This window comes from Meriones unguiculatus, chromosome 10, assembly GCF_030254825.1.
Source record: "Meriones unguiculatus strain TT.TT164.6M chromosome 10, Bangor_MerUng_6.1, whole genome shotgun sequence".
NCBI classification, from domain to species: domain Eukaryota; kingdom Metazoa; phylum Chordata; class Mammalia; order Rodentia; family Muridae; genus Meriones; species Meriones unguiculatus.
The window spans coordinates 119,732,345-119,851,338 of NC_083358.1; the positions used below are offsets into that span (position 1 = coordinate 119,732,345).

Below are 118,994 nucleotides of genomic sequence, written 5' to 3' on the forward strand. Positions count from 1 at the left end.
CTCACTGGCTCACTCACTCTTAAGCTCATGCTTAGCTAGCTTTTTCATACAACCCATGACCACTTCCTCAGGAAATGGTATGACCACAGTGGGCCTCCTGCATCAATTAAAAATTCAAGATCATCCCTTACAGGCATGATACAAGACAATCTGATCCAGGCAGACCAACCAGGACAGTCAGTAAATAGAACAGTAGGCTCTTCTGTGACATTTCACATCTATGCGTCACTGCGCTCCGGTCATACTCCCCATTACCTTTCCTTGTTCCCCTTCTCCCTCCCTTTGGCACCCTTCCTCCCCCCCAAATAGCCCCATCTACTTTCATGTCACTTATATATTTGTGACATCATATATATACCATTCTATATTTCACACAGGTGATAAAACACGCCATATTTATCTTTTCTTATTCTTCCAAAACCCTCCCTTGCTCTTCCTCCCCCTCATTTTAGTGCCCTTCTCTTCTCCATAGAATACCCTACTTTTATCATTGGAAAAACACAGTTGCACATCTATCATCTTCATCATTGAACTATGCAGTGAAGAATAAGTGCAGGCAGAGCATGGGCGGGTACTCCCAACAATCCCAGATGAAGCTCATCAGATTGCCCCACGCACTCATAACCTGAGCGTGCGAGAGCAAAGCACCCAGAGGTTTTGTTCACAGAGTCACAAACTAAATTCTTGTTGCTTTAAGCAAGTAAATTGTGGATATTTGTTATGTACAATCATTACGGTCATAGGTAATCAATACCTATAACAGTATCAATACTTAGGCATAGTGGAACATGCTTGCCCCAGCACTCAGAAGGTAGAAACAGTAAGGATTCAAGCAAAAATGACACATAGGTATAACTTTCTTTAGATGAGGATAACAGGCAGATGCTAGAAAAAACGACCAGAGACTGTTATGGCAAGAAAACTGGTTAAAATGGTTTAAAGGTGGTAACCCATTGCATAGAGGCATGATATATTTATGAAGTCTTGGAACTGATCTTCAGGCAAAGTGCTGAAAATAGCAGGTGATCATTACGTTAAAGTACTATGAGAACTTAACTTTAAAAAGGTCACACACTCAATTTACAAGGAAAAATCTTAAAGGGATTGAAAGTCTAGAGCTCTCCAGGACTGAGGACTAATTGTTGTCCCTGATCTCTCAAGCCAGTGACAGAATCTCTCAGATTATGACTGCAAGATAAAGGCAAAATCAAGGGGATGTGCATGGCAACTGTATTAGCACAGCTGAGGAATTAACTCAGTGCCTATTAGATACTCTCAACTGGAAAGAATTTTTAGGAAATGTTAGGGAATTGTCCCTGGGATGCTTAGGTGTTCTGTTTTGTTTTTTCCTTTTTTTTAAATTTATTACAGTTTATTCACTTTGTATCCCAGCTGTAGCCCACTCTCTAGTCTCCTCCCAATCCCTCCCTACCTCCCTCTTCTCCTCCCATGCCCCTCCCCTAGTCCACTGATAGGGGAGGTCCTCCTCCATTTCCATCTGACACTAGTCTATCAGGTCTCATCAGTAGTGGCTGCATTGTCTTCCTCTGTGGACTGGTAAGGCTGCCCCCACTCAGGGGGAGATGATCAAAGAGCCAGCCACTGAGTTCATGTCAGAGACAGCCCCTGTTCTGCTTACTAGGGAACCCACTTGGATACTGAGCTGCCATGGGTGACATCCTTGCAAGGGTTCTAGGTTATCTCCATGCGTGGTCCTTGGTTGGAGTATCAGTCTCAGAAAAGACCCCTATGCCCAGATATTTTATTCTGTTGCTCTCCTTGTGGAGCTCCTGTTCCCTCTAGGTCTTTCTATCTCCCCCTTCTTTCATAAGATTCTCTGCACTCTGCCCAAAGTTTGGCTGAGTCTCAGCATCTGCTTTGATACCCTGCTGGGTAGAGTCTCTCATAGGCCCTCTGTGGTAGGCTCCTGTCCTGTTCCCTGTTTTCTCCCTCTTCCAATGTCTATCATCTTTGCCTTTCTGAATGAGGATTGAACATCTTACCCAGGGTCCTCCTTCTTGTTTATCTTCCTTAGGTATACAGATTTTAGTATGTTTATCAGACCTCACTCAGGATGACCTTTTCTAGTTCCCACCATTTGCCTGAAAATTGCATGATTTCCTTTTTTTTTTATTCCATTGTGTAAATGTACCACAATTTCTGTATCCATTCCTCAGTTGAGAGACATCTGGGTGGTTTCCATATGTTTAGTTTTAATTGCCAACTTTACACTTGGGGGACTTCCTCCTTCTCTGAGGAGAAAATGGGACAATGGGAGGAGGGGTGCATAAGGGGAAACTGAGGAGAGAAGGGGATCTGCGATCAGGATGTAAAGTGAATAAATGAATTCATGGAGGAGGAAAAAAGAGAATCACCTAGGAAGAGAGTGACTGTCCGAATCCGGTTGGTCTGAGGGCATGTCAGTGGGAATTACTTTGATTATGCTAATTGAGGTAGGAAAACCTGTCTACTGTAGGCAGCACTGTTCCCTAGGCAGAGGATCTTACACTGTGTAAGAGTGAAAAAATTGTTTGAGCACTAGCATATATGCATTAATTCATTGCTCTCTGATATGACCAGCTGCCTCAAGTTTCTGCTACCTTGATGTCCCCACAACTATGGGCTGTGATCTGAAACTCTGAATCAAATATGTCTTCTCTCCCTTAAGCTGCATTTGCTGGGATATTTCACCACAGCAACAGGAAACAAAACAAAGACAGTCCTTCAATATCTAAGAGAACCAGAAGAGCACCGTTTGAGAGCAAAGGACGAGGCTGACAGGACAGACATAAAAGGCATTGTGGATTCAACTGGGTTCTACGTTCATTTTCTTGTCACTGTGACCAAAACACCTCACACAGAAGAAGAACGTAATATGGCCATCTTTCCAGAAGGCTCAACATATAAGTGCTTGGCTTTATGGACATGAGCCATCATGGTGGCAGGAAGTGTGGCAAAGGAGGCTCCTCATGACAGACAGAAACAAAGAGAAGGGACATTGCTACTAAGCTGCCTTTCCACCTTTTTCTTTTTTGTTCAGCCCAGCCCCCATTCCATGGCCTCATGCATATTCTTGGGTAGCTTCCTCTCTTAATTAATCATTTCTGGAAATTCTGTCAGAAGTGCAGGCAGAGGTGTCTTAGCCAATCCTGTAGGCAATTCTTAATCAAGTTAACAGCGGGGATTAACAATCAAAGGCTTTTTCTGTCTCTGTCTCTCCCCTCCTTGCATTTTTCTTTTCTCTGAGATTTACATCTCCAAGTCAAGGAACAAGAAATTTTATATATTTTATTACTACTGTTAGAACCTCTTAAAAAGCAAATTAATGATGTGTTGGTAGATTGCCCTTGTCATATTGTTAGCCAGAGATTTAATTTCTTATTATTTTGTTCTTTGAAATCAAAACAGATCCCCTATTTAACAGTTAGCAAGCAAACGGTGGCAACCCCAGATGCCTGAAGCATGCAGTGTAAAGAAAAGAGACTCAGCAGGCAGTGAACTGGAACTTCAGAGGTGAAAGCTAATGAAAACTGGATTCCCAATCATGTGCTTTTCAAAACTCCATGTTGTGGGGTGGGGAAGACTGATGGTTAGGGGCTCAAAGCATCATTTGCTAAGATTCCTAACTTGGGCGATGGTCTGCACACAGGCAAACGGCTTAGAGCCTTGCTGTTGGTCCTCCACGCCAAACTCTGATGATCAATGCCTTCATTTCCCAACAGCGACACTGGTTTATGACTACAAGCAACGCTGAGGGCTGGAAAGACAGACTGCCTCTCTGAGCCGACCTGGATAACTCCTTTTTTATCTTTGTAGCTAGATGCAACAGCTTTCTTGAGTTTGGGCAGCACAAGACTCAAAGAAATACCACTTTTCTTTCTTATTCGAAACAAGACTGCTAGACAAAAACGAATACGAACGATTAATAAAACAACTTACATTTCTGGCTCAGAATATAAAAGGCATTTACTAAAAGTGTTATAATAATACTTTAATACTTCACAATAAAACAGTCACACTGGCCTGTTACAAAGACTACTCATGCCTTCTGACCCTTCCACTGAACCTTGTTAAAATGGAAATGTTGGTTATCATAAAGGTAATTTTTACTCAAAGTAATTTCTCAATATTAAGATCCAATGAATTTATTCAAATTAAAGTTCTGAAAAGGTTTTGGGGGTTTTGTTGCTATTGTTACTTTTGCAAAGTATGCACAAGGGGTATCCGATGTGATCACACACTCAAAACACATCTTTAAAGTCTAATGTAATTAACAATTGAATCAATTATTTTCATATTAAGTTAAAGACACCTTGACAATTAACTGACTAAAATCAGACTAGATGGAAGAACACTTGACATTCCTTGAATGTCTAAACAGTATAGATGAAGGTCACGTACTTTCTCATTAAGTATTTCAAACCAGACCAGGTCTGGTTTGTTTAGCCTGCACAACATGTTTTTAAAGTCAGTTGATTGATGGTGGTTTTCTAATCAATAAAGCTCATGTAGAATGTTTTGCTTGGTTTTAAAACGTCAGAAGATCTGGGGATAATGTCCTCATAACCCCTGTGACAGTGATCGGGAGCTGCTAACCTTAAGAAAGGACTTGCTTCCACCCTGAGGCAGTTGCCTGCTTGTCCAGATACCTGTCAGAACCCAGTCCAAGAATGGAGTCATGTGAGGAGAATTCTGGGTGCTTGTGAGAAAACTCTAAGACGCCAAAACCAAAGTCCAATGACCTCAGTTTCTCCAAGAACAGAATTGCTCTAGGATTATGCTAGTGCCCCTCCCAGGTGTAGCAAAAAGGAGTGAGTTTACCTCAGGTTGTTCATTGCAATTGGTTATTCTGCAATTGGTTATCATGTTATTCTGCCTCTGCAGAAAACATGTGTCTGCCACGTGTGGCTTGCCCTTGAGATGGGGCACATTACTCATGTGATTCCTGTTAACCCTCAGAGTATAAATTATCTCATGCTCTGAATAAAGTTGGCGGTTGTACGAGACTCTGCCTCATTCATAGGCTCCATCCTCCTAGGTCCCACTACCTCTCAGATGGTAAACAGATACCAAGTAGAGTTTATATATGTCAAACCAGAGAGTGCAGCACACTTTCTATGAGTTTTAGCCACCTGCTGACACTCCTCTGCACTGTGTGTGTCTTTTGACTTGCAAATCAAGCTGTAAGCAACAACAGGACCCAGCCTCAATCTACAAAAAAAGCAGGGTAGAGATTATTTCCTGGTTTTTCCTATCAGAATAGTATGAGCTGTGTCATTTGCTGTACAGTTTGTTACAATGGCCCTTTACAAAGAATCATTACCCCAAACACAGGTCCCTAAATTGCAGGAGGAATTGGAATTCGGGTGAATAATTTCACATCTCCTAAATTTTCAATAAAAAAAATTCAGGCATTTTTTTTAATCTTTCAAATAAAGACGTTAGTTTAGCTACCATTAACGAAGTGTCAACACTCTGAGCTTTGAACTCTTTTGTGACTCAAAAACACATTTGGAAAACTCTCATTCTATCATCTAACCTATTTTGCTACACAGTAAGAATATTAAAAAAACAAACAAACAAACAAACAAACAACAACCTTCCACCTTCCAACTGCAAGTGCTCAATGATAGTTCACTTCAAAGCGCTTACTACTCATTCCTTGGTGTGGGTTAGATAATGCATGGAGAAGGATGCGAAGCCCACTCAGCACCTGGCGATTCCAAACAGTCCTTACCTTCTTTCCCCAACAGGATAGCTGCATCCTTACAGAGAGTTGTGGCCAGGTAAGGAAGCTCATGGAAGTAGGTCCATGGCGAGCTTTCTCATGGTACTGTCGGAGACATGCTGGATGAAGTTACAGTCAGAAGGGTTGTATCTTCTCCTTGTAAAAGACGCAATAATAAAGTTTAATCCTAGGATGTACACAGAGAAGCACAAGACTCTGTCTTATAATTCCAGAGAAGCTGTGTGTGGAAACGGAAAATCTCAGATGTACTGAGAAGTCTAGAAATAAAGGTAAGTCTAGTCATTGAACTCATTCTGCAAAAAGCCAAGAAATAGGGCAGATACCCGTAGATGCTAAAGAATCAAACCCTGGCTATTACAAGAGATTGCTGCTTTTAGATCAGTTAGGGCTGCAAGCGCAAGCATAGGTGAGCTTTTCACAGGAAAACGGGCAACCTACCAGCAGCTGCACCGCTGGAGAAAACTCCCACCTCACCACACTAACTGCCAATAGCTCCTAAAGGGGGGTGGGACCTTGCAAGCCCCCTCCCATCCATGTCAGATTGTTGACAGGCCTAATCTTGCACATATCTTACACAAGTAATCATAGCTGATGAGCACAAGCAGTCTTGTGATAGGAAGACACATTCTGTAGTGCTGTTCCCCTTCTTCCAGTTCTTAACTTCTTTCAGCTCCCTCTTCCTCACTGCTCCCCAAGCCCTGGAGGGACTGGAACTAAACACTCAAAAGTCACTTATTCTTATCACTTAGACCAATTATGATCTCCTGTAGCAACTTCCCTAATGCAAAAAGAATCTCTTCTGATCAAAGCTGTGAGCATCACTAATCTGTGGGTGTAAACACAGATATCTAGAAGGCAGTTGGACAGGATAAGGACATCTTTCATGCTTAGATTAAACAAGAATAAGCAAAGAAGTGCACTTGCCATCAGTACAAATGTGGACAGGAAATTGTCTGATTGGAGTATCGTGGGAACTATTTAAGTCTCAATACTTCAATTTTATGAATTCAAAGTCCTTCAGGTCTCCATATGCTATGACGACTTTTCAAATATAAAAAATAGACCAATCCTGGTAACTTTCTTGTTGTAAGATTTACTTACCCAAACTATTAGTAATTCTCTACTTACTTTTAATAACATAAATTTTCTGCCTTACGCCATTCAGCCAGCCACATTCACCTCATAATTATTCACATTTCTAACTTTGACAATCACAAGTAAATAAGACTTTGGTTTAGGAGCATGCAAACACACTTGGTTACTGTCCACCCTTTCTAACAAGTCAGCTGGCGGCTCTAGTGTTTTACATAAATATGTAAGCACCAAAGTAAGCACCAGTCCAAGCTCTTCAGAGGTACCCTCACATACCAATTAGATAAAGCATTTAGAAAGGTTTAAGCCTAAGCCTAAATCTAAAGTTCCTGGAGAAATAAAGACATCAGGTGGCCATTCCTACCTCTCTCTGCATTCTAGACTTCAGGACATCAGACTCTGAGGAAGGGATGCTACGGACAAAACAAACAAACAATACTGCAAAACACTTACATGACATTATTGTCATCATTTTGCATGATCAGCATAATGTTTACTGCATATGACATTGCAGCGCTGGGTCCTCATTCCAGAAAGGAATTACGATTTGGAAGGAGGTAAATGAATGTAAATGTATTCTAGCAAAGGGATTGCTATCACATCTTTCCACTGTGACTCAAACTTCTTTTCCTTGTGAAAGAAGGAGAGAACTGGGTATAAATACAGATTTATCTGAGTCTGTAGCATTAGAGCCACTGCTGGCATGGAGTTAATTACTGCGCGTCATCTTGAAGTCTGTGGCTGTGGGATGGAGAGTCAGTATCATATCACGAGATGCCTTCAAGCATCCGAAGGAGGATGGTTTATGGGCAAGTCTGTCACAATGAGGTTTCTCAGGCCCACTGGTATGGTTTCAAGAAGACAGTCAGCCTGCTAACCAAAGAGAAAAGGCTCTGACGTGTCTGGCACTCACGCTGTAGCCTGCCAGCCCCGACACCGGCACAACTCTATCAGAGGAACTGACAGTAGAAACGCAGGAGGAAGGTAGAGGTGTTCTAACAGTCTTCTGGAGGCTCCACTTTAGGAAACTGAGATTGAGAGAAGCCCCTCTCCTTACATCAGAAATGACTCCCAGCCTCTTCTCTAAGATGCCATCTGGCGTACAGTCTCCAGTGAATGCTATACAAAGAGTTTGTATCAACAGGGGGTTTCCTGACAGTCACATAGTGTGAAGAAATGTAGCCGTTAATGCATGCCCCATTTCAAAGCTTCCCTTGACTCAAAGCATGTAGCTCTCATTTGCACCTCTTTCTGAAACTGGCTGTTTTGAAATCATGTGGCTCATTCCTTGGAAATCCTATCAGAAATTACCATAGTCTGCGATTAGCACAGAGCAATGAGTATGAATTACTCTGAGGACCTTGAGAGTATAAGGCGACCACGCAACCACCTTGGCCACCCACACAGAAGAAATTTCTTTTCAGGGCAGGGGCGAGTCTGAGCCCTCTGGAAGACCCTGAACATCTGAAAAAAGGTGCATTTGGTCGTATCATTTGTGTTTGAATACCAATAACCTGAAGTAGTTATAAACTATGGGAGGTCTCCAGTGATCTGCTCAGCTTTCTTCCTGCTAATGAATCATTTTAAATGGCAATTCTCCCTGTGGCTCACAGTTTGCTCCACAGCTTGGTGCCATCTCTCTCTCTCTCTTTTTCCTTTTTTTATTGTTAGTGCATATTTGTGATTATTTTCAATTGAATAGTTAAAATTATGCTATATAGAATAGGGCTTATTCTATATAAAGAATTTAATTTTTGAAGAATTTATTTTTTTTTCTTATTTCTCATAGATGTATCATTCTTCCGAAATTGATTCAAGAGAAAATAAATGAGAGGATGAGTGAGATGGAATCCGCAGTTTGGGCAGATCAAACATCCATAGGAGACCAAGCCAGCTTGGAGCTGCCCCCCCAGAGCCAGCTGCTGGTGCCTGCTGAGCTCCTGCTGTGAGCCTCCTGCTCTCTAGGAAAATTTACCCGCTAAAGAATCCAGCTCAACTTTGCATTGCAGACACAGAAGATTCTAAGATCGAAATTTCCCTTTTACTCGTTTTTTTTTGCCTTTATCCACTCTCTTCCTGTTTCAAATGAGAATTTCACAGCCAAAAATAGCAATCATAAAATATCTTGAAGAATTAGGTCAGATTTTTAAGAATTAACTATTTAAAACACATAAGATTTTTAAGCACTTCTACATTTGGGGAGAGAGAGAGAGAGAGAGAGAGAGAGAGAGAGAGAGAGAGAGAGAGAGAGAGAGAGCTAAAGCTGTTGAGTATGTAAAACTATGACCGCACTGCTAGCAAGCTGTCAGAAAGGTAGTGAAACCAGGAATTTGGCCAACGAGCGAAATGGAGGGCAAAGATTAGCTGTCTAGTTTTATCCACTGAGGACTTTAAGGACTACCCGAGCCCCTCCCACGCTCAGCACAGGTCTGCCCCGGCCTGATAGGTACCACGCAAGAAAGCTGGGCGCGCCTTCTTAAGTTCTAAACTCCGGCAGGCGCGCAGGGGAGTGAGGCTCCGCCAGTTCAGTGAGCACACAGGAGTCCTGGGAGTCCGCGCCCAGCAAGACCCTTGCCCTGCACCTGGGAGGCAGGGGAGGCGCGCCACTGCTGTGATTTGGGAGCACGGTCCCTACAGGCCATCCGAAATGATTCCCTCATATTTGTCCAAGATTCTCTAGGAGAGAACAGAATAGAGACCTTGAACTCTTGTATCAGTCTCCTTTTCTAATAAAACTGAAAGAATTCTAAAAATAATGATTTTTCATTTGAGGGTTGGGCCGGGTTGGATGCCCCCCACCACTATTGATATGAACTCGATCCTGGCGGATACGGTGACAGTGGCGCTATATTTGCACTGGAGTGAGGCGCTTCCCTGCTCCAACAGAACTGGTCTCTTCACTGAAAGAAAAAGTGGCAGACAGACAGACAGACAGACATGATGGCCGGGTGGGGTGGCAAACAGACAGGGAATCATCTGTCAGCGCGGAAATGAACGAGCAGAAGCAGAGGAAAACCAGGACCCTAGACAGCTGAGGCTGCAACAGTCTCTCCCTCCTCACCCCTGCCAGCCCCTGAACTAACTGAAGGTTGGGGGCGCGTGGGGGAGGGGAGTTGTTGCGCGCAGAGCACACCTCCCTGGGCCCATCCTGGCCTGGAGTCCTTTCTCTTTCCTTTCCTCAGGTGTCCTCTTCGGTGTCATGACTTGCTCTTGTAGTGTGTTTAGGATTGTGGAGAAGGACTTCTACCTCAGAAATTCAGTCAAGTTTCCCGGTGTCAATTTGTAGATTCCAAGGGCATTTCCATGCAGATGACAGTAACTATAGAAGGACACCATTTCCATGCGAATAGTGGCAACTACAGAGTGCACCATTTTCTCATTTGTTGAACACTTCATTTCCGTTCTCTTACCTAACAAGACCAGGTTTAAGACAGCTGGTCAGCTTTTCAACTTCATTGTCTTTTATGCTTTTTAGTAAAAAACAAAAAAACTCTTTAAAATGTAAACCAGTTCCTGAAAGTGATTTAGAAAAGCTCATGCCCATTTAAACATGCTAATGTGAACCCCCTAAAGTGCAGAGGATGAAGGTGGTCCCGGCGCTCTAGTCCTGCCGCTCTGTGACTGGGAGAAATGACCCCTGCCCTTCATTCTAGCAAGCGACAGAAACGCAGTCCGCCTCCCCTCAAGCCGACCCTCAGAAACAGCTTTTTAGTGTGGAAACTCTTCAACTCTAAGAAATCTAAGATTCAAACAGGTTAATTAAGGCCTCAAGCTACTTATCCACACCGAGGGTTTATGTGTGACCCCTGCCCTGACCCTCCGAGGGTTCTGGGGTTCCTAGTGCCGAGATACCGCGGTATTTCCGCCAGTCTAATGTGTTAGTCTTTTAGTTTTAAACGCCCAAGTACAAGGGAATTTAAAATGTCTGCTTATGATGAAGTTGCTTCATTTTGTCAATTTTAGAAATAATCTTAAGAGAGTTTAAACTTATGCTACCATAAAGGAAAACCAGCATGTGTCTGTCATGTAACGACAAAGCTGTGCTAGGAGTCACAAAGCCTTCTAATTTCAAGTGGACGTTAGCCATGGGAAAATGCTAGCTTGACTGTAATGGAGCCAGGTACAGTGACACTCAGCTATAAACCCCGGGAGACTGAGACAGCAGGTCACAAGGCAGGGGCTAGCCTGGGCTGCATAAGGAAGTAAGACACTGTCTCCAAATAATAATAATAATAATAATTTCTTAAACTTTTTATTGTAAGTTTATGCCATATATTGTCATTATGTTTTCCTCCTTCAGTTCTTTCCAGCTCCTCCCACCTCTCTACCCACCCAAACTTTATGTCCTGTTTTTCTCTACACATTTTTCTGTTCTTAATTTTTTTCTTTTATTGAAAATGGATTTTTTTCTCATACAATATATTCTGATTGTATTTCTCTCTCTCTCTCTCTCTCTCTCTCTCTCTCTCTCTCTCTCTCTCTCTCTCTCATCCAGATCTACACAGCCTTGCTGTATCTTGTTAGAAAACAAACAGGCAACTAAGGAATAATAATAAAATACAAGATAAAAGAAAATCAACCAAACTGGAATAGGACAAAACAACCAGACAAGAAAAAGAGCCAAGGAAAAAGCACAAAGGACTCATACAGATGTGGAGACATACACATTCACACGCACAGGAATCCAATAAAAATGTAAAACTAGAAGCTATTATATATATGCAAAGGACCTTTAAGGTTAAAAAAAAAAAAAAAAAAAAAAAAGGCCGACTTAGAAAACAAAGAAGCTCCCAAGATGTCTTGAGTTCATTTCTGACATGGGGCCTGGCCTTATGAGTAGTTTGTTCCCGATAAGACTCCTTTGGAGAAAACTAAATTTTTTATTTGCAAGTGGTTATCAGTTGGCGATAGTTCGAGGCTAAGGATGGCGGTGCTCTGTTCAGCTTTGGGACGCTACCTAGTGCGAACCCATGCAGGCCCTGGCATGTCGCCACAGTATCTGTGAGTCCCTGTCCCTGTCCTATCTAGAAAGCCCCGGTTTCCTCGCGTCCTTCATCCCCTCTCGTTATTACACTCTTTCCCTCATTTTTCGCACAGAGTTACCTGAGCATCAAATCTCTCTCTAAAAACACAAACAGAAACAAAGCAACAAAAAGAAATACACACACACACACCAAAAAAAACACAAAATAAACAAGCAAAAGATCTATAAGACAAAAAAAAAAAAAAAAAGCCCAAACAAAGAAAAATACCACTGAGTTCATTTTGTGTTTGCCAACTACTCCTGGACGTGGGGCCTGCCCTAAAGTGTGGTTAATATACCCTGTGAGACTGCACATGGAGAAAACTGAATTTCCATCTAACAGCAGGTATTAATCGCAGACAGCTTCTTGGTAAGGGTGGGCACCTGTGTCCACTTTCCCCTCTCAGGATGAGGACCATATCTGGCTTGAACCTGTGCAGGCTTTTGCATGCTGCCTCATCCCCGTGAGTTCATACATGCACTAGCACAGCTGTCTCCAGAAGACATTGCATCTCTAAGACGCCGCTTCCTTGGCGTCTTCTGTTATCTCTAGCTCTTACAATCTTTCTGCTTCCTCTTCCTCCTAGAGCCCTGAGCCCTGAGGAGAGGGCTTTGATGAAGAGGTCCCAGTTAGGACTAGCTATTCCAAACTTTCTCCCTCCCTGCATATTGCCCAGCTGTGGGTCTCTCTCTGTGTTAGGTCCCGTCTTACATAAGAAGAAGCACCTCTGGGGAGAGCCGAGTGAGGCGCTGATCTGAGCACAGCAGTGTGCTGTCAGGAGTCACAACAACAGCAACAAAATCCTTAATGAGTTCATTCATCCAAATTTCCCAAAACGCAGCATCCTGGTAATAGCAGTGCATTTAAATGAAGCTTTTGCAGGTTTTAAGCACAATAGATTTGCTTAAGCAGTCTAATAGATGAATTTTAGCTATTTTAGTTCAGAAAATATGAGGACAGCATGGCTTGCATAAACACCTTGGTGATGATGACTCATTTTTATAATGTCAGAGGTAATTTTGTTTAATGTGTTACAATTATGGTAATGCATTAATTATTTTTCTTTTTAGTATGGAGACTGAATATGACCACGTAAAAATGAAGCAAAGTAGCTATCCCCAATGGCTCATTGTAATTATGGCTTTATTGTGCTTATTAGATAACAGATAACTAGAATTTCTTGCTTAGGCTGCAAACGATAGATTCTGGTAAAAATCAAGGGCCTAATATTTAAGAATCCTCTCAATACTTCATAGAAATAAAGTAAGAAGGTAAGAACCTACTTAGCAGCTACTGTAACTGACATAAAAGAGCAAGTTTCTTGCCACCCAGCAATTCTGTCTCTGGAAAGACACCTGGCAAGGGTGAGGGGGGACACTTCTGGGAATTCTGGAACAGCATCTTCCTTACTAGCCTGAAGTTGATGATCCAACAAAGCATGGCATATTTGTTTGACAAAATACAAGCAGTCTGTGAAAATGATAACTACCACACATAACATTGATAGATTTCTCAATGACGCTGACTCTAAGAAACTAGACTAAGGAATATAGATCTTCCAATAGTCTGCAAAACTAGCCTATGAACCTAAGAGATGGGTTACTTTTGTGCCAGAAGGAAGAGTAAGAGACAGGTTGGTGGGAGGAGATGATGCCAAATGTTGTCCTGAATCTCATTTGCTTAAGTGTGTTTATTTCCTGTTGCTTCAACAACCTGTGTACTTGGGAATTCTGCATTGTTCTGTGCCTGTGCTACACAGTACAAATTAACGAGAGGAAACTTACACAGAAGGTTAGAGTCTTTAAACATCAGGCTATTTGTCTGTGACTGATGTTTTACTTACTATGTGGGAGCAGAGGACCACCGTAGGAGCTGTTCCTCCTCAGACACTGTCCACCTTGGTTTGGTTTGGCTGGGTTTGCAGTGTAGTGTTTTCTGTTGTTGGTTGGTCGGTTGGCCATTCGGATGTTGGTTGTTGATTTGGGGTTGTGTTCATTTATTCTGTTTCGTTGATTAGCGCTCTCGCTGGGACCTGTGACTCACTTAGCTGCCTAGTGAGCTTCAGGGATCTGCCTTGCACCCTCCTCCTCATGCTCAGATTGCAAGAACTTGCCACCACAGCTGGCTTTCTGTGTGAGGCTGGGGTCTAGGGCCAGGTCCTCTAGGGCTGGCTTAGCAAGCAGGTTACCAACCCAGCACCTCCCCAGCCCGCTTACATACGTGGCATATGTTTCTCACATGGAGTGACCGCTTGGATTGACCCTATGGAGCACTTTGTTTTCTTTCACGTTTGCTTTTTATATTTCACTCGGCCGCTGTTCTATTGCTTCTTTGCTACTCAGCAGTTAGCTGACAAGTTGTTGTAATATTTTCAGTGTGACTAGGGCACAGTCCACGGTCTCTTCATTCCGTGCGGGGAACGTGTCAAGAAGCGTCTCACTGCATTCTCTCCTCTTGCTCGAAAAGTGCATATAATGTTTCTTTTTTTCTCTTGTTTTCTGAGCAATGGCTAAACCAGGTAGAGTAAAATCAACGAATGACATATGTTTCTGCCTTGCCTGTATACAAGATCCTTAGTCTTCTGCTTCATTGTGCTCTTCTGCTATGTTCCTAAAATGGTCAGCCCTGAGATATATGTAAGTAACATTACACAAACGGTGGAGGTTTCATATGTATGCGTGCATGTGTATGTATGTATTATATGTATAAGTATGCATATACTTAACAATTAAGAAGAGGTCATGAATTTGAGGAAGAGCAAGTTGCTCTACATGGGAAGGGTTGGAGGAAGAAAGGGAAGGGGAAGAATAATGAAATTACACATTAACTCATATATACAAGTCCCCTTGTCCCCCAACTAATATACTATGTGTGGTCTTCGGTTGGGCTAATTGATATGATTACCATGTCAGGTCTTGGATTTGTTGTTGTTGTCAGAGAAATGCAGAGTGGAATTCCTCCATTCCTATTACATGGGGTAGCTGAGGGTGCTAGTGTCAGTATCTTCTCAACACAGGTAGGGGAAAGCCTCCTCCAGACTTCTTCCTGGAAGCCCTCATCAAAATACTCTTCATTCCACAGAAGCTGCTGGAGCCACGGCTCTGGAGCTTCAGTGACGTCATGAAGCCCCTTCTTCACAGACGGACTGTAGAAATGCAGAACTCCCCATTTCTGCCCCATCCGTCTCTCCACTCCTTGAAGGATGTTCTGTCGTAGCACCCAGACCACAAGATGGAGGCCCTTGCCCAGGAATTTCTGCCTGTCTAGATGTCACATCTAGGTGGGTTCAGGGTAAACGTAGATATTATATATTATACAATATGTTTATATCACCTGGCAGGAATTACTTCCTACCTCTCAGCTTCTGTTTCCTTTTCTGGAAAATGGGCATCTGTATTTTTTGCTCCACTAAGCTAGACGACAGGATATTCTGAGTGGCATCACTGAACATGAACTAGCAAACACTTGGCTGGCGCTGGTATAATGAATAAGCTCTGCCTGAGAAGGTGCTTTTCTGTCTCCTGTGTGACGCCCACACTATTTTACATTTTGAGGCCAGAACTATGTAGCCTGTTGCATTTATTTATCTGCGAGAGCTACTAAGTCAATCTTCAAAGAACCCCGAGGGCCTCTCTGTTCGACCGTAACTCCCACACTGCAGAAGCTGCTTTCAGTGAGTCTCTAGGGCCATGCCAATTAGCATGCTCTTTTTACCATTTTGCTTCTAATTCTCAGGTTATTAATTTTAAAAAAAAATAGCAAGTTTTACAAGCTTTCTGAAAGCAGTACTGAAATGAAGAGGCTGCGGGGAAGGGCCCAGGACATCACTAATGAAAAGTGACTGATAGGAAACAATAATTTCTCTTTCCTTTTTTAACTTGAATTTTCAAACTTCTACTTGTTTCTCACAGTGACTACCCTGTGAATAAAATAAACTCTTGGGTCACCAAAATCCATTTTCACCCTTAAAAACATAAGTGTAGTGTGATGGCAACTGAACTCTTTTCTACCTGTAACAATTTACATGTGATTGATCACTTTTATAGTCAAATATCTGCCATCGTTCGCCGTGTAAACTCTTCATTAGCACACACAGAGCTTACACCACGGCACAGCAGTGGCCCAGGTTAACGGAGAACAGCAAGGCCGTCCCACCCACCGCTCAACCCTGCAGCATGGCACAGCACGGCTCAAGCCACGAGGCACCAGGGCTGAGGTCAGTGGCTATGAGGGCGGTTTCTGGTACGCGAGCTGAGTGCACTCCACGCCTCGTTGCGACCACCCGATTGGGCACAAATGGCCATAACCAGCAAGCTGACCCAACCTCGCCTCCATCACGTCATCCACTCAGGCCTTCTAAGTGACCTCCCCCCACCCCCCGTTCAACTTCAGCATCCTCTCCCTGTCCAGAGTTTGTCTTCTGAACCTGTGTTACCTCCTGCATGGTCTTCTTAACTTTAATTTCTTTTAAATCCAAACCTTCTTCAAAAAGGTCAAATGAACGGTCATTTCCTGCCTCATCAGTTAAAACTGAGTGGCTCCCGTACAGGAGAGCACAGAGATTTGGAGCACTCCTAATCCAGAGTGCTCCAACACAGTAAATAAAGCATGTATTCTTGGGAGTGAGGGTCCTTCTGTTTTACAGAGAAAATTCAGGGGGTAAAAACAAAAAAACTTAGAACAGTGGCAATACCAAGTACCAAGTTCTAGTTTCGGAACACTGTAGTTGAAATAAATGATCTCTTCAGCCAGAGACACAAGCTTCCACCTAAAATGGCTCCTGTCAACTCTATTTTTCCAATATGTAGTCTAGTTTGAAGAGCAAGGCAACTAGACCACCTGAGGTGTGTTTACGGTTCCCAAAAATTACACTTCGCAGCCAGACCATCAATCAGAATGCCGAATGCTGAAAAAATTATTCACTATTGACGTTCCAGGAGCTTTATTTTTCCTTAACCCATCTCTACCCACATCGATTACAGAAAGGGAGGGCCTGCCCTGACTATGACATTCCCTTAAGTCTTTCAGAAGCTCATCTCTCCTGCTCAAGACCGCACAGCCAGCTGGGACGCCTGATCCTTGAGCGCACATTGCAGCCATTTAAAACCGTCGACGATGATGCCCCAATCTGTAGAGCCAGTCTGAGGATTAAAGTCGTAGAGAAAGACGACTCATCTCCTTTGAACACACATCTATTCTTTGTGTGGTTGACTGTCAATGAAAGCAAACTGTGTGAAGATTGTTTGAGGTACATCCCAGACTAGCAGCTTTCTGAGTAATTAACCAGTGCTAGTCCAGATGTTCTTCAGCTACAGGCAGACATGCACCAAATGATCAGAGGTTAAGTCTGTGCCCCCTGTCAAGGATGCGAAGCAAAATCATCACGACAAGGCCTGGCTTACGATCTATAATCCAAAATGCTGGAAGTTGTATGGGACATTCAAATGAAAACAAGAAGCTGGGAAGTAAAAAGACAGCATAAGAAAGAAACATCGTCATTAAAGCCATATTGTTAGGTTTCTGCTTGTGGTGATGAATCATAGATGAGATCAAGAATTAGGGTTGGGGCACTGGAGAGCTGGATCAGCAGAGGACCCGGGTTCACTTCCCAGGACCCACATGGTAGTTCATCCGAAACTCCAGTTCCAGCTCAGTGCCCTCTTCCGACCTCTGCCAGGAACCAGGCTCATGTGTGTACACATACCTGCAGACAAACCCTCACACACATAAGGGAAAATCCCCAGCTCTTGTGGCAAGATGAGAGGTAAAGGCAGGAGAATCCCTGGAAGGTTGGGGGTGGGGGAGGGCTAGCTAGCCTGACACATGCAGGAGCAAATGCTAAGTGATCCTGGCAGAAGGAAGGCAACAGCAACACCCGTGGTCATCTTCTGGCTGCTACATACAGCTGTGGCACAGGAAGGCATGCGCTCAAATGCACACGTGCACACGTACACACACACACACACACACACACAAAGGAGATTTTAAAGAGAAAAGGGTGCACTTGTATGTCTCTAACCAGGAAACTGTCTCTCTCTTGACAATTTTAGCTTCAACATTGTCTCTTATGCCAAGGAGAACAGACATGTAATGAAAAAGTAGAATCTCAGATTTGAAACCTCTGAACCTCTTTATCTTACTCCTTAAGCTATGATGTCATTTCCTGGTATGAAACATTGCAGTTAGGACTGAAAGTAGATGGCAAAGATGTTAATTATTTAAGGTTAGAATTCTCTTGTTTTATTACACACACACACTATATATTTATATATATCCACACACACATGCTTATTTATGTGTATTACTATTGCAAACAAAGGAGAATTTACATGTGAGAAAAACCTTCATAGATATTAAAATAGTCAATAGAAGAAAATAAGTTAAATTGTGCTACTTCCAAATTCTCTATTTTAAATTGCAACTGTAATATTCTTCGGTGAGTGACCTTTTTAAATCCTCAAATTAATTTTAGATACAGTCAAAGCCTGAAGATTAAAATATACTTGACAGGGCTGGAGAAATGGCTCAGAGGTTAAGAGAACTGTCTGTTCTTCCAGACATTCTGAGTTCAATTCCCAGCAACCACATGGTGGCTCACAACCATCTATAATGAGATCTGGTGCCCTCTTCTGTTGTGTAGGCGCACATGCGGGCAGAATACTGTATACATAATAAACAAATCTTTAAAAAAAAAATAGACTTGACAATCTATTCTGAAGAAGTCAAGGTCATGACCTTTAATATGCCTTCCATTTGAATATAGTCTGAAATGATCTTTTTAGAGTAAAATGTTGATTAAAAATAACCAAAGCATAACAATTTAATTCTATCCAATCATAATGAGCCATTGGCTTCTTGGAAAAAGGGGAACCCTCCTCCATTGCTGGTGGGAATGTAACTTTGTACAACCACTATGGAAATCAATCTGGTGCTTTCTCAGAAAATTAAGAATAATGCTACCTCAAGATCCAGCTGTACCACTCCTGGGCATATATCCAAAAGAGGCTTCTTTCATCTGCAAAAATAAGTCAGAAATTCAACAAGGTCTCTTTGGCCTACATCACATGTACCATTTGGGCACAATACACAAACATGTTCATTAACTTGCTCTTTCAAGTATTTGATTCTCCCAGAAGAGAAAGATTCTATGTCATGTTCTGTAAGAAGTCAGGAAAAAAATGGCAGCAAGAGCTCAGATGAAGACAGATGTTGAAATAGGCAAAGCTTTCTTAACAGGTAGGGGTCCCTGAGCACTACGGACAATCTCATCATAGGAAACAATTAATCGCTTCTATTAGCCAGAATCCCTTACTATACAGCCGACATTCAGGAGTCCCCCAGTGATGCTTTTTGTGCCAAAGATGCCAATTTTTCTGGAGAAACCCACCTCCTGTGACAATAGACCACATGTAGGGGATTGTGCTTTGAAGGAAATTGGGGATTAAGACCCTGTGGAAATCAGGTCGGGAGAAGGTTTATTCCAAACACAGGCCACACCTGCCAGAAAACAGGTCGGCTGCCTGCCCCAGACCCAATCCCTAGCACTGCAACAGAACAGCTTGCTTTTAAAACTGCTACTCCTGAGCTAGCCCATTAACACATGAGTGGATTCATCTGTTCATAGAACAGTGCTTTCATGTCCCAATCACCTTCCCAAATTCCTTCCTCTCCTAGGTCATTACTGTAAATCTGTAGCCCGTGAAATTTGGGGAGTACTTCAAAACCACAAAAAAACTATGAAAAATAATAAATTTCAATTATCTGAAAAAAAAAAAGTCTGGAATTTGTAGGGAAATAATAAAGAAAAGGACCAAAAGCCCAAGGACTGAAGAGAAGTTAGCAGCAGGGATTTTGCTGGGCCTGGACTCCGAACTTCTCCAAAAGAAGCACCTTGTGAAACAAAGGCATAACGGCATACATATTTGCCTAATGGCTTTGAAGTCCAATTACACAGCCTATAGCACCTGCCATTCAATCCCTTGAACTTTAACTTCACAGGAACTGAGTTTCTAAGCCCTCCAACCAACCTGCAACTCCTAAATTACTCCTGATTCTTCCTAGACCTCCACTCTTTCACACACACACCCATGCCCACTCTCCCATCCCCTACTCATTGCATGGTCTCAGAAAATCAAATATATAGACCCAATGACAGAGAGGCCTCCTCTCTTGAGACAAAGAGCAGTAACCAATATATTCATTTGTCTACCTACAAATATTTGCTTTGATTCTGTTTTGCTTGGAGGACTGCCATGGATCCAGAAAGGAGACAGGTAGAAATGAAAGGGCTTTCCTGGAGCTTATGTCTAGTGTGGCAGACAACAGACACTGTGTTAGATCTTCATGTGTGCAAGAGAAAAACATAAATCTGAGGAGTAAGCAAAGGACTCCGGGGAGTTGGCTGAAACTAAAGCTAGGTTGGTCAGAAAAGACATCTCTAAAGAGTGACATTTGAGCAAAGGTAAACAAAGAGGCAGTTGCACAGGGAAGGGACATTCCAGAAAAAAGCAAACAAAGAGCAAAGGTCCTGATGTCTGGCATTGGGGGTAACAAATGAGTTCAAATGAGTACAGAGAAGATTTAAAGCTAAGGTCAAAGGTAATGAGTGACCACCCAGCCTGTTATTGGGCACCCCCCCTTAAAAAGATGGGTAAGCATTAAGGGGTCTGGGCAGTCACTGTCGTGGGATGTCCCCTCTTCTCTTGTTAAGACAGGGTCTCATTGTATAGCCCAGGCTGATGTCAGCTTGTGTTCTACTTGTCTTTCAAGTGATGATAGAGGGTATGTCTCCATGCCTGGCAATATGTCTTTAACAGGTCTCAAATGCACACTGTATTTATTTATTTTTTAATTCATGACTATTCTATCCTCATTAAGTTCCTCATTGAGGGACAAGGGAAAAGAACTGGGGAACTGAGCTGCCTGGGAGAGCTCTTCCATGGAGAGAGGCTCTAACAATGAAGACACAGCAGACACAGTAGAAAGCACTCCACACTAGCTCATGCCATTAAAATCCGGAAACTCCATAGAGAAAGTCACAGCTCATCAAAGACAGCTGAGCAGCTTCAGCCCGCTTAGCTTCGTTGGTGGGAAAGCGTGTACATGAGATCGGATTCTCCTAGCTTCCTCCTGCTGCAGTGCCAGAGTCTGTTGACTCATGGTCCCTAGAGCCCTCCTCTTCCATCCTTACAGTGTTCCACCCATTCCCGGCACCAGTCCTCTGTTCTCTTCACGGCTATCTTCCTCCACTCTGTCCATTTTTCAAGGGGAAACTCCAGCCCGAGTTTCCACTCCCTCTGAACGAACTGTCTCTTTCTCCTGGCTTGTTACCTTCAATATTTAGATTTTCAAGTTACTTGAGCATCTCTCAAGGCAGAACACCCAAAGTCTAGTCTCCGTGCGCACGTCTTCCTTCCTGCTTTCTCTTCACACTTGTCAGCTCTCACATTTGTTCATCCATCAGAAATTCACACTACATCATCCAGAAAGTTCTCTGAGATCACCCATTCCCAATGTCCCCAACATGACCAGGAACTCCCTGTTCCAACTCAAAAAGCCTTCATTCGGCAGCCTTTGCCACCCTGACAGGCAAATATCTGAATAGATGGAAAAAAATATTGTATTTTTAAAACCATTTGACAGAGCTGTATGATTAATCTGGACACCAGAGGAGATTGATTTTTCATTTAGACTTTTTGTAAAAAACTCATCTATAAATAGATTTATTGCCCTGGTTCATAAAGGAGCTTACCTCCTAAGATGGAAAGCTCACTGCTGTTTTTGCCATTGTTTTCTACCTTTTAAACACTTAGCTTTGTGAATATTGAAGAAAAGAAACAGGGGTTTGGAGTTCTGGAAAACTGAAGAAAAAGAAGAAAGAGGAGGAGAGAGAGAGTGGAGAGGGAGAAAAACAAGAAGAAGAGGGGGAGGAGAAGGAAGAGGAGGAAGAAAAGGAGGAAACCATGCCATAGGAGCATGGACAGAGCAGTAGTCTTGGCACCACTGTGGCCAGGGAAATGTGACTGAGAGGTCCTACAATGGCTTTCCAAGAACGGGAGGTAGCTCTCTCAGCTGCCCTTAGAAGCACGGAGATGGGCAGTGGGTAAGTGGAACCCGTATAGTTTAGTTTGATCATTAAAGGAATGTCAGAGCTGTGTACAGTGAAAGACGCTTGCAAGGTCAGCACTTGGGAGTCTGGGTAGGAAAATCACAAGTTCTAAAAATGAAGAAGAAGAAGAAGAAGAAGAAGAAGAAGAAGAAGAAGAAGAAGAAGAAGAAGAAGAAGAAGAAGAAGAAGAAGAAAAAGAAGAAGAAGAAAAGATGGTGAGATTGTGCAGGTAAGCTTTAGTTCACTATCTCCCTCACTAGGCTATAGACTCGTTGGATGAAAAGCATGTTCTTGGTCACTATATTTTCAGGTTGATACTTTCCTGTTGTTTGAATGCCCCCTTCAAAACTCATGATGAAATTTAACCACCATTACAAACTTATTAAGAGGGAGACCTTGAAGAGGAAGTGATTCTCACCCTTGTCAAGGGATGGGGCGGCATGACGGTATACACAGTGCCTGCTGTATCCAAACCAAGCTACAGTGACAGCAAACAAGGTCACGCGAGCGAGTGCTGCCAGTGGCCCAAGCTCATTACTCATTTTTGTTTGAATTAAAGTATGCTTACCACACATTCATAAACCTTGCATTGCTGTCGCGTTTCTCATGACCTCCACGTTCATTTATGTGACCCCTGCACAGAGTGAAGACCCACACTTTAAGAACCTGTAGGTTAGCAGACATCAGGTCTCCCAAGAACAGCATAACGGTTTATCATTCCAGCATAATACTAAGCAATAACAACATGGGAAGAGAGTGAAATTATGGTAAACTCACAGAGGAATGGTGAGTCATGGCACAGTGTTCTGGTTTTTATTAATTTAATAAGATTTTAGGACACTGCCTTGAATATCACAGAATTTATTTCTCTGCGCTTTAAAAATGTGTGTCTGTTTGAAATGGAGTCAATTGTCAGCAAGCCTCAAAGTTTGGTAGTAAATGGCTATTTCCTGGCCTGCGTATGCTGAAATTCCCATGGGTTTCATAGAAAGCTTAATCTCTGAATCTTGAATGTCCTGCTAAGGCCTGTGCACTGAAGGTTTGGTTTCCAGGGAAGCGCTATGGGGCGATGGGGCCTCGTGGGACGCCTTTAGGTCACTGCAGTTGTGCTTTGACGGGGATGATGGAATAGTACCCTTTCCTTTTCCTCTTTTGTTTCCTGGCCATGAAATGTTTTCCTCTGTCACGGACTCCCACTGTTCTGTTCTGCCTCAGCACAGGCACAAGAGCAAAATAAGCAACTGATCGTGAACTAAAGCTCTTAAAACTGTGAGCCAAAACAATCATTTTAAGAAATTGCTACAGTAATGGAATGATAACACATATGCAGGGAAAAAAACTAGAAACATTGATTTTGAAGCCATCAGGAGTGCATCTCCCAGTTCATTCTCCCTCTCTCAGAACACATTCTCTTCTCATGTGCCAGCATAAGCTGCCCAACCCCCGCCACCCAGCTCCTATTGAGGAACGCCTCCTGGTTCTCCCAATTGATGGGGACAATTAATGAATGAAGAGGCACACAACAAACTTTATATGAAAGAGGTTTATTAGATGGAGATGAAGAGAGAGAAGGGGGGACGGGACATGATGGGGGTAAACAGAGGGGCGGCCCCAACAGAGAAAGGGGAGAGGGCCAAGAGGGCAAGAGGGGGAGCAAGAGACAAGAGAGAAGAGGCCAAGAGAGGGACCACATGGCAGGCTGGTCCCTTTAAGGAGGAAGATGTCTTCATGGGTGACCACACCTGGAAGGCGTGGTCACCCATGAAGACATCATAGGTCGCTAGGCAACCCAGAAGCCGGTTCCTAAATACTAACACCAATCCCATCTCATTCACAAAATATTAAATTCTCAAAGAACAGTCCTGGTTGGTCATATTTGTTTGAAAAGCTAATTCTTAAAGCAAAGAACCAAAGTTTCATTTTAGAAGTTTAGCCTTTATAGTTTTTGCACCCAGGTCTAGTTCAAACTTTGAAATACGTACAAGGCTAAGGTTGATATTTCATTAATAAATATACAGTTGTTTCCATGGAACATTAAGAAGCTGGGACTAGTGGGAGGTTTGAGGTCATTGGAGGAATGAGAATAATTTTGATATACAAGGACCTTATACTACTTAATTTACTACTAACATATTAATCAAGACAGTGCAATATAGGCATAAGAACACATGAGTATTGATAGCACAATAAATGACATTCCATAATACACACACACACACACAAACACAAACGTATTGACTGTGACATCATAATAGAGTCAAGAATATGCATGTATGTAAACATGTCTGTATGCATTTGCATATGTGTGTCTGTGACTTTTTACACAGACAAAATGCAGTTCACTGAAGAAAAGCTTTTCAAATTATTTTATTTTAAATATTTCTCATGAAAGTTTTGTTTTTTATAATTTAAGATATTTTATAATTAACAATATTTACCAAAAACTATGTGTGTACATTTTTCTTTTAATTTTTCATGTTCGTTAAATCATAAGTTCTAAAGATTGACATGTGCACTCTTAAAGAAGTACTTACAACACCCAGAAATGTACAAGAATCGGTTTCTTAAAGCAAAACTCTTGTAATATACGTATCTACTGAATTTTATTCATAGATTGAAAACGTTTTATAATTTTACAGACCCATCCTGGTTGTACACGTAAATTCTTCATTGCAAGATATAAATGTCTAGTCTGGTTGAACTTAGAGTGCGTGATTTTCATTGTCAATACAGTGAGTGCATTTAGAGTCACATAGAAGACAGGTAGGTCACGGGGTACCTGGTAGGGAAGCATGTTCAGAGAAGCATAACTGAAGGCAGAAGACCTAACCTGAACGTGGATGGCACCATGCCGTGTGCTGGTGTCAGAGCTGGACCCAGAGTGGACAGAGTCATAGATAAAAAGACGTTCCCTGAGGACTAGCATTCGCCGTTGCTTTGCTTGTTGATGACAGACAGACAAAATGATGACAGCTCCATCATACTCTCCTTGCCATGCCTTCTCTGCCATGGTAGACTGGTTGTGCGCCAGAATAACCCCCTTATTTGTCACAGCAATAAGGAAAATAAACAATGCAAAGGTATTAGAACAAAATGCCAGAGGCTGTGTAGTATATATACAACAAAAACTTAAGTCTCACAAGTCTGAAGATGGGCAAGTACAAGATCAAGGTGCCTTGAAAATTCAGAGTTTAATAAGAGTCTCTTTCCTAATTGACAGATGGCGCCTTCTTACTAGAAGGCCTTCTTACTGGTCACACCGTGAGAAGGGAGAGCTCTCTGCGGTCTCCTCCATAAAGACAAACATCATGATCTAATCACCTCCCAAAGGACCCACCTCTAAGTACCAGCATCTTGGGAGATTAGATTTCAACACAGAAGCTGGAAACAAGGGGAAGAGCAACCCCTCTAAGGACAGCAAGGGGGCTTCCCTATCCGTGGAGGATGAGATGGAATATGTGGAAAGCCTTTGGACTATTGGGGCCATGCCCTTCAATAGGCCCTCGGTAGCGCCTCATTTTTCAACTTCTTGACCATGAGGTGAGTGGTTTTGTTCTACCGTAGCCACCCCAAATAACGTGCTTCTACCCAACCAACAACCAAAATCATAGACTGGAAACTAAAAAACTATCAGCCAAAGAAGCTCCTCTTTTTCTCAGTTGATCCCTGGGGTATTAGAGAAGCAGAATGTCGACTAACGTATGCACAAATATATCTAATGTTCAGTTCAGCAAATTCCAGCTCTGTGACTCAAGGTTTACTGGTCTACGTTCCTTAGAATTCATCCTCATCTGAATTAATGAGAGCAAAAGAGACATTTGTTCCTTCTTGGCTTCTCCTATTTCTCTTTCAAGCCAGGGAAATAATATAACCATCTTTCGTTCCCCTCAGACAAAGCAGCTTGACAAATTAATGGTGTCTCCTTAATGACATCAAACTAGAGTGGTTGGCAGCACTTGAGGATGTAATTTAAATCCGCCACGGCACAGTTAGTGAGCGATGTCTTGCTGGCTCTCAGGTGCATCTTTGATCAATGGCTCTCAGTCTGCCAGGGCAGACCATGAACCGTATCTTTCTCTTCAGAAAGTAAATCAGCTTATTGTTCAGTTTTGAGAATCTGTACAAAGGCCTATAGGAGTACATCTTGCCATTTTAGCCGTGGTCAATCCTAGTTTTGGAATAATATTTAAGAAACAAGTGAACTAAGTAGGCTATAGGAACTCTAAAATTCTGAAATCAAGTCTCAAGGCGTAGGTGGCTATCTCTTTGCATCAATTTTTTAAAAAGCATCTTTAAGAATCTTCCGTGAGTGGGAATTCACAGCCAGACTATGAACTTGGTCAAAAGTCTGTGGCTGGTAAGTGAGAGGCCTAGCAGAAAAGCTGCTCACATTATTGGGCCAAGTGGACATACTGTCCAGCTGCCTTTTAAAACTTGTGTTTACACCCATAGATTGGTCCTGCTTGTGGCCCTGGCCAGAGAAGATGCTTTCTGAAGTGGGCAGCTGCTAATGCAGGCACCCATAACTGGTCAAAGTGTGGAGAACACGTGGCCGTTGAGTGCTCAGCCCTAAATGGGACAGCTACGTCCTCCCTGCGCCCTGCCTGCCCCCCCCCCACTGCCCAAGGCTCGTGGACCACCAAGAATGTCAGGGCTGGAGGATGGGAGGCGTGCTGTGAAACGCTGTCTCCTGGCCATGACACGACTGTTACACTCATGAACACACAGGAGCCACAGTGGCTGCATGAGATCGAGCCTCAGAGGCCGGTCCACATTCCAGCAGGCCGGTCTGGTTGCAGGCAATCGGTTTTTAAAACAAAAAAGAGAAGACATGAAGGTGGGAGGGTGTTTTGGGGTGCAAAGGGGAGTGGAAAAGTAAAGTTGGGGGTCAATGTGATTGCAATCTATTGTATATAAGTATAAAATTGTCAAAGTAAATGAGAGATATTCAAAATAATCTTTCATGTAAAAGTCTCAATAGGTTCTTATGGATTATCGTGTGAGGGTTTATTATAACATTTTAAAATATTCCTCTTAATCCAAATAATAATAGTGTAAATTCTTAATGCTTCTGTTGTTGGACTATTTTCTTCGTCTTCGTGCCGAACCTTGCTGAAACAAGCACACACAGGTGTACACAGCCTTGAACGTGTCTGTGGTGCCTCACTTTGTTTAGCTTTGTAACAGAGTCTTGATATGTGACCCCTGGAGGTTTTGAACTTGTGATGCTTCTGTCTCTTCCTCTTGAATTCTGAGATGATAGGTATGTGTAGGTTGTAATTACCATACTGACTACATTATTTATTTAATTACTCTGCTGCACAAACATGACACACTTGTAATGTTTAAATCGTCTTTTAACAGTAGCTAAGCCTAACCAGTTAATGAAACGCACACATCACTGCTTCATGTCATTTCTTATCACACTTCCTCCGCACTCTATAGACTTGGGATCTTTTAGCATATAATCATGGAAGGACAACAGAAAATCACACCATAAAAATAAATACCATCCCCACTACTTGAAATATTTTTTCTTTTTGAGATTAATGTAATTGCATTTCTCCCTTCTCCTTCCTCCCTTCTAGCCCTCCCATATGCTCCTCCCAACTCTTTCTCAAAGTCAGGGACTCTTTTATCACTAATGGTTACTGCATGCGTAGGAAAACAAATGAAAAGATCTGTTCTCAGTTGCTTCTCTGTCTTAGCAGCAGAGTGAGACGGGTCACAGCTTGGGGAAGTCAGGATTTGTTTCATCTTACACTTTACAGCTTATCGTCAGCAAAAGCATGGTCTGCGCTCAAGGCAGGAATTTGAGCCATGGAGGAACAGCGCTTACAGATTCGCTCCCAGACTCGCATTCTACATTTCTTACGTAGCTCAGAGCCACTTGCCTAGGATGATGCGGTTACAGGGTTCTGGGCTCTCCTACATCAACTATCAACTGAGGAAGTGTCCCCCAGACATGGCAACAAGCCAACCTGTGGGATGCAGTTTTTCAGTTGAGGTTTCCTCTTCTTAAGGGTGTCAGGTTGAGAACCAAGATTAGCCATCACACCATCCAGTTAAAACCGAGAGCAAGACAAGGAGCTCCACCATCACTACTACCAAAAAGCCACTGCAATGAGGAAGATGTGATTACCGTAGAGGCTGGTGAGAAAATCATGATTTTGTGGGAATTACCAGTTTAAAATATTTAAACTGTAAAATACAGTTTAAAAGATTTGCCTACGAAAACTCTTTCAGCTATTAAGTCAACATGCTGCTGGAGGAAAAAATTAACATACCAAAACAAATGGTAAAAAATACAATATATTAAAATGCCGTGTATTCAGTAATGGAAACACAGCATATACCTATAACCACAGCACTCATGAGGCTGAAGCAGGAAGACTGAAAACTCAAGGCCAACCTGGACTACACAGCAGCCATAAACTGTTTAGAAACTGAACATAATCAACAGGAAATAGCAACATGATTCACTGGGAAACTGAGCAAGGCAATTATGAAATCATACAAAATATAAATAAGAAGAAATTGCCAAATTAGAATTTGTTGTCATACTTTCAGATATTAAAGTAATTCTACAAGGATGCTGTAGTTGAAACAGTAGTACAACATGAAATGGTGGCACAGAAACAGGACAATTCCAAATAGAGGTCCAGGTGTACGGGGAAGTTTGGCATGATAAATGTGGTTAAGAGTGCGCTGCAAGCCGGCTCTCAGGAGGCAGAGGCAGCTGATCTCTGTGAGCTCAAGTCCAGCCTGGTCTACAAAGCAAGTCCAGGACAGCCAGGGCTACACAGAGAAACCCTGTATCAAAAGAGGAGAAAGAGAAAGAAAAGAATGATCTGCAATAATGAGGACCAGAGTTCAAACCCAGTGCTCACATATTAAGCCCAATGACCCCACAAATGACTGGAAGCCCAGACCTGAGAGGCACAGAAACAGAAGGATCACTGCGTCTTGCTGGCTTCCAGACTCACTGAGAAAGTGTGAGCCCCAGGCTGGAGGAAAGACCTTGCCTCAAAGAAATGTCTGGTGAATGAAGGAAGCTGGCACCCAGCACCCTCTGCTGGCCTCTGTGTGCACTCACAGGACTCTGCACCTCACATACACAGAGAGACATGCATTTACACACACGAATTAATCTTTAAAAGAAAGCCAATACAGATAAAACAGTGAACAGAAAGCACACAGAAAAGCAGCTTAGAAAACAAACTCATATAAGGTCGCTTTAAGAGACCTTAAAAAACACAGTGAAAAATGCCAAAATCCAACAGGTCAGAATACATTAAAAAGACAGTTAACATATCAGAATAGTAAATGACCAAAGAAAATATTTCATTTTGTTCATACTGAGAAAAAAGGAACTCAGAATACATTAAAGTATTTTTCCTCAGAAATTACATAACAAATTATATTTGTGTCTTAGAAAAAGAAGTGTACATCTCATAAACTGAGATTGAAAAGGGCATACATGTCATAGAATACTTTTTCAATTATAACATATCAAATACATATAGAATTTATTTATAGATAAAACAGGATCAGATGAATGGGGAGGAGGTCCCCCCATCAGTGGACTTGGAAAGGGGCACGGTGGAGATGAGGGAGGGAGGGAGGGACTGGGAGGGAATGAGGGAGAGGGACACGGCTGGGATACAGAGTTAATAAAATGTAACTGATAAAAAATAAAATATAAAAAGAATTTATTTATAATAATACATAAAATTAATTTTAATAAAATGAGAAAAATGGCCAGGCCTGGTAGCATCTGCCTTAACTCCCAACACAGGTGAGACAAAGGCAGGCAGGTCTCTGTAAGTTCAAGACCAGCCTGGTCTACATAGGGAATTCCAAGCCAGCCAGGGCTACACAGCCAAACACTGTCTGAAAACAAAAAAGGAAAGTTCTTAGTGTAAAGATTGATCACCTGCATGCTGAGAACGCAAAATGGTGCTGCTGCTGGTGAGCACAATACTCAGGGGTCAGGGCTTCAAATTGTGCAGAGACATAAAGCAGCCTGTCCGTCCTGTTCCCTCCTGGCAGGAAGGAGGGCTGTGCATCAGACCAATGGACAAGCTGACTACTGTCACAAATCCAAAACAAATGTTACCATTGTTAATCTTTAGCAGTGGGCGTATAGATGTGTATTAATTTCTCCACATTTTTTTAACGAATCCGTGGCTTTTCAAAAGCTGAAAAGTGAAAAAGCAGAAAACACTGCTTCTTCATTGCTGTGAAGCACAGCAAAGCCTTGGCAAGGAGTCAATAACATTCACTGAAGGCCACTGAAAGCCACTGAAAGCTGTGACCCAGCCTTGCCTGTGTGCTCCCTCCCTTCTGTCTGGAGAGAAGATACCTCAGCCGACTTCATGTTCCCTTTGCCCAGCAGGGGCTAGCCTCCCACAGATTCCACGTTGCTGCTGACACAACTCACTATGTCGTCATGATTTCCAGAGTAGAAAGTCCCCCTTGAGTTTCCCACTGGGAGGAGCCCTGACTCCCTGACTGCACTACATCACTCTCTGAGTGCAGCCATCCCTCACATGTCACCGTGTCTGTAGGCTGCCCCTGAAGCTTCTCCTTAACCCTACCCGACAGGGGCGTTCTCTTTTCCTGGCTCAGGTAGGTTCTTTGGGTCTGCTTGAATTTTCTATTTGTATTTCATTGTTAATACTTTGCTGCATTGTTACTGTTTGGTGATTTGGATCTGAAGTCATCCACAAAGGATGACACCTGCACCTGTCTCCCCACCCACCCCCGTGAGAGTCTGCCCTGCTGTTTACTTTGCTTGGAAAGTTCCAGCACCTTAGTTGATTTCCATCTCTTGTCTTTGGCCCATGACTTTGTCACCAGCTGAGTCTGAGAGACTGTGACCTTCTGGATCATCTTTTACTGTTTACGGTTTGCTGTGAACTGTCCTCCCCTTCCCAGGGTTAGGGGAGTGGACAGGGAAGATAACCAACTCAGGGCACTCAGGAAAAGACTGGCTATCTGACGACTGGGCGTGTGGAGGCGTCACATCCACAGAAGGGCTTGCCTGTGGTGAGACGCAGCTTTTGGTTTTCTGTCAAAATGAGGGCTGCCTAGCCTGGATATTTTTGGTCAGTGAGCTCTCCTCTATGCAACGGCAGGAACACGTGCTCCTTTCTGACACGTGCTCCATTCTTCAATGCCAGGTTTCCAAGGCCCTTGGGGGACCCTCTCCACCCCAATCCTGTGGAAGTGGAAAAGATCTTGGGGCATCACATGTGAGGGGCCCCTGTGGCTTCACCTGAGGGAATCATGGATTATCTCCACTCGAAGAGCCAGTTCACTGGTCACATCTGACTGCCAGGAAGGCCGAACAAAATGGTCAGTGGAAGTGCCCAGAGATAGAGAACACACTTGCCAATCACTTCACAATCTCTTCTGAATGTAAAATAAAGGGATTTTTTATGTTAAGATTTCTATATTAAAATTTAAGTTAATACTTAAGATTATTGAATTTTCTAAATTGTGTCTCTTAGAATGTAGACTCACTGTCAGGGCATGAATGTTCTGTATCTCCATCTCTAGTAGCAGCACGCACTTTAAAATCCAGTGGGAAGGCTTGTTTTATTTTAGATTACATTAAAATTCCTGGTAGCATATTAAAAGGTGATTATTTTACTATGAATTTCTGCAAACTCAAGCCTCTTAAACTGGGTTCAGCTGGGCCTGGCAGCACGTGCCACTAATCCCAGCGCTCAACACTGGGCAGGAGACTTGCAGTCTCCAGTTTGGGCTCAGCCTGACTCTTTCAGAGTCCAGGTCCTCACAGCACCAGGCCAGATCTCTTCCTACCACATTACATTTGAGCCCCAGGGTCATAGGCAGAGACAGCAACCCTTACTGTAGCTACTGTAGCATTTAAGTTGTAGCGTGTTACACCTGCTCAGAACCCAGTTCCCTTCTTTATCCTACTCTGATGTCACAGACATAAGAAATCCAGCTCGGGCAGAAATACTGTTGTAAATCAGAACCAATTTTTTTTCATAGCTTTCCTTGCCATTTCAATAAAATTTCAATTAAACCAAAATAGCCGGGAAGTTACTTTTCCAAAAATTGCACAAAAATGACTTAAGCACACAGGATGTGGCATTGAGCTCTCGGTGTCGACGAATGGACTCCAATCCCGCGTGCCTGCAAGTTTTGATGGTGTGGGGCACCGAGACTCATGGGTGCGGACTGGGCTGTCCTTCAAGCCAAAGGACCATAGAGTCCCCACAGAGAGCAACGCAGCGCGGCCACACTAAACACCCCCAGGTGTGGATGAAATCCTGGCGATGTTGTGAGATTCTCATTTCGGAGGGCTCTAATTATGCTGGTCTTGAAATATCCCTGACATGTCTTCGGCTATGTCACAACTCAGAGGGCAGGGTGGTCAAACTTCCAAGACAACAATATTTGTTTTCCCAAACCAGACTGTTTTGTCAGACTCACTCCTCAGCAGTGTATGTTACGGCCGCCACGGGACCTTTTCTGTGACAGCACACTCTCCAGCTCTGCCAGGCCCAAGAATGCCATCCAATTCTTTCTCATAAAGGCCAATTTACAAACGTAGATTGCAAATTCAAATTACTACACAGTTACCAACCACATCTTAATTTACAAAATCTGATATTTTAAAGTGCACATACAAAAGTAATGGGACCGAACTCTGAAAATGTCTTGATAGCAAATAAATCAAGAAAAATATAATTGAAAATAATGTGTGCACTGAGAAAACTCAAGGATTCACACATATGCTAGAGTGACTATTCATAACTTTTTTTATAGGCAGTTTAAATGAATAACAAACAGGTTAGATTATTAAAAATAAGTTCCTATGGTGGCAATAACAAACAATGACAAGAGCTGGAAGGTTCCCTCCACTGCCACTGCAGCTGTTTGGGTTACTAAAATTCACAATTTGCCATTGACACAAAAGTCATCTAAGTTACTCTGAATAGCATAATGAGAGCCAGTAAGATGGCTCAGTGGGAAATGGCACTTGCCTCCAAGCCTGAAGACATCAGTTCAATACCCAGGTCCTCCCACCCTACACCACCTCCTGCAATGGTGGGAGGAGAGAACTGACTCCAGCAAGCTGTCCTCTGACCTCCACAAGAGCACTATAGCATTTGAGCGTATATGTACATACATGCACGCACGCGCACGCACACACACACACACACACCAAATAAATAAAACATACTGGAAAGAAAGAATTTCTAAATATAAAGTCCTCAAAATGCAAACTGTATTCCTCCAGAAAATATTCAGAAGCTAAAACCAGGCCTGTTGTGGGCTGGTCTGATTCTATGTAGTCAGATACTAAATACTAGCCCCGAAGATCTGGCTGCTATCCAGATGAGCACATTCTCACATAACCACGTGATGTTGTGTAAACCTTGCTCCCCAATTTAAAGTTGGTTGGTTAATAAAAAGAGCTAGAAGCCTGTACTGGGCAGAAAATAAGTAGGTGGAGCTTAGGTTCCCGGGCTTGAGGTCAGATGGGAACCACAAAGTGGGAGAGAGAATCAGGAGGGGAAGCTTCAGAGAAAAAAAGTCCACTGGAGCTGTATGGACCATGAGCATGTGGCCATGTTGGCTGGCCTGATGGAGCAGAAGCAGTCTAGGCAGGAACAATTATGAGAAGTAATTTGGGGTGTGTGGCTGGGAGATAGCAAAATAACGTAGAGGGCTGATATCTGCCTCTAAGCTGTGGTGCTTTAAAGGTTTTATAAATCTAAAAGACCTCTGTCTTGATTTTTTGGAAACTAACTGGGGTAGAGAAGCCCTCTAGAGTCTATTATCCCTTCCACAACATAAACCTGAAAAGATCCACAAATAATTGTGGAAAATATGACAGCTGGAGATACATTTAGAATGATTTACCTTAAAACAAGCAAAACCACTCATAAGCCCCTACTAAGTTTTCAGCCCTAGGTAACTAACACACAGACCTTTAAGAATGGAAGTTAGACAGCCTTGAGGTCTAGGTCTGGGAACTCTCCTGCGGCACTCTGTTGAACTCCTCACTCTGGATACGCTGTTCCAGGTCTGTCATCTTCTCTCTGGGAGCTTTATCTTTCTTTCCGCTGCTTCTGACCCTCCAGCATGCATCTATTTCCCTTCCTCCCTCTTTGCTTCCTCTAAAATATCCTACCATTTCCCCACAATTCCGTACAGTAGAGTAATGAGGCACTGGGTGGGTATTGTTCTAGGCAGGAACCTGCATATAACACATAAGATCAATCCACAGTGTCCAGAGCCTGCCCCCTAATAAAATAAAATGTGCGCGAAGGTCCTTTCTCCCTAGCCCTTGAGAACACACCCTGGTGTGCTATGCAGTTCCCCGGGGCCTCGGGTATTCACCACCTTCAAAAAGAATTCTTTTTAAAGACAAAGATATACTGTGACACAACATTCAGAACTTCATGTACGGAAATCATGCTTACGGTGTAAATCATGCACTTTATGCTCACCTAATAAAGTCTGAGACATCCCTAGCCTTCGTTTTCTTCTGCCACTATGGCTTTACGTTACCTACCTAGCCCTGTAAAGGACTGAATTTAGATCCATGCCCAATAACATGAACACAGACCTATGACACCTGTGTATCTTCCTAGCTCTCCAAATTCCCGAGGCCATTTAGTGCCTACTTGAAAATGGTTTCTTTCCTAAGCTAAGTTTTAAAAGTGATCTCAAGATTCCCACGCCTGTGTTGAGGGAGCTGGGGAAGGAGGAGAGGGAGACTCCAGCGGGCCCTGTCTGCTGCTCTAAGGAAATTACCCTCAACAACCCAATATACCCTTCCTCACCGAGAACACGGATAACCCGTATCCACCCACAGATTCACACATTCAATCTTCCTACTATTCGCCAGCCTCCCTAAAAACTCCTTTGAAGTGCCAGTTATACATTAATACTTTTAACAATAATTCACTCAGTTTTCTTATTAAACAAAAATGCCTAGTAAATTTTATCCAAGTTTATTAAATATAGTGTCCTTGAGACAAATTAATTAATTCATCATTTAGACTAATCACAGTTCTCCAAAGAAATGGTGCCAGTAGGACACAGATTGTTTGTCATAAAGGTCATGAATCGTGAAAGCTGAAAAGTCTCACATCTGCTATGTGCAAGCTAGAATCCCAGGAGAGCTGGTGATGTTCAGCCAGAGTGTGAAGAACAATGAACTAGGAATGGCAAGAGCACCAAAGAATAGACACCTCTGCTCAAGTAAGTGAGCGGGCCAGGATAGCCTCCTCCCCTCCTCCTCCTCCTCCCCCTCCTCCTCCTCCTCCCCCTCCTCCTCCTCCTCCTCCTCCTCCTCCTCCTCCTCCTCCTCCTCCTCCTCCCCCTCCTCCTCCTCCTCCTCCTCTTTTTCCTCCTCCTCCATGTTTTCATTCCCTTCAGGTCTTCAGCAGATGAGGTGACACTCATCTGGGCAAGAAGATCTAATCTACTAAGTCTACTCCTTTACATGCCCGTCTCCTCCCATCCAGAAACAACGTTTGTCTGGCAACTCCATGATGCAGCCAAACAGACACATAAAATTCACCATCACACTGCTTTAGAATATTTCAAGCATCACTAATACTTCTTGCAAGTTTCTTTACACATGTGATAATATGTGACATTCTTCCCATCATCATTCTAGGGTCAGTTTATACAGGAAATCCATCTCATTTTTAGTCCCAGTCAAATAAAATATGGATAGCTATAACTAAGGACTTGCAATAAGTCAGTTTGAAGTTGCCTAATAATTTGGCTCCATGTAAATGAATCATGATTTAAAAAAATAAGCATGATTTCATGCCATCTCATTGATAATTCTCCTTGCCATTGTTTCTAGAATAAATGTAATAATAATTGGTAAATTACTCTCATATGAAGAAATGGGTATCCAGTTGGGTATCCAGCTGGGATTGTTCCGAGCTCATGGTCTACTGGACTGTTCCTGGGACATCTCGTTGGGGCACTCTCCTTTTCTCTACTGTTGCCCTAGTTAGGTTTCTTCTGGGATAACACACTGAGCAAACCAATCTAGAAGAGGGAAGGGTTTATTTCTCTAACAGGTCCATCCTTGAGGGACAGCAAGGCAGAGCAGACACTCTAGGCAGGATCTTGAGTCAGAGCTGCAATCGTGAACGCTGCTTACTGGCTTGCTCAGTGTGCATTCTTACACAGTCCAGGACCATGTGCCTGCCCAAAGACAGCACTACCTCAGTGGGCAGGGCCTGCCACCTCAATCAATAATCAAGAAAATGCCCCCAAAGACTTGCCTACAAGAAATCTGATAGAGGCAATTCTTCAATTGAGGTTCATCTTTCCAGATGACTCTAGCATATGTCAAGTTGAAAAATAATAATAATAATAATAATAGAAGGAAGGAAGGAAGGAAGGAAAAAGAAAGAAAGAAGGAAGGAAGGAAGGAAGGAAGGAAGGAAGGAAGGAAGGAAGGAAGGAAGGAAGGAAGGAACCAAGGAACCAAGGAACCAAGGAACCAAGGAACCAAGGAACCAAGGAACCAAGGAACCAAGGAACCAAGGAACCAAGGAACCAAGGAACCAAGGAAGGAAGGAGCCAAGGAAGGAAGGAACAAAGGAAGGAAGAAAGAAAATTCCATTTTATTTCATTCACCCTGTTGGAATGAAAATTCTGTTTTCTGGTTTTTGTTTTTTGTTTTCATCAGTATATTTCAGAAACAGAAAACTCATCATCTGCCATCCCAAGTTTACAGCTAGAGAAGAAATAGTTCCATGATATACCATATTTTGAGTCTTAGTCTCATTGTTTGATTGCTGTTTGGGTGGGGTGTTGTATTTTAAATTCTGCTATGGTTAGGACTTGTAGAGACAGTGAAAGGAAGTGAATGGATTTTGCATGGGTAGGAGAGAGATGACTCTGGGGAAAACTAGTGCATGGCTCTATATATGCCTAGAATTCTCAGATACCAAGTGCTTCAGAATGTGACCTTATTTTGAGAGAGACACCAATACAGAGAAGGTTGTGATAAAGAAGGATTAGGAGAGCAGTCCTTGTCCCAGTTTCACTGATGCACTGAGGGAAAGAAGAAACTTCAAACAGAGAGAGAGGGCTATCGGGCCGAGCCTCCCTTGACAACAGCCTGCCATGTGCAAAGACACCCATCCCTCAAGGCATGGAGACCTGGGCCCAGATCTGGGCAGACGGTGGCCCTGGCCATGGAACAGTCAGTGAGAGGGGCTTTCTAACAGGATCTGAAACATAGAAACTTCACTGATGCTGTAGTTCTGACAGATGACAGATGACCTCTGTAGCCAGTGATTGTCACTTGAAGGCTTTATTTTGTTGTGGTTTTGTCCCTGTTACAGGTCCTTCAATGTCTTAGAGTCCTCTGGTGGTTCCAGATCAATCAGATTGGACCCTCCAGATACATAGAACCAAAGTATTTTGATAATCACAGGCTAACCGTCAGATTCAAGGCATCTCTCCTCATATATACAGCGTCTAAAACCTTTCATTTCCTCAACTGGTGGAGAACGATACTTTTGACGAACATCAGTTGCATTGGTCTTGACTGAGATAGCCGTGGAGCTAGGACATGTTACTGTAGAGCTTCCTCAACAGATGGAGCAGCCCTTCCCTGCCTGTTCTCCTCATTCTCCCAGAAGCTGGGCGTGCCCTTTCTAAAAGATCCTTTGTCTGTCTGCCAAAGACACACAGGATATTTGCCCTTGCCCTTTTGAATGTCATTCATTCTATGCACTCCAGAGCACAGCCAATTACTTACACAATGGTACGTGACAAAAAGTCCTGTTAGACTGCCAAGGGTATATGAGGAGCCTTTCCTGTGGGACACACTTTTGGTGACAGTAGAAATAATTTACAAGGTAAAAATTTTCTGTCCAATGACTATAAATCTCAATTTCCTATCTGTAACTATAATAATAACTTATATTTATTGAGCACTTATTGTGTGCCAGGCAGTGTTCAAAGAACCTCTTTATGAGCAATAATCCATTCAGTTCTTGTGGCTGCTAGATGAAGTGGGATTCATCATTACATATAAGTTAGAGATGAGACAGCCATTTTGCAAGGTTTGTGCGGGAATCACACGATGCAGGGCCTATTTATAAAAATATGAGCAGAGCATATGCTTTATAATTTTGTTTTGTTTCTCTCCTGCTTAATGATGGATTTGAAATGCAGCTCAGGTTCAAAGGATAAATTTGAGGTGATGAAATATACAGATACAACAGGGATAAAAGAAATTGCTCTGAAGAAACAAAGATTTAATGATAGAAAGGTTTAGCTAGAAAACAAGTCTGAGAGGTATAAACACAGCTGACAGCAGTTTCTGATGAGCTGGTGCATTCTGGGAGAGGAAGAAATTTATACCTTCTGCATTGACTTCTTCTAATGAATGCCTAGATTTCACAGTCTGTCATTACTTTACTCTCCTCTGCGTCAGGCATCTGTGGTGACTGATACGCTCTCCCTGCTGGTCTAGAGCTTTAACACTAGCAGGGAACACAGACCTCAGTTAGCATGTAATATGAAGTTTAGAAGCATGGTTGGCAGAGCCATGTTGCTGGAAGGGAAAACACTAGAAAGGTGTAGCCACATCAACCATAGAGGCTACTGATGACCGCAGCAAGAGTTTGGTCTATGTGTCTAAGCCAGACTAGAGTGTCCTAAGGGAAGAGCAAGTGGGAGGTAAAAGAAAGAAGATGATAAATACAAAGACAGACTTGAAACCTTATTTTCTGATTCTTTAACAGCTTGCTTTTACAGAATATCGCAATATTTTGTATGACTCAGTTTATCTAAAATAACTAAAGCTTAACAAAGTTAGCAAAGACAAAGACGCTAGATATATACCCTCAAGTTAGTTTTTGCTGGCCTGAATGGACCTTAGGAATTTATAAACCTTATTTTTCAAATATACTTTATTCATCAAACATGCTATTTCTTAGCTAGAATTTTCTAGAATCCTAGTGTTAAACTCAGTTGGAAAACATACAAATGGTTAGACATACATCTCTCTGTCAGTTTCTGTTAACCAGAGCAGACCTTAATCATCAAACATATGTTGATGTTAAGTCCTGTTTTCCATAAAACTTGTTCATAGTTTTGTCCTTATTTGTTTTTTTGGTTTAGTTTGGGTTGTTTGGTTTTTGTTTTGTTTTGTTTCTTCCTCTCAGGACAAAAATCATTATATAAAAACCCATGAACTTACAAATCCTGGGATACAGAACAGTTCAACAGTGATCATCAGAGAGGATTGTCCCAAATCACAGAGGAGAGGAATCCTTTTCCTTGTGTTGGGTGCTCAGCAGGATGAGAGAAGCTAGAACCAGCATAACTGCTGTGGGGGTAAGGAGGCTATGGGAGCTTGCAGAGACAAGCAGGCAGCTCCTGGATGACATTTATCCAAGCACCAGGAGAGAGCGAGAGCAGGTGCAGGGAGGAGTGGCTGCAGAGGCAGACTCTAAAGCCTGGAGCAAACACAGGTGGCAGGAGCCAGTGGAAACAAGTGATCCGTACCTTAAAGGAGTCAAGTCAGCAGCTTGGTTTGGTTAGCAGAGGCTGAACCCCTCGGAAAAGAGTTCTTTTGTGCACCTCCTGGGTTTCTGCACCAGTTGTGTGGTTAAGGGGAAGGTTGCTTGTTGTTGTTGTTGAGTATTTTTGTTTGTTTGTTTGTTTGTTTTGTATATATGGGAGATAAAACAGCCAGAGGCATCTGGAAGAGTCCAGAGCAGAAAAAGAAGTAGAGCGAACAAAGGCCAGCAGAGTGGACCTGGCCAGGGCTATCTGTAGAGGGGAAAATAGTGGCAGAGAGAGAAGAAAGAAAACCTAATGAGAGAAGCATGAGCAGAGCATAGAGCGAACATAGTGAGAATAGCAGGGTTTTAAGGAGGATGAGTAGCTATGAGAGAAACTCGAGAGCTGGAGGGAGTTTAGGGTAGGGAAGGAGGTGAGAAGGACTAGCATGATAGAGAGCATGGATCTTGAAATGTGTGAGAAGTATTTGTGATACTGAGGGAGTCTGGAGACCAGCATGTGCTTTGACATGCTGATAAGGGCCATAGGTAGCCCCATGTCTCTTCTGCCAGACAGAAGTGACTCCTTTTGGCAGATGGGAACCAGTTTCACAACTTCCTGAGGAAGGCTGGCTTTTATCCAACCACCAGAAATCCTCCTGTAGTTCTGCTTGATTTAATTTTGGATATTTTGGCTGCCTTTTGGAGTTTGGGGATTGGAATTTCCTTTGGACCTGAGAGGGAGCATTAGACAGTGATAAAAGGAAACGAAGTGATAATGCAGAGATGTCTCAAAGCATTATGGTAAATGAAAGAGTCAAGGCACACGAGACTATGCAGTATGTGTTTCCATTTATATGGAATTCTCATGATGTTGAATAAAGTTCTAGCGACACAAAGCAGGTCTGTAGTTCTTGGGGTGAGATACAAGAGGAAGGGGAATGCAAGAAGTGTAAGTCAGCATTTGTGGGAAAATAAAAATCTTCTATAATACAATTACATTGTTAGTTACATGTTCTATGGATTTATCAAAACTCATCAAGTTGTGAGTTACACTGGTAAGTTTGTTTGTTGTTTACTTTGAGACAGGATTTTTCTGTGCAGCCTTTGCTATCCTGGACTCACTTTATAGGCCAGGCTGGCCTTGAACTCCCCGAGATCAGCCCGCCTCTGCATCTCTGAGTGAGTGCTGGGATTGCAGGCATGTGCCACCACACTCAGATTATACTGGTAAATCCTACCACAGGTGAACTATTTTAATAAACCATAAAGACAGGTCTAGCGAGAAGGCTCAGCAGCTAAGAACCCAAGTTCTGTTCCTAGCACTCAAGTCAGGAAACTCACAATCCTCTGTAGCTCCAGCTCCAGTGCATCAAATGTTCTCCTCTGGCCTCCATGAGAACTGCGCTCATGTGTTCAGATACACACACATGCACACAAACACACACACAATTTAAAAATTAAAAAACAAAATCTAAAACTACACACATATTAAAGTGCGTTGAATCCAAGCTAAAATCCCCTAGTCAGTCCTGCGCTGTTTGTAAACTGACAGGTAATCTCATGTCTGTATGATGGCGGCACACAGGAAACTCCAATCAGAGGGTGATTGACAGATAATGTAAATACTATGTTACTATGGCCTAAGAAGGCAGGAAAAATTCTATGCAATTATCATACTACGGATTTCCTGGTCCTCATTTCTCTGCCTCTCCATTTCCCCATCTGTTAATGTAAGATTAAGACTAAAACAGATGTAGTATCCTATTGTCCTTCAGTTTGCTTAATTCCTAATCTAAACAAACCTGATTCACTATGCCCTACTGTATTCAAGGGAGCTTAGTAAAGAAACTGCCAACATGACCACTCCATGATATTGTTAAAGAAAGGGGTTTTATTGTGAATAAAAGAGAGAAAAAATATCCAGAGACAATTGGAAGAGTCCAGAGTAGAGAGAAATAGAAACAGAATGAACATGACCAGGACTGTCTGAGAGAAAGGGGAGAATTGCAAGAGATACAGAGAGAATAAGAGAGAGAATAGTGACAACAGCCGGGTGGTGGGGGACCCTTGCTGTTCCAAAGAGAACAAACAGGTATGTGGGGGAGGGCAGCGTGGGGAGGCTGTGTGGACTTTGAAATGTATAACAAGTACCCGTGAGTAGGGTCCAAGCAGACCTGGACCCTGGGCCTGGAGATAGAGCCACCGTGTTTGTCAGTGGGGCCGCATGTCCCTCTGTCAGAGGTTAGGGAAATGGCTCCTTTTGGCAGACGGGAACTGCTTCCAAGTTCCTGAGGAAGGCTGGCGTTTATCCAACATCCAGAAATCCTTCTGTTGTCAGGTTGAGATGGGTCTAGACTCAGTCTTGGACCCAAGCAGTGGGCCTGCCCTTTACTGGGGGTGCAGTGTGGAATATCCTTTGGACCTGACACCTACCTAAAGACCAGTAAATCTACATCATGTCATAACGATCTGTGCTGAAAGCTTCCAGCTGCAATATTAATACTTGCGAATGGATGAGGTGAGTCTGCAATTCACAAGGCTGCTGTCTACAAATCGTGTGATGAACCAGGAAGACATTCCCATTAAGAATTCTGTTTCTTCTCTCCTTCCCTGATTGTCTTCACATGCCTGTAGATTCTGCCACCGGCACAATTCCTTCCATGGAGTTACCTTTGTCAGATTATGTCTCCAGACCAGAGGGTAACACCAGCATGCTCCACTTCGAAAAGGGCGAGGCTGAGAAGACCTGCAAGGTCCTGATCATCAATGACTCCCTTTATGAAGAGGAGGAGTCCTTCAGCGTGGCACTGAGCCAGCCAGTGGGAGGGCAGCTGGGAGCCAGGTTTCCCACTGCCAGGGTAACGATCCTGGCTGACAGAGAGGATGGTAAATCCTCTTTCAGTGGCTAAGTTCATGCTGTGCTCTCACAGATGTAAAGTAAAGTAAATTATGCAATTTTTAGATGGGTCACATGTGACCCTGGCTGACCTCAAACTCACTATATAGCCAGGGATGACTTTGAACTTCTTCTGATCCTCTCATCTTTAGGTCCTGAGTGCTAGGATTATGGATGTAAGCCACCATGCCTGGTTCTGTGCAGTGCTGGGGATCGAACCCAGAACTTTGTGTGTGATAGGCAAGCACTCTATCAACAGAGCTACTATGCCAGCCCCTGTTACCTTCATGCTCTGCTTCCTCCTCAAGCTGTACCAGCTTTTCGTGTATGTGTTAGTCCTGAGATTCACAACAGAAAAGCCAGTTTGAGTCAAATTTGAGGCAAGCTTTAATTAACTACTGACCAGGGTGAGCTTTGGTCAGGATCCCTCCCTGGCATTCCTAGCTAAGTGGCAACAAGACACATGTTATAGGAACTATTTAAGGACAAACCCATATGGCCACTGTATTTCCCTATGTGACTTTGTATTTTCCAAGAACTAAAACTCTCAACATCCCAAGAAGTTCCCTGGTCCTTGGGCAGGTGGAGCTTACAGCTCTCAGAATTGCAGGAAGTTTCCTGCCCACGGGCAGGCGATGCCTACAACTACAACTCCCAGAATTCCAGGATGTTACCTGGTCTTTGGGTGAGTGGGCCTTACAGGTTAACTTTTGGGTCCTGTATATAGACTCCACTAACTCCGAGGACAAAGTGGGGTGAAGGAAGGTATTGTATATGACTTTGTGTATGACTTTATTCTAAAAAGACAAAAATCAGTGTAGCCCAAGGAGCCATGTAAGGCTTGGAAGGTCCCAACTCAAACATTTTAAGTTCCCAATGCCATAAAGAGTCTTAAAATGACATGGGGGAACTGTAGATCTACACAAGCAGGTATGTGTACGATTCCTATGGTCCCTGATCTCTGGGACGTCCAATTGAATCTCAGCCAAGGACAAAGAGGTTTCCCATTCCTCAACTCCAACTCCCTCATCCCAGATGTGAGAAGACATAGCAAGCTCAGTTATTGCCTTAGTCTCCAGCGTCTTGGTTTTTATTTCATAGGTTTGATTTTTTTGTAATTTATCCTTATTTTGTGTTCATTTGCCTGCATGTATATCTGTGTTAAGGTGTCAGAAACCCTGGAACTGAAGTTACAGACAGATGTGAGATGCCATATGGGTTCTGGGAATTGAGGCTGAGTCCTCTGGAAGAGCAGCCAGTACTCTTCACAGCTGAGCCTCTTATTTAAAGGAAAATGTTGATAAACAGAGTCAGGTTCTGCAGACCACGGCTAGTGTTACATTACTACTCCCACAGTTTACTGCTCCTATCAGCCAGGCCTCAACGGGGACCTGAGAAGCAGGGAGGGACTTCGTCCAGATCTGCGCAGGATTAAACTGGCCAGTATCACAGAACTAACATGACTGCCCCCTGCACGCGGAGAGAGCTGTGACAAGATGCAGACACAGACCGAGTGGAGACGGGACAGTGTACATGCTCTCCAAGATGGCATGGCAAATTGATCACATACAACAATATTTGGTTTAAACTTTTGTCTTTAAAACGACCACAGAAAGGCAGGAAATGAGTGGGATTGCTAGGGTTCAGTGCTTAGTGTCTCTGAATCCTCAGCCCTGTCTGTGGCATCTCAAAGACGTGCAACAGACTAGTTTTACACCATGCCTCCCACATGCGCAGCACACTGGCTTTGTGACTTCAAAAGGAAAAAAATTCAAGGACTACGCTCAGCTTCAAAACACATTTTCTAAAGTATCGAAACCTAAGACTGAGAATAGGACCTGAGGTCTGCATTTCCTACCGAATGTTTCCTGAAACAATATTTTCATTACAGTTAAGATAGGAATTGGTTTTCTTCAAAGAATGTGTATGCATTTACACTATTCTCTTTTATGGAAATCTAAATTTTTGTTATACTTTCTGTTAAGCCAAGGAGTATTTGCTAGGAAAATGAATCATGATTTTCTACTGTACTTAAAATTATTTTGCAGATAAAAAATATCACTGATACCATTTTTTTTTAATTTGCGAGGTGTGTGTGTGTGTGTGTGTATGTGTGGTTTCTATCTACTTTATGATATATCAGTGATGATATATGTTATGATATATCAGTGGATGATTCTGGTGTCTCTCTCCACCAACAAATAGCCAGGCCTTCAACACAGAAATATTTTCTTCTTTGCAAGGTCCCTATATGCAGTGGTAGAGGTGCTGGCCTAGTATTTTGGGTAATTAATTGCCTCCTTCATTAGTGGAGACAAACCTCAGGAGACTCCCGGTGAAGTGAACCTCATGAAAAGGATTGTACCTTCCCAACTGTCGGCAAATCTGTGCCTGTGAGCCCATTGTGTGGCTACTCCACAGATGCCATCCTGCAAGCAAACCTCTTGAAGGACATGTTCCTACATGCACATAGCATGTTCAAACATGCATATAGAGGAAACATAGAGGCAGAGGACAAGATCTGAAGAACTGTGACAACTTTGGTGCTGCCTCTGTCCATGCAGCTCAGCAAGGCTGTGTAACAGGCCCTGATGCTCATTGCCGCATCTCATGTGGCTTCTGCTGACTTACATAGATAACCGGACAAAGACTCTGGCTATTTACCAATGAACTTTAAAAAACTTTTAAAGATGCTTGAAATGTGCTACTTAACAAATGAACTAAGCTCTGACACAAAAGTGGCTGAAATGAAAAGTGCTTCTCGTGGTAAGAATTAGGAGCCAAAGTAAGTAACCAGCCCGATAAGGCAAGTGCATGAGTCTTCAGGAAAACCAAGACACTTTCACAGCGAGGACACGACAACAAGGGCAAAGGTTTTTGCTAGCTTGTGAGGTGGCAAATTATATGTTTCTCGGTATCTAGAGTTAAATGGTAGGAAACTGAAACACAGCACTTCTTGATTGCATATGAAGGACAGAGAAAGGAAAAGAACGTTCCATTTCTTTCTCTACTGCTGCTATGCACACCCTGGTGAAGCACTTGGGCTAGATTCTCTCTTCAGCTCTTGTTTATGTTGGGAGAATAAAGTTTATAAGCCATAGATGCCACCCAACAGAATGAAGCTTGCATTCCAGGCTTTCATTTCATTTAGATATATATCCACTAGTGAGCTAGTATATTTTTTATTTCTAATTTTTTAAGTTTACTCTCTGATAATTGCATGCATGTGTAAGGCTCCTTGTTCACATTCATCTCCCACTGCCCTCTCTTACCCCCTCCATCGCCCTCCATAGTTCTATTTCCACTGAGTTTAAAGGGTTGCCTGCGCGTGCATGGGTGTGGGGCTATTTACTGGATTAAGGGGAACTGTTACATCCCTGAAGAAAAATAATTCCCAACTACCAGTAGCTGCTCAGCCAGGTGTGGTACTTCATGTGCCCTTCTGCCAGCCATTCTGGAATACTGACTGGCTTTATCATGTGCAGGTAAAACATGATATAACTTATAACAGCTGTTACAAATTCGTGAATGCAATGTCAAGTTCAAAAGACAGCACTTCACATCCCTCCTCCCCGTTCTCCAGCTCCTACTTTATTTTTTAAATATACACCGGTATCTTGCCTACATATTTGTCTGTGCATCACGTGAATACCAGGTGTCCTCAGAGGTCAGTAGGGGACATCAGAGGCCCTGGAACTGGAGTTACAGACAGTTATAAGCCAATGGGGTCATTGCTGGGAACAGAACCTAGATCCTCAGGAAAGCAGTCTGGGCTCCACTAAGCCAATTCTCCAGCCCTTCCTGCATTATTTATCCTCTGTTCTATGATGTTTCTTCAGCCTTGGAGTGGGGTTGGGAAAAGGAGGGGTGTGTTTTATACAGTCCAGAGAATGTTCTATGATAGCTATGGTTTCAGCTTTTGAGTAAGTAGATTTATTAAGTATATCACAAGCCAAAGTAAAAGAATAAATAACAAATGATAGACAGATGATAGCAAAACATCATCAAACTGGATACTCAAAATATCTAGTAGTCGACAGTGGAATCTTGAAGAAGATGGTTCTAGTCTCAGCTAAGGAATGTAGCAGCAACAGAAGAGATGGACATGCCAGTGAGCTCGAAGGCAAGAAGGCACAAAGCGAAGTGTCCTTCTTCCCATGTCCTGACCTCTGTGCTGCCACCAGAATATGCAACACACATTTAGAATGGGGCTCTCTGCTTCCAATAATACGATCAAGAAAATCCCTCACAGGCTGCCCGGGGGCTTGTGTTTCAGTTGATTCCAGATATAGTCAAGCTGACAACCAAGCATAGCCAACCTAATGTCAATACTAAAACAAAACAAACAACAACAGCAGAAAAAGCACAGTGAAACACAGAGAATGGCTTTGAGACGAGAAAAGAAGAGCAAAAGAACTCTGAAGAAGGGGAACAGTTGCAGAGCAGGGAGTGTGGGGCTATCCTCAGTGGCAGAGTGCTTGCCTCCTGCTCTTGAGGCCTTAACTTTGGTCCTCAGAACTACACAGCTGTGTAGGCGTGTGCATGCACAACCAAGCACACCCCACACATACCCAGGAGGCAATGTTCCTCCCTGTTAGCACTCATGCTTAAACACGGCTGGATTAAATCCATAAAATAAAAGTGACTGAGTGGATTCAGAAAGAAAAGAGCCAGATATACTACGTGTAAATAACTCACTATAGATAAGTACTCGCACAGGCTGACAGTGGAGGATAGAAAAAGATGCTCTATGCAAAGAGTCACATGATGATAAGATGTCTCGGCGTCATGGAGTTACAGCAATTATACATGACCTCAGCACCGGAGCACCTGATTATATTAAGAAAACAAGAAGCCAGTGGGTGTACACCTTTAATCCCAGAACTCAGGAGGCAGAGGCAGGCCGATCTCTCTAGAGTTCAAGCCCAGCCTGGCTTGCAGAGTGCCAGGACAGCCAAGACTACACAGAGAAACCCTGTCTCGGAAAACAAAAAACCAAAAACAGAGTGAGAAATGGCTTCAGTTAATAATATGATAATGGTGAAAATTAATAATAATAATAGACTTCAATTCTAACCTCCGCCTGCCGCTGCTCTCTTGAGGTTAGTCTTGCTCTGCCTAAAAACCTCAGTCCAGAAGAAGACTGGCTGCGTTTATGAACAAAAAAATGAGAGAGGTGTGTGCTGGGATTATACATCTGCATAGTCTGCTGAGGCGAAAGGCGGTCACCACACTGGGTTAACACAGCTGGTCCGGTCCAAATGCACCATCTAGAGGCCAGGACATCTCAGTAGATGGAATCACCAAATGTCTATGGGCTTTCAGAGAAGACACAAGCAACCAAAATGGTGACATTTCATCCAAATCAAGAAACCACAGGGAGCTGGAGAGATGGCTCATTGGTTAAGAGCACTGGCTGCTCTTTCAAAAGACCTGAGTTCAATTCCCAGAGCCCACATGGAAGCTCACAACTGTCTGTAACTCCATTTCCAGGGGATCTGACACCCTGACAGACACATACAGGCAGGCAGAACACCAATGTACATAAAATAAAACAATAAATTAAAAATCACTTAAAAAAAAAAGAAGGAGAAACAATAAAAAAGAGCTATGGCAGTGACAACTTCTGAAGAAGCCACAAAGTTTCTACAATAAACAAATTGGGTTTTTGTCCATCCATGGCCAGAGAGGACCAACACCATGAGATTCCTGTCAAGAAAAACCTGCCCTACAGATCCATAAAGTTACTGTACAGATGTGAAGCTAAAGGAGAAACTGTCCCTGGGGGCAAAATTGACTGATGGGAGGGGGCAGGGCACAACAGGATAGAGTAGCAGGAAATGGGGAGACATTATCAAAGCACATTGTATAGTTATATTTCCTTATGTAATTCAGTTTGTTAAACTTTCAAAATTTAAAGAAAAATCACTTTTTTTTTCCAGCTCTTGATTTTTGTCCTGGCCAACCTTGGAAGTATTGGGAACATCTCCAGGATCCAGAACAGGGCAGTGGGGTGGGAACTCTTGATATAGAAAAGAAAGATGGCCTTAGCACCCTTCTGTGGGTGCAGCAGCCCCTGCTGTCAGCCTGCATGGGCCATACCCACAGTTGTAAACTGTAAGGTTGTTGAGGAGATTTGATCCCACTGTGAGCCTGGAGATTGTGAACTAGAAAAACCTGTATGGCTCAGCTCCAGCACACAGCTTTAACCCAAGAGCTTTCTGAAAACAAGAGCTAAATAACATCAACCATGGGTCAAGAAGCAGAGCAAGCAACCAGTTGACATAAGAAAACTCAAGAAGGAGGGTCATTCAGTTGAAGGGTATTTAAGAGAGTGTAAAAAGGAGAAAGGGCTTTTTCCTTCTGGAATTGTCTGAGAAGGATAATAATCAGCCAGAGGTCAGCTGGCTGATCTCTGCCTCTCTGAACTAGCAAACTTTCATCCCTGCATCTGGCCTCCGAGTCTTTTTTGATAAAATAGAACAGTTGGGCTTTTTTCTTTTTTTCCTTTATAACAACAGGAGGCTCTTACAGAAGCACAGCTTACAGAATTCCCAATTTTTTGAGAAAATTCGGCATGGCTTCCACAGCTGTAACTTTGAGTCCCCAGTTCCCAGCAATGTCTCATCAGAGCTTTGAAGAATATACATACACCAAAAACACCTCCGCCCAGCTCAGAGAAAAATCACCAGCCACTCACTCACACCATGCGGAGCAGACTTAGTGCAAGCTCTTAGGTGTAGCTGGAAAACAGGAAACCACATGGAGCAGGGTTCCAGGCGACTTCTGAAACACAAACAGACTCAAGTCAGACCTTAATGTGAGAGGTCTCGTGTGCAACAGTAATTTACCTGTGTTTCTAAGTTCTACTAAAATGCACTGTAAATGTAACCTTTATTTGCCTGAAGTAATTAACCTTAGCCTAGTCCTGGAAGCTTCTAGCCTCCATACAATCTAATCTAGGCCTAGAATGTTTTCAGACTGAGACTTGTTACTGAATGAGTTCACTCTTCCTAGCTCTTTCTGAACTCTGGCATACTGGTTCAACTCAAGTGTTCTGGTTCAAACTCTTCTCCAAGCTAACTGATTTAAAGTGGCTTCTCTCTGCTTCTGACTGAATTACTGCTTGGCCTCAAACTCTAGCGATCTGTTCTAATATTCTGGCTCCTTCTCATCCTCTGGCTTATTCTGACTCCACCTGTGTCTAGCTTGTTCTCTCTTCAATTTATCTCTGTAAAACTGTATCTGGATCCCACAAACTGAACTACCACTCACTCAGCTCCACTACACTGCCTCTCAACTCACTGATTCAAGACTGCACAGAAGTGACTAGAACTCAGAGATCTGCATGCCTCTGTCTCCTGAGTACTGGGATTAAAAGTGTGTACCACCACACCTATTCCTAAACTTTTGTTTACCTGAAACTTGGTCTATATCAGGCTAGCCTTGAACGCTGAGCTCTGCTTGCCTCTGTCTCCTGGGATTAAAGGTGTGTCAGTATTCCAGCCGGATCACACAGACCTAGGTCTCTGGATGTGATCTCTTGCCAGAGCAACCATGTTGTTGGATTAAAATTTCTCTCTAATGCATCATTAGTTTGTTTGTCTGTTTGTTTGTTGGGGTATTGTTTATTTGTTGGTTTTAGATGGGATTTTTCTGTGTAGTGTGGGATGTCCTGGTACTCAATCTGTTAGACTATTCTGGCCTTGAGCTGTGAGGTCCACCCGCCTCTGCCTCCTGAGTACTAGAAATAAAGGCCTAGGGATGAACAGATGCCTCGTAACTCTCATTTATACTCTATAGACTCCTTTTTACTTGAATTCAGATGCGCTTCACTCAATGTATTTACAAAAGGTGTCATCCCTGTAACTCCATACCTTTGATTTTCTGTATTTCCATCTCCAGGGTTATTCCTCAATGATGAAGCTTCCTGACTTTCCTTTTAACCTCAGCATTAGCCCAAAGCCATTTACTCCAAAATGTTTAGGACAAAATATATCTAGTGTTAAGAGCTAAACTTCCATAAAACTTTAAATTTATTACATTTATTACATATCTATCATTTATCATATATGTATCTTTGGGGGGTGCCACAGCATGTGCAGTTCAGAGAGCAAGGTACAGAAGTTAACTCTCTCCTTCTACCATTTGGGTCCTGGGGAGCTCAGTTCAGGCCATGGAACTTGGTGGGGGCATGTGAGCAACTTTGCTTGCCAGCCCTAGACTTCCTATAAGGTGTAACTGGGTCAGCATGGATCTAGCATATTTATCTGGCCAGACTGTAACATCGTCTTCATCGAGCTGTCCTTCTAGATGTGTGCTTCCCAGAGGCTGGTCCGTGCTCTGGCCTCTTCCAGCCTTCCTTCTCAAATCCACTGCATCCCCTCTGGGGAGCTAACAGAGTCCCACCTCCCCCCAGCTCCAGCTCTGTCCCTGCAATCAACACATACTATGAAAAAGAAAAGACACAGTAGCAGTCCCCAAATTCAGAACAGTGACTTAACTGTCTCTTAACAGAAAGCAAAGCTCCCCAATTTCACCCCTATATTTCCCAGACAAGAGCTGGCTGCCCGGGTCTGCCTGCCTGGCTGATTTCCCCCTGTTATTTGACATGAAGGTCATAAAACAGAAGAATAAGTGGAACCCCAGCCAAAAAATAATAAGAATCACAGCATGTCATTCACTGACTTGGCTCTCTGACTTTTGAGGGTTTTTTCTTCCTGAGCAGGGCCTGTGTGACCTGACAGGTCTGAGAGCTGTGACAGCTGCGACAAATGTCTAGGCCCACGCAGGGCCGGCGAAGACAGTAAGTACACTGGGGAGGCCAGTGCGTCCATTCTTAGTTTGTCCTTTTGTACCTCCCTAGAGCTTGTCCTGCACTTTGGAGCCTCTGAGTACCATGTTGAGGAAAGTGCTGGCTACGTGGAGGTGGCTATCTGGAGAAGAGGTGCTGACCTTTCTCTAGCGTCTTCTGTCATCGTGCGCTCTAGGAGAACAGAGGCAGCAGAAGGAGAGAGGGCAGTGGCGAGGAAGTAGCATCGCCGTCCCTGTTAACGGTGGGCTCCAGTCTGTCAGTGGCCAGCATGCCAGGCCTTTCTTGGTGGGCTCTGACTCTGTCTCTTTTATCTAAGCGTACAAAGGGCTTGACTATGTGAAAGCATCCTCAGGACCCAGACCATATGATGTATTCATGTACACACACACACACACACACACACACACACACACACACACACAATGTCAGGTCAAAGAACTACATGGTAGCTGGCAGACAATCCCAACATCTGGAAGATTCTAAATCAGCCTAGACCCTTAAAGGAAGCTTTTCACTTCTGACTCCAGCATTCTTCTTGTCTTTCTGCATCTATTCTCATGTCCCACTCACTTTGTGTTTCCAATACAAGTCATGATGGTCTATCTGGCAGCCAGGGTAGATGCTGGTTCCCCTATCCTCCTAAAGGCCTTTTGATTGGTTAATCACAAAAGTGAAAGCAGTAGGGAAAAGGAAAAGATAGCACATCTCCAGTACACAGACGCTTGCATTTCCTCAGATACAGCTGGGATCTTTTAGTCTCCTGGAATACAACCAGGCAGCGTACCTCAGGACCAGCAGCCTACCTATCTAAAAACCATGGCTATCCTTTAATAAAGAAGAAGCCCTGTAAGCCAATAGAATCTACTAACAATCTAAACATCTGCAGTTATTAACCAGACGTGAAGATGTAATGCCAGGTTCATGGGACCCTCAGAGACCACCAGGAGGCGACTCGATGCAATTGCAAGAGAGCTTTATTACGAGAGCGATCAAACTCGGGACCCAAGTCTCACTGACACAGCAGTAGAGAAGTGGGACCCTGAGCTCTGAGTGAACAGGATTTTTAAAGGGAAAATCTGTGAGCAGGGGGTTTCCATGGCAGCAAGCAGAGGGGCACAAGCCTTGGCGTTACAGAATTGGGTGAAGTTTAGCAGGGCGGGGCGACCTGAGGCACACAATCACAATGGCTAAGGCATATAATCACAATGGCTATTTTTCTAAACTATATCTGAAACATTGGGGAGAATTCTCCCACCCGATTCTCAACTGATTCCCATTGATTATTGCCAGGGAGTTTGTCTCTGTTTTCTATGAAGCATTTATTCTGTATTATTTCCTGGATGCTGTTGCTAGGAGAGTTAACTTTGTTCTCTGCCAGGGGCACATTTTGTGATATTTTCTGGTACCTGAATTCAGATCTTTATTTCAAAATGGAGTTATACTCAGGCTAACTTAAACTCTTCAAAGACAGGAGATTGCATGAAATGTGAACATAGCGTCATTACATCCCCAGAAATGGTTAAAGAAAATAAGCACCCCCACTTTGCTTAGACTTGGAAAACTGACATTGTAACATTCAGCAAATACACCACAGGGAAATATGGGAAACCAGCAATGATGACTAACTAGTTCATCTATGCCTTTTTTAAAGAAAACTATTTGCGTGCATGTGTGTGCACATGCAGGATTGTGTGTTGGGGCACCAGGTGCCACAGTACACATGTGAAGGTCAAAGGATGACTTTGTGAAGTCAGTTCTCTCCCTCCACCTTTATGTGAGTTTCAGGGATCAAATTCGGTCACCAGGCTTGCACTTCAAGGACTTTTATGTCTGCGTCTGCCCCGGTTCTGAATAATGATACAAAGACATTTATTTATTTATTTACTTACTTACTTACTTACTAACTTATTTTCAAGGCAGGGTTTCTCTGTGTAGCCCTGGTTGTCCTGGACACACTTTGTAGACCAAGCTGGCCTTGAACTCTGTGCCTCTAGTGCTGGGATTAGAGGTACGCACTGCTACACCGGACTAAGACTTATATTTATTAATAATAGCTTTGGGCCTTAGCTTCAGCTTGTTCCCCAGCTAGCTCTTAATTTAAATTATTCCGTTTTATCAATCTGTGTTCTGCCACATGGCTCATTACTGCCACCTTCGTCTCACTCTGGCACCTCCTTGTTCATCCGTGTCCTCAATGGCAGCTTCCTCATAGTGACCTCCTCATGGCTTCCTTCTCCTCCCCTTCTCCACTTTTTCTTCACTCTTTCTGCTCCACCTGAGACCCCCTAACTGGGATCAGAAGTTCTACCTCAACTCTGCTGCCAGCTAGTGGCTGTTGAGCTCTTTATTAAGCAATCGGAGGTGACACGAGAACAACTTTTACACAACACAGAGACAGGATGTTGTTCAACAGTATGGGCAATGCCTGCGTCCAGACTGCAGCCAGGTCTGGGCGCAGACATCAGCATCTGAGTGCACAGTGCACAAGCCTATCCCCCAGCACCATCTCACGGCCCGTCTTTCTTTCTTCAATCTGAAGAGGTTCGTTTCTTGTTCTGTATGTGTCTATGAAATGAGGAACTGAGTAGACGGTTGGTTCACTAGACTCTGGCTTATAATTTGTAGGAGACGTTTAAATTCTTGTAGGCAAATCCCTTTGCACAAAAGCACAGCCACTGAACTAGAACTGATGGTTCTTGGGTGGTGAGTGACTCATGTGTCTAAACAAGATAGACACAGCGATAACCACTCAGACCAGGTACTCCACAGAACCTAGGACACAGGTGCCATCTGCTCATTCCCATGTGCGTTTAATAGGAATGACTCTAACTGTTCCTCCATACTCACACTCAGTGCCCAATGTTTGCAGCTGTCCTGCTGTTGTGGCTGTTACATTGTTTTCAAACTTCACAACAAGCTTGAAAGCGGCTGTAGCTTTCTGCATTTGTGGCAGAAGACAGGAGGCCACATGAGGTTGGCTAATGTATGCAATGAAGCAATGACGCAAAGCGTGACCCAGGTGCCTGGGGTGGAGAGCCTTCCTTTCCTGACTCCTCTGCCTCGGTGATTTCAACTGCAGTCATATGCTTTCTATTAATGCCATCATTTATTTGATGCCTCTAAAAAATTTTTGAGACGATCTCCAACTGACAGAAAAGCAGCAAGCCACACATGCTTTTTCCTCAACTATCAGGAGAAAGTTGCCAGTAAACTTAGAACCATCTCCCCAAAACCTCAAAATGTGGTTCCCACAGAAATATTCTCTCACATAATTACAACACAGACAGCAAACCAGGAAACACACTTGACACACTGCTAGAATCTAACCCTAGGTTTGCCGGGTTTCTTCTCCAGCAAGAATGTCGCAGGATTGTGGTATGCACACTGCATTCTGTCTGGGGCTCTAACTCTCATCACCTGATCAAGTGGTGTGTGCTAGATTCCTCCACTGGAAAGTAGCTTATTTTCCTTGTGATTTTTACTTTCTGGAGAGATTCCCTGAGACAATATAAATATTCTGTTCCTCAAATTATGTATATATTTATACAGGTAGAGGTTTCTATCTTTATTCTATTGTTATCATTGCTGCTGTCATCATATTTGATGTCTTTTAAAGAACCAAGAATCTAAATGGTGAGATGAGCCAGCTTGCAAAAACAAGCTGGTAAAACAAGCCAAGGAATGACAGAAACTCCATAGCTGAGTAAAACTGAATTGGGATGTTTCAGCACTAAACCAGAGACATGAACTTCATCAAATATAACAATAATCTTCAACATGGAGTTTAAAGGGCAAATTTTTATTTCCACTTGAAGCTACCATGTAATGAGTGGAGTCTCTGTGGAAGTCAGCAGGAGGTGATGTGGGTGGCACATGGGCATGTGATGAGGAAAGACACAACACTCCCCTCCTGGGAGGCCACTGCAGTCAGCCACAGCTCTGGGAGGCCACTGCAGTCACGGCTCTGGGAGGCCACTGCAGTCACGGCTCTGGGAGGCCACTGTAGTCACGGCTCTGGGAGGCCACTGCAGTCACGGCTCTGGGAGGCCACTGCAGTCACAGCTCTGGGAGGCCACTGCAGTCACAGCTCTGGTAGTGCTCACTCTGGAGAAGACTACAGAGCTCACGGCAGCTCTTCTCACTTGCATAAGAAGCATGGTCTCACTGCTGTCTTTTCTCCCCTTCCACTCCCAGCTGGAGCAGACTACACTGCTGTCAGCCACAATCTGCAGTTTAGTCCAGGAGTGAGTGTGCAGAAACTCCGAGTGACAATCCCGGTCTGCCTTCGAGGGCCCAGAGGGGTTTGAATCATTTCTCCAGGTGCCTACAGGTGCAGTGCTTGGAGAGCCAGATAAAACCACTGTTATCATCATGACAGCACCAACTGTGAGGCAGAGTGTGTGTAGTTCCCTGGACTGAATAAAAATGTGAAGAGGGGAACAGTAGCCTGCATGTCTCTAACATGAAACGAAGATATGCCATTCCAGAGCCTGGCAAGTCTCTGATAATGGCACCATACTGTCACTGTGCTTTATGCAAATGGTTTATGTGACTGCATGGAGATAGAAATATATACATACAAAGAAAGGATAAAAAATGAAACTGTGTTCTTCCTACTTTTTTTTAAGTCCAGTAAAATCCACTGTCACCATTTAAACTAGCCATGCTCTTTACCAGCTGATGATGGGTGTGAAGCACAAGGTATACACACACACATACACACTCACACACATGGGTTATTTGATGAGTGCCCTAACTAAAATCAGATAATCCCAAACTCCTGTCTGGCAACTGTTCAATGTCTAACCACAAACCTTCATCAAAGCAATTAGCTGTCTTCTATTTTTCACTCTTCCATGTAAAGGATAGTAAACAGCAACTTGATAAAAGTGTGAATATCAGAAAAGACAAGAAAAAAAAACACCTTGATTTGCATAGCTCCCAGACTACCCAGTAAATTAACTAACTTTAAATTGACAGTATCTACAGCCATTCCATGTCTTAGTAATATCACATAAATCAAAACTACCAAATCATTTTTTATTTTTGAGACAGAGTCCCTCTGTATAGCCCCTGCTGTCCTTGAACTCACTGTGTAGACCAGGCTGGCCTGAAACTCACAGACACCCACCTGCCTCTGTCATCTCAGTGCTGGGATTAGAGGCGTGCACCACACTAAGCCATTTCTAGACCACATCTTCATGCACAGATATTTCCTGTGCAAACACCTTCTTCAATTTGTTTCAGGCATTTTAAAACCCATTAAAAGCCAAGGTGGGACCTTGACGAACACCAAGGAAGAAGACTCCTGTCCGTGAGGTGATCTGCATGATGACGCCATGTCTTCTGTCAGCTGAAGCTTCACGGCAGTGCTGGAGTTCAGGTTTCCCAGTCCAAGGTTTCCATTCCAAAAAAAGTGCCAGCAGTTTCTAAGTAAGGCCTTTTCCAGTTTTAATTCCACCAGAAAATCATAGGCCTCAATTGGCTGCCTGCATTGCCAAAGTAAAAAATCTTTTAATCATATTTTACTTATTTGTCTTAAGTATATGGGTGTTTTGCCTACATGTAAGTCTTGTGTGCCACATGCATGCAAATGCCTATGAGGCCAGAAGAGGGCTTTGGATTCCCTAGGACTGAAGTTCCAGGGGGTTGTGAGGCACCATGAGGGTGCTGGGAATCGAACCTGGGTCCTCTGGAAGAGTAGCCTGTGTTATTTGCTGAGCCATCTTTCCAGCCCCAAATCTTTTAAAAATAGTAACAAATATTGATATACCCATCTATAGGATAGATACACATTCTCCCCATATACTAGCAGAGGTACTGAAAAAACAGCCTGTTTCAGGATAACTATTGGATGTGCCAGGCTTCATCTAGGCTTTGACTGTCCATCGTGGCTTTGATGCTGAGAACATGTGCCCCAAAATTTGCCAGACATTATAAGAAAGTCACAGAAAGTTGATTTGAATTCCATCCTCTCCAGTGATTTTTTCAGAAAATGTTTCTCTTTATGTCTCTTATTCTATCTTTAGTTGAGGAACCACCATAAAATGAATGAGGCATTGAAACATTTGTCTTTTTTTTTTTTTTCTGGAGATGTTACAAACAATGCTTCCTTTGAAATTAGTGTGTTTTACTGTTTCCTAATAGTTACTGCACAAGTAAGTGGTTTTGTGAACGAAGTATTTATAAATCTGTGACATTAACTAGGAAACTCTCTCCACTAGATATACATTTGCAACATTAAACACTTTTGACAAAAAGGAACTTAGAAGAGGAAGGGATTTATTTTAGCTTAACATTCTAGGTTGCAGTCCATCTGTAGGAAAGTCAAGGTAGACGCTTCAAACTGTGTATATCCACAGTCAAAAACAGAAAAATGAATGCACACAAGCCGCCTGCTTCCTAGCTTTCTTTACTCACAGTTCTGGACCCAATCTGCCACTGACAATGAGCTGATCTTCCCATATCAATTAACAATCAAAACAAACCCCAACCTCCTTAGCAACATGTCCACGGGCCAACCTCATCTAGAGAATTCCTAAGACTCTCTTCCCAGGTCAATGTCTGGCAGTCTGAGTTCCATCCCCAAGATCCATATGCTAAAAGGCAAGAACTGATTCCAACAAGCTGCCCTCCTACCTCCACACGTGTTGTGCCATGTATACTTTCACAAACATACACACACAAACACACAAAGTGTAATTTAAGACTCTCTTCCCAGTTTGGGAAGGTGTCTCCCATTCATGGTCAATATGCGGCAGGAGAAGTGTTATTTCTGTTCCAGGTCCTATCCTGGCCACGGCATGATATTTGTCCACAACGACTTCTGCAAACCCAAGTGTCATAAACACTTCAAGAAGAAACAGAACACACGCAAGATCAGGTGGAGTAAAGCCTTCTGAAAGGCAGCCGAAAAAGAACTCACAGTGGACCTCATTTGAATTTGAAAAACATAGACATGAGCCTGTGAAATACCAGTGAGGGCTATAGAATGGAACCACTGATGCAATAAAGAGTTGAAGAGATCAACAGAAATGCCAGGCTAAATTTATAATGAACAGGTTGAAGAAAAACAGAGTTACAGAAGGCTCAGGACATCAGAGAGGTCAGGCAGAACATCCATCTCATTTGGGCTCCTCTTGCAAAGGAAAGCAGCTGGAGGAAAAAAATGGTTCAGCAGTTACAGGAGGAAGTGGGCATGGAGACATACCAACAGTGCTGCCTGCAACCTGCCCTGTGCATAATGGAAACCAGTGGAGACTGTGGGTCCCTAAGTTAATGATTGGTTACATAAGGTCCCTCAGACAAAGGGCATGTGCTTCTCTCTTAAGCTGCAGCCTGGAAAAGCATCCTGTTGTGGATGTTTGGTCTCAGCTCAGCGTTCTGCTTCACTGTGCTATGCTCACACAATCACAAAAGTTTGTGTGTACGTGAGGATGTGAACTGTGGGCATAACATTGTTGAGCCATTGTTATACCGGCGCCATGTTGGAGGAGCCCTGCTGGTTGAGATTGTAGTTAGTCTGGATAGTCACTCCGAGCTTGCTTTCCCCTCTTGCTCTCTGCCTGACTTCATCTGCAATCTTTAGACACAGGTGCCCCTAACCACATTTGATATATGGCCTCTGACACAGCTCCCTGCTAGCTCTCCCCTCCCTGCGCCTATATGATTAGGTGCTATGTTTCCATTCATATGATAGGAACATGCTATTTAATGCAAATCAAGCATCCTTGGAGTGCCTAGTTCCAACCAATATGTACACCCATTTTTAGAGCTCCCCACCAACTCCCCAAGGGGTATTAAAGTTGAATTAGCCAGCAGCTGGTTCCCAGGGTGTGTGATCCCTGTAGGGTGCTACCGTCATTCCAGGCACTTTTAATCTGAGGCCTCCTGACCGCTGGGAGACAGGCCCCAGGCAGGAGAACCAATAGCACCAGGCAACATTTCTGTACTGATTGTGTTGCTAGAGTGAAATTTTTAATGATGCGCTATTTTCCTTGCACTTGGATGGTCTGTTTGTTTGGGCTATTGAGGCAGAGATCACAGAAGGAACTACTGACAATCTCAGTCTCTTCTGTCTTGGTCTCGTCTGTTTAGCAGCTTCTTATAGCTGCATACTGGCCACATGTAATCCAGCTACATTGTTGGGCTATCGACCTGCTTCAGCCACTCTGCAGGCAGCTGTGATGCTGGCGATCACGCACCTTACTTTTCCTTTGGCGAAAGCTCAACACAAGTTTGGTTTCTGTCCTAGCAGACTACTCTTTCCCTCCATCCCAGCAGTAATCTAGTAACAGGAGAATCCCGATGCCTTCACTATGTATTGGTTTGTTTTTGAGACAGGGTCTCTCTGTAGCTCTGGCAGTTTTGAAACTATGTAGGTCAGACTGCCTTGAACTCAGATTCACCTGCTTCTGCCTCCTGAGTGCTGGCATTAGAGGGGTACGCCATCAGAACACCCCCCCATTTTTGTTTTCTTAAAAATCCAACCAAACAAAAAGAAACTCTTGCTTTTGGAAAATAGATTTTACTAGTAGAATGCTGCTCATTATTTGTAAATAAAAACCCTTTATAAAGTTAAAAAAACAAAAACCTCTCTTCCCAGGTTATTCTAAGTTATACCAAACTGACAGCCACCATTTAGTTAAAAAAACTAAATAAAAAAACTAGCCAGTGTATCAGCCACCATTTAGTTATTAAAAATTGCCCAAATGTTCAGCACCCTTCCTTTACTGTCTGATACATTTGGTAGACTGAAACTTGAGAACAGGAAAAATCAATTGTTGAAAGCTGTTACATCTATTCCATTTAAATGGAAGGAAAACAGTAACTAACGGGCATACCGAGGCCCGTCATGCCGATGCCGATGGCATCTCAAACTTTACATGCCTCAAGCCCATAAACTCCTGTCATTTAGTTTCAGGGTTGATGGGAGATTGGCACCAGGGCCTGTACATGCCAACCATACGAATGATTCTGCATTCTCACATGCTGCTACTGTTGACAACCCCAGTGCTACATCCTGAAGAAACAACAGCTCTAACGTAGTTTGGCTCTGGTGACTTAAATGCTAACACTTAGAAGTTTAAAGGCTGAGTGTACTGGAGCATGCCTGTAATGCGACATACACGGTCCTCATACCATGGTGAACAGATGGCTGGGGCTTTGGTTTTGCTTTAGGCACCACCACCACTGGACTAATCTCTAGTATGACTTCCAGTTCTATGTTCACCATTAACTCTTTTAAGACATGGACAGTTCAGAGTTAGAACACGCACACCTTCCTTAATGAGTACATGCGGCATTCCTTCCTTCTAGAGAAACGTGCAGTGCTATCTAAAAGGGCCCAGAACAAGTCTCCAACACGGGCTAAATCATGTTAAATATGGCTAGTATCTTCCACATTTTTTCACCTAAGATTTCTCTTTATATTTCTTTTATATTTAAATCTCCAGGTCTCTAGGAGCCAGGTGTGGTGGTGCACACCTTTAATTCCAGAACCCAGGAAACAGAGTTTGATCTCTGAGTTTGAGGCCAGTCTGGTCTATAAGGCAGAACAGCCAGGGTTATTACACAGCAAAACTCAAGTCTCGAAAAACCAAAAAAAAAAAAAAAAAAAAAAAAAGGAAGGAGGGAGAGAGGGAAGAAGGAAGGAAAAGGAAAAAAGATCTCCAGGTCTCAAAAGACCACGTTATGCTCAATTCAGCTTCCTTCCATTGCACAGCACCTCCCAATTTCTCTCCATTTCAAAAGCTCATTTTTGTGACCTTTATTAAGGTTTCTTCAATCTTAACATGTTTTCAATTATTTCCTCCAAAATAAGGCCACATCTAATGCTCAATATTAACCAACTTCACAAGAACATGAAAATTCAAATTACAATTTCCCAGACTATTTTTCTTGATTGACATCAGCAATCCTACAGGTAAGAAAATCAGACATTCATAGTACAGATAGCAGTCTTTTCAGTGACTTGTAGACAGAGAAAAATTTTCAGAGAAAGAGACTAGAAAAATAAGACTATCGCTTATGGGGAAGTTTGAAGGTAAGTAAGTGAGGAAAAAAAAATCAAAGAAATGGAAAGAAAACACTTTAAGGATTATAAAAGTTATATTTATTCACGATGCTACATTTATTGCATTCCCTTAGAAAAATGGAGAACTGCATATGTACCCAATTTGCACATATAAAACTTTATACAAATGACGTGTAGCACATAAAGGCCTCTGGGTATTCCTGCTTCAGGGTATCCAGTTTACCAAGTCTATTCCATAGAAAATAAAAACTGGAATTACACTCCATCTTGCTACTAAGACTTAGAAGATATTTTAAAATATAATAAAATAAAATTTTCATTTACTCTAAAAACTCAAAAATACTATAAACTGAGAGGGTACATTCTATTAGTATTGTAACAGTATGACAAATTCACACCTCATTTTGGCTGGGTCATTCAAATTAAAAAAAGAAAAATCACCTTATTTCTGACATTATCTTTCTAAGTTGTGGCTGCTGCAGGCCATTTGTCAAAAATATTTACCAAATACTTAAAAAAAATCCCTTTTACAAAATAATACATCACCTTAAAGAACCAGAAAATACTAAATGTCTTTGGCTATACAACTAAAAAAGGCCATTCTCCCAACAGAATAGGGCGCATTCACCTCAGAACCATAGGAACAGAAAGTGTTAACAAAAATATGCATAGAAATCATAGTCTTGCCTTCCCCCATTCTGTAATAAGCAAGAATGTAGTTTACACAATTTTTCCAGATGAGACTCAATAGTACTACAAAAAATTTTTCCAACAAAGGCAAAGAATGCAAAATAAAATAATTACACAACTAAGTTGAAGGGACCAATCAAATGTTATTTGTAATTTTTTTTTACTTGTTTGCTTGTTTTTAAGCTATACAAGTGTCAAAGTAGTAGCTGATAAAAAGCCACAATCCTCACAAATGAAACTATTAGAAAAATAAATCAAATGAAACATTTATTAATAAATGAAGCCTGTTTTATTACTTCAAGTGTTAATGATAAAAAAAATTCCAGCACAGCTGTTGCATTTAAAAAAGTGAAACTACATACTATGTTTCTAGCTCAATAAGCAGATGGACCTGATGTCTTTGAATGACACAAGTTGAGCACTGTACAGCACATCTTATGAAGACCCGTAAATTAAAGAACTACTAGTTAGTGATTATAAGACAAATATTTGTTCATAGTTTCAGCTTCTTTTTTCTTCCTCGGCCATCAGGGGCACCATCCATTTTACGTTTCTGTGTCTATAAGCAAACACAACAATCAGTTCTGTGACAAGATAAAGTAACAAAGAATCAATATACCCTCGAACATGCTACAGCACATTAGTAGTAACTAACACACAACAAGACAGGACAGGACAGGACAAGACTTTTTCCAGGGATACAGAAAAAATCTCCCAAAACCACTGTCAAATCTCCAAATAAATTTACTATTGTTACATAACAAGATGCCTACTTCCTCCTGAAATACCTACATTTAAACTGCTAACATATTACTAAGACAGTGAATCCAATCTTAGAAGACTATCACAGAACTTGCAAAAAGTTACTGTTCTCTAATGTCCCTGAGTCTCCTAAGAGTTCAAGAATTCTCAAGAACGAGTATGCACTCCCGGCAATCAGAACATACTTTCAGAAGGACAACGTGCTTTCCCATATTCAGTGCATCAAATTCAGTTTATATTTTCAGCTAACTAAAATATATTATTTCAAAGAAAAAAGACAAAATACTTTAAAAAGGTAGTTTGCTAGTGGGTAAACTGCTTGTCATGAAAGCATAAAGACCTGAGTTCTAAACCCCAAACCTCATTAAAAGCCAGACATCCCCACCATTGAAGAGTATAGGGCAGGAGAAGAGGTGCACTGGACAGCCAACCTAACCAAAGTGGCACGCTCCAAATTCAGTGAGACTCCTGTCTCAAAACATAAGGTAGCACCTGTCAACCTGTGCCTCACCCACTGGGTATTATCACACATATGTATGAGTAACACCCCCCCACACACAAACACACACACACACACGAGTGTGCACAAAACATCCAAAAGTATATCATTCCCATCATCTATACATTTTACGTATTAGTGAATACTCACAGAAGGCTTTGGTCCTCTTTTCTTTTTCTCTGCCTTCTCCTTTTCTTCTAGCTCCATATTTTCTCTTTCAATCAAAGTAATTAAGGTATTACACCTCCGCTGGAGCTCCTGCATTATAAATATAAGTGGTACAGTTGTTATTTCCACCTACATGTTGTCAGGACTTCATCTCTAAATAAAGATATTTTAACAAAAACAAAAATCACTCAGATATTCCCAGAAGACTTAAAAAAACAACAAGAAAAACTACACAAAAAGAGGTTAATCTTTACTCACAGACCATGCTGTGAAAATACAAAAAAGGAAGTATTTAATGTTTTTACTTCATTCTTTAAAGCAGCACTAACAAATGGTCAGGGATGTAGTTCAGTGGTAATGTGCTAAAAGCATTATCATCTTAGTTTATATGCACACAGCTATGAAGTCTATGATGACTTTTATCTACCTCCTTTCTCTACCAATCTATGTGGCCTCCAGAAGAGATGTGAAGAAGTATAATGGAGAAATAGCAAATAACACTCACTGAGGTAAAAATCCATTTGCATCACTGTTTGCCAGGAGCTCATTTCCTAACAGAACTAAAGAGTTTTGTTTGCTTGTTTTAGTCTCTTATATGTTAAGTAAAACTTTTACACGGGCAAAACCACAGTAAAATAATTTTGAACTACTTGGTAGAAGCTTCATGCATGGCTTAGTACTATTTCCAATAAGAGATAAGACAATAAAACAATAAATAGCAAAATTGTGTTTCCTATAAAAAGCATGCAAAGCCAGGCGACAGTGGTGCACACCTTTAATCCCAGCACTCAGGAGACAGAAGCAGGTGGATCTCTATAAGAGGCCAGCTGGTCTATAAAGCAAGTTCCAGGACAGCCAGGGCTACATGGAGAAAAAGTGTACTATAGCATACAAACCAATGCTTTTTATCAAGTGCACTATAGCAAACAAACCGCTGGTATACCGAATCCTTTGACCTTCTTGGGCAAGAATTATGCCTCAATTATTGATCACAAAACCGATATATATTAATTATTTTCTGTGCCTTAGCATATAAAAAGTTCCTTATTTCTTTATATAATTCCTTATTATGTAAAAATAACACCTTACATAAAAGAAACACAGAAGAGCATAGAGCAACTCAATCTTTCAACCAACTACGCTATACTAATAGTATCTTCAGGGTAGCTCATGCTAATTACATTTCTCTTAACAATGGCATAAAACAGCAGACTTAACAACTACTGAGAAAAGTATGTATTTTACCATGATCAAATGTACCCATGGCTATGTACATGAACAAGGTATTTCAAGTGCATACATTTTGTTTACTGTGGTATGTTTCAAACTTAAGACTGCTCACTTTCTTACTCTAACAAAGGTCAAAGGCGCTGAATTACAGAAGATAATCCAAAGGTAAACTTTCTTGAAATCTAACCTGAGGATGTTAGAAAAGGATATCTCTCATTAGAAACAGCCAGACATCAGAACCACAAACAAGAGCCAGTCTTTAATCAGTATAAAGAATACTGTTCTGTACTGATCAGCCATCTTAAAGAACCCAGATCCAGCATCCTGATGGACAGGTAGATGCCTGAAGAACATTCTTCTCTACAGAACTGTCTACTTGCAAAATCATCATGTTCAGGAGGTGAACCTGATGGTAGTATTTCTCCTCAGTTAGAACCTCATTAGTGCTACTGTATAAAGCAATGTTAAAACATACAACATTTAAAGAGACAAGTTTTTCAAATTACCTCTAATGTTTTCAAATTGTGGCTATGAATAACAGGTGAAATTACTTAATTTCTGAAACTAAAGAAAAATCTACTTCAAGGATGTTTTTTAAAGTTAACAAATATTGAACAAATATTGAATATACTTATTCTGAACTCTGCTGCATTACACAAAAAACCTTGGTGAATAAAAAAAAAAAATGATGAATACTCACCATTGCAGTTCTGGACTTGAGAAACCAATCAAATCTGAACTGAGGGGAGTTTCGAATGCATTGTCGTAATTCATCATAGACATTTTCCTTGTCAAATCCAAGCTTGTGCAGCATACAAATAAGAAAACGGTCCTCTTCTTCAGTGTAGTTTTTTCCTTTGTTAGTACCATACGATATTCTTAGCTGATGAAAGGGTGCTTTATACCGGCCAATCTACGAAAGCCATATTTTATATAGATTATATAAAATACAAGTCCTATGAATCCATACTATCCACATTAATCTTTCCTATAAGTAACCATAAATGTTTCATTTCACATCAGAATTTTTCATCTAAAGACTCTTACCTGCCCTTTGTACTGTAGTACTTTTATAGTGTTTCATGTTTATAACTATGAGAAATGAGATCTAAGCTTTCTAACACTTAGGAAGAAGCAGAGTCTAGCACATTTAAACCAGGCTATTAATTCAATATTCAGGTAAACTATGTTAAGAAAGTTATAATTTTTCTGAAGAAATTTTAACTTTTGAATTATAATTTATTTTCCTTTAACACAGCTCCCTCATCATATTCACAGACTAGAGTTACACTAGCTACTATACTTAATATACAAGTACCTTTGTATCTAGTGCTTTCTTGATACTTATTCTTCTTTGAATTCTTGCCTCTCCCCTTTCAATCTGAGCCATAATCTTCTCTATGTCCTGGAGCTCATTGCATCTTTCCCAGAACACAGCTGTAAGAGTATAAAAGAATAAATAAATGGAGAAAATGAAAAAATATAAAAAAGAAAATAGGAAGTTTCCAAAAACCTTCCAGTCAACTCTCAAAGAGTAACAGTATTCTTATATTAACAAAGTAAAACTATTACCTGAGTATTCAATGACTTCTTCTGGAGTTTTTCCTTCTACTTCTCTGGCTATATTTTCAATATCATCACGACCCCACTTCTCATTAGCTTTGATAAACTGGTTAAAATCTCTCTTATTCCAATTAGTAAACCCCTAAACAGCAATAAGAAAAATATTTAATCACAGCATATAGGACTTAGAAAATAATGCTACCATATTTTCAAATACTTTTAATATTATTAGAGGAAAAATAACTCTATCTTAACTAAGAGTTTTGGAGTGTTTACCTTTTCATGTACACACTTTTACCAGTACATTATATAGTTCTAAGAAACCTGAGCAACAAACTCTAAAAGGAAGACAGTAAGGAATGTTACATGAGAAGGCTAAACAATACTTTTTTTTTTTTTTTTTTAAAAAAGCTCTGAAATACTATTAAGCACTTGTAAGGAAAAGTAATACATAGTAAAAATAAAAAATGAGCAGGTAGAAAAATACAAGAAAAACAAAGCTTAAAAACTAGAACATGGGCTGGAGAGATGGCTCAGAGGTTAAGAGCACTGGTTGTTCTTCCAGAGGTCCTGAGTTCAGTTCCCAGCAACCACACGGTGGCTCACAACCATCTAAAATGAAATCTGGTACCCTCTTTCTGGTGTGCACGTGTACATGCAAATATATACTGTATACAGAATAGATAAATAAATCTTAAAAAAAACCTTGAACATATGTGAAGTGAAAGTGAGGAAGAGAGACTGGGGTGGTAGAAAAAGAGGGAGAGGAGAAAATGGAAGGTAGCAGGGTTAACCAAAACTAAGCACGTAAGAAGTCATATGGAAATCTACTACTCTATATGCAAACCCCATGAACCTCTCTTTTCAAAAAGAGCCAGTGAGATGGTAAACGTACCTGTGGCCAAGCCTGATGACTTGAGTTCAATCCCTAGAATCTACACGGTAAAAGGTAATGACTCCTGCGCCAAGTGTCCACACACATGAACCTAATTATATTTGTTTTTTAGCTGTCTCTAAATAAGGTGTCCTACATGGACAGATAATGCTGATCCCAAAATCATGGGATCAAGCAAAACTGCCATTGCCAGATACAGGACACCGCCCATTAAGTTGTTGGTCAGGAAGGTTCCTATCGCTGTTGGTCAGAAACTCCAAAACCGTACAGGCTACTGCCCTTGTCCTGGTTGCCCACCAGGCAACTAGACAGTCAGATAGCATACAATTTGTTGCAGGACACAGAAGACTCAAGCTAGAACTCAACTGAAAGCTTCTCCATGCTGGCATATATATAAACAAATACACAAATAAACAGAAGTGCTAAACACTATTGCAGACAATGCGGAGCTGTGAAGTGTTACCCTTCTAGCCATAACACAGCCATTATAATCATAGTGGCAGCAACAGTTGGTACTCAGTCATGGATGATGGAGGAGGGGCTCATACGGCTCTACCCATCGCTGGGGAACTACTGGCTATTGATGCTAAGGGAAGAGGATATTTTCAGTTGTGAGCCACTGGTGAGACTATCATGTTCTACCTAGGACAGTTCCATACCCATACCCACATAGACAGATCTAATTAAAAACTCAGTGGGTACAACGGGACTGGGGTGGGGTTTTACAGTGGTAGGAAGTATTAGAGGGATGTTGAGGGGCAAGATCTGTCAGAATGCATTGTATGAAACTGTCAAATTTTTATAAAAGGGTAAATTAAAGATCAGATTCTCAAACGTTTGTATCGTTTGTATCTCAAAGAATCTTTTAAAGATATTAAGCAGATTTCATCAGGAGTGGCTTCATTGTCTTCTTCTGTGGACTGGTAAGGCTGCTCCCCCCTCAGGTGGAGGTGATTAAAGAGCCAGCCCATGAAGAGGGAGGAAGAGTGAGATTGGGAGGGGGTGGGGAAGAGGACAAAGTGAATAAACTATAATTAATAAAAATTAAAATTAAAATAAAATAGTAAGCAGAATACATCTGAGAGAGGGTTACTATCTGGAGTATACAAGAACTCCACAAAATTAAACCCAACTCAAAGAACCCTGTAAGTAATGGGCTAAGGAAATGAAAAAGCAGCTTACAGAAAATGAAATACTAATGACTAACGAACATATTAAAAAAATCAATACAAATGGCTAATGAAGATACATAAACTATCCAACTTTACTAGCTATTCATTAAATAGAAATTAAAATGACATTGCAATTTTATCTCAGATCAGAATGGAAGTCATGAAAAAAATATCAAATACTGCCAAGAATGTAAACAAAAAGAAACCATTATATGCTGGAATTATATGTAGGAATTTAACCATTAACCATTATATGTAGAAATTTAAACTAGCACAGCCACTAGAAGTCACTATGGCAGGTTTTTCTTTTTAAGACTTAATTAATTTTATATATGTAAGTGTTTTATATGAATATACGTCTGTATCATGTGAACCCTGGAACTAGAGCTGTGGATACTTGCAAGCTGCCATGTAGGGACAGAGAATCAAAACCTGATCCTCTGCAAGAACAAGTGTCTTACCATCTGACCCTTCACTCCATAAGAACAGTCCTTTTACCCAGAAGACTCCAAATCAATGTATCTGAGACACCTGCACATCAATGTGTGTTCAATAATCATCCAAGAGCTAAGTTATGAGACCAACTTAGTTGTCCAAAAACACAGGAAGGATAAAGAAAATGTAGCACAAATAGTGTGTGAAAACCTTTTTCAGCTAAAAAGCATATTGTTTAGAGGAAAATGGAAGCAACTGGAGATAATCTTACTAAGTGAATGAAGCCAACCTCAGACAAACACTGTATGTCTTCCCTCGTTTGTTGTATCTAGACTTTATGTAGACACTTAAAATTATATATATATATACATATATATATATATATATATATATATATATATATAATTTGTGTGTGTGTATAGATATATCTATACACACACACACACACGGTATGAATGCAGAAGGGAGAATGGAAGAACAAAGGAGACTTAACAAGTAAAGAGGAAGGGGAAGGTGGAGTGTATGGGAAGAATATGCACAACATGAAATATAGTTGGTATGATGATATTTTTATGTAACACAGTACCAAGTACAATGACTATCTAAAAATTTTAAACTTTTAAATTAAGTATCAAATAGAAATTTGTGCTTTAGAATAATTTGGAAGTATGGGAGATTCACAGAAAGCTGGCAATACTGAAAACAAGTTCTACAGAATACCAACTCTAATTACATATTCTTTAAGCTCAACTAGTACTGAAAATTAAATGCAGCAGCATGCATTCAAGCTTCCCCATGCTTAATTCTCCTCCCCTACTTCTTCATCGTGCTGGGGACTAGAGCTGGAATGCCTGTGCTGGAGAAGCACTCCAGTATTAGATTGCATTGTCAGCCCCCAATTACTCTCTTGAAAGCAGAAGTCTGTACTACGTACGTATGCCTCAACACACCTAAAACAGTACTTTACAAAATGACTTAATTTGCATTACTCCAAAGTTATACCTGTGTCAGAAGCTTTTCTTTTTCTTCTAACTCCTCATCATTAAGTGGCTCCGCTTCATCAATTTTAAGCTGTTCTTCTTTCTGTGCCTGTGCTGCGTTAGGTAGGTCAGGACTCCGAGGCACCTAACAGATGTTTTCCAATGCCATCAATTGGTAAATTTTAAGAGGCTTAATAAAGTCTTAAATTAGCATTACATGCTTTTCATCAATATACCCATGAAATTGTTTAATTTCCAATGTTACATCTTTAAAAATTACTACTCATGAATTTTTTTCTTTTCAATGAAAACTCAGAAAGTTCATATACTACACATATAAAACTAGAATACAGCAGGAAACAGGATTTCCTACCAGGCTCAAGTTACTTAAGCAAATGTCAATAAGCATTTTTGCCTTTGTGCTTCTAAGTAGAAAATGCATAGGGAAGAATTTTAATCACCTTGTACCCAATAGTTTTCCTGTAATACAAAATTTCTTTTTCCAGTAATTCAAATAAACGTGGGGGAAAGAACTGGAAATCCTGAACATTTGGTTGTTTTGGAGGTCGAGGTGCCTAATGAAAAATAAAAACAGTATTGTCCATTACAAAACAAAAATACACATATAGAGACACATCCATACTGTCATTTCCTAAACTATAACAGCCAATTATCGAAGAGAATTCACCTTTAAATAAAAATGAACTGACATTAATCAAAATGTAAACAAATTTAAAAATAACACAAACCATAATTCTCAATTTTATTTTGTTGTAAAAATTTGAGAAAACAGTTTCACTTACACATATTTAAACACTTCCATGCTGTCACCTTACCTTGGGTGCTTTAGGTTCACTGACACGAAGAGCTTCCCTGAAATATGCATCAACAGCATAGTTGGCTTTTCTTTCTCTTTTAGGTGGTTCAATCCACTCTGTGAATGCAATCTAGAATGTGGGGAATAATTAAAATCACTAATATCATTATACACAGCAATAAAATACCAACAGTGATTTATAAATAAAAACATATTGACAAAATACTAGACTAAAAATTCTGTAAAGGTGAAGATTATGGTACTTTTTTATACTATGCAATTAAAACAGAGGACAAAATCTATAAAATACTACAGAATATATACTAAAGTCCAAATAAGAAAAAAATTGACATAATTTTCTGAGAAAAACTTCTGAGACTATGTTCAGTACTTGTCTAAGTGTTCAACAATAGGAAAAGTGTTTCTTCTATTATAACATTTGACAATCTCTCTGTAGCAACAAATACTGCTAAAGAAACTAGGTCATTCTGTCAGCAATCAATTCAAGCTCTAGGAAACAGCCTGTGGCGTTTTTAGACACTGCTACTTTCAAACATTCCCAACTGTACTCACGCCACACAAAACTGCTTTCAGTAACAGTGTACAATGAACTTCATCATATAAATTAAAAATACTCCAAAACTAGCCACGCAGCACACATTTATAATGACAACACTAGAGAAATAGAGGCTTCAAGGCCAGCCTCAGATATAAAGTGAGGGAGGCCACCCAGGACTGTGTTTAGACCACTCCTTATTAGGGAGTAAGTAAGCAAGTGATCAAATCAGAGTTTACAAGCTCCAACACTACTTAAACAATGAAAAACCTAGGCTGTAAAATAATATCTAACATAAGATTCCAAGTTGTCATTAAAACTTCATTGTGAAATAAATACCTTTTGTTTTTCTCTGTAGTCTTCTCCTTCGAAGTTATAAACACTGGATTCTGTATCCATAGTAAAGTTTCTAAGTGAGCTTTCACCCATCTTGGAGAGCTTTTCATTCATTTCTGCAGTCTACATAGAAAAAAAAAAAAAATCTTACTGAAAGCAAAATAATCTTAAAACCTGTAGTCAAAACAGATTGGATTTTCAGAAACTAGAAAGACAGATCAGCAGTTAAAGAGTATTTGTTGCTCTTCCAGACAACCTGGTTCAGTACAACCTCATTTAACTCTGGTTCCAGAGGAATCCAGGGAAACCCTCTTCTAGCCTTCTTGAGCAGTAGGCACTCATGATGCAAAGACAAATACCAATATACATAATGAAGTAAATTTTAGAAAATTAGACTTTAACAATATACAAAAGCTTGATTTTTATCGGGAAAAAAAAAAAAAGATGGTAATCCACAAAGGAAATATTTTCTCAAATAGTTTTGATCTACACTGTCAGGTCCAGAGGAAACTCCGATTTTTCAAACTCCAATTGTCCAAATATCCAGACATGAGATCAACCTGGACTATAGTAGGGTTTCTGGCAGGTAGATGAAAACCAACATTCCTCAGGAACTTGTCAAGCCAGTCGTTACCAAAAGGAGCCCTTTCCCCTTACCTGACAGCCTATCATTGGTACTATCAGCATATCAAAGCCCATGCTGGCCTTCAGGCTCCCTCAGTATCACAAGCACCAGTTACACATTTCAGCCCCTCACCTCCTCTCCTTCCTAAACTCCATCTAAGCTCTTGAAGGGCGTCCCTCCTTCCAGCTACTCATCCTTCTCATAGCCAAACTATTTTCACTATTTCACCTTTGTTCATGAGATTTTTACTATACTTTCCTACTCTCTGCTGCTTTCCCAGCCCTGGCCATGTATGCTCCTTTGAACATGTTCTTTTTCTGCTCTGGACTAATCCAGAAAAACAAAGCAAAACAACATTCAACAACAACAACAAAAACAAAAAACAAAAAACAAAAAAACAAAAAACAACAACAACAAAAAAAACAAAAACTAAAAAACAAAGCAACAACAAAAAGACTTCTCCTTAATCATGCAGTCATGTATGATTATGGAGAACAGACATGTTGTCAGTTTATTCATAAACTATTTGTTACAAACATTATCATTTACTATGCATCTCACCTTCTTTGCACCTCTTTCCAAAATACCATCAATATCCTCATCAGTGATTTCACTTTCTTTTGAAGCAAATACATGTGTGGCGCCGTGTCGAATCATTTGAAGCATCTCATCTTTCCCAATTTTGTTCAGGTTCTGATCTACAAGTCTCCCTGAAAAAAAGATTGTGTTGTATTAAATTAATTAGACTTTATTTCACTGTAAAGTTAAAAATTTAAATATTACAAATGTTACCCATTTCTCTTTACTATTAATTTACAAATTATCAAACTCACTATTACAATAAATTTAATGTCACATTTTCCAACCAGGTAAGTTTTTAAAATATTTCTAAAGCTTACATATTACATAATGTTATCTACTATATAGTGGTTTAATAAATCGCTCTTTGAAGAATATAGTATTTGAGATATTTGACAAATCAAGCTGCTGAACGCAGTGACACACGCCTTTGGTCCCCGCACTCTCAGGAGGCAGAGGCTGGTATATCTCTGGGTTACGTTAAAGGCCAGCCTGTAGATAATGAATTCCAGGACAGGCAGAGAGCCACATAATGAGACCCTGTCTCAGAAACAAACAAAGGCAAAAAAGAAAATCAAAGCTGAGAGGAAATTTGACAAACGTTAACGTGTGTAAACAAGTCTTCACCATGTCTAGAGTTTACATAAAAACAGGCGTCTTTAATCGCAACACTGAAAAGGCAGATGCAGGCAAACCCCAGTCCAAGGCCAGCTTAACCTGCTTAGCAAACTCTAGACCAGCCAAGGCTACACAGTGAGGCCACTTCAACAAACAAATATATACAGATATGATAAACTCAAAAGCTTTTGAAAAGATAGTTTCATTACAGACAGAAAAGAATTCAACATTAATAAAATAAGACATTTAACTGGTAGGAATTTAGCCAATCTTGATTTGTGTTTTCACAAATATAGGCCAAGTATGTCTTTCTTAAAGCTGATCTGATACAAGAACTTGAAATTTCTTTCAATTGAGCCAAATAAAGTCCCACCCCTCTCTAGACCTGTGGGTCTAGTTAAGTCTCCCACCTACTAAACTGTAAGTTCCTTGAAAATATTAACTCTTGGTCCACTTGTTGCTTTAATCTCAACAGCAAGAATAGTGCCAGGTATCTGACAGTCACTTAGTAAATAGTTCCAAATAAGAAAAAAGCAAATAATTTTTGTCTTTCAATTCCTCAGTATTCCCCAGTGTTTATAAATCTTCACCACATCTCAATTTAATATATGCTATGTTGAATGTCATATATTTTATATATTATGCTCATTAATTCTTAAAAATCTTAAGTACTAGGCTAGGCATGGTGACTCATGCCTTTAATCCCAGCACTCAGGAAGCAGAGGCAGGTGGATATCTGTAAGTTCGAGGCCAAGCTTATCTACAAAGAGAGTTCCAGGACAGCTGGGGCTACATAGAGAAACCCTGTCTTGAAACAAAACAAAAACAATTTTAAGTATTGCTTTTATTTCCACTTGAGTGACATATGAGGCTTAGGTCGAAGAAAACTGCTAGCTAGTAAATATGAAAATCAACTTACCTAAGTTCAAAATTCATTGCCTTAATAACAAAATTAAAAGTTAAAATATCTAAAATATAAGCCTTCTTTCTTGGCGGTTTAGCTGGATTCAAGGTCCTTAAAACCTTTCCTCAGAAAGCATCAGAAAAGAAACACGTTGCTGCCAATTCTTCTTAAGGAATTATCTAAAGCTCCAGGCCTTACCTTGTTGAATGACTATCGAATCCAGTCTTAGCTTCATCTCAGCACGTTCCACTATTCTTTCTTCTACAGTGTTATCAGTTATAAAGCGAAACACTCGGACAGTCTTTGTTTGTCCAATTCTATGTGCTCGGTCCTAGCAGAATTAAATTTTATGTCATTTTGAACATAGTTAAAAAAGTGAAACAATACAGAAATACATGTACACTAGAAGCAAAATTTAAATACTAAATATAAAATATAACACCTATAATATGGAGTCCTATTATATAAATTTTTCTTCAATTCTCAGTTAATCAAATTAAATACAAGGAAAGCTTCCTAAGACTAAAGGAAATCACAGGTGGTTAACAGACAAGGCCAACCACATAAGTTAACACAATGACACTAGCTAACAGGCAAGACTGTAATTTCAGTTTGTCAATCATTTCTTTTACTTGCACTTAATTTCAAAATATTTTCCTTCATAAAATTAATAAAATCTTAATTATCAATTAGAAAAAAAAACATGAAAAAAGTCCTTCACAAATGATATTAGACAAAAGTGAGCAGTGCAGATACTTCAAAGTTTCACTTACAAACAAACACCCAACATTCTAAGTCAACAGTCAGAATCTGTACATTCCACAGGAGTCTATGGATCACGAATTTTCTTGGCCTTAGAATCAACTTCATTTGATCAGATACTCAAAATGGGAATTTTAGGTGCCCCAAGCGGCAAATGAACTAACTCACAAATTCATTTCCCTTTTCTCTTAAAGCACAACTATACTCATCTACTGACCCTCTCATTCACCTTCACTGACCTCTTAGGTCAAAACAAATAAAAATTCTGTAAGTGACAGTGGGTGCTTAACTTTAAATAAGATAGCTTCATCAGCCCCTACCCCATTCAAGGCTTCTTCCCAAGAACATCAAAAAGAAGTGAGAGAAAAAGGTGGGTGAAGAAATCTATGAAGAGGAATGCTATCACCTACACATAACATGTCCACTACAGGCACTGACCTATAGCACTTGTAGCTACCTGGCTAGCATCAAGCCCGTCAAAATTCCAGTTGTTGACATCCCTATCCCTAGCCAAGAAACTACTGGCAAATAATTGCTAGTCGGGGAAGGAAGAATCTTTTTCTCTGGGTGTAGCCACTGGTAGGTTGGCCTTGCTCCAGAAGATGGCCCCATAATAAGTGCAATAACTGGGATCACCGGGTTATTTAAAAAAAAAAAAAAGACATGAAGTTAAGAAGGGAGAAATGTATTAGGATGAGGCCAAGAAGAGCAGGCAGGGGGAATGGGAGATGTATATGACCAAAATAAAATATATACATGTAAGGTATTATCAAAGAATAGTTTAAAATATATTTATAAAAAGAAAGAAAATTGTGGACTGAGAAAATAATGACTTTGGTAAAGAAACTTGCTGCTCAAGCCCGATGACCCGAGTTCAATCCCTGAAAACCAGATAGGGGAAAGAGAACAGACTCCCGAGTTGCGCTTTGGCCTCCACTTATGCGCCAGGCAGAGATGTGTTGACACACTTTCTACATAACTAAATTTTTTAAAAGAAGGTTTTACAGCTTGGCATGGTGCTGCATGCCTTTAATCCCAGCACTTTGGGAGGCAGGTCAATCTCTGTGAGAGTCGTGGCCAACATGGTCTACAAAGGAAGTCCAGGTCAGCCAAGGCTACAAAGAGAAACCCTGTCTCAAAAAACAAAACAAAAGGGGGAAAAAAAAGAAAAAGAAAATTCTAAAAAAAAAAAAAAAGAAAAGAAAATTCTACCAGGTTAAATTAGGATGTTTACCCTTCCTAAGACATCTACCAAGCACACAAAGTATTTACTTGAAATCTCTTACCATAGCCTGAAGATCAACTTGAGGATTCCAATCTGAATCATATAAAATTACTACATCAGCAGTTGCAAGATTGATGCCCAGGCCACCAGCACGTGTGCTTAGCATAAAAACAAACTTTGTGCTATTTGGTTCATTGTATGCATTGATGGAGTCCTGTGGAAATAAAATAACAAGTGTTAGACATTTCTGTCATACTTGTGGGATGGGATTTTTTTCTTAAGACATAATCTCACTGTGTAGCCCAGCTAGCCTAAAGCTCACTATGCTGATCTCCGTCTGCCTCCTGAGTGCTGGATTTAAAGGCACACTCCACCACAAGGAGCACTGGAGGGATATTTTTTATATTGCCCACACTGGCCCAAGCACCTGCTTGTTCTGCAGTTGCCAGCAGGTCAGACTACAGGTTTACAACCATCGTGACTGGCTTAGAAAATGATTTTCTCTAGGGCATGATCATGCATATCTATAATCAATCCCAACACTCAGGAAGAGGCAGAAAGATCAGCAGTTCAAGACCACACTCGACTACACAGTGACTTTCAGACCAGCCTAGCTATGTAAGTCCTTGCCTGAAGTGATGGCTTTGTAGTTAAGAGCACTAGCTGCTCTTCCAGCCACCCTGGTTCCATACCCAACACCCATGGGGCAGCTCACAACCATCTGTAACTCCAGGCCCCAGGGCTCCAATACCCACTTCTGGCCTCCTTGGGCACCAGGCACATACAAAGCACAGACAGACATGCAAGCAAGATAAAATAAAACAGACTTAAAAGAAAAATATATATATTTATTTTTAAAATAATGAAACATTCTAATACAATGCAATCATATTAAATTGGTACATGCTAACAGAATATGAAAAATAAAACGTTTACCTGACTTTTTAACTCCCCATCCTTCTTTACTTACTTGTCTCTCATCATGGGGTGTCTGCCCATCCAACCTGCAGTACTCATAATTTCTCCACATGCAATAATCTTCCAAAATGTCTAACACCCGTGTCATCTGACTAAAGATTAGTACTCTTGAACCTGAAGAAGATAAATAGCCCATTATCAGAGATTTCAATTACAGAAATTTTTAGTTAAAAACTTAAGGCTAAACAAAAGTAGGACTAACAAATTACCCATCAGTTCCAAATTATTTATTTGGTTAAAAGGATAAAAATGACATCAGCAAATAGCCAGGGTCAGTCATTTTCTGCCTATCTTCCACCATGGAGTGATAAAGAATGACATGTGTACAGTACACGAAGGTCAAGTGTCTGGTTTAGGACAATGAATCATCAGTCTAATACCTTTTATCTTTAAAAGTAGTATTCCACTGCTCAATTTCTTTAAACATGGTCCCCTAAACTCTAACGCTAAACCCGTAATGTTATTCTAACGACCCATTTTAACACTATACTAGACCACAGACTGTCCTCCTTTATATCAGAAGTCCTTCAACTGTCTGCAATTTGGATTATTCTGTTTTCTTCACAGACAGCTATAGGAATACCTGCCTATGACCATGGAGCTGTTTTGAAAATAACTGATATGGTAAGAGCCTGACTCAAGAGCAAGGCTGACGACCTGATGCACACATTCCTGCACCCAAATGTGTGGGGATGATCTGGTCTCCATCTCCTTACAGAGTACAATGTAACTTTAATTAACATTTAAGAGACCACAAGTTCCTGTCACCTCTACCTACCAAATGAATTCTTTAATTACTCAACTATTTCTACAAAAAAAAAAAAATTACAAAAAAGTAAAATAAAAGTAGTCAATTCACTAACAACTGCAATGGTGTTTTTGGCTGTCATTATCTAGGTCCATCTACTGGTACAGCCATCTCTCCTTCAACAATCATACATAAGCCAGGTGGTGGTGGCACATGCCTTCAATCTTAGCACTTTGGAGACAGAGGCAAACCCTGCCTTGAAAAACAAAACAAACAAAAAAACAAACAGAAAAACTACAACAAAGAAAGAAAGAAAGAAAGAAAGAAAACAAATTTCCAAGTTTTTGTTACTTTTCAACTTAATACCAGTAACACAGATACCTTGTTCTTTTAATTTAGGGAGCAGCTTGTCCAAAACCACCATTTTGCCACTGTTGGTAACTAGATGCATATCTGTTGTGTAAGGTGGACCGGGTTCAGCTCCATCAAAGAGGTATGGATGATTGCAGCATTTCCTCAACTGCATCAAAATGTTCAATAACCTCATTTTGTCCATCTTCCCTGCTGAGTTTAATATGTCTATATCCTTCATTAATATCCGAGTATACCTATTAAAAAAGAAATTGTTTAATGCCTGACACACTGCATACTTAATCCCCTTACCCACCCCAATCACAAAATAAAGAATAATTTAAATAAACCATTGTCTGAAATTTGCTTCACAAATTGGTACACAGATTACATCCCATCATTAAACGATGGGTCATTATGCTACATATCATGCACCAGGAGCACCATCAATTCCCACGGTATAATTACTCATCATCTGTAACTTTGCATTTTTTGATTGCCTATAGTATTTTAATATTCACATTTATATCCTTGGACCTTAAGAACATTAATTTAAATGTTCAAAACAGTGCACCCGAACAGAAATAAAGTAATGTGATACGCTTTTGTGTAACTGAAATTAAAAAGAACATACATTAATATTGAACATAATTTTAGTATGCATTATTTTTTCTACACAAAAATTACTCATCTTACTCAATTACAGTCATAAACCATAAAATACTTCAGTCAATAGACTGCATGTACAACTATGCCCTATGAAAGTATTCACTTAGGGCCAGGTGGTGGCGGCGGCACACATCTTTAATCCCAGCACTCGGAAGGCAGAGGCAGGCAGATCTCTGTGAGTTGGAGGCCAACCTGGTCTACAGAGCAAATTCCAGGACAACCAAGGCTACAAAGAGAAACCCTATCTTGAAAAGCCAAAAAAAAAAAAAAAAAAAAGCCTACTAATGCAGAGGTCACCCCATCACTAAAGGACACTTCCCTGTGCCACATACTGGGTAGCTAGTGCAGCACTGGAGTAAGAGAATTAACAACTAGAAAAGGAGGAAGAATCCTGAGAGCTAAGGCATGACGACGAGACTAAATGGACATGGTATGACTTCAACATATTTATTTATAAATACAGAGGCAGAAATATGTTTGTCAACTATAACTATAGGCTAAAGTCAAACCCTAAGAAGTCACATACTAAAAGTGTAAAAACTAGCCAGGTGGTGGTGGCACACAACTTTAATTCCAGCCAGCACCTGGGAGGCAAAGACAGGCGTATTTCTGTGAGTTCAAGGCCAGCCTGGTCTACAGAGTGAATTCCAGGACAGCCAGGACTATTCAGAGAAACCCTGTCTCAAAAAACTAAAAGTTTAAAACTGTCTGGTAGCAGGGAGTAATCTACGCCTAAAGATTAAAGTCTTAGTCAAACCTAATTTTCTGAACAAAGTAATTTGAATGGACCTAAAGCAATGTCTGAAGTGCCATTCAGAGCAGACTTCCATTGCAATTCTGACTAAGAGCTTCACACGTTTAATAACTCCAGTTCACCGCTGACATCCAGTCATACCCTAATTGTATATTTTATAGCAATACAGGGTAAACCTAGTATCTGCTACCTTTTAATAGTCTTTCTAAGGTCCTGAGAACATAGAAAAAATACATATAGCTTTATGAATTAAAAACATTAAGTTTTACATATATAAAGATAGTTTAAAGGTTAAGCACACTGGCTGCTCTTGAAAAGGATCCAGGTTCAATTCCCAGCCCCCTCTCAGTGGCTCACAGCGGCCTGTGATTGCTGTTTCAGAGGATCTGATGCCCTCTTCTGATCTCCACAGGACCTGGCACTCACATGGCAAATTAGATATATATGCAAGGAAAATATTCATGCAACAAAGGTAAATAAAAATACAAAAAGTTTTTTTTAAAAGTTTTGCACACACATAAGTCTACATGTATATATGCGGGCACATATGCATGTATTTGTGTGTATGCATATTTAAAATGGTATCGCAGGTTAGTCTCAAAGTGATACCCAGCCACAGATAACTTTGTACCTCTGCTATCCTACCTCTGCCCTTCCAGTGCTGTGATTAAAGGTGTCTATCACCATGCCTAGGTTATGTGGCAGTGATTACTGAATCCAGGACTTCGTGTTTAGATAAACACTCTAACAAATGAGCTACATCCTGAGCCAACATTTTTGCTTTGTTTCATCCTCCTTAATTCTGTCCATTAGCTCTCATGTCTGGCCAGCAAAATATTGTACTTTTTAAATATAGAAATTACTACTCAGTTTTAAGTGAACTTTGGGTGAAATTAAAAGTATATTGCTCAATATTAAGATAACTAAATTAAACCTCTAGTTTTTATCACTTGTCCAAAATAAACAGACAGAAGGTATACCCACCACCAGAATAACCCTGGGCAGCAAAAACCATACTACAAGCCAGTTTGGTGTGCTGACTTGCCTCCTGCCAACTACTTCTTAATAGTCACTGCATTAACAGGTTAAGCTTATTCCAGTAAACAGAAATTCCAAAGACACAAATTATGAATATAAAAGACACTGTAAAATGAAAATCTAGAAGAATCATCTAAGAATACATACCATTCCCTTTGCATTTTGCTAAGACCCACATAGATTTTTACTTCTTTCTTTGGAGGCAAACTTTTTTCAACATCAGCTTTAATTCGACGAAGGAGAAATGGACGTAAAACCTTAAAAAGGGCAGAGAAGATAATGCAAAATTCTTAAAATTATGTACCAAATACATGAAAAAATTTGAATACCAAGTAATTTTTAAGATTGCCCTGTTCAAAATACATCATTTATCACTATTGCATTCCTGAAGGGTAATGATTTCATTACTTACTCTATATGCCAGTATTTATATTATTTGTTATAGTCTCATTAAATACTAGAATACAATGGTGGCTTTTTTGTTTTCTCGAGACAGGGTTTCTCTAAGTAGCCCTGGCTGCCCTCAACTCACTTTGCAGACATGGCTAGCCTCAAACTCAAAGAGACCCACCGACCTCTGCCTCCCAGAGTGCTGAGAACAAAGGTGTATTTTAAAACTATTTTCAACATTGCTAATTCATGCTAGCTTAAAAATTAGTTACTTGCACACATACTGTTCAACACTGCTTAAGAAATGGCTAGCCCAAATTAAGCGCTGTATGTCTAGCTTTTAAATAATTACCAATTACAAAAGGATTCAATGGGACAACTATAAAAAAAAATTCAGTTGTGTTGGCAAGTTTAACATATCCACATATCCACGTAATCAGACACACTACAAATGCTCAGTCCCTCCCAGTTCTTTCCTAACAGTACGCAATATTCTTATTTTTTAAACAACACAGATCAGTTTCACCTATTATTTTTAATTTCATATAACATTATTTCTATATATTACCATTCTGTTTCAGTTTTTGTGACTTGGTATCTAGGTTTCAAAAAGCAGTTATTTTTATAAAATGTAACTTTTAATATAACACTAAAACTAAAATTTATTTTTATACATTCTTTGTACTAGTTCTACTGACTTATACAAACACTGACTATATTACATTACAAATTTAAAATGGGTGAGAAAACTGTCAGCAACTCGTGTCTGCTTTTACAGCAAACACCAGCTACTGCCAAGACAAGTAAGAAGACCTTCAGTTCTACTTGGCTCTCTTCTAGAATTATCCAGCCAAATGCAGCTTGATAAACCCAGGAAAGTCAGCCAAGAAACCACCAGACCACCCCAAAACGCTGATATTATTTAAATGCAAACTATTAAGATAGAATTTTGTAGACTGTTTAAGGAGTGATTTTGTGGCACTACGTAGCTAATAAATCGTTCCTAAGAATACCAGGCTGAGCTTTTTAAAAAAAAATTACTATTGTGTGTGTGTATATATATATATATATATATATATATATATATATATATATATATTTACATGATATACCTGCTATGGCACAGATGTGGAAACCAGAAAACCATGTTCAGTTCTCTCCTTTCACTTGGGATTTAACTTGGGTCACTAGGCTTCTAAAACAAGCACCTTTCTATAATGCTGATCCATGTTATCAGCCTCTAAGACGGATTCCTCTATGTCCTTTTCATCACAGAGCCACAGACACTTAGTGGAAATTCCAGAACGGAAGGGCAGGAGGACAAAGTAGAGAATGCCATTTCTCTTCAGCCGTGAGTTGATAAGCATTTCAAAGAATTCTGAGAAAAATTAACGATACTGAAACCCTTGACCCTGCTGTTTAGTCTCCTCTACCCTCATGGGCCTACATGGCTTTCAAAGGAGAGCCACTGAGTAACGGGCATGAGGGAAAGACAGAAGAGAGTCAAATTCTTCTGCTTCACTTTTCATCATGAAGATTTTATCAACACCTTAACCTTTCAAGACTTTCATTCCTTTGAATAAGAAAAATCTAAACAGTACTTAAATGCTTGACTGCGACCTGATTTAAAAGTTCCTAGGAGACTATCACTACTTTCAGACAAACAACCCCACAAAAACTCAATACATAAGTGTTTATAAGTATAATTTATATAGGAAAAAAAGGATCACCCTGGCATAAGACATCATACCTATAAATCTTAGCACTTGCGAGGCTTTGGCAAGAGGATTACCTAGTTCAAGGCCAGGCAGGGGTGCAAAATCATGTCCTAACAAAACAGAAGAGGGAAAGGGCAGAAAAGGGGAAGAGAAGAGGAGAAAGAGAAGATAAAAGAAAAGTATCTACTGAAGCCAGGTACCGTGCCACGTAAGTAAACACGTTTTCAGCCTTTTCTGCTTACAATCAATCAAGGAAAACAAATTTCAGCCCCCTGTAGAAAGTCCTACAATGTCAGAATGCTCAAAGGACTAAAACTGGAATAAATAAATATTCAAAGTACGCAGGCCAGCCTTAGCCTAGATGGTCAACAAAGAAGGTGGTAGATATATCTGAGTCTTAGGCTACATAAAAGAAAACTGGGAAGAAGAGATTCCTTGTTTCAAAACTATTTGAGATATAGTAAAAACAACAAACAAAAGTAAGTGATATTAGTCAAATGTTTTCAGCATATTTATGCAAAAGAACAATTAAAGCTGGAGTACTCTGAAAAGACTGGATGTTGGGACTGGAAAACATCGCATGATTTTATCTCCCAGGGAAATTTTACCATGTTTATATAGACGTTTTTATTGTCACAAATAGCATCAAGGAAAAAGTATTAGGGATGTTGTTAAAAAGACTATTGGTGGACAGATGGATGGATGGATACAGTGAGAGAGAAACACACACAGAGAACACAGTACAACCTTCTCTCCTCCCCCTTTTACCCCCTTCATATTACCCAAGCCAAAGTGTTAAAAGATGTTGAAAAGCCTTAGTATTAGGTCATGAAAGAACTTCTAGAGCATGGTTACAATGTTTTGCTTGATCCTGTAAACAAGAGTATCCTTATCTATCTACCAACTTTATGTACACTCACTATATTAAAGACAGATGTATCAACTGCTCCTATTATGGAATTTAAGTAAAACTAAGCTTTAAGAAGTTATCTATTCTGTCATCAAGTACTGTTTTATCCTTTTCACTGTTCCTTTTGTAACTAGGAGATTACTTTCTTCTTCATTACATTAAAAGTACATGCTAGGTTCTATACTAAAACCATCACATATCATCTCCCTAATGTCATTTCAACAGTGGATTTTAAATTCAAACAAATATAATTCTATACCATACCTCTGTTAACAGTAAAATAATTAAAATACTTTCCCATTAAAAGTATGTTCTAAGCTGGGCATGGTGACGTACGCCTGTAATACCAGCACTCAGGGAGGTAGAGGCAGGAAGATACAGCTCTTTGAGTAGGAGGTCAGCATGATCTACTAAGTGAGTCCAGGACAGCCCAGACTACACAAAGAAACCCTGTCTCAAAAAAAAAAAAAAAAAAGTATGTTTTAACCATACTTACCATATGAAGCCTCTCAACTAGCTTTTGATCCCCTAGGCAATTATTTGTATCAAACCAGGAATCAAAGTCCTAGATCAACAAACAAAAAACATCCTAAGGTCAAAGATAAAATTAAACACATGCCCTATAACATCAGTGTAAAAATTATTTCTAAAATTAAAATAGTACTTGAGTTGAAAGCCACAGAAGAACATTTAGTCTATGTCCTTGTTCTCCAAGTGTCATGTTGACCACTAGCTCCAGGACAAGCAGCTGAGTCATATTACTCCCTAAGCATTGTTCCACAAATACACAGACTCTCAATAAAGAGTCTGAAAGCTACTTTACAGAAGTAATTAGAATACACAACTCAAGGTTTCCAGAGAAATGTCCATCTCATTAATTAACTTAAGTGAAACTGAGATTAAAAACATTTTGTTACTATTTAAGTAAGATCAGAGTAAGAACAATCTCCTTAGCAAGTACCTTGAAAGTACCTATTATAAATTTGCTGTTAAGTAAACATAATCAGTGTTATAACTGAGAGCTTTAACAGAAAGCTTTAAATAAGTTTTAGCTAACAAGAAAAACAAATCTTGAAACTATCTCTAAAACATCAAAATATTTAAAAGAATTAAAACTTTCAAATTTGAATGTGCTTTTTCCACACAAATTTACGTTCTTTCTAAAATCACCCTTAGCTGGGCGGTGGTGGTGCATGCCTTTAATACCAGCACTTTAGGAGGCAGAGGCAGATCTCTGAATTCAAGGTCAGCCTGATGTACAAAGTGAGTTTTAGGACAACCAGAGCTACTGAGAAACCCTGTCTCAAAACACAAAACAACAACAAAAAACCTCACAAAGTGTGAGATATATAAAAATACTTGAAAATGCTTAAAAACAAGCATTTTAGCATAGAAACCTTGAGGCAAAATTAAACATCCCTGATTGTCAAACAGGAATAAGAAAAAGAATAAACCATTCCAAATGTAGAAACTGATGGGAAATGAGATTAAAAGCCAAGGCTCAAAGTGAATTCTCAGGATACATACTCAATTTAGTAGGTTAGTAACAGGCTAGTTACATAAGTATAAAAAATAACCATATCAAACAGCACTATTATTAAAATATCAATAAATGAATAATTTATATTAAGAAAATATAAAACACAATAAACCATAAAAAGAGAAGCTTACATCAGCTGAATTAAACACATCAGGTAACAAAAAATTCAGAAGTGACCAGAGCTCATGCAAGTTGTTCTGAAGAGGCGTCCCAGTCAGCAACAGTCGATTTGTAGTCTTGAATTCCCTCACTATTTCTGACAACTAGAAGGACCAAAGACCATTATCAGAACATTCTGAATAAGTGTCAAACCCTCAGATTTAAAAAAAAAGTTCATAGTAAGTGTTAAGTTACCTTAGATTTTTCATTTTTTATCCTGTGAGCTTCATCTATAACTAAGTATCTCCAGTTAAATTTCTTAAACACAGACTTCTCTTTAATAAGCATTTCATAAGATGTGACGCACACATCCCACTCTCCTGGTAATAAAACATCCCTCACAAATGCAGCCTGTAAAGTAACAACAACAAATCACATCATTCAATTCAACTAAATATTAAATTCACTAACAAGGAATTGAATACAAAAAAGAAATGAGACTATTAAACAGAATAACTATTATTAAATATGCATTTAAAGCTAGCTATACTACCACTAAAATTACTTCATTAATCACTTTAATATCAGTTTTAACTTAATTTCAAAAAGCTGAAGTGAATCAGAAGAGTCGGTAGCCTGTTTAAAATATCTTTCTACAATTCTACTAGGTCTTGAAATTCTTAGAAAATAGAGCCTAAGGAAAAACAAAACAAAACAAAGCTGAAAGTTTCATTCCTTTGATGTGTAGCTGTATTAACACATTGCTGTTACTCTTATTTTAGAGATAAAGATATGAAGTAAAAAGCAGAGAAGTACTTGAGTCCCCCAAACAAAAAGCAACTTGGTAACTTAAAATAACCCACATATCTATCTATTCAGGGTGGAAAAAAAAATTCTCAACCACTGCTGGAGAGATGGCTCAGTGGTTAAGAGCATTTGCTATTCTTATAGAAGAACTAGGTTCAAGTCTCATCATCCACATGGCAGCTAACAACCATCCGTGGAACTCAAGTCCCAGGATGTGACTCCCTTCTCTGGACTCCGTGAAAACCAGGCATGTAAGCAAAACATCCATAACTAGAATATAAAAAAATTAACCTCTACTAAATAAGGGTGAAGTCATTTAACATAATCATATAATCAATGAATGCAATCCATTTATCTCCAACTTCCAAATCTAAGTTCATTATTCTTAACAATGTTATTATTTCCATGATTTCATCCCATAAAGATGTGGCTAAGAAATCAGTAATTTAACTCATATTTGTACAATAGCTCACCAAATTATTAAACTGACTCACTTCAGATTTAACAATTACTATTCTATAACTATTATCATTGTATCCTAATCTGGAAATTTGGCCCCTCAAATTTCTAATGATGTAACATATCCAAAAAAACAAACAAACAAACAAAAAACTAAAAATAAAACACAAGCTTTACTTCCAATTAAACAATCTTTGACTTTATACAATGACTAAATAAAGTTAAGAAAATAAAGTTAAGAAACTCATATACATTCCTATAGTCTTTAAAGCCTTCTCAGTAAGATTTTTTTTTGAGTATCTACAAAGACAGTATTATAGTTACAAATTACTAACAATTTGTGAAAACCCTGACCTTTTAATTCCTTCTCCAGCTATTTTTCTTAAGCCTAAATTTAAATTCTTTGACTATCAAAGTATAGTGGTATAAAAACTTACTCTTTGCTCTTTATCTCCTATCAAGCAAACGGATCTAAGTGTCGGTACCCATCTCTTAAATTCACTCATCCAGTTGTGCAATGTAGACTTGGGAACCAAAACCATATGAGGACCAGGAATATTTCTATAGTGTTTCATGTATCCAAGGAGAGAAATTGTTTGAAGTGTCTTTCCCAAACCCTGAAAAAATTCATAATTGAATATTAGGCAATTAAAAACATTATTCCATACTTACAGCCCTCATCATACACAGGAATATGTTTAAAAATGCTGTTTGAGACAGCATGACACAACCTTAATGTGTATGTGAGTTTACTGAGTTAGGTCACATACATCTATAAAGAAGGCATCAACATTAGCACTGCAAGGCTCAGAAAATGTGATAATCCCAAAGTAACCTACCAGAGGCAGAAGTGAAAGACTTCTCTTTTCATGCCATACTTTCCTCAACAACTGTTCAAATGCTACACTGATAAGGATTAAACCTTCACTACACAACTAGTAAATAGTGAACAGAAGATAGAGTATTTTGTGACACTGAACTGTGTTAGCTTTTTGGCCAAATTACTTCACTACAAAAACAAACAGAAAAGTTCTCAAATGTATTATTTTAAAATGCACTCTACTTGCAGTGACAGTAATTCTTCACATGTGAAGATGTCACGTATACAATTAAAGCAAGGTGCTTACAGCACTGTGAGAAAAAAAACAGTAAAAACCAGCAAAACTACTGTTCTCTTTTAATTGCTACAAATTTAATGTTAAACTATCTTAAGTTAGAACAACAAAAATCTTCAAGCTTGGAGCTGGAGAGGTGGCCCAGAGGTTAAGAGCACTATCTGCTCTTACAGAGGTCCTGAGTTCAATTCCTAGCAAACACATGGTGGCACACAACCATCTATGAGATTTGGTGCCCTCTTATGGCATACATGCAGGTGTACATACAGACAGAACATTGTTACACATAACAATAATTTTTAAAAATCTTCAAGCTTCAAAATAACCAAATACATACCATTTCATCTGCAAGGATACCATTGATGCCATTCTCGTAAAGAGAGATGAGCCAATTCAATCCTCGGACCTGATAATCTCTCAGTTTACCCCATTTTACATCTACAAACAACAATAAACACAATGCTCATTTTAAAAACAAAATATGTTTATATATATATGTCATATATATATATATATATATATATATATATATATATATATGACAGGACAGATATCCTTTGTCTGATACTCAAGAGGTTTAACTGGAACCTATAGGTGTCTTTTCTAAAAATACATGCATTATGGAGTTTCTGCAAGGTTAAAGTCATTAAAAGTAGCTAATGAAATCTGAGCTGGGACTGGGGCAGTTGGATACAAATAACTGATAATGAAGTACAGGAACTTTAACTGCTGGCATCAGAGTCCTCATCCACATCACTCAATCCAATGGTCTTCAGAGTATCTCTGGCCTCTTTACCTCTCTTTAATGTTAGCACTTTCCACCCCCTCAGGGTTTCTCTGTGTAGCCCTGGCTGTCCTCAAACTCATAGAGATCCGCCTGTCTCTGTTTCCCTCAGTGCAAGATTACAGGCAGGCGTCACTGTACCTGGCTGTTAGCACATTTTTTAAACCAAGTGTTTTCATCCCTCTTAAAGATCAGATAGTGATTCTCTGAAGATTTTCCTTTTTCCCTATTGATAGTAAAAAAAAACAAACAAAAAAACAAACAAAAAAAAACAACACAGGAGGGGCTGGAGAGGTGGCTCAGAGGTTAAGAGCACTAGCTGCTCTTCCAGAGGTCCTGAGTTCACTTCCCAGCAACCACATGGTGACTTACAACCAACTATAATGAGATCTGGTGCCCTCTTCTGGCATGGAGGTGTACAAGCAGACAGAACACTATATACATAATAAATAAATAAATCTTAAAAAAAAAAAAAAACAGGAAATTCCTTCTCCAAGGCCACCCTTTCTATTTCTTAAGTTCTTTTTCTGATAGACCTTATTTAAGGACCCAAGTCCTTCAGTATTTATACATTACTTGTTTTACTTCCCTGGAAAAATCACTGCTTAAGGATAATCAGGACTGGGTACACTAGCTACAATGAAGAAATGTGAGAAAAATGTAATCTGAATTTCCTTTCCACCTTGTCAAACATACAGTTCTAACTTCTAGCTTGATTTGAAAAGAAACAGAAACTGGGTGCTTTGAAAGACAAGGGAAAAAAAATGAAAGAGTATGTTAAAAAGTTAAAGTGTGAGTAAACAAACTACTTAACATTTCTAACTAAGGAAGAGTGCAATTAACATTGTATTAGTTATTCACAGTAACTACTCATCTCATACAGGGGTTGAAGGAGAGCTGGGCTTCAGTGAGGATTACAGAAGACTCTAGGCCTATCAGTGATCAAGATTATGTATAAGTAAAACTAAGCTGTTTTCTTATGGGAAAGCACTAATTTCACAAAAATAGTAAGTTTATATAAAAAGTCAGCAAAAAAAAGTAAAAACTTTCATAATTTCTCCCCCTCTTTTACAAAGTAGTTTTCTTATTTGGGAAAAATATGTAGCAAAAATCATTCCATTTTACATGTATCTTATAACCATAATAAGCGGAATGGCATTTTCATATACTTCTGAAATATAGTATATGCTATTGTCTCTCAGTTCTAGGGATCAAAGCAAGAGCTTTACACATGCTATAAGAACTCTATAGCTAAAAAAAAATAAAAAAAAAAAAAAAAAAGAACTCTATAGCTATAACCCTAGCCAACATATTAACATCTCAGATCAAAAACAACCTTAAAACTTATTCACAGGCAGTAACTATCCAATATTACTAAAATTTTCCTTTATAAATTATAGAAAAAGCAAATTCAAACATCAAGCAAGGGATGTCTCAAAGTAGGCTCCTTTGAAAAATCAAACGATTTAATAAATTTAACATACACGATGGAGAATCTTCAAATCGAGTACAAACATTGGTTGCTTTGGAGCTTTCTGTTAATAACTCTTCATCCTCCTCTTGTTCTGTTCTACGGTGTCGGTAACTGTCAAAATGAAAACAAAAACTTATATAAGTTTTATTTCAACACAGTAGCCAAATGATGGTATCACAATAATCTTAATAGGTATTTAAGTTAACCCAAGGCTACAGATGTAGCTCAGTGGTAGAACACTTGTCAGCATGAGTACAAGTCCTGGGTTAGAACCCATTTACCACAAAAAAGAGAACGAGAGAGAGAGAAAGAAAGAAAGAAAGAAAGAAAGAAGGAAGGAAAGAAGGAAGGAAGGAAGGAAGGAAGGAAGGAGTAAGCCTAAACAGTGAGCAGTAGAACTTACAGTATATTTAAACCTAAAAGGTTTACATGGTTAATTAAAACTATAAATAAAATTAAAATACATTAAGAGGCAGGCAGATCTCCGAGTTTGGGGCCAGCCTGTCTACACAGAGAAACCTTGTCTTGAAAACCAGAAACTATGAGCCAGGCACAGTGACTATGTCTGTAATCCCAGCACTTGGGAGGCAGAGGCAGACAGATCTCAGTGAGTTTGAGGCTAGCCTGGTCTACAGAGTGAGTTCCGGGACAGCCTGGGCTACACAGAGAAACTTGTCTTGAAAAACCAAAAAAAAAAAAAAGGAAAACCAGAAACTGAAAGCTAAGAAATAAGGACTTAAGAGGTTTAGTAATAGTAACTAAGGAATTCATTAGATCAATTCTCAGAGTTTATTTTGGGGACTGGAGAAACAGTTCAGTCAGCAAAGTGCTTGCCTTATAAGCATGAAGACAGGAGTTCGAACCTATCCACCCACTAAAATAAAAGCCAGATGCAGCCCGAGCTTGCAATCCCAGCCCCAAGGAGGCACAGATAAACATGTCTTAGCTAGCTGTGCCTATGATTTCAACCTTCCAGGAACAGAGACAAAGACTTAATTTGAGGCCAGGCTATGCATTGAGACACTGTCTCTAGTAATACACAAACCCACCCATATCCAAAATGAGAAACTAGAAATATATGTGTCTGTGGCAGAGTGTTTGCCTAGTGTACCCCAAGGCCTGGGGTTTGATCCTCACAGGACTATCTCAGAGGAGAGAGAAATCTCAATCCTATTTTCCAAAACACTTTTTAATAAAGAAACAAAACTTAGTAGCTTATTATGTATTTCCTGTGGACCAGCTTTCTTATAGAATTACAAACTAAAAGAGCTTTTTTTTTCATATCACATTATCCTACAATAATGCTTATTATAACAATTTCCTATGACAGATATATTTAAGTAGCTAATAAGATCTCGTGTCTGGAATAATTTAAATACATCTGAAGTACAAAGTTGTCTCTAAGTACCAAGGCTCACATAATCTCCCTGTGATTAGGGAAATAGTAACACCCATTGCGGGTAGATGGGGGGGAGGGAAGATAAACAGGATGGAAGATGAACAGGAGGGATGAGGTAAAGGAAAGAACAAGGGAGAGTACTGGAGAGACAACTGGATGCAGGGGTAGGGGCCATCTCTGGGATGAGCTACAAAACTAAAGCAATGGAAACTCCCAGGAATTTATGAGGGTGACTCCTAGCAATAGGGGATACAGAGCCTGAACTGGCCATCTCCTATTACAGGCAAGACTTTCAGTGGGAGGACTGTAACACCAACCCAGCCACAAAATCTTCAACCTACAATCTGCCTACAAGATGGAGTAGAGGTAGCGCAGAAATTGTGAAAAAGTGGCCAACCAATGACTGGTCCAGCTTGAGACCCATGCCATGAGAAGGAGGCCCCTGACACTGCCTAGAAGGCCAGGACCCAAAGGCTAGAAAGCCCAGAGACCTAGCCCAATTGTCACCAGAGAGGCTTCACCCAGCTACTGATGGAAACAGATGGTGAGACCAACAGCCAGACATTAATTAGGCAGAGCTTGGGAATCGTGCAGAAGAGGGGAACAAAGTACTGCAGGAGCCAAAGGAGTCAAGACACCACACACACACACCACAGAATCAACAACCAGGGTTCATAGGGGCTCAAAGAGACTGGACTGACAACTAGGGAGCCTGAATGAGGCTGACCTAGACCCCTACACGTTACAGTTGTGTAGCTTGGCCTCCTTGTGAGATTCCTAACAGTGGGAGCAGGGCTGTCTCTGACTCTTTTGTCAGCATTACAGACCCTTTCCTCCTATTGGGTTGCCTCATCCAGCTCTTGTGAAGGGTGGTGCAGTCTTACAAATTTTGATATGCTATGGTTGATTGATATCCATTGGAGACCTGCCCTTTTCTGAGGAGAAAAGGAAGAGTGGACTGGGGAGGAATGGTGGGGAGAGACTGGGAGGAGAGGAGGGAGGATAAACTAGTCAGGATGTTAAAAAAAAAAAAAAGGTTAAAACAGCACTTTGGATATGCATAATTAATAATAATATACACTGGAACAACAGAATATTCCAAATAACACTAAGCAATTATGTTTACTCCCTCCAAATGAATACCATACTTTCCTATTTCAACTAATCACTTAGCAATTTTCACATTGATAAATACATAATCTCACATATTATTATTTTCATATTTCATTTACCATGACAGGAACTACAGCAGAGACTACGTTAAGTATATTAATATGCTAATACAAAAATCTTGACCTATTTGTATATTTAGCATGTATGTACAAGGAATTATCAAAAAGCAACAAAGGCATGGCATATGTGATGCTTCAACATATAAGAAGCAAACTAAGTATGTAAGCAAACATTTTAAACAAACAGCTATGAAACAGATCAAAATATTCTACACACCAGCTCAGATTTCAAATACTCTTATAAATAAGGCTGGTGATAAGGACTTGCAATTCTAAATGAGAGAAAAACCTTAAGAAGTCCATAAGGCCTGTCTGAGCTATAGAAGAAGTTCAAAGCCAACTCTGGCAACTCAGTGAACCCTCCCTCAAAATCTTAAAAAGTGAAAACATGGGTAGATTTTACAAGTCAGTGGTAGGATGCTTATCCACCAAGCATGAGGCTCTAGGTTCAATCTCCAGTAACAAAACAAAAAAATATATATCCTCAAGGCACCTATGTTTTTTGGAAGGCAAGAACATAATAAATCAAATCCAAATTCAAGCCTGGACCATCTACTTCTATGTAATGGTGAGTCACATGCTTAACTTTTCCATTTTTAAGTTCTCTAAGGTATGGCCTAACATCTTAATTCCATGTACAACATAGCTGTTACAATTCATAAAGCATATGTTATAAAAATAAGTCAAAGTATCTATTTTAGATACTTAGACACTGATGGCCATACCTGTGAAGCCACAGAAAATAAATTTAAAACCTTAAAAAATAGAATTTAAAAGCAAGTTTGGTTTAAATTATCAAATATAAACTACTACTCACTCGCCAACTGAAAGCAAATTCTGTTTTTCATCCTTTTTCACCCGTGGGCGCCCTGGTTTCATCTTCAACGGTGACGTTGGAGTCTTCTGGGCAGCAGGCTGAATGAAATGTGCAAACAGCTCTGTCTGCTTTAATAAATATTCAAATCTATTTGCTCGGTCAGTTTGCTGCAAAATTTAAGAGATATTTTAGCAAAGTAAAAATCAATTTCAACATGTCTGTGTGATGAACTCAAGAATCAAAGTGAACATACTACTGAAACAGGAAACATGGGTAACTCTCAAAAGCACTTTGCCAAGTGACAAATATAGGTTTTAATACATATGAATATATGAAGTGCTAACTAACGATTTAAAGATGGGAAGTGGTAATGCGCTAAGGGCAGGAATGACTGATTGCAAAAGAGCACGACAAAATATACTCTACATTGTGCTTACAGTAATGCTTAAATGAAGTGCTATTTCCAAAACTAAATTTCAAGTGCACTATCATTTAATAAGTTTACAGTCTAAAGGAAAACCCAATTCAGCCAAAAAGAGGGTAGTCAAGGCTGAACAGACCAAGAAAAAGAAACAAGAAGAAGATGAGAATGAAGAGGATAAGGAAAGACAAAGATAAAGATGAGTAAGTTGGTTCTAGTGTAGTTTATTTTCCTTTTCTATAAAGCATTTAACCCCCTGTACATAACTTACCCCTTTCACAAAAAAAAAAAAAAATTGAAATGTGAGGCTGTGTCATATTTAAACAGTACAGTGTCTTTTTTGGTAGCGTGAACACACTCTATAACCCTGTCCTGGTGGTATTTTCAATAGCCACTAACCTTGCCTGGTACAGTCTGGGGTTGTACATCTGCATGGAAGTTTAAGCAGGTTCTTGTTGGTAGACAGCACGAATTAGTTACATATGGGTTTGGGTTTTTTTTTTTTGGGGGGGGTTGTTTTTGTTGTATCTTCAGTTGTCTCTGATGCATCTTAGGCAAAGCTAATTGTTCTGTTAACTGACTACCACTCTGTGACTTGCAAAAACAACTGCAGCTGTTTTGCTGACATATTTTGAATGCTTTTAAGTAAATACAGCATTTATTAAAACACTAAACACAGCTGTTTAGTAGATTTAATCACCTTAAGAAGAAAGTTCATTATATACTATTCACATGTCTAGAACATACCATTTTTTCTTCATATGTAGGATCTGGTTCTTGGATTTCTTTTTGCTTCCCAGGTGATGCATCATCAAATACTTCCTGGTAGGGGAGGAAAAAAATCATCAAACTGTTTAAAGACTGTCAATTCACTGCCATACATTGATATCTTTATGCATAATAATAACAATAACAATAATAATAAAGCATTCTAAATAGTATACTCTTGCTCCAAACTCCCCAGGAATTTAATGGCTACCACATAACCTGACATGACACCTGATGGAGATAAAATAAAATATTATGGGGTAATCACTTTTCCCAATTATAAACTGTATAACTGCTTCCATAATAAAAATATTATCAGTAACAGCCTAAAGCAAAATTACTTTCTATACAAGCCAAATGGCAAGTCTTTATCTTTTAAGACAAACTAGGTCACATGAATGTGAACAAAGTTCCTTTTTTATTATAAAATTCCCCATCTATCTACTGTGCTATTTTATATATGGAAGGCAGCATTGGTCACAGATTTCCACTAGTTATTTCCACATTGTCCATAAAGATCCTTAAATTGAACAGCCTTAGTCTGGTGCTAGGTAGTAATAAATATGTCATTCTTAGAAATGCATTCATTCTGACATTCAAATGCCACAAGCCAAGTGACAAAACCTCCAAGTCTAACTTACAAAATTCCTGCCAGTACACATTCAAGAAAAAGTTCACCCTACAAAAATAATGTGTTTCCCAACTGCAGATACTACTTCTTCTATAATTCAATGTCCTTTTTTCCAAAACATATCTAAGGTCATCAGATAAATTAGGCAACCACACTCAGCTCAAACCTAATTCTGATTCTAAATTCAGTTAAGACAATGAAAAGCAGACTGAAGATAATTGTCTTGAAATAAAATAGGTGGGCATGGTGACACAAGCCCTTAGTTCCAGCACTGGGAGGCAGAGGCGGGTGGATCTTTGAGATGGAGGACAGCCAGGTCTATAGAGCAAGTTCCAGGACATCTAAGGCTAGGCTACACAGAGAAACCCGGTCTCAAACAACCAAACAAACAAAAACTATGACACAATCAGAAAGAAAATGCGTGAAGCATAAGAGAGAAAAATAAAAATTGATATTCCTATACTAAGACTCAGTTTTCTCATCTAATTACTGAAAATACCACTTCTTTCATACCGCAGGTGTTTTAATTCATGCTTATAGTTAAATTTCATTTTAACTGGGGAAAAAAAAAAGCAACTCAAAAATAAAAGTATTTCATTTCGGTTTAAAAATTCTCAACTTCAGGACACCTAACAGAAATACAACCTACAGGGAAAATGTGTGACTCCAAGTTACAACCACAAGTAGAACCTGCAAAGCTCAGGTAAGCTGAGTGCATCTCTCTGTAGAGAACTGTACATTTATACATAATTTCCTTCAGTGTCACTGCTGTCCAGACTCCTTTATATCATGGAGCAGAAATCTAAGAACGCAAGTTAAGAATCCCCGAAATTCAAGGCCACTTAAAGCCTTAAAAGGGGGCATGCAAATCGAAACTGCATTCACTTCAAATGGTATACTAACGCCTGCACTCCCCACTAAAAGTTATTTCAAAGACTAACAAACATGTCAGTTCACCCAAGCCGCGCCAATAAAAGTGATGCAGGCCGCACTATCGTTTCCATGTAGTGTAAATTCTGCACTAAGGTTCATTTCTTCCCATCTGAGAATTGAAACTCACAGAAATCTCCGGACTGCAACTACAGAGTACTTCAAAACAAGTCCAAAGCGAAGAATAAAAAATTGGAAGCAATAACTTTGTTCTCAGGCAACTCAGAGCCTGGGAGCACATCCAAGAAGACCTGCCTGGCAGCCCCCCTCCTCTCCAGCCTCCCCCCCCTCCGGTATTGTCATCATCTGGCCCACTCGAGACCCAGAAGGTGGCTCCACCGCGAATGAATGGCTGGGGGCCCGGCCCCGCCGCGGCGCTCCCATTCATTAGACGGGGATGCAGGACAGGTGCCGCGGCTGTCACGCTCGCTCCCCTCCCGGCGGAGCAGGGCCCGGGAGGGGCCGCCCTCCCCGCCCTCGGGCAGCTGCGCCCCGCTCATCCCCGCTGCGCACCCGGCCCTCCGGCTCTTCGCCATTGTTTCTGCCCAGAGCAGGCAGATGCCGCCCCCGCCAGCAGCGGGACGCGGCAGCGGAGGCTCAAGCCCCGGCCGCGACGCGGGGGAAGGTCGCGCTCGCCCGGGAGCCCCCGTCCGGAGGGGGCCTCGCCTCGCCCTTCCCCGAAGTTTAGTGCAAACTAAGCCCTCGGCCCGGGGGCGCCGGGCGGGCTCCGGGGGAGCGTGGGGGCGGGCGGGCTCCGGCCGCGGTAATCGGGAACATGTGTTCGGGAGCGCGTCCCGCGGCAGCCGGCCGGGCGGGGGGGAAGGAAGGCGACGCCGGGGCCCGCGCCCGCCGCTGCCCCGCGCCCGCCGCTGCCCCGCGCCCGCCGCTGCCCCGCGCCCGCCGCGCTCACCTCCATCTCGCCCTCCGCGGGGCCCGCGCCCGCCGCGCTCGGGGCCGCCGGCGCCGCGCCGCCCTCGGGGCCGCCTTTGTTGCCGCTGCCGCTCCCGCCGGCGCCCGCGGCCGCGGGCTTGGAAGGCGCGCTCTCGGGAGGCGGGGGCGGCGGAGGCTCGGCCGCGGACGACATGTTCCGGCTGCGTCACCCGCCGCGGCCACGGGCGGGCGCGGGGCAGCGGCCTGGGCCTGCGCGGCGGCGGCGTCCGGGGCGGCCGGGGAGCGAGACCCGCCCGAAGCTCTCACGCGCGGCGGCTCCGCCACCGACCCGAGCCGGCCCCGCCGCGTCGCTCGCCCCTCGCCGTCCTCTTCCGCGGGGCTCCGCTCTCCACCGGCGTTTACCTCACGGCGGGAATCACGTCGACGGGGTGGGCGGGGCCAGCGGGGTCACGGAGGTCAGGGAGGGCGGGCCGACTCCGGAGGAGGCGGAGGGCTGAGGGAAAGGGAGAGGAAAGCGAAAGGCGCTCCGAGGCCTCCCGGCGCCGTCTCCGCTCCCCGACTGCTCAGCTCCTCCAGCCAACCAGGACGGCCGCCTACGCCACCCGCTCTCGACCCTCGCGAGAGCGCTAGTTCCCCCCGCGAAGGCCGGGCCGCGAGGGCGCAGGCGCCGCCCCGCCCCGGCCCCGCCCCTCGGGCCCGCAGGCGGGGGCGGGGTGGGCGGGGCCTCGGGGCAGCGCGGCGGCGCAGGGTCGCTCGCCGGCGTGGGCCTGACGCGAGCCGCCGCCCCGGCGCTCCGTAACGGCCGGCGGGCTCTCGCCGCGCTACCGAGGCCTGTGCGGGAGCGGCGCCGCTCCAGGTGTTGAGCCGGGCTGGCCTCCTGGCCCCGCCGCCCTCGCTCACGCTCGCCGAGGGAAGAAGCCGCCGCGGACGGAAACCGCGGTGCACTCAGCCCCGCCGGTCTGCGGCGTCTCTGGGCGGCAGGCCGAGCCGGCACGGTCCCCCTGGGGACCCCCGGCCACAGGGGAGGACGGTGATGGCCTGCCCTCCCCGCACGCGTCAGTGCGCGCTCGGCTCGTGGAGAGAGTTCGCCTAGTGTGGAGGCGCACGCCCTTCGTCCCCGCACCCGGGAGGCGGAGTGCTGAGTTCAGCCTGCTTTACCGAGCGAGTTCCGGGACAGTCTACACAGAGAAACGAAGCAAGTTAATCGAGTTGCTTCTCTACCGGGCCTTAGGCTGACATGGAGGCTGCTACGGCCCCGTGTCCCCTCGTACAGAATGCAAACGCGGCTCCGATCACCCCCCACCTACGCCTCCCACAACAAGGTCTTTGTGATCCTAATCCCGTTCGTGACTTAGTCACCACCTGTATTGAATAAAGGAAGTCTTTTCAAGAGTTAATTGTGTTGAATTTTAAGTCTCTTGGAATAAGTAATATATAAATTCAAAGAGTTTGAACTAGTCGAATATTCTAATCAAAACTGAGATCTGGAAAACGCTCTCACTTAAAATACTGTTTGGCTCAGGTGGTAGAGTGACTGAGGAGTGTGATGCATAAAGCCCTGGGTTTGAGTTCTAGCACCACTTAATTCTGAGCCCAGAATTCCAGCACTTAAGGAAGTAGAGACAGAAGGATCAGAGTTCAAGGTCGTCTTTGGCTACTAGGCCAGCCTAGATTAAATGAAATCTTCCCTCCACAAATAAATGAGGAGATGAAAGAGATGACTCAGATTAAGAGCACTGGCTGCTCTTTCAGACTACCCTGGTTCAGTTTCCAGCACCCACATGTCAGCTCCCAATTCTTAGGGGATCGGACACCCTCACACAGACATACACATATGCATAATTTAAAATAAATCTTTTTAAAAAGTTAATAAAAATATTTCTTAAGCTATAGCAATGCTTACCTACCGATTCGGTTAAATACAATAATTCTCATAGACTTCACAGTGGCAAAAAGCTGATAAAGGGCTAACATTCAACATATCAGTATTAGAAGTATTCAGGCCTCGAGAGATGGCTCAGAGGTTGGGAGCACTGGCTGCTCTTCCAGAGGTCCTGAGTTCAATTCCCAGCAACTACAAGGTGGCTCACAACCATCTGTAATGAGATCTGGTGCCCTCTTCTGGTGCATAAGCATACATGCAGGCAGAACACATAATACATCTAAAAGAAATATTGTACTCCTATAAATGAACTATTAACATTTAGCAGTCATTAACATGAAGTACTGTCAGAAAAGTTTTAGCACTTCAAAAATGTGTCCAAACAAGTGTATTTGTGGAATTACTAAAATTGGTTGTGGCTGTATATCCTAATTCTTGTCAGCATTTTTAAAAAGTATTTATTTTGTGTGTATATATGATAGGGAGGTGTGTACCCATGCCACTGCTCGTGTGGAGGTCAGAGGCCAAATTCCGGGAGTTGGGTCTCCTGTCCTGTGGGTCCTAGAATTGAGCTGACTGGTCATCGGCTCAGCAGCCACTTTCTCCACTAGGCCACCCACAAACCTGCACTTCTTTCTTTAACAGATATGTTGTAGTGAAGGACTTTTTTCCTGCTTTCAGGGAGGTGTATGATAAAGCTTGTCTGAACTAGGGTTTGGAGGTGTATAGTTGGCAGATAAAGCTTGTATGAACTAGGGTTTGGAGGTGTATAGTTGGCAGATAAAGCTTGTATGAACCAGGGTTTGGCTCAGTTGTAGAGCACGCTTCCTTACCATATCCAGTCCCTAGCACAAGAAGGAACATATGTGTACTCAAAGTAGTTAATGTGATGTTTAGAAATACGGATGTATTGTGAAATGATTAGTTAGTTGATTAGCCCATTCACCATTGAAGGCACTAGTTTTTTAAACTATTTTATGTGGGGTTCCTTAATGCTGCTACTTCCCTTCCAGCAAGCACTCAACCCTAGGTAGGAGTGAAAGAAGGTTAGTGGGGAGAGGGGGCATAGAACTCTGTAGACTTAGTTCCTGCTGTTTGGGATCATAAGGTTCTTTTGTGCCAATCTCAGTCGTCAGGATGTCCGGCCAACCAGCAAATGCAGCAAGTAGCCTTCTTTCTTCAAAGCGAAGTGTTATCAAAGCATTCTCTCTGTCTCTTTCAAGGCACCGTGCCTTCTCTCTCTGGGCTCTCTGTCAAGAGTCCTCAAAATTAAGCTCTCAGAGACCGTGACCCTCTGCATGTGCACGAGGCTGTTACCAGTTGCCACAGACCACACCCCTGCACAAGGCATTTATCAGCTGTGGACAAACTAATAGACAAACTAAAACCCCACACTTGGGATTAAAACAAAAACATGTTTACATAACATAACTGAGTTTTAAAAATAATTCCATTACACACCATCATCTCATAATTACTGTGTGTGTGGTGTGTGGCATATGTCTGTCTGTCTGTGATATTTAAGATCTGGTGAAGATGTGGCTCACGGTACAGAACTTGCCTGGCATGGCATGCAGAAGGCCCCCGGGTGAGATAGTCCAGCCATGCAACAATAAATGAAGGGGCTAGGGCTTGGCTCTGTTTGGTAGAGTGTTTACCTGGCATGGAAGAGGACCTGCGTTCAGTTCCTCAGACTACACACAACAGAGCACAATGGCACACACCTTTAATGCCAACACTTTGGAGGTATAAGTAAGATGATCAGAAGTTCAAGGGTGTTCTTACCTACATATCAAGTTCAAGAGCAGCCTAGGCTGCTTATATAGACCATTTCTCAAATAAATAAATAATAGTAATAAAAGGTAAGCAAAGTTTTTTTTATTGAAAATAAACTTTTTCATAAAATATATTCTAATTACTGTTTCCTCTCTCCTCTACTCCTCCCAGTTCTTCCCCTTCTCTCCTCCAGCCTAGATCCATATCTTTTCTGTTTCCCATTAGAAAACAAATAGGCATATAGAGAATAATAATAAAATAAGAAACAAGAGCAAGGACTTGAGAGATGGCTCAGAGGTTAAAAGCACTGTCTGCTCTTCCAGAGGTCCTGAGTTCAATTCCCAGCAACCACATGGTGGCTCACCACCATAACCATCTATATTCAAACCTGATGCCCTCTTCTGGCATGCAGATGTACATACAGATAGAGCACTCCTCTATACAAGAAAAAAATCAAGAAAGAAAGAGAGAGAGAGAAAGAAAAGATTGCCATCAGCTTGGGCTATAGGGGAAAGAAAGAAAGAGAGAGAGAGAGGGAGGGAGGGAGGGAGGGAGGGAGGGAGGGAGGGAGGGAGGAAGGAAGGGCAAACATCGAATAGGACAAAAAAAAAAAGAAAAAAAAAAGCACAAGAAAGTGGGCAGTGGTGGCTCACGCCTTTAATCCCAGCACTTGGGAAGCAGAGGCAGGCAGATTTCTGAGTTCAAGGTACATAGAGTGAGTTCCAGGACAGCCAGGGCTACACATAGAGAAACCCTGTCTTGAAAAACAAAAAAAAAAAAAGAAAAAGAAAAAGAAAGAAACACATATAGATATAGAGACACACACATTTACACACAGGACTTCCATAAAACCACAGAACCAGAAGCCATAAAATCTAAATAATAAATCTTGAAAGAAAGAAGATCAAACATCATATGGGGGGGGGGGGGGGGGGAAAAGCCCTGACACAACATTATGAGACCAAAAAACCTCCAAAGATGCCATTAAGTTCCTTTTGTGCTGAGCATGGGGCCTACCATCTTGAGTGGTTGGTTTCTTCAGTGAGACTCACTTGAAAAACTAATTTTTCATTTGCAAGCAGTCATCAGTTGGAGCTAGGGGGGTGGGGGCCTGTGTCCACCTCTCTCAGCTCTAGGACCTCATAGGAGGCAGATCTGAACAGGCCCTATGCATGCTACCACAGTTTCTGTGATGCAAAGGGTTTCGACCTTCCTAACCCTGCGACCCTTTAAACAGTTCCTCATGTTGTAGTTACCCCGAACCATAACATTCTCTTCATTGCTACTTCATAACTGTAATTCTGCTACTGTTATGCTCGTACTCAGGGGTTGGAGGTTTAACTCAGTGATAGAGTGCTTGCCACTGGGTCCTGTCATCAGCTCTGGGGGCAAAATTAATCATAATGTAAACATCTGTGTTTCCAATGGTCTTAGGTGACCATTGGGTCACCTGTAAAAGGGTCATTACAAAACATGAGGAGGTGATGTAAAAGGGTCATTAAACTGCACCCCCAAAGGGGTTGCACCCCAGAGGTTGAGAGCACCTGGTTTAGAAGACCTTGTCTCCTTAGTGTCCTCCATCCACTCTGGCTCTTAGAGACATTCTACCTCCACTTTGGAGTTTCCTGAACCCTGAGGGGAAAGATCTGATGGAGACACCCCATTTGGAGTGGAGTATTCCAAGGTCTTGCTGTACTTTGTCCATCTGCTGTGGGAGGAAGCTTCTCTGAGGATGACTGAGCCAGACGCAGAACGCTGTCATTTTATTGCTAAGTTCCTTTATCAGAGTGGTAGGATTTGGTTTTCCCATAGGTTGGTGAACTCTCTGGTTAGGTTCTTTGTCACCCAGGTAGTGTCTGGTAAAATGGGCCTTAAATCAGATTTTGGCTAGTTACTCCCAAAAGCTGTAGGCCACTATTGTGCCAGCATTTGCAGGCAGGACTATTGGGGTAATCTGTTTTGTGCACTATGTGAAGGTTGTCTCTGTGTACTCAATTATTGATTGCTAAACCAGTAGAGAGCCGAGTACCGGCTGGACTTTGATATTGTTATTCTTATGGCTCATCACCTCCTCATGTTTTGTAAACATTCACCGTCCACACTTGCTAATTGGCTTAATGAAGAGCTGATGGAAAAGAAGAAAATGGGAAATAAAATAAAATAAAAATAAAGAGCTGACGGCCAATACTAGACAGGAGAGGAAAGGCGGGACTTCCAACAGGTGGCATAAATGCTCATCCTTCTGCCTGGAACAGCTCAGAAGACTGGCTGAGTCATGAATGTCAGTGCCGATAAATCTTGTTGGCTAGCTGATAATCATGATTTACTATTACCTGCTATCCTTTCATATGGTATGGATGAAGGTTTTTATATAACAATTTGGTTATACAGCCCAAATGAACTTATAAAAGTTGACAGATGCCTTTCACCTGCTCAAATATTCAGCAGAAAATCATCTTCAGCTGATTTGTGTACACCAAACATTCCATACTGTGTTAATGCAGAAATGTTTTTACCTTTAAAAGTTCGTGTGTTTTCAGAGCAAAAAGACCAGACACCAATGAACAAAGCAAGTAGTCCAGATGATCCAGCCCACAGACTGCTCCAGTTGCCATATCCTAAAAGTTGCACTCAGGACAGCTTCAAAGCAGCTAGCTCAAATGGTCCAGCCTTAGAGAGTGCTTCAGTCAGGACTTCAGTTAAACCCTGCACTTTCCTATCACACAGAGACTAGACAGCAAATAATACGGCCAGCTCTCCCAGTTCTTCTGCTTCATCTAGGGTGCATCGTCACCAATAGCCTTTTATAGGCTTTCTTCCTGATGTCAAGCCTCAACTTTCTTGCATGACCCTTCAGCCCTGGGTCTTCAGCTGCCGTGGAGGCTGCACCTCCACAAATGGCCTCTCTTGGCCTCCCTTGGAGCCAAGTCTAAGCTGCTCTCCATGGTGCCTTCATGCCTTCAAAACCAGTACCACCTGGTTTTACACATTACCAAGTCCAGCTGCCAGCAGGAGGTACAACGCTGGCTGCTTTTGGAACACAGCTCCTCTATGCTGTCAGAAAACACTCTCCAGATTTCTCCCAGTGATGTCAGTCCAGGGCCTGGGGGCCATGCAATTCCTCCCTTTGAGGCATCCAGGCACCGAAGAACACAGGTGCAAGACCTGAAGAAGTGAAGCTTAGCTGGGAAGGTGGGTTTATAGGTCCCAATGCAGCAGAGAATGCCGAAAGGGAGAAAGCCTTCTCTGAAGCAGTTTTCAGTGAAACAGCTCTTTTATTGATACAGCTTTTCCAGTAATCCAGCTCTCTTTATTTGGAAGAATGGGTAGGGGTTTGGGGTGAGTTGAACATCATTGGCTGGGGCTGAGATGCTGAGAATGCGTCATTTGTATGAAGAGGAATTCCAGGTACTAGGCTACCTCCAGAATTGTGAAGGCTACAGGCACCAGAGCATACAGGCACAGAACAGGGAGGGAGCGATCCTTATCCCTGCTGGTCCCAAGACTGGGATTTTTGGAGTTTGAACACATCTCAACTTCATTCTTGCTCTATGTTGGTTTTCCCAATCGCACACAATCCGCACAGTGACGCTGGTCTCTTCTTAATCACCACTAATTTCTTAGCTCCAGCTAACCAGCAGCAATTGTCCAAGGAACATGAAGTTTCAAGTTCGTAGTTTTGGTATCTTATTAATCACAGCTGAGTCTTCAGCCCCAGCTAGCCAGAACCACGTAATCTTAAATCAAAATAGAAACAGCCCTGATGGTCTTTAATCTTCCCTCTGAAATGCCAGGCCTCCATTCTGTGCACTGCTCTCAACATTCTTATTTTCCAAGCTCCTAAAGAACATTCCACTAGGCTCTTAACACTCAATGACTCTTGTAGTCCAAGGTTTCAAAGTCCTTCCACAGTCCTTCCCAAAATATGGTCAGGGTTGTCACAGCAACAACCTACTCTATTGGTACCAACTTGTCTTAGTTAGGGTTTGCTGTGATGAAACACCATGACCACAAAGCAGGATGGGAAAATGGTTTATTATAATCTGGTTTGCATTTCCAGATTATAGTCCATCACTGGAGGAAGTCAAGACAAGATCTCAGAGTTGGAACCTGGAGGGAGGAGCTGATGCAGAGGCCATGCAGGGTGCTGCTTATTGGCTTGTTCCTTGTGGTTCTGCTTCCTTATAGAACCCAGGACCCCGTGCCCAGAGGTGGCTCCACCCTCAATGGGCTGGGCCTCCCCCACTGCTTACTCATTGTGGACCTTACGCTGGATCTCATGGAGACATCTCCTCAACTGAGGCTCCTTCCTCTCTGATGACTCTAGCTTGGTCAAGGTGACACACAAAACAAGCCAGTACAGTGTCATTAAATAAATATATAATAAATAATATAAAATTAACAAATATGTATTAATATAATATACATTTATTTAAATAGATAAACAGACACAAAATAAACAAATGCATATTTATAAATATATTCACATAATGTTAATATAAATTTTACATAATGTGTATTTTTTAAGAATGGAAGTGGGCATTTGTCCTGAGGCTCTGGGTGATGCCCTCTCCCCTTCCCCCTTGCCTCCTGATGGTTAGCAGTGTTAGAGAGCTCCATCTGGTGGTGTCTATGTGGGAGAGCTGGGGCACTGATCAGCTCAGCTGCCACCCAGGCCCAGACCCAGTGCTTTGTTGGCACGCCCCAAAATCTACCCACCCCCCATGAATTGTCAGAGAGCAGGAAAGGAATGGTCCCGATGATCCAAAGCTGCAGGAGCTCCGTGACACAGGGTAACAGCAGGATAACCAGGAGCTGCTCCAGTGAGGCTCCTGTGTTGATGGTGTGGCAGAAGCTGAGGCCTCAAACCAGTCCAATGACTCAGCACAATGAACATTTGCAAGTGAAGATGTGTGGACAGAGGGGGACACCGTGGGACACACTGTGACACTCTACAGCTTCCATGGCAAGAGGTTTTCGATGTTTTGCTTATTTTTTTGTTTGTTTTATTTTGGTTTTTTATTGCATGGTTGCAAGGGCAGAGGGTGGATGGGAAGGGACAGGGAGATGAGTGTGCCTGGGGTGCATGATGACAGAAAATCAATAAAAAGTTAAAAAAAAGAAACAGAAAAGAGAAAGGGAAAAAAGAGGTAGCACACACCTTAAATCCCAACTCTCTGGGGGCAGAGGCGGGCAAGTCTCTGAGGTTGAGGTCAAACAGACATACACAGTGAGAACTTCTCTTGAAAAAAAAATGGAAAGAAGATTTTCCAACACCAGCAACCAACAATAATACCTTGTTTTGAGAGACCAAAAGATAAATTAGCAGCTATTAAGACCTAAAGTAGGTACTGTAGAGAAGTTTAGTAATGCCCTGAGGAGAAGAGCCACCTCACTGCATTCTTTCCCCACGCACTAGAGATACAAGTTGCTAGGAAACTGGACCATCCCCCTAGGGAGGGACACCTGGTCATTAATGATCTGGGAACCTTCCTATAGCCAATCAATTCAAAATGTAGCATTTTGACCAATAGATGCTTGCCAGGCAGGAATCGCCCCTGCCTTGGGCATGCTGGGATGGGCCAGAATCTATATATCACCCAACTAACCTGGGTGCAGCGCGCTCAGCTCCCACCATTTCGGTGGTGGGTGTTGTGGGCCCAAGCTGCAGCTTGTAATTTACAATAAAAAGACAACGGAGTCGATTCCTGTAGATCTTTTGGGGGCTCTCAAACTGGGTATAACAGTTTTTAATCCCTTTCAGGGTTCTTGCTGTTGGTTATTTCTCAATGTATGGATAGGATAGCTAAAGAGAATCGTTATACTCTTAATAAACTGGATAACTAAGACTTAAATACATCTCATTCATGCTCCATCACCAATCTTCAGCGGCCTGTAAGTCAAGTTCCAAGAGATCTGACTATCTCTTCTGGTCTCTGAAGGCACGTGCAAACTTGTGCCATACATTCACACAGATACATACACATAAGTAAAAGTAATTTATTTTATGCATATGAGTGTTTTGCCTTCGTGTATGTATGTGTACCATGTGCATGCCTGGTGTCCATAGGGGGAAAAATAAAGCATGTTTGCTGCTTCTCTGGAGTTATAGATAGTTGTGAGCCATCACAAAGAGTTCAGTTCTAGGTACTCATGTAGTGCCGGGCATTGGGGGAGGGGAGAGCTTACAAGGAGAAACCAACCTGAGTCCATTTTAAGATTAGAAGCCATTTTGGTATGATTCAGAATAGGGCTGCACCCCGCCCTGTAACTTTAAGTTGCTCTGCACCTGATGTTCTAGGGAGATTTCCTTAACTGCTCTGTAATGCTTGGTCTTGATTCTGTAACCATGCCTCCCTTCCCCACACTGTGGATTTTGTCCTATAAAAAGGGTATGGAAAATTGGCTTGGTGCTGATCTCCCACTTAATGGGGAGACAACCACTGGCTGTCTCTCATTTACAGGAATAAAGCTTGCTTTGATTTGTCCATAATTTCGGTTGGTGGTCTTTCTCCTTGTTAATCTCAGGGATTAACTGTTATGCCCAGTTCGTGAGACCCCCAAAGACCACCAGGAATCGACTCTGCTGAAAATACGTGAGGGTTTACTTAATACAAGTTTGAGCCTGGGTAGCAGCAACCTCCTTGATGAAGAGGAGGAGTACGGCGGGGCAGTCTAGGGAAACAAGGTTTTTAAAGGAAAAAAAAGCAAGCAGGGAGTTATATGCATTGGCGTTACATGATTGGGTAAGGGAAACTGACTTTTGAAATGATTGGTTTACTTTAGGCACCAAGTCCATAAATGGTTCTGGCCTGGCCATGTGGGCTGGTTTCCTAGCAACTGTTTCTCTAGTGGGCAGGAAAAGAATGCAGTAAGGCTAGTTCCTCTCTGCAGGTGGCTGGACATGTCTCCACCTAGCTGGCTTTTGTTCAGGCTGTGCTTTCAACTTTAAACCAATAACCAAAAAAATCTAATTTTTAATTCTTTGGTCTCTCATAACAACAACTTCTTGTAACTCCAGTTTCCCCAAGGATCTTCCCTTCTAGCCTCCTCAGGACCTGCACTGTAGTGCACAGCCCATGCCCCAAGACAAACAATTAAAAACAATACAAATCATCAAAACTATCAATACTGGTCCAACTAGTATAACCTAAGCTTAATTTTACAGTTGTGTCCAATGCCCATCCCATTTCTCTAGCACTTATTTCTCTGGCAATGTGGTAGGCACACATAAGCCTGGGACCTCCGTAACTAGGTTTTCTTTTTTTTTTTAATTTTCTTTATTATTATTGTTATTATTTATTACAATTTATTCACTTTGTATCCGGACTGTAGCTCCTCCCTCTTCTTCCCCCAGTCCCTCCAGAGCTTTATGTGTTATTTATACAGCATGCATAAGAGGACATTAAAGTATTCTGCCAGATCTTAGGGTCCCCAAAGACCACTAGGAGCTGGACCACATATGCAAGAGCAAAGAGCTTTATTTCGTGCTTCAGTTCAGTCTCTCCATCATCCACCAACACAGTGAATCATAGAGGAGAGCCCAGAGCCACTGCATGGTAGGGTTTTTATTGGGGTTTGAGCGAGGACCAGGAATTCCCAGCTTAGCAGTTACACAATTGGGTGACATTCAGCAAGGACAGGCTTGCTACAAAGCGATTGGCTGACTAACATAACTAACATTGAGTGAGCTATTTATGGACCTCAGGAGTGTTAGGTTGGTGGGCTGCCTGGCACAGATGCCCCACCCTGAGAGAAGATACCTTCTCATTCTAGTGGTTACCTCCAGGCTATTCCTGGAGGGAACTTTATGATATTGTTCCTGGGATTGGTGACCTATAGCCTAGTTCCCAGGACTGATGGCTTTTTTTTGGGGGGGGGGGGGGGTTAGGCCTAATCCTCTCAGTAGATGGCTGTGAGCCAACCTGTGGTTGCTGTGAATTGAACTCAAGGCCTTCAAAAGAATAGCCAGTGCTCCTAACCTCTGAGCCATCTCTCCAGCCCCATCACTAAGTTTTCTAAGTGTTTTGGTTTGGGTAAGACCATCCTTTCCTAAATGGTACAATATGACTTGTTATAGATGATTTATTTTACATTCAAACCTTTTCAATTTTATCTCTTAGTGGTTTACCTTGTACAAGGTTCAAACCAGTCAGCTATAAATCCAACACGATTGGGGAAAGGGCTCCCGAGGGAGGCTCCACCCCAGGAATCCACCCCTGTCTGGGCAGGTGGCAGTAGTTTTCTTGGTAGGTGTGGCCACATGTAGTTTGCCTTTGCTCATGTAGTTTGCAGCTCTAATAACTTTGTAAGGGATGTATTGTTTAGAGGAGAGGAGAATGGAATGTACTTGCAAGTGGAAAGAGGCGCCATGGTTAAACCCGCAAAGCTGATCAGGCCAAGTGACGATCTCTAGGCAGGAGGGTTCACCTTAAGATAATGTGCTTTTCCTTCCCAGAATCCCTGTGTCCTAGTACAGTCCCTAAGAGCTGAGCTGCCTTGAGGTATGGCTGGGTTTCAGCAGGGCAGAACTTTTTTCCCCTTTCCATTATGTTTTTAAACTACTCAACTGACTGGACTCCCTTACTCTCTTTCTGAAGCTCCCTCCCTGCCTGTGGTTGCCAGTCAGTGGCTGACCCTGTGCTTTCTTCTCCTTGTCCTCCAGGCAGCTTGGAGATTTAAGGCTCGCCGGCCCTGTTTTTTGTTTTGTTTTTTTAAATAAATACATTGCCCTTGAACTTCCACCTGAGTCCTTTTTAATTCTTTTATTAATGAAAATTCACGAAGAAGCCTTGAAGGAACTGAGAATGGCAGGGTGGCTCCATTTTGTTTCTCAGACTCTAGTGGAAGTTGACTTAAGTTGACTGATGTTGGAGTGACTTGACCCCCACCTTTGGGTTCTGAGAAGGGTCACATGGCCCTCCATCCATCAGGATGTCGTGGATACCACAGAATGTGTAAATAGATAACTATAATCAGGCCTCCACCCCACAGGTTGTCATAAATGCCACAGAGTGTGTTAGTGGGTCCTCCACTCCACTATCCTACAGATATCTTAGCTATCTGTCAGTTTGACCAGGTGGCTTGGAACAATTTGCCTAAAGATCATCTCGATTGCTGAACCTCCCCCCAAAACAACAACAACAACAACAACAACAACAAAAAACAGAACAAAAAACAACTTACCCTTCCCTGTAACTCCAAGGCTTGGAATTCCCCACTTGCTGTTTTTCCCTTTAAAAACCCTGCCTCCCTGAGATTCGGGGCCTCACTTTCTAACCTGCTACGTCAGGGAAGATTGGTGGCCCGAGCTTAAGCCTGAATAAAGATCCTAGTGTGATTTGCAAGGGACCCAACTCCTAGTGGTCTTTGGGGGTCTCTTGAGTCAGGCACAACAGCCTGAGTTTCTGGCGTCATCTGACAGCCCTACTAGGATTCCCCAATATTTCAAGTGACATGTTCCCCCTGCCTTTTCTTCAATTGGCAGAGAAGCTGAACCTGTCCCTGCACCCAGACAGCAAGAAGAGCGGGAGGGCACTCGGAGAACCTGGCGGGAGCCCTGAGACTAGCTGGGGGGGTATGAAAACGATACATTGTTTGTATGTACGACATCGTCGGACAATATATCAAAAATACTGCCAAAAAAGCACAAGAAAGGAATCATGGTGATCGGTCATCTGGCGAATTGGCTAGATTCCACAGGGCTGAGAACTAAAGCAGTTGGTGAAGGTGAGTAGGTGGAGAAAATGGTCCCTGGGAGGTCCAGGTAAGGTATGTATGTGTGAGGTATATATGTGAACGATGGCTGAAAGGAGGGAGAGGAAGGGAGAGGGACTGTCACCATGGCAGAGAGAGAGTGACCAGAACGGGGATGCAAGGCTGAACAAAAGTCTACAGAGAGAAGTTACAAGAAGGGAGGATGGGACTTTTCTGAGTGTCTCACTAATACCCCTGGCTGCAAATCCCAGCAGTCAGGGGGCAGAAGCAGGTGGGTCTGTTTGAGTTCATTGTCATCTTGTCTTTGCAGGGAACCCCTGTCTCAAAAAGAAGAAAACAAGAAAAGAAGGAACTGGTATTATGAGCGGGGCATAACTGACTTGTTGAAGGCTAGAAGGGTAGATCATTTGGCTCCAAGAACATTTTGTAGTGGATGAAACCGGATAAAATTATAAACTGAGTGAAGTAGCCAGGTACAACAAGGGCAGAGGCCACAGATTCTCCTATCTGCAGACTTGTCTATCTTGGTGTGCCTGTGGAAGTCAGGAAACCAGGAAGGGCACGAGGCGAGGGTGTGCTTTAAGGAAGGAAGCTAGAACACCGGTGACAGTGGCAGGGCTTCAGGGCCGGCACACGCAGCTGAGGCACCTTTAGAACCAGAGGGATCTGACCTTCAGGTTCTCCCAGCACCCCCCAGTCCCTACCTATTAAAGGGCTCAGCTGGCATACCCGCCCCTATATCTTGAACTCTAGCCCAGGGGCGGGGCTTCCCCTCTCCCAGAGGCTCTTCACTGTATAATCCAGACATCTTGGTCTCTCTCTGCCTCTCTCTCTCCGGGTCTCTCTCTCTCTCTTTCTCTCTCTCTGCCTCCCTTCCTGCCTCCCCATCTATCTCTCTCCTCTCACTCTTCTCCTCTCTGTCTTCGAGGGTACTTTTCTGTCTCTCCCTACACAGAAGCTTCCCTGGCCCCATTCCTTGAGACCCGAGAACCCTCCTCAAGCTGCGTTTATATACTTCAGCTTGTCTTGAATTAGCGGAAAGAATGATAACGTATCAATGGTAGAAAGGGAGAACTGGAAAGATTTGAGCATGGAGAGGAGGAAGGGAAGATACAAGGAGATGAGCTGGAGTACTAAAACAAAGGGTGTATGCAAAGGCCTCCTGGAAACCTAAACCTGCCATCTTGTGACACAAATAAAAAGCAGGAAAGAGAAACTGAAGGAGTTGTCCCGCCTTCCCAGCTGGTGGTGCTGTGCTGAAAGGCCTTGGGTTACTCAGCCAGTTCCACTCCCAAGCGTGGAACAGCCACCCTAACCATGACACGAGCCTCTGTTGCTGAAGACACGTCTCAGGTGCACCATCTAGAGCCCTCTAGCTGGAACTGAGTGTGGCGTTTCCTCTCTGCTGACGAGCTTTCAAAATGCTAGCATTTACCCTGCAGGATAAGGGTTGGGAGGAATCACAAAACCGACCCTCTGGGGGGTGTTCCCGCCTGAGCAACCATCCCCTGGTACCATAATCTGGTCAACAAGCCATGCTGAAGGAGGCCATAGGTTCAAGGATGGGGTCAGGGGTTAATACTGTTCTTCAACTGAATCACGAATCAACATAGCAGCAAACTACTTTTTTTTCTCCTGGTTTTTCAAGACAGGGTTTCTCTGTGTAGCTCTGGCTGTCCTGGAGACCAGGCTGTAGACCAGGCTCTGTAGACCAGACTGACCTTGCACTCACAGAATCTGCCTGCCTCTGCCTCAGAAGTGCTGGGATCAAGGTGTGTGCCACCACCGCCCGGCAGATGAAGAGACTTGCTGCCCAAAATGCTAAGGAAAAATGAAGGTTGAGGGCCCAGCCTTAAACAAGACATCCACACTACTTCTATGAGGCCCGGGGAGCACTAGGAAGGAGGAGCAGGAAGTGTGTAAGAGCTGGAAGACAGAGTGAAGGGCTGCGGAATGCCATCCTCTATGCTCAGCACAGCCTTTGCAGTCACGAGGCCACAACTGCAATTACAAGAGATGGGTCTGTGAGCAATCGGTGTGAGGAGGACGGTGTGCTTGGTCCCCCTCACAGCCAAACTATTGGACTCTGAAAGAATCTGGGAGAGGGAGAGGTCATGTCTGACCCTACTAGGCCGCATTGGATAGTTCCAGACCCTCAAAAGGACAGACAGACACCTTGTGAGTCCCAAAACAAAACGAATAGATGTGAACATGAGAAAGAGACTGGGAGAGGGTAGGCTGGGAGAGGGTAGTAGAGAAATGGGAGAGAGCGAGGAGAATGGTCAGTATGTATTATGTACGTGGGCGAAACTGTCAAAGAGCAAATGTAATTAATAAAACATTTTCAAAGAGAACCTTTTACAATCGTAACTCAATGAGAGCAGAGCACTAGGAGTGTGTGCCAACTGTCAGAAGGTCCTGAAGATTCATCCACAAGAGGGCGCGGTTAACCAAATAAAATCACAGTGACAGACAGGCAAGATCCTTCAGGCCGACCTAACTGAAGTCCATTAATACATGTGAATTTGTCCACAGTAACACAGACTATCTCAGAAAGATACATAACTTGGATACGGGAAGAAGAAAACGCGTTCACGTTTTGAACACATGACTAATATTTATTCAAAACATCATGTAAAAATATTGTTATAGGAAACAATACTTTGTGAATTTCTTACAGGAAACGATTTTGTGAACTTCTTCAGACTTATGTATGAATTTTTAGAAAGGGATGTGAGGAACACATTATGAAGAAATCATTAAGATTTTTTTGCAAACCCTGCTACTTCACATTATGAACGTTTTTGTTTTGTTTTACACAGTTACGCTTTGGACAACAGAGTTTGTTGTTGTTGTCATTTGCATGCAGTATTAGGCCTTTTTTTGGCACTCACATCCTATGTATCCCTCCATCCTCCCTCCATTTCTTAATACCTTTCCCCTCTTGTGGTCTCCTTTAGAGTTTCATACCCTATACCCATGCTCACATCCACATAGACCAGGCTGGCTTTGAACACCCAGAATCTGCCTGCCTCTGCCTCAGAAGTGCTGGGATCAAAGGCGAGTGCCACCACCTCCCGGCAGATGAAGAGACTTGCTGCCCAAGATGCTAAGGAAAAATGAAGGTTGAGGGCCCAGCCTTAAACAAGACATCCACACTACTTCTGTGAGGCCCGGGGAGTACTAGGAAGGAGGAGCAGGAAGTGTGTAAGAGCTGGAAGACAGAGTGAAGGGCTGCGGAATGCCATCCTCTATGCTCAGCACAGCCTTTGCAGTCACGAAATCACAACTGCAATTACACGAGACAGGTCTGTGAGCAATCGGTGTGAGAAGTTTGGGCCTCTTGTATAATACTCTCCAGATCTATTTTCTGTCCATTTTATTTTGTACTGACAGATGAATAAAAATTCCATTGAGTGAATACCACATTTTTATTGTACATTCATCTCTATAGCTTCCATTTTCTGGCTATTGTGAATAGAGCAGGAACAAGCATGGATTGAGGTACCTCTTTGGAGTCCTTTAGGAATCTGCCAAGAGTGGCAGAGATGGTCGTATGGCAGTTTTATTTTCTAGAGTTTGAGGAACTTTAATATTGATTTCCATAACTGATTTCCCCACATCCTACAAGCATTTGTTGTCAATTGTTTTCCTTTCTCTTTTTTCGTTTTTGTTTTCCAGACAGGGTTTCTCTGTGTAGATTTAGCTGTCCTAGACTCACTTTGTAGACCATCCTGGCCTTGAACTCAAAGAGATCTTCTTGCCTCTGCCTCCCTGAGTGCTGGGATTAAAGGCGTGCACCATCACGCCCTGCCATTTGTTTTTGTTTTTTAAGATAGAGTTTCTCAGTGTAGCTCTGGTTGTCCTGGAACTCACTATTTGGACCAGGTTGGCCTCAAACCACAGAGATCTACCTGCCTCTGCCTCCTGAGTGCTGGGATTAAAGGTTAAAGGTATGTGCTATCCTGACCAGCTTCAATTGATTTCTTGATCATAAGCATTCATATAAGCACAAAAAGGCAAAACATTATTGAGAAAACAGTGTAGAAGTCTTTACAAGATTTCTAAATTGTATAGAGGCACTGCAACTGAGATAATGAAATATTGTCATAAGAGAAGAAAAACACACCCAATGGCATAAAAGCAGAACTAAGGCTATGTGGGTGCTTAACTCAGGCAGTGTGGCTCCTTCTAATAAATACTGGCGGACATGAATGAAAAAGGAACATGTGTCAGTGTTCAGTGTTCTATAGCTGCAACTGTGCAAGGCAAAACCATAGAATGCTACCAAGTGTAGAAGAGCAAGCTTTTAATCCCAGCACTCAGGAGGCAGAGGCAGGAAGAGCTCAGATTCATGAATAGCCTGGTCTGTTGGGAAATGGTTCTGTGCACTGTGCATTCAGATGCTGATTTCAGTGCATGGAGATCTGGTTGCAGTGCTGACGTGGGCACTGTCATTTCTATGAAGAATCTCCTGTCTCAAGGTTGTGTAAAAATTGTTCATCTTTGATTGGCTAATAAGAAGCTGATCAGCCAGGCAGGAGAGGAGAGGAGAGGAGGCAGGAGTTCCGATCCAGGTAGGGATCAGCAAAGAGGGAACTAGAAAAGGTTGAGAGAGAGGAGAGGTCACCATGAGAAGTTTGCCAGAAAGACAGACAAATGGAGCAGAGGCAGCCAAGGTGAGACGAAGATGGAAAGTAAAATGGGGCTGGGGAGTAGCCAGACTAATATAGATGGCTTAAACTAATCAATATCTGCCCAGGGTAGTGCTTTAAAGCTTATTGATACATCTAGTAAGTCTTTGTGGCATTATTTGGGATCTAGAACAGGATACAGAAATTGTGGTACATTTACACAATGGAATACTACTCAGAAATTAAAAACAAGGAAATCATGAAATTTTCAGGCAAATGGTGGGAACTAGAAAAGATCATCCTGAGTGAGGTATCCCAGAAGCAGAAAGACACACATGGTAATACTCACTTATAAATGGATATTAGACATATAATATAGGATAAACATACTAAAATCTGTACACCTAAAGAAGCTAAGCAAGAAGGAGGTCCCTGGGTAAGATGATCAATCCTCATTCAGAAAGGCAAATGGGATGGACATCGGCAGATGGAGAAAACAGGGAACAGGACAGGAACCTACCACAGAGAACCTCTGAAAGACTACCCAGCAGGGTATCAAAGCAGATGCTGACATTCATAGCCAAACTTTGGGCAGAGTGCAGGGAATCTTGTGAAAGAAAGGGGAGATAGAAAGACCTGGAGGGGACTAGAGCTCCACATGGAGAACAACAGAACCAAAAAATCTGAGCCCAGAGGTCTTTTCTGAGACTGATACTCCAACCAAGGACCATTCATGGAGATAACCTAGAACCTCTGCACAAATGTAGCTCATGGCCCAAGCGGGTGTCCTAGTAATGGGAACAGGGACTGTGTCTGACATGAACTCAGTGGCTAGCTCTTTGATCACCTCCCCCTGTGTAGGGGGCAACCTTACCAGGCCACAGAGGAAGATAATGCAGACAGTCCTGATGAGACCTGATAGGCTAGGGTCAGATGGAAGGGAAGGAGGACCAGTGGACTGGGGAAGGGGCATGGGAGGAGAAGAGGGAGGGCAGGACTGGGAGGGGAAGTGGGAGGCAGCTACAGCTGGGATACAAAGTGAATAAATTGTAATAAATAAAAAAATTTAAAAATAAATAAATGCAATTAAAAATAAAAAATAAAGAATAAAAAGCCCTACATTTATTTTTACACTGGCCTACATAGTGAGTTTCAGGCCAACCAGTTCTCACTATGAGGTGAGACCATATTTCAAAACAACAAAAACAACAACAACAAAACCCCCCTTCACTGCCAGCAGCAACAACAAAAAACCAACAATAATGCTTATATAGGATAATTCTTGGGTTTGGAATAAGAGGACAAAAATGACTACTGCAAAATGAAACCTCAATCAATTGTAGGCTCTCAAAAATGAAGACCACCAATTAGAAGAATAAAAGAGAAACACACCACAGGCTTGCTTTTGGGCATTTAAAAATGTTTGGTAGAGCAGCCACAACCCGAAGGCCAGGCACGGGACAATTGGGTGTCCGGGTTGAGGAACCGCTGGTCTTGAATCAGGGTGCAGGAGGCCACCAGCTGTTGGTTGCCACTGTGCACCACCTTCCCCACAGAGCAGCTGTTTGCAGGTGTACATCGCCTTACCTATGGGTTGGCAGCGACTGCTTTACCTACGGAATAGATTGTTGGAGGTGAGTCTAACGTGTGCAAAGGCAGCAACCTGCACAGTCCTTGCTGCAATGAAAGCTAAAAATGTGGCTTGTCTAAAATTTTCACATTTGGGGTGTGTGTGTGTCTGTATGTGTGTGTGTACTGCATATGTGCCACAGTGCACCTGTTGAGGTCAGAGGTCATCTTGTTGGGTCCTTTAGATCAAACTTGGGTAGTCAGGCTTGCCTTTGTCATGTGACCATCTGTTTATACACGCAGTTTCCGAAGTCTACAAGAGAGCACTTTGGAAAGGCTAGATCAGCAGGTAAGCAAGAACCACGTTAAGACTCCATCTATCCTTGACATGGTTGGTGTTTGTTAACTACAGGGTTGTCACAGTGATGTCATAGTGATGACAACCCTATAGTTGCTGAGGCTTTTGCTTCTCCTTCCTGGTTACCCTCCTTCTCTGCCTCCTTGAGTGCCATAGAGGGGACCTTGCGCTGAACCCTCTCGGGAAGGCTGACCCTGTGTCTATGGAGTGTTCAGGCTACAGGTGGATTTTAGCCAATGGCAACTCACCAGTGAGGTGCCCCGGTTTAGGGTTCCTCAGAAACTGTGAGCCTTGCAGGTCTGAACAGCAGTAGTTATGCTTTCCTACCCAAGATCCAAGTGCCTTTGGTAAAAGCCTACACTTTCCCTTGCTGGGTTTCAATGTCAGCTCTTCTGTGTTAAAAAAGTGATCGTAGTTTCTGACCATTGAGAGTCCATTACTGTTAAAGGTTGTCACTCAGCCCAGGTCGGCTCCTTTAATCTTTCTTTGCAGTCAGCAGGTGACTTCACTCTAACTGTCTTCCATTCTGCCTCAAGTGTGCCAGAAAGGAGAGCTCTTCCTGTTGACAGCAGGAACAGTTCTAATTCTGATTCTAAATCTAAAGATGCCCTGGAGATGCCATCGATCTGTCAGCACACAGCTGTGTCCCCACCCAGACCCCATTCACATCAAGGTGCAAACTGACAGACGCTCAGGATCTGCCTGCATTTGGAGATAGTTTTGCTGTGAGTCACATGTGAAGTGTCCCCACAGGCTCAAGAGTTTGGACACTGCTGTCCAGCTGCGGTGTTGTCTGGACGGTCATGGAAACGAAAGAAGGCAGGGAAGGCCAGGGAAATAAGATTTGATCTCTGGATCCTACAAGGTGGTAGGAGAGAAACAATGCCTGAGGGTTGCTCTCTGACCTCCACGAGAGTGTTGAATATATGCACACACACACACACACACACACACACACACACACACACACACAGATTAAATACATATGTACATATATAGGTACATAATTAAGAATTTCACAATGAAATTTCATTCTTAGCGGGAAGCTGTGCCCTGCTCAGTAAGAAGGCACTCACTATTTTAGCTCACTAGAGATCTCAATTCAGTGATTCCTGGAAGACAGAAGTTACAGCCAGCACAAGTAGAAACACAGTTCACTGTCAGTAAAGTTTCAGAAATTCACCAAGACTAAATCTAGGGAAAAGAGAGAGAGAGACAGACAGAGGGACATACAGAGAGAGACAGATAGAAACAGAGAACTCTGAAGCAAGGACTAATCCATTTCCAATACATTTTGAAATTACTGCTTAAAACCCATGTAAGGGTTTTCAGTTTAATGACACAGCATGTGTCCAGGACTCCACATGTTCTTAGTATGAAGGGCTTATTACCGGAAATTTAGAATTGTTAACTTTGAATGTTTAAATTGAGCCATGAGTAACAGCTGCAAATAGAGAGGGGTGTGTGCTTTTGTATGTGTGTACCACAAAGACTCACATACAGGGATTAAGATGCTGAGGGAAATAAATTAATACTTGTGATCTTGAGGTTATAATTCAGGAAACCATCAGGTTAGGTCACCAGAGCTCACAAAATTGCCTTTTCAAGTGAAAGTCTGCTAACCCCATCGACTCAGTAGTGTGCTGAAATCTGTTACCGATGGAATTGAACCTAAAGAAAGTGTAGAGAAGACAGATATATGTTGCAGTTGTGGTGATACATAAGCAAGTGTAGAAAGCCCTCAAACAATGACTGCAGTCGGCTGGCAGTGGGGCTCCGTACTCCAAGGCACGGTGTCCACAATGTCAGTCTTCACCATAGCGTATCACTTCATAGTTTGGTTTTTGTTAGCTGGTTTGGCACCTGCCGTAGTACTGGGGGGTTGAATTTAAAATCATGCACATATTAGGTGTCTTAGTTACTATCCTATTGCTATGAAGAGACTCCACGACCAAGGTAACTCTTATTTAAAAAAAGCATTTTATTGGGGGCTTGCTTACAGTTTCGGAGGGTTAGGCCATCATACAGGAAGTAGACAGGTGTGGCATTAGAG

At 41.8% G+C, this 118,994-nt stretch overlaps 1 protein-coding gene, 1 long non-coding RNA gene and 1 pseudogene across 2 annotated transcripts; 2 read left to right on the top strand and 1 right to left on the bottom strand.

Annotated features, from left to right (window-relative positions):
• Positions 1-57,982: 57,982 nt before the first annotated feature.
• LOC110547828 (probable ribosome biogenesis protein RLP24) lies at positions 57,983-58,509 on the top strand (annotated as a pseudogene).
• Positions 58,510-62,222: 3,713 nt separating this feature from the next.
• Smarca5 (SWI/SNF related, matrix associated, actin dependent regulator of chromatin, subfamily a, member 5) lies at positions 62,223-97,592 on the bottom strand. The gene is made up of 24 exons (XM_021648612.2): positions 97,025-97,592; positions 94,533-94,607; positions 93,365-93,531; positions 89,927-90,027; positions 87,996-88,096; positions 86,981-87,160; positions 85,533-85,688; positions 85,310-85,441; positions 84,135-84,203; positions 80,768-80,877; positions 78,190-78,416; positions 77,053-77,174; positions 76,144-76,296; positions 74,294-74,426; positions 72,556-72,704; positions 71,373-71,492; positions 70,497-70,607; positions 70,122-70,235; positions 69,683-69,805; positions 66,188-66,320; positions 65,934-66,052; positions 65,316-65,528; positions 63,368-63,475; positions 62,223-62,515 (listed from the first exon to the last, which is right to left on the bottom strand). The coding sequence occupies exons 1-24, from the start codon at positions 97,196-97,198 to the stop codon at positions 62,450-62,452; spliced, it is 3,156 nt and encodes a 1,051-aa protein (XP_021504287.1). The 5' UTR covers positions 97,199-97,592; the 3' UTR covers positions 62,223-62,449.
• A 7,722-nt stretch (positions 97,593-105,314) lies between these two features.
• LOC132656995 (uncharacterized) lies at positions 105,315-113,799 on the top strand. The gene is made up of 3 exons (XR_009594843.1): positions 105,315-105,636; positions 110,151-110,392; positions 110,691-113,799. It is a non-coding gene; the product is annotated as an uncharacterized LOC132656995 (long non-coding RNA).
• Positions 113,800-118,994: the final 5,195 nt, after the last annotated feature.

Excerpts from the sequence above, each read along its gene's own strand:
- Smarca5 (XM_021648612.2), bottom strand. The coding sequence starts at position 97,198 with ATGTCGTCCGCGGCCGAGCCTCCGCCGCCCCCGCCTCCCGAGAGCGCG. Across the intron at positions 90,028-93,364 it reads AATTTGCTTTCAGTTGGCGA|TTACCGACACCGTAGAACAG; the intron begins GTGAGTAGTAGT and ends TCATTTTGACAG. Across the intron at positions 66,053-66,187 it reads AGAAGTCATTGAATACTCAG|CTGTGTTCTGGGAAAGATGC; the intron begins GTAATAGTTTTA and ends ATACTCTTACAG.